This window comes from Elephas maximus, chromosome 13, assembly GCF_024166365.1.
Source record: "Elephas maximus indicus isolate mEleMax1 chromosome 13, mEleMax1 primary haplotype, whole genome shotgun sequence".
NCBI lineage: Eukaryota > Metazoa > Chordata > Mammalia > Proboscidea > Elephantidae > Elephas > Elephas maximus.
Window position 1 is genome coordinate 75,068,678 of NC_064831.1, and position 144,179 is coordinate 75,212,856.

General features: G+C 41.2%; 1 protein-coding gene, 1 non-coding gene and 1 pseudogene across 5 annotated transcripts; all 3 read left to right on the forward strand.

The window, feature by feature from the left end:
• Positions 1–10,510: 10,510 nt before the first annotated feature.
• On the forward strand, positions 10,511–117,406 carry BLM (BLM RecQ like helicase). Of its 4 annotated transcripts, XM_049905604.1 has the most exons (23): positions 10,511–10,613; positions 16,068–16,120; positions 33,676–33,777; positions 39,672–40,375; positions 41,775–41,934; positions 44,934–45,061; positions 49,343–49,475; positions 49,805–50,499; positions 52,401–52,592; positions 55,055–55,173; positions 55,984–56,097; positions 57,750–57,848; positions 58,798–58,946; positions 77,048–77,154; positions 78,783–78,943; positions 92,341–92,536; positions 94,782–94,972; positions 99,167–99,314; positions 104,143–104,342; positions 105,335–105,527; positions 111,577–111,699; positions 113,694–113,895; positions 117,038–117,406. In XM_049905604.1, the coding sequence occupies exons 3-23, from the start codon at positions 33,680–33,682 to the stop codon at positions 117,213–117,215; spliced, it is 4,290 nt and encodes a 1,429-aa protein (XP_049761561.1). In that variant the 5' UTR covers positions 10,511–10,613; positions 16,068–16,120; positions 33,676–33,679; the 3' UTR covers positions 117,216–117,406. The 4 variants fall into 4 exon arrangements, with proteins under 4 accessions (XP_049761561.1, XP_049761559.1, XP_049761563.1 ...); XM_049905602.1 differs by lacking the exon at positions 16,068–16,120 and having other exon boundaries at positions 10,512–10,613; XM_049905606.1 differs by lacking the exon at positions 16,068–16,120 and having other exon boundaries at positions 10,512–10,613; positions 113,694–113,765; positions 117,038–117,226.
• Positions 117,407–129,660: 12,254 nt separating this feature from the next.
• LOC126087847 (60S ribosomal protein L36-like) lies at positions 129,661–132,906 on the forward strand (annotated as a pseudogene).
• Positions 132,907–142,971: 10,065 nt separating this feature from the next.
• TRNAK-CUU (transfer RNA lysine (anticodon CUU)) lies at positions 142,972–143,044 on the forward strand. The gene has a single exon. It is a non-coding gene; the product is annotated as a tRNA-Lys (tRNA).
• The last annotated feature ends 1,135 nt before the right edge of the window (positions 143,045–144,179 follow it).

Sequence of the window (144,179 nt, forward strand, 5' to 3'; positions counted from 1 at the left end):
GGTATTGCAGAAAATGAGGAAATGCTTACTGAATCCTGAATGCCAAGATCACTCCATTTCTCCTCTTCCATTGGGCTCCCTGAAACTGGCAGCTGTAGCATTATCAAGGAGACTGGAACATTAGAAGACTCTTCTTTGAGGGATCTGAACAGTCCCAGAGAAAAGATCTAAAAAACTGACACTATAGGTGTGCCAACGTATGACCCACCTAGGTCACACTATAAACCAAAAGCCAGCCCCTTTGCCATCAAATCGAACCTGACTCAGAGAGATCCTGTATGACAGAGTAGAACTGCACCAAAGGGGCTCCAAGGCTGTAACCTTTACAGAAGCCAACTACCACATTTTTCTCCTGTGGAGTGCTGGTGGGTTCGAAACTTTGGGTTAATAGCTAAGGTCTTATCCATGGTACCACCTGGGATCCTTGATTACATATAGCGAAGCTCGAAATTCTCAAGCCCTGCCCACTTTTCAATCAGCCTTTAGTCTCCCTCTTTTTATCATGAGAAGACAAAGATAATATTCTGATATTTAATATTGTTCCACAGATGCTTGGGGCTTGGTTGATTTTTCTTCAATTCGTTTTCTTTCTTTTCTTCAGATTGGATAATTTTTATTGATCTGTCTTCAAGTTGACAGTCTCTTTCTTCTGCTTTCTTTAATCTACTGTTAAGCCCACCCTGTAAATTCTTCATTTCAGTTATTATACTTTCTAGTTCTATAAACTTTTGTATAGTTTCCAGTTCTTTGCTTGATTTCCCATTAGTGCGCTCATTAAGACCATATTTTCCTTTAATTTTTGAAACATATTTTGCTTTAAATTTTTGAGCAGATTTATAATAATTTCCTTAAAGTCTTTGCTAAATCCAACATTTGGACCATATTGCAGTTGTCATTTTTATTATGGGTAACATTTTTCTGTTTCCTTGCATGTTTAGTAATTTTAGATTGTTTACTGGACACTGTGAATAACATATTGTAGAGGCTCTGGATTCTGTTATCTTCTTGACCTCTTGCATCTGTTTTGCTCTCAACCCTGCAGCAGCCTCTCTCTGGTAAGCCTCAAGTAGTCTTGCCTCATCCATGTACATTCCAGCTCTTAGCCAAGGACTCATGGGGAACCTCCCACATGGACTTCTGCTTCCCATACATGAAGCTTTATTCTCCCCAATGCTATGGCTAATACATTGCAGCTGATCCAGCAGCCCTGAGCTCCGACCTCTGATTCTTCAACACTGCAGGGCATCTATATTCTGCTAGGACTCCGGCTTGGTATGCTGCATTTGCAAAACTGTCCTTCATCAGAAAGCCAGAGAGATTGTGGGGCACATCTCATGAGCTTCCCTTCTCTCAGGGATCACTGTCTTGCACTGCCTGTTGTCCAATGCCTGCATGCAGTTTGCTCATATCTTCTGCCCGGTTTTATGGTTGTTTATGTCAGGAAAGCTAATCTAGTACCAAAAACCAAACCTGTTGCCATTGAGTCGATTCCGACTCATAGTGAACTATGGGATAGAGTAGAACTGCCCATAGTGTTTCCAAGGAGCACCTGGTGGATGCAAACTGCTGACCTTTCAGTTAGCAGCCATAGCACTTAGCTACCAGGGTTTCCAATCTAGTACCAGGGGTTTCATAATAACAGGAACCTTACATGATATTTTACTTTCTCACGGCATTCTCCTTTCCCCTCATCTTCACCTATTTGATCAAGTTCCATTGGGTCAGATGAGAGGTGAGGCAGTAAGGAAAGTTGAAAACAGTAGCCTTCCTGGCTTGGATTTTCAAAATCCTAAGCCCATTCAGAAGGGAGAATTCTCTAGGGAGATCAAATAAGAGGTCCCTTAGGCAGGTGGGTTTTTTTTTAGGCAGGGGGAAAGAGAAATGAGAGAGTGATATGAGACAGCAGTGATGAGGTGGGACCCTGCCTCCTAGGCAGCATCCAAGGAAGCAACATGATCACAGAGATGGTGCTACTGTCCAAAGTCTCTAGGCAGACAGTGCCATGGGCAGCCTCTCCAAGCTTCCCATGCCTTTGTTTGGCACTGAAGCAACAGAAAAGATTTCCATGATCCCCAAGCTGGTAAAGAAAGTTGATGAAAGAGCCCCTAGACCCAAAGAAGGCATATAAAAGTAATAAGATATTCCTTCGTGACCTTTGAGAAGGATGATTAAAGACCAACTGTGCAAACCCACATTTTGGCACGATGTAAGCCCCTAGAATTTAGACACAATTCTCTGTTAGACAGTGTACCTTACAGGGATACTGCCATCCAATCAGGAATTGAGCTGAGATGGGGTAAATTGTGGCTTTAGTTAGACTCAGTCCACCTCCATTTTTAAGTATCTTAAGGGTGAGACCGATCATGTATTTGCTGAACAGTCCTCTCTCCAGAGGGACTCCATCTTCCAAGCACCAAGAGACTGTAGGAAATCTTACTCGGACTTCCCAGCCCAGACCCTCCCCCAGGCTATCTCAAAAAATAGCTCAGCAAATATGCCACGGGGAGAAAAAAGCCTCATATCTGGAAATCCTCTAGATTCTAATCAGTCGTGACAGCCTGAGTGGCCATCAGAAGCTGTGTGTATTCCAAGCCCAATTTTCAGCCTATGCCCAGACTTGACACATGCACCCAGCAAAGAAAACAACCAACAATTCCAGCTCTCCTAGGAAGGCTCTTCCTTCTCTGTTTCTGCTGCTATCTGAGGTCTTTAAAAATATAATTTTGTAATTTATTTTTGTGATTGTTGCAGCAGGAATGATGGCCTGCTGCTATCTGCTGCATCTTCTTGGGGGTAGAAGTTCCTTCTAAGAAAATAAATTTGCCAAACATGATGCCCTTTTCTAGAGACTGGACTTTACTGATGATGCGTCCAAAGCAAGCAAGTTGAAGTTTCTCCATCCTCACTTCTAAGGAACATTCTTGTTGTATTTCTTCTAAGATTGTGTGATGGTTAAGGTTATGTGTCAACTTGTGTGACCCACGATTCTCAGTGGTTTGGCAGATATTATGTAATCATCCTCCATTTTGTGATCTGTTGAAAGACCAATCAGCTGAAAGTCAATTGGTTTCCTTGGAAGTGTGGCCTTTATTCAATATATGCATATGGATGTTCTGGCAAAACTCCCTCTGTATCTTGCACCTGACTCATCATTCTCTGACCTCCAGTTCTTGGGACATGAGCCAGCAGCCTGCCACCTGACTTACAGGTATTGGAATTTGCCAGCTCCCACAACCCCATGAACCAGCAGCCTTCTGCCTGACCTGCTGATTTTGGGTTTGTCAGCTCCTGCAGCCACATCAGTCAGGAGAAGCCACTAGCCTGATGCCTGACCCACGGATTTGGGACTTGTCAGCCTCCACAACTGTGTGAGCCATTTCTTTGATATATATATGTGTGTGTATATATATATATATATATACACACTTCACTGGTTTTGCTCCTCAAGAGAACCTAGCTTAAGACATTTGGTACTAAGAGTGGTTCTAGAGGAACAAAATAGTAAGGATGAGTTTTCTGAATTTGTTCTCAACTCTGGCTAGCCTTAAAGGCACTGATAACTCTGCCTCCAGTAGTAAAGAGGGTACTGCTAATCCATGGCATGAGGTGGCAATAGGAATACACAAAATATCACCACTAACGGATCGAATATTTGTGAGAGACAAAGCTCTGGGTGATTGTATATTTGATAATTTTCTACAGTTTTGTCAAAATGAGAAGTATAATGAAGCTGGTTGGTTGGTCCTGCTTTTGTTAGACAAAAGTAGTAAAAGAAAGAGATGAGCTCAGGGCTTCAGAGTCACAGCTCAGGTATAACATAAAAGACCTGAAAGTTGCCACTTATGCCCTGAAAGAAAGCCTCATTTCTTGTAGTAGTAGAGCTGATATTGCCAAAAACCAAACCTAGAATCTTATCAAGAGAGTGGCAGAATTACAATGCCAGCTGAATTCCCAATCTCTAATGATGTCTGAAGTTAAAGTGAGAGCATTGATTGGGAAGAAATGGGATCCTGAAACTTGGGATGGGGATATATGGGCAGATAATCAGGAAGCTGGAGACATTGAGCCCCTAAATTCCACTGAATCACTCCTGCCAACAGAACTAGCCCTCTTACCCCCATCTGAGGAGATTATTCCATCTTTGTCTGGTAAGCCACCTTTCCCAGTAAAACCATTATCCCTTCCACCCCCATCTGATGAGATTAACCCAGCTGTGTCTGAAGAGCCTTTGTCTGAGTTATCACCCGGGGCAATGTCTGGGGCATTGCCTGGGGTGTCTCCTGAAGCAAATGCCTTACATGACATTGCTCAATTTCCCCAGCGCCCACTACCTATTTTTGCTTTTAGACCTATAACAAGACCCGGCAAGCCTGAAAACCTGAACTACAAAATATGAACCAGGAGGAGGTATACAACACTTCAAAAGAACTGCTTGATTTTAATATGCACAAACAAAAGCCTGGGGAATATAAGTGGCACTGGCTATTAAGGTTGTGGGATAATGGTACAAGGAACATAAAGTTGGATAAGTCTGAGTTTACTGATATGGGCACACTAGGAACAGATTCTTCATTCAGTGTTTCAGCTTGAGTGATTAGAAAAGGATCTAAGAGTTAATTTGGTTGGTTCACTGAAGCATGAATTAAGCAGTGGTCTACACTAAATCAAGTTGAAATGTCCGACCTACCTTGGTATACTGTAAAAGGAGGTATCTAAAGGCTTAGGGAAATTGGCATGTTAGAGTGGATTTATCAGGTTAGACCCACAGACTCACCCATGGAGTGCCAGAGGACACACCTTTCACTACAACGGTGAGGAGCAAATTTGTGAAGGGAGTCCCAGGATCCTTGAAGACTGCTATGATTGTTATTTTACGGAAGTCAGGTTTGACAGTGGGAACTGCCCTAACTGAATTAAGACACCTAACAACAATGAGACTGATTGGACCCCATGGTGGTAGGGACCAAGAGGTGGCACTCAGTTGACAAAGACAAGGTAGGTGTGGTAACCGTAATGGACAGCGGAGTCAAAGCAGTAATCAGAATAGTCTGACTAATACGGACTTATGGTGTTGGCTACTTAGTCATGGTGTCCTTAGAAGTGAAACAGATAGGAAATCTACTAAATATTTACTTGATCTGTACAAGCAGAAGAATTCTAGGTCAAGTGAATGGCAGTCTAACTTCAATCATCAGAATAGAGGATCACAACCCCTCAATCACTTCTCAGGCTTGAACCAGTTTACAGACATAAAAGCCCTTGAATGAAGGGGAGGCTGGGTTCCCTTGAGGAAGAATCCTACTACCCTGCCAAAAACATACCCTGTTAATCTTTCTCCCAGCCTCCCCTCAAAGGGATCTACAGCCTTTTATGAGAGTGACTGTTCATTGGGGAAAAGGAAGTAATCAGACTTTTCTGGGATTACTGGACACTGGCTCTGAACTGACAGTAATTCCAGGAGACCCAAAAAGTCACTCTAGTCCACCAGTCAGAGTGGGGGCATATGAAAGTCAGGTTATTAATGGAGTATTAGCTCAAGTCCATCTCATAGTGGGTCCAGTGGGTCCCTGAACCCATCCTGTAGTGATTTCCCCAGTTCCAGATTGCATAGTTGGAATAGACATACTCAGCAACTGACAGAACCCTCATATTGGATCCCTGACATGTGGAGTAAGGGGTATTATGGTAGGAAAGGCCAAGTGGAAGCCATTAAAATTGCCCTACCTAGGGAAAAATAAACTAAAAGCGAGACCTCATTTTCTGGAGGGATTGCAGAGATTACTGCCACCATTAAGGACTTGAAGGATGCAAGGGTGGTGATTCCCAGCACATCCTCATTCAACTTGCCTATTTGGCCTGTGCAAAAAACAGATGGGTCTTGGAGAATGTCAATGGATTATCATAAACTCAACCAGGTGGTGACTCCAATTGCAGCTGCTGTTCCAGATGTGGTTTCATTGCTTGAGCAAATTAATACATCTCCTAGTACCTGGTATATAGCTATTGATCTAGATAATGCCTGTTACTCCATACTTGTTTCTAAGGACCACCAGAAGCAGTTTGCCTTCAGCTGGCAAGGCCAGCAATACACCTTCACTGTCCTCCCTCAAAGTTATATCAACTCTCCAGTCCTATGTCATAATTTAGACCACAGGGGCCCTGATAGCCTTTCCCTTCCACAAGATGTCACACTGAGCCATTACATTGATGATGTTATGGTGATTGGACCTAGTAAGGAAGAAATAACAATGACTGTAGATTCATTGGGAAGACATTTGTATGCCAGATGGTGAGAAATTAATCTGAAAAAAATTTAGGTGCCTTCCACCTCAGTGAAATTTCTAGGGGTACAGTGGTGTGGTGCATGTTCAGATAGTCCTTCTAAAGTAAAGGGTAAGTTGTTACATCTGGCCCCTTCTATAACTTAAAAGGAGGTACAATGCCTGGTGGGCCTCTTTGGATTTTGGAAGCAACATAACCCTCCTGTGGGTGTGCTGCTCCATCCTATTTATCAAGTGACTCAAAAAGTTGCCAGTTCTAAGTGGGGCCCAGAACAAGAGAAGGCTCTGCAACAGGTTCAGGCTGCCATGGAAGATGCTCTGCCACTTGAGCCATATGATCCGGCTCATGCAATGACACTTGAAGTATCAGTGGCAGACAGAGATGTTGTTTGGAATCTTTAGTAGGCCCCTGTTGGTAAATTACAGCACAGATCCTTAGGATTTTGGAGAAAAGCTGTCACCCTCTACAAATTACTCTCCTTTTGAGAAACAGATTTTTTTTGGCTTGTTATAGGCCTTAGTAGAGATTGAACACTTAACCATGGGCCACCAAGTCACCATGCAACCTTAGCTGCCCATTGTGTACTGGGTGTTGTCTGACCCATAGAGTCATAAAATCAGACATGAACAACAGCACACCATCATAAAACAAAAGTGGTATATACAAGATTAATATGCAGTAAGACCAAAGGAATAAATAAGTTACATGAAGAAGTGACCCAGCTGCCCATGGTCTCATGGGGAGTTCCTTATGATCATTTGACTGAGGAAGAGAAAACTCCTGCTTGGCTTACAAATAGTTCTGCATAATGTACGGGCACCCTTTAAAGTGAACAGCAGCAGGCAGCACTGCAGTCCTTTTCTGGGACCTCCCTGAAGGACAGTGGTGAAGGGAAATCCTCCCAATGGGCAGAGCTTCTAGTAGCCCATCTGGTTGTTCACTTTGCTTGGAAGGAAAAATGGCCTGATGTGAGACTTTATACTGATTCATGGGCTGTGGCCAATGATTTGGCTGGATGGTCAGGGACTTAGAAAGGACATGATTGGAAAGCAGGTGACAAGGAGGTATGAAGAAGAGGTATAGGGATAGACCTCTTTGAATAGGCCAAAGAAGTGAAGATACCTGTGTCTACTGCGAATGCTCACCAAAGGGTGAACTTGGCAGAGAAGGGTTTTAACAATCACGCAGATAGGATGATGTATTCTGTGGAAACCAGTCATCTCTTTGCCCAGCAACTCCTGTCATTGCCCAATGGGCTCATGGACAAAGTGGCCGTGGTGGCAGGGATGGGGGTATGCATGGGCTCAGCAAAATGGACTTTCACTCACCAGCGCTGACTTGGCTACAGCCACTGCTGAGTGCTCAATCTGCCAGCAGTGATGAGCAACACTGAGTCCCTGATATGGCACCATTCCTCAGGGTGATCAGCCACCAACCTGGTGACAGGTTGATTACATTTGGCCATTTCCATCATGTAAATGGCAGCATTTTGTTCTTACTGAGATAGACACTTACTCTGGATATGGATTTGCCTTCCCTGCATGTAAAGCATCTGCCAAAACTACCATTCGTGGACTTACAGAATGCCTATCCACCATCATGGTATCCCACACGGCATTTGGGCTTCTCATGTCTCTGGATCAACAGGCAAAGAAGGGAGTATTAGTTGGTGTGATTGATCCTGATTACCAAGGAGAAATCAGAGTGATATTACACAATGGAGGTTAAAAAAAAAAAACTATGTCTGGAATATAGGAGATCCCTTAGGACATTTCTTCATACTACCATACTCTGTGATTCAAATCAATGGGAAATTACAGCAACCCAATTTCAACATGACTACTAACGGCCCAGACCCTTCAGGAATGAAGTTTTGGATCACCCTACTGAGCAAAGAACCATGACCAGCTGAGGTGCTTGTTGAGGGCAAAGGGAATATAGAATGGTTGGTGGTAGAAGGTAGTTCTAAATACTAGCTAGGACCATGTGACCAGTTGCAGAAATGAGGAATGTGATTGTTTTTAGTATTCTTCCTTGTTTTATTATATGTGTATGGGTGGCAGATGTATATCTATATCTCCATAAAATCATTGAGATACGTACTTAAGATTGAGTCACAAACTTCACCCACCTACAAAAATAAATGAACAAAAACAAATTCTCTGACAGCTGCCAGCTACCTTCAGAGTGCAGTTCAAACTCAGATCTGGTCTCTGTTTCCTCTCATGTGTCATCTCTCTCTGCTCCCCATTTTCCTTGCATTTCCCCAAAGGTGCTGTCTTAGTCTGGGTTCTCTAGAGGAGCAAACCAGTGAAGTGTATATTGATATATACCAAAACCAAACCAAACCCATTGCCATCAAGCTGATTCCAACTCATAGTGATCCTAGAGGACAGAGTAGAACTGTCCTATAGGGTTTCTAAGGAACAGCTGGTGTATACGAACTACTGACCTTTTGGTTAGCAGCCTGAGCTCTTAATCACACTGTGCCACCATCACTCCTATAGATGTATATAGAGAGAAATTTACTTTAAGGAAATGGCTTACACGATTATGAGGAAATGGCTCACACAATTGTGAGGTCTAGCAAGTTCCAAATCCATTGGGTCAGGCAACAGGTTGAAGACCTCTGCTGGTACATGGAGTTGCAGAGGTTGGAGAACCCAAAATCGGCAGGTCAGGTGTCAAGCCAGAGACTGCAGCAGACTTATGTCCCAAGAACTGGAGATGTAGTGAGATGAGTGCAGGATAGATTAAAAAAAGGGAGCTTTGCAGAACATCTATTTATAGACTGGAGGCAGGCCACCTCTGGAAGGAAACTCCCTTTTCAACTGATTGGCTGCTTACATCAGATCACAAAATGGAAGGTGATTACAAATGTCTGCCAAACCACTGAGAATCATAGTCTAGCCAAGCTGACACAGAACATGAACCATCCCAGGTGCCTTACATAGCCTTTCTAGTTTCCTGGACTTTACTTCCGAATTATACCTCTCATTTAAAAAAAAAAAAAAAAAAATTTTTTTTTTTTTTTTTTTCATCCCTCAGGTCTCAGAGCATCTTCTTTGGAAAGCCTTACCTAACCCTGCAAGTCCGCATAGGTATCTCTCCTTGGTGTTCCCATAACATTGGCCATCATTCTTAATGCTAGCACTGTCACTATCATTGTACATATCTGCCTCCTCCACAGACAGTCTAACAGACTATGGGCTTTATCAGGGAGCTCTCCAGGGCCTAGCACCATGCCTGGCACTGGAGAAGGGCAGGAAGTTGAAGGACAGACAGTGAAGGAAAAAGGAAAAGGTGAATTAAGGCAGTGTGTGGCCCAGGTAATTTCAGCTGAGTGTCACCCATCACTGAGTTGTGAGAGAATCCTACTCATCACTCTGGTGGCACCATTTGAGTCTAAGCATTAGGGGTTTATTCTTTTGTTAGGTTATTCACATCTTTTGCTTTGCCTCTATCCTGCTTGGCTATTTTGACTATTCCTACTTTGGCTATTTTGTTACTAAAAATCTGTTTAACTTACTTTGCTTTTGTCTATTAACAACCATGTGTTTTATTTGGCTGCACTGTTGTATATTGTTTTTGGAACATTTAAAACTCGGCACGTTTCACACACAAAAGAGAGATCGGTTTTTATTTCTTTTCTTTTTAAAGTAAAATCTGACATCACAAGACCCACGTTCCCCCGTGGCATCAGCTGAAACGGAAGCATGGCTTCTCAATCGAGCATTGCATATACTCCTGGAAGCATCTGCGTTTGCGACACTTTTCTCTGTTAGTGACAATTCACAGTTGCTCCTCGTATAGGAGAAAGGGTGGGCAGGGCTAGAGTTTTTAATGGGTGGAGAGGAGAGACCATCAAAGCCTCAGAGACAGATGGTAAGAGCCAAAGAGGCCATGGCCGAGAAGCTTCAGAATCCCTTCAAACTCCGGGATTTTTGAATCCCGCCATAGTCCCGGTTCTAGATTCCTGTTTTAGTTAAAGCCTTTGCCAAAACTAAAAAAATCCCGTATACAACGATAGGATGCAACTCCAGCCGGAAGCCCGGAGTTTAACCGTGCTCACGAGGCTCTCACTCTCCGGACTCTGATTGGGTTTGGGGACTCGGTGTCCCGCCCACGACTGTACGGCGACCCCGCCCCAGCAGCCGAAGGGGCGGGGACAGGTGCCACGGGACGACGATATTGGTCGGTTTCCTCAGGACCCAGCCAATTGGAATCCGCCGACTGCCGGCGCGAAATGAGCTAACGCGCGACTCAGGGGCGGTCTTCGGCCCGCGGGGCGTTTGGATCCAGGCGCGGACCCCTTACGCCCTGTGAGAGAGGTGAGTGCGCTTGGAACGAGCTGCGGGGCGACCCGCCGCGGCCACCGCGCCCGGGCCCGTAGAGGGAGGCCTCGGGGACCCCTCAGTTGCCGGCTCCGGTTCGGCCAGGCCCGCCGAGCCCTCTCGTCGCGGGGGAGAGCAGAGAGGCACCTATTTTCCCAGGTAGAGGAACAGGGGCGGGGGCGAACTTTGCCACGGTCGCCCAGGGCGCCGGTGGCGAGCCGGGCCCAGAATCCATTATGTTGTTGTTCATGTCTGTACCCTAGTGCCTAACGCGTTGCCCAAACCGATTGTTGTTGGGTGCCCTGGAGTGGATCCGACGCAGCGACCCTATGTAATTTGTGTAACACGGTGAAACAATGCCCAGCCCTGCGCCATCCTTACGATGTACGCGCCCATTTTTGCAGCCACTGTGTCAGTCCATCTCGTTGAGGATCTTCCTGTTTGTCGCTGACCCTCTACCCAGCATGATGACCCTCTCCAGGGTCTAGTCCCTCCTGATCACATGTCCAAAGTAGTGAGACAAGTCTTGCCATCCTCGCTTCTAAGGATCATTCTGTCCTGCTTCCAAGACATATTTGTTCATTCTTCTGGAAGTCCATGGTATATTCAGTGTTCTTCACCAACGGTTTAATTCAAATACATCAGTTCTTCAGTCTTCCTTATTCATCGTCCAGTTTCACATGCATATGAGGCGACTGAAAATACCATGGCTTGGATGAGGTGCACCTTAGTCCTCAAAGTGACATCTTTGCTCTTTAGCACTTTAAAGAGGTCTTTTACAGCACATTTGCCAAATGCAATGCGTCGTTTGATTTCTTGACTGCTGCTTCCATGGGCACTGATTGTGAATCCAAGTAAAATGAAATCCTTGACAACTTCAATCTTTTCTCCATTTATCGTGATGTGGCTTACTGGTCCCGTTGTGAGGGTTTTCGTTGTCTTTATGTTGAAGTGCAACCCATACTGAAGGTTGTGGTCTTTGATCTTCATCAGTAAGTGCTTCAGGCCCTCTTCACTTTCAGCAAGCAAGGTTGTGTGATCTGCATAACGCAGGTTGTTAATGAGTCTTCCTCCAATCCTGATGCCTTGTGCTTCTTCATATAGTCCAACTTCTTGGATTCTTTGCTCAGATACGGACTGAATAAATATGGGAAAGGGTACAACCTTCACACACACCTTTCCTGATTTTAAACCATACCTTTCCTGATTTAAAACTGTGCAGTATCCTCTTGTTCTGTTCAAACGACTGCCTCTTGGTCTGTGTGCAGGTTCTGGATGAACATAATTAAGTGTTCCGGAATTCCAGTTCTTTGCAATGTTGTCCATAATTTGTTATGATTCACACAATTGAATGCCTTTGCATAGTCAATAAAACACAGGTCAACATCTTTCTGGTGTTCTCTGCTTTCAGCCAAGAACCATCTGACATCAGCAATGATATCCCTCTTTCCCTGTCCTCTTATGAATCCGGTTTGATCCAGTGCACTGCTGTAACCATTTTTGAATTACCTTCAGCAAAATTTTACTTGCACATGATATTAATGATAATTTGATAATTTTTTTGATAATTTCTGCTTTCTGTTGGATCCCCTTTGTTTGGAATGGGCATGAATATGGATCTCTTCCAGTTGGTTGGCCAGGTAGCTGTTTTCTAAATTTCTTGGCATAAATGATTGAGTGTTTCCAGTGTTGCATCCATTTATTGAAACATCTCAGATGGTATTCCATCATTTTCTGGAGCCTTGTTTTTCACCAGTGCCTTCAGTGCAGCTTGGACTTCTTCCTTCAGTACCATCGGTTCTTGATCCTATGCTACTTCCTTAAATGGTTGAACATCGACCGATTAATTCTCTTTGGTACAGTGACTGTGTATTTCTTCCATTTTCCTTTGATGCTTCCTGTGTAGTTCAATATATTTCCCATATATTGATTCCTTCAATATTGTAACTCAAAGCTTAAATTTTTTCTTCAGTTCTTTCAGCTTGAGAAATGCTGTGCATGTTCTTCCCTTTTGGTTTCCTAACTCCAGGTCTTTTCACATGTCATCATACTACTTTACTTTGTCTTCTCGAGTTGCCCTTTGAAATTCTGTACAGTTCTTTTACTTCATCATTTCCTCCATTTGCTTTAGCTACTCTACATTCAAGAGCTAGTTTTAGAGTCTCTTCTGACATCCATTTTGGTCTTTTCTTTTTTTCCTGTCTTTTTAATGATGTTTTGCTTTCTTCATGTATGATGTCCTTGATGTCATCCTGCAATTAGTCCAGTCTTCAGTCATTGTTCCAATGTGTCAAATCCACTGTTAAGACGGTCTCTAAATTATGGTGGGATATACTCAATATTGTACTTTGGCTCTTGTGGACTTGTTTTAATTTTCTTCAGCTTCAACTTGAGCTTACGTATGAGCAATTGATAGTCTGTTCCACAGTCAGCTGCTGGCCTTGTTCTGACTGATGGTATTGAACTTTTCCATCATCTCGTTCCACAGATGTAGTTGTTTTGATTCCTGTGTATTCCGTCTGGCGAGGTACACGTGTATAGCTGCTGTTTGTGTTGTTGAAAAAAGCCATTTGCAATGAAGAAATAGTTGGTCTTGCAGTACTCTGTCATGCAATCTCCAGTGTCATTTCTATCACCAAGGCCATATTTTCCAACTGCCTGCAGCTCCTTCTTTGTTTCACATTCCACATGCAGATCACCAGTAATTATCCATGTACCTTGATTGCATGTTTGATCTATTTCAGACTGCAGAAATTTGTAAAAATCTTCAATATCTTAAACTTTGACCTTAGTGGTTGGTGCATAAATTTGAAAAATAGTCGTATTAACTAGTCTTTCTTATAGGTATATGGAAATTATCCTATCACTGACAGCATTGTACTTCAGAATAGATCTTGAAATGTTCTTTTTGGCTATGAATGCACTGCCATTGCTCTTCAATATGTTATTCCTGGCATCAATTCCAAATTGCCGATACCAGTCTATTTCAGCTCACTAATGCCTAGGATATTGATCTTTATACGTTGCTTTTTTTTTCTTTTTTATTGTGCTTAAAGTCAAAGTTTACAGTTCAAGTTAGTTTCTCATACAAAAATTTATATACACATTGTTATGTGACCCTAGTTGCTCTCCCTATAATGTGACAGCACACTCCTCCTTTCCACACTGTAATTCCCATGTGCATTCAACCAGCTCAAGTCCCTTTCTGCCTTCTCATCTTGCCTCTGGACAGGAGCTGCCCATTTAGTCTCATGTATCTACTTTTTTTATCTACTTGGGCTAATAAGCACACTCTTCACAAGTGTCATTTAATGTCTCGTAGTCCAGTCTGAAGAGTTGGCTTTGGGAATGGTTTTAGTTTTGGGCTAACAGAGAGTCCAGGGGCCATGTCTTCTGTGGTTCCTTCAGTCTCAGACAGACCATTAAGTCTTTTTACTAGAATTTGAGTTCTGCATCCCACTTTTCTCCTGCTCCTTCAGGGATTCTCTGTTGTGTTCCCTGTCAAGGCAGTCATTGGTGATAGCCAGGCACCATCTAGTTCTTCTGGTCTGAGGCTGATGGAATCTCTGGTATGTGGCCCTTTTGTCTCTTGGGCTAATAGCTTCCAGCATCACAGCAATGTGTAAGCCACCACAGTTGGACAAACTGACAGATGAATATTAGTGGTATACAGCAAAAGTTATAATCATTATTACCCAGAAAAGTAGGTTATTTTGGTTATATTGGTCTCTTTTTAGACATGGAGAATTTGAAGCATAAAAAGGTTGAGTCTGCTGAAGGGCATTTGGTGATTTAAATGGTGAAGGCTGGATTTGAACTAGGGCTGTCTGACTCCAAAGCATCTCCCACAGTGTTAGGCTTTCACCATACCCCTCACCTGCCACAAAGAACTTTGGGCACCTGATGGCATGAGATGGAGCAGATGCCTGACAGCTCCTGGTGCCACTACTGTAGATAAACAAACAGCTCTCCTGTCTAAGGGGCAGTCATGGGAGAGACTGGGTGAGAGATCAGAAATTGTAGAAGGGGTAGCAGGGAGAAATATTCTGTGTGGGAAATAATAGAATTAAATTCAACCAGTATTTTGTTAGCTGGACTACTGTGGTGGTATACTGTCAAAAAGCAGCTTATAGTCCACTAGGAGGAAATTAATTTCTGAGTCCTGAGGCCTTATCAATTCCAGTCACCACAATAGGCACCATATACAGTACATATTATTACTGATCATCATGGAAACTGGGAGAGGTAGCTATTGCCTTCATTTTATTGATGAGAAAACTGAGAGTTAAAAAATTAGGGCAAGACCATAGTGTCAGATAACTAGTGAAAGAACAATATACAAGGAAGTTATACACACTTGCTTTACGATAGTTAATATTATGAGGAGCGAGAGAAAGAAAGAAAATAAGGGGAGTGAATGGGATTCTAAAAATACTTGAAATGTTTTGTATCGTTAAAAAAGAAAAATAGGATAGAATTTAAGTTCTTCAATTTTGTTGGTGGGTACACGGGTATCATACTATTTTCTACACTTCTCTAGGTGGTTAAAATATTTTAAATTAAAAGAAATGTATGTTTAGTTTTCTTTTAAGGGAAGAAGGGAAAGAACAAAGAGGTCCAAGGTAATTATAAAATAATCTTGGGAACTTATTGCCGAAAGCCCGTGGTGGATTTCCATCGCCTGTAGGGAAAAGTCTGAGCTCCCTATCATGATACATGAGGCCCTTGAGCAGTCTTCCTCTCTAGCCACCTAGTTATTCTACCTCAGGCTTTGCACCGATAGTGCATAACTCTTCTTCACAACCTCAGCCCTGTTTGGAAGTTTCTACTTGTCCTTGAAGATCCAATTCAGTGTCCTTTAGATAGCTTCCCTATTTTCCTGTTTTTCCTTCATCTTCGAAGTCATAAGGCTTTCAAGAAAATTTTTTTGTTGTAGGACTTATCCTATTGCATTATAGTTATTTGTTGACGTATCTATTTCCCAGTAGCCTAAAAGCTCTTTGAAGACAGGAATTATGTCATGTTCATCTCTGTACTCCAATACTTAGCATGATGCCTTGACACAGCATAGTTGCTGGGTAAATATTAGTTGAATGAAAAATACAAGTTGAAGTTCTTGAATGAAGTTATAACATATGGATTTTGTTCTCTAGAATGGCAAGGAGCTATTTATTTTGTTGAGAAATTCCTGTGTCTCACAGAAACATTCTTAATGTCATGAAAATATCATACTCATATCCCGTCTTTCAGTCACTGCAGCTGTTTTCATATTTCATGAATCCTTTCCATATTTCAGCTACACAGATGTCTTACACAGCTGTAACTGTAAGGTACTCATAACTTAGTGGATTTTTTTTTTCTCTCCAGCTATTTCATGTAGTAACTCAGTCTTCATGGTTATTTGTCTTGTATATTGTAACAATATTTCCATTCTCCTTTTTGGTTTAATAGGTATGAAGTGATGCTCCATACTATCAGTTCTTAGAAAAGTTGAACGTTTTCCCGTAAGTCTCAGCGTTGGTATATTCCGGTGAACCGTGTGTCTGTACCCCTGATCATTTGTTCATGGAAACTGGGATGTTCTCTGTGTGTTTTAATAGCCAGTACCCAGTTGCTGCGGAGTCACTTCTGACTCATGGTGATCCCATGTGTGTCTGAGTAGCACTCTACTCCATAGGGTTTTCAGTGGCCGATTTTTCGGAAGGAGATTGTCAGGCTTTTCTTCCGAAGCGCCTCTGGGAGGATTCCAACTGCCAGCTTTTCAGTTAGCAATCGAGCACATTAACCATTTGTATCATCCAGACTTACTTTTTTTTTTTTTTCATTCAAAAATTTATATGCAAGTTGTTTTATGACATTTGTTGCAATCCCCACAATGTATCCGCATGTTCCCACTTTCCCTATCAACCCTGGGTTCTCCATGTTCATTCGTCCAGTTCTCCTGTCCCTTCATGCCTTCTCGGCTTTGCTTTTGGGTAGGTGTTGTCCATGAGGTCTCATATCTTTGACTGAACTAAGAAATACGTGTGTTATTGTTTGTTTTATAGGCCTGTGTAATCTTTGGCTGAAATGTAGACTTTGGGAGTGGCTTCAGTTCGGAGTTAACAGGTTGTCCGGGGGCCACAGTCTCAAGAGTTCCTCCATTCTCTGTCAGACCAGTAAGTCTGGTCTTTTTTTGTGAATTTGCATTTTGCTCTACATGCCTCTTAAATTTTTGACAAATTTAGTATATTGAGTATACTATATTACAAGCCCTGGTGGTACAACGGTTAAGCACCCAATGGATACACAAATAACCAGTTAGAATATTTAACGGAAAGGAAAACTCTATTTACAGTAACAACAAAAGGAGAGAAAATATATAAGAATTAACAAATGTTAAAATCTAAATGAAATCTTTAAAACACTTCTGAATAACACAAGAGACTTAAACAAATGGAATTATATCCCTTGTTCTAGGACAGGACAACTCAATGTCATAAAGATGTCATTTCTCTCTAAATTGATGTATAAATTTAAGGCAATGTCAGTGAAAGTATCAGCATGTTCTTTGCTAGACAAGTTGATATTAAAGTTCATATAGGGAAATAAACGTGAGAATATCTGAGAAAACACTGAAAATGCTATAAAGAGGGCCTAGATCTCCAGATGTTAAAACATACTGCAAAGCCTGTATAAGTAAACTATTGTGGTACAGACCAGTGGAATAGAATAGAAAGTCTAGAAATAGTCTCTGCCTTAGTCATCTAGAGGATGGCTTTCACAAAGAAAAGTCTATTCTCTCACAGTATAGGAGGCTAGAAGTCCGAATTCAAGGGGCCAGCTCCAGGGGAAGACTTTTTCTGTTGGCTCTGGGGGAAGGTCCTTGTCATTAATCTTCCCTGATGGAAGAGCTTCTTGGTGCAAGGACCCTGGGTCCAAAGGACGTGCTATTCTTCTGCGTCTTGTTCCTTGATGGTATGAGTTCTCATTGTCTTTCTGCTCGCTTCTCTCTTTTTTATCTCAAAAGGGATTGATTTAATCTTGTAGATTGAGTCCTGCCTCATTGACGTAACTGCTGATAATCCCAACGCATTAACATCCTAGAGGTAGGATTTACAACACACAGGAAAATCAAATCAGATGACAAAATGGTGAACAGTCACACAATACTGGGAATCATGGTCTAGCCAAGTCGACAGATATTTTGGGGGGGCACAATTCAATCCATAATAGTCTCCCAGTTACATATGGAAACTTAGTATATGTTAAAGGTTGTTTCTCAATCACTGGGGCACAGATGATCTTTTAAATAAATGGTGCTGGGACAACTTGGTAGCCTTTTAAAAAGCAGCATAAAAATTAGATCTGTACTTCATATCATACCCAAGAATAAGCTCCAAATAAGAGATCTAAATATTCAAAAAGGAAAGCAGAAAGAAAGACTATTTGAGTACTAGGAGAAAACTTCTGTGAATTTCTGTAAAGTGAGTATGGGGAAAGGCAACAAAAGAAAAATTACATTACAAAGAAATAAGTCTTTCACTGTAAAAAAAAAAAGAAAAACATAAGCAAAGTTAAAGAGAAGTGAGAAACTAGTAGAAAATATTTATAACATATGTCATAGATAGAGATCTACTATTCCCAATATAAATGCGGGGGGAAAATACCAGAATTTTGATGGATAGAAGATAAAATGCATGAGCAAATATAACTTGCACTTAACATTGTACCACAATGGCTCCTTATATATATTTAAATACGTTAAGTCCACAAAAATGGGCCAAACTCTAAAATTAGGTACAAATACAAATCAATAAACCCAACTATTTCATATGAATAATACAAGCACACTGGCGGGGGCGGGAGAGTGGAGAGAAAGGAGGCTAATTCTTTATTAAAAGAAACCAAGGGTTTTGGGGGAAATGGCTGATTCTATGGCTGAGGTAGGGAAAGTACACAAAGATCATGAACATCTTGTGCCAGAAAAGAAGAAAGTACCCAATAAATGATGGGGACATGTCAACCCAGGAGCCAACTTGAAGGGTCTCCACTTCCACTGGCCAAATCTGGAACAATTTGAACATCACAATAAATGACAATAATGAATTAAAACCCATTAAGTAAATTAAGATTTCTTACTGATAAAAGCAAATACATAAGAGAGAAGGAAAAGCTCTTCTTCACAGTAGAAAGCCAACTACTAAATGTAGAGGTAATGATGGCATTTTATAACCATTATAGTATTATTTCTTCTGGCATAAATCATTAATGGACACTAAAACTTGTCTTTTCTAGTTGTATTTTTACTGTTGACTTCTGCATAATTAGATTTGGTTGTGATTTCAAGCTTTTAAAATTTGTTGAGACTTGCTTTTTGGCCCAGTACATGAACAGTTTTCTTAAATATCTATTTCTTAGCACGTACATTCTGCAATTGTTGAGTTAGGTCAAATTAGTATTATTCAATCTTTTGTGTCCTTACTGATTTTTTGGTTACTTGTTTTATCAATTACTGGGGGAGCTATTTTTAAATCTACTATAATTGTAGTTTTTTCTGTTTCTTCTTATCATTGTATCAGTTTTGCTTCATGCATTTTGATGCTTTTTTATGAGCTATACAAATTTAAAGTTGCTATTACCTTCCCAGTGAATCAGTTCTTCATCACTGACCCTTTTTACCTCTAGCAAGACTTTCTGCCTAAAAATCTGTTTTGTCTGATATTAATATAGCCAGGGCTAGATTAAGGCATTTGAGAGCCCTAAACACTGATAATCTGTGGTGCTCCGTTCTCTGCTTACTCATGCATTCGAACAGAATATATGCCTTATATTAAAAAAAAAAAATCCATTGCCATTGAGTCGATTCCAACTCATAGCGACCCTATAGTATAGAGTAGAACTGCCCCAAAGGGTTTCTGAGGAACGGCTGGTGAATTCCAACTGCCAGTCTTTGGGTTAGCATCCAAGCTGTTAACCACTGTGCCACAAGGGCCCATATGAGTTATACATGTACATGTATATGTGTGTGTGTGTTTTAGCTATCCATGATGTAATTTTTTAAATGTGACTATAATATTAGCAATGGAACGCAAAAGTAACTTATGCCATTTTAGCAAAACAAGATGAACTGATTATAAAATTTTTAGTAGCTGTACTGTACTAAGATCTTTACTGTATACCGTGTATTCTACAACAAAGAAAATGCGTCAGTGAGCTTAGTTGTTTCAACAATCAATGTAAAAATTGTGTTGATTTCCCACAACAAAAAATTGACTTTTATCAATTTTGCTTTAAACGGCCCCTCTTAGGAAAAAAATCTGATTGCCAAAAAAATCTGATGAAGTTTTCTGTCTTCCTGAGAGATGCCCACAGTTCTCTCTTTAACTTATGGTGACGGCAGATTAGGTGGTTGCCTCTCATCTCAGTGGTCAATGTGTTTGAGTTCTCTTGCTTTTGCGTGTCATCCGGGACTGGATTAGTTGTTTACCGGGACATGTGCGAGAGCATACACTTGAGTTTGTATCATGGCAAAGAGCACCCCAATCCGCCAGGAAGCCTTGACCTTAAGGGGTTCAGATCTAGCTCCGTGGGTTGGCAAACCTAGCTCCACCAAGTGCCCAGAGGCACCCTACTCTGCCAGCAAGCCTCTTGCCCAAAGGCACTCAGCTTTCTTGCCCTGTGGGCCAGGAAGCCCACCACGCCTCTCCTGCCATGGCTTCTCCACCACCGCTTCTCACCGTCTTCAGTGTTACAGCTTGCTTTCTCAGTTTCCTGGTTCCAGGAGCTTCTCAGTGCAGGGATCCGAGTCCAGAGAACGGGCTCCACTCTTGGCAAGTTGACCAACCCCTTTGTTAGGGTTCCATGCCTTATTTCCATGGTTCTACCAATATTTTACCCCCTGACGGTGCCTTGAACTTTATTTGCATTATTAGCGAGCAATCCAGTCCCCTTGGTGGACGCAATTACCTTATGTGTATAGTCCCACCCAGACTTGGCTGGGAGTTCCAAGACCATGGTGAGAAAGGCCACAACAAACGATCCATCACACTGAAACTAGTAGTAAAACCTGTCTAACTTCAGGAAAAATAACGACCAGGACCAGTGCAAAGGCGATTCCCATGAGGTGGAGGTCAGATATACCTCCTCTCTTTAACCTTTTTGCCAGTTCTGACAGCAGCCATCCTCCCATTGCACTTTCTACTTCTCTGCTGGGTTTGATAATCTGTTGATGGCCACACACAACTCACAGACCATACTTAGAGTTAAGTGGTTTATTGAGGAAGCAACAGGCTACAACTCAGGAATTGGGATCAGGAAGCATGTAGGTAAAGTCTCCCTTCTTTGGTGCAGGACAGCTCTCAGCTCCTCTCAGCAATGCAGGCCTCCCCTCGGCTCCCTCAGGACAAGCTCCTCTTAGCACTGCCGTCTGTCACCACCATCTGTGTCATTGTGCCCCTTTCCAGCGTGTTGCCACTGGCTCTGCCGTTGGGCCCTTTCTGGGCCTCGCTGTCTTCAGTGTTATACCTCCTTGACCAGTGTTATAGTTCTTTTAGGAGATTCCTTGCCTCCCTTCTCTCTTTGCTTCTTCCTCCCATATTCTCTTCTTGCTTCCTTCTGTCTGCTAAACTTCTGTGGGGTTTGCTGTTTATATATATACAACTCCTTGTCAATTTCAAGGCATGGCACTCCCACCAGGACCACAAATTTACAAGTCCTGTGTTGTTAGGCCCCAGATACTTCATTTGCATAGTAGGCTACCACTTACCTCACTTGTATGGTTATTGACCAATCCCTGCCAAGTGCATACCAGTCACAGGGGAGGCTACAGTCCAGGACCAGACAAAAAGTATCAAAACCAAGTCCTTTACAGCTTACCCAGGAAAGGTCAATCAACCTGGACAAAAGTAACAAACCCTTTGGGGTAGAAAACTTCTCAGGGCTTAGGGGAAAAATCTCTCCAGCTGTTTTTCCAAAGAACCAAGGTAAAAGGCCACATAAAGGAACTCATTTCACCACACCCCACAAGATATTATTATTGTTTTCTACTCTCAGACTTTGCATAGATTTAACCACATATGACACCTTTGTGCTTCATTCCATCTGTCATCTTCCATCTAGGCTCACTTTTCTACTATTGAAAGTACATCCCTTAGAATTTCATTTAGTGGGAGTCTGTTGGTAGCAAATTATTAGTTTTTGATAGTCTGAAGATGTCTTTATTTCTCCTTGATTTTTTTTAATAACAGCTTTTTTGAGATATAAATTACATATCATACAATTAACCCATTGAAAGTGTGAAATTCAGTGACTTTTTATCTACAGAGTTGTGCAGCTATTACCAGTCAATTTCGGAACATTTTCACTGGCCCAAAGAGAAACACGACACCCTTTAAGCATAATCCCCAACTCCCCCATCTCCCAGCCCCTAACAACCACTAATCTACTCTGTCTCTACTGGATTTCCCTATTCTGGATATTTTATGTAAGTGGAATCATACGATATGGCACAAAAGCAGCCATAGGCATTATGTGAACAAATGGGTATGGCAGTGTTCCAATAAAACTTTATTTATAAAAACAGGTGGCACACCAGATTTGGCCTCTGAGTCGTAGTTTGCCAACCCCTGATCTAGATAGAGCATATTGCTTACTGATTTCTCAATAACCTTCATTAAATAGTTTCCTTTCCAAGTTTTGTTAATGTTTCTCTCATTACACATTAAATATTGTATTTGGTGAATTTTTTAAAAGATGAGTACCATGCCATTTAAATTATTGTTACTTTCAATGTTTTTGTTAGGTGCCTTTGAGTTGGTTCCGAGTCATAGCGACCCCATGTACAATAGAACAAAACACTGCTTGGTCCTGTGCCATCCTCACAATCATTGTTATGCCTCAGCCCATTGTTGCAGCCACTGTGTCAATCCATCTCGTTGAGAGTCTTCCTCTTTCTTGCTGACCCTCCACTTTACCAAGCATGATGTCCTTCTTCAGAGACTGATCCCTTCTGACAACATGCGCAAATCATATGAGATGTAGTCTTGCCATTCTTGCTTCTAAGGAGCATTCTGGTTGTACTTCTTCCATTATTATTGTTCTTTTAATATGATTATAATCTTTCTAATGGTTGTTTCCACCCCAATGTTATTTAGTATTCTTACCATGTGCTTTTGTCGGATGAATTTTAGAAGCATTTTTGTTGAGTTTTATGAAGTATTCTTATGGTGTTTTAACTGGAATTATGTTAAACCCATAAATTAATTTATGAAGAACTGTTGTCCTTATGATATTTAGCTCTTTCATCTAAGATCATGAAATATTTCTCTATCTGTCCAGATCTTTATTTCTCCCAGTAATATTTGGTCATTTTTTTCATATCAGTTATATATGTCCTTTGTTAGGCTAATTGCTAGTTAATATTTTCCATTGCTATTATTAATTGAATACTTTTTTAAAATTGTATTTTCTAGTTATTACTAACTATATGAGAATGCTTTTGATTTTTGGGAATTTATGTTTATTTTACCACTTTACTGAAGTTTTAATTATCTATTGTTATGGCTGATTTTCTCTGAGTTATGTTGGTGTATAATCATGTTGTCTACATGTAATGATATTCTTGTCTCTTTCCAGTGCTTTTCTTTTCTGAAAATTTTTGCATTGGCAAGAGAGTTCAATATGATAGTGGCAATAAGAGAACAATCTTGTTTTTGGCCCTATTTTTAATGGATTTAGCACTAAGGTAAAATATAAGATATATACTGTTAATGTAAAATGTATGGGTTCTTGATTATAAGCCTAATTCTTTGTTGTAACGTATTGTTAGCAATAGCTGAGTTTTATCAGATGCCTTTTCAAAAGTGCGTGGATAACACATCCTGTATGATTCATATATATGTATACACACATATATAACAACTTTTACCAATTTTTATATTCTTTAGCTTTTTTTAATTCTCTTATTCAATAAATATTGAGTGCTAGGTGCTTAGAGATGCAATGGGTCATAAAACTAATAATGACCCATATTGGCTTGGAGCTTATAATCTAGTGGAAGAAATGGCCAATCAAATAATTACAAAAATGAACGCAGAATTACAATTATGATAAGTACTACAACTGAGGGCTAATCGTTATTGTAAAAGTGTATTATAGGGAGATTTTTCTTTACAGAACACTTGTATATTGTTTACTATCTGCCAGACACCATTGTGAGCACTTCCACAAATTTTTTTTTTCAGTTCACATAATAGCCGTGTGAAACTCAAACCAAACCAGTGCTGTCGAATGGATTCTGACTCATGGCGACCTCGATGTGTCAGAGTAGAACTGTGCCCCCTACGGTTTTTAATGGCTTATTTTTTCAGAAGTAGATCACCAGGCCTTTCCTCAGAGGCTCCTCTGGGTGGACCTGAACCGCCAACCTTTCATTTGGCAGCCAAGCACGTTAACCCTTGCCATTAGCTTCTCCTACTACTACACGAAGCCTGATTTGCTGTATTTTGCCTGTGTTTGTTCTAACTCTGCATTTTCATTCTCATACCTTCTTTTCACCAACTGATCTATCCTTTTATATATTGTTAAATGTTCAGACTCAGGCCATAGATTTTGGCTAATCTCCAAATAACCACAGACATTTTACCAGGGCTATTTTTCAGAGTTGCACAGAAGTAATGCCAGATGTCCTGGGTAAGGTCAGACCTCTCTCAAGAGATGACATACCCTCAAACTTTGGAATGCAGTAACTGGGACATAAAAGCCTGGGTTAGATCAATTTGACGGTTACAAAGTCCTTCAACTGAAGCCAACCAATCATAAAGAAACCAATACCCCATAGTAACCAGTGAATTATCTTTCCCCACTTTTATAACCCCTCCCTTAAAATTAAAGATGTCTCGCTTAATCAAGCATTCCGAACACCTTTGTTAGTGGTTCCCTAACTGCCTTTAAAAACTGCTCTTCACTTCCCAAAGCTGAGCTTCGTGCAGATTAGGTCCCAGTGCTCCTCTGCTAGCAGATTAATCAGTCAGTAAACCTGAACTGTCTTTTTGTTTTCTCAGTTCAACAGGATGGATGTGGTTTTCTAATTTATTTTGTTTCGCTCATTAAACTTTTTCCACTGTCAACTCAGCTTTTTGCCTATTTATATTCTTTTACAATGGGATAATAATTTCTTTCATATCGGTGATGATAATTTTAATAATTTTCCAAATTCTGCTTGTGATTTTTTAGTCAGTATAATTCAGAGATTTATTTTTATGTTTTCTTGGGCTCTTATTGCTTTGTTCCTTGACTTCAGTATTGTGAAACGTTTCACTAATCTCTTTTGTTTTCATTTTATTTTTACTTTAATTTTATGTCACTTTAATGTTGTTGGAAACCCTGGTGGCATGGTGGTTAAGAGCTATGGCTGCTAACCAAAAGGTCAGCAGTTCGAATCCACCAGGTGCTCCTTGAAAACCCTATGGGGCAGTTCTACTCTGTCCTGTAGGATCCCTGTCGGAATCAACTCCACGGCAACGGGTTTTTGGTTTCTTTTTAATGTTGTTGCTGAACAATTTCTTTTTCTTTTTTAATTTTGTCTTGTTGAGAAGAATATACTCAGTAAAACATAACACCAATTCAACCATGTGCAATTCAGCGACAGTGATTACCGTATTTTTAAACAAATGGTGCGCGCCTTCTACATTTGTTTGCCAACTGCACGCTCTCCCCATGAGGTATTTTCCATAAGCACTCTATGCTAATTTTTTTTACAGCAACATGTAAAAAAAAATTGGCATAGCAGCACTTATGAAGATACCACAGAGGGCGAGGGCACGGTTGGCAAACGAACATAGAAGGTATGTGTTATTTGCATAAAAATACAGTACGTTCTTAGAGCTGTGCAAACAGTCTCACCCTCCTTTTCTGAGTTATTCCTCCCCCATTAACCTAAGCTTACTACCCCCTGAGGTTCTAATCTTTCAAGTTGCTGTTGTCACTTTGATCCTGCTGAACAATTTCTTTGCGTTAAGCAATTTTATTGATATTTTGTGGACTTCGTAGAGGAGGTACCCTTTTGCTTCAGTACCCACCAAATTCTTAGTAGTAGCCCCACTGAAAGATTTTGCATGGGAAAATACTTCCATGCTTCAGAATATTACTCTGACTGGAAGGTGCTACCCAAAGAGAAGTACACCTTAAAAATAGGGAAAGGTGCCCCCAGGGTTAAAGTTGATCGTATGCTAACTTTGAATCTGTACTGTGCCACTACAATTATAAAGTATTTAATTAAGCAATAATACTACTGGGGTGGCTAAACATACATATAAATCGTGGTATGGAATAACATAAGTAACCCCTGTCTGTTATTAGACTACCACGGCAGCTTTTGATCCCAAAATAAACAAGATACGCATAATTTATAAAAGAATCAGACGGGAACAATAAAAACTTAGAAGGAATGTGACAAAAGGTTAAGTAATGATTTCATGGATCATTTTGTTCTGCTCACTGTCTTAAGGCTGAAGGTCTATGTACAAGAGAACAAAACACTACCCGGTCCTGTGCCATCCTTATAATTGTTATGCTTGAGCCCATTGTTGCAGCCACTGTGTCAGTCCATCTTATTAATGGTCTTCCTCTTTTCCACTGACCCTGTCCTTTACCAAGCCTGATGTCCTTCTCCAGGGACTGATCCCTCCTGACAACAGGTCCAAAGTATGTAAGATGCAGTCTCGCCATCCTTGCTTCTAAGAAGCATTCTGGCTGTATTTCTTCCAAGACAGATTTGTTTGTTCTTTTGGCAGTCCATCATATATTCAATATTCCTCGCCAATACCACAATTCAAAGGCGTCAATTCTTCTTTGGTCTTCCTTATTCATTGTCCAGCTTTCACATGCGTATGATGCAATTGAAAATACCATTTCTTGGGTCAGGTGCACCTTAGTCCTCAAGGTGACATCTTTGCTTTTTAACACTTCAAAGAGGTCCTTTGCAGCAGATTTGCCCAATGCAATGTGTCTTTTGATTTCTTGACTGCTGCTTCCATGTCTGTTGATTGTGGATCCAAGTAAAATGAATCCTTGACAACTCTGTTTTTCATGATGTGGCTTATTGGTCCAGTTGTGAGGGTTTTTGTTTTCTTTATGTTGAGGTGCAATCCATACTGAAGGCTGTGGTCTTTGATCTTCATCAGTAAGTGATTCAAGTCCTCTTCAATTTCAGCAAGCAAGGCTGTGTCATCTGCATAACTCAGGTTGTTAATGAGTCTTCCTCCAGTCCTGATGCCCTGTCCTTCTTCATATAGTCCAGCTTCTCGTATTTGCTCAGCACACAGATTGAATGGGTATGGTGAAAGATACAACACTGACACACACCTTTCCTGACTTTAAACCACTCAGTATCCCTTTGGACCATTTTGTTCTGCTTACTGTCTTAAGGCTGAACGTCTGTGTACCTCTGCCTCCGTAACATCAGTCGGATCAACTGAGACAGGTATTCTGAGAGTGCAGAAGTCTGACTTCACTCTTTATAGTGTGAAAGGCTTCCACATTGGACAGAACCTTGGAGACGGCACACTTCAGCAAAACGAAATACTTTTAAAGTGGATACAAAGTTGGCAGTTACCTTAGGACATTCAGGGATTGTGGTCTTAAAATTTTCTCCACTGAAAAGAATCAAGTTTCCTTGGGGAAATGGCTGATTCCAAGACTGGGGCAAGGAATACACCAGATAAGCCTGGAATATCTTTCTATGCCAGATAGTAAGGAAGCTCTGAAAGACTATAAGATTATACATCAAGAGGACTGAAGAGCCAACCTGAACATATTTGAGTATCAGAGATGATAACTGTTGGGTACGTTTAATCCATGAGTTAATAATGATACTGGAAAAAAAAAGTGGTCACCATTGGAGGTTGTTAGAAATGAACTTGATATTTTGAAAACTGATAAAAGAAAAATCCAATATTTATTCTCTTTCCTATGTGAACTCTATTACTGGGTAACAAAATAGTAGATGAGAAGAGGTTTCTCTTTCTGGAAGTATTCCAGCTAATGAGTAAAGAAGGAATACCAGAATTAAAATATCACCATTTTGGGTGATCAGCTTCCAGAATGGCAGAGGACGTCTGTGAACTCTCTGTCTCTAAAACAATGAAGATATGGGCAAAACAAGTAAAACCAGTCATTTCTGAACTCTGGCAAAACCAGAGAAGAAACCAAAAATAGTCTCTCCTAGAGAAACTACTGAACCCCAATAAGACAATGGGGTGTGTTCCCCATAGACCCCCATACCCTCTCTCTCTAGCTCAGTGATGGGGTAGTCAAAACTTGGTAACAGACAGCTGAGAAATCTGCTTTTGGAGTTCCATTATAAGTATCATCCTCAGAGCACAGTCATATTTTCTCCAGACTTGCAGCTTCCTGGGAAATCTCTATTCTCAGAGTGTAATGGAGCTTTGATTTTACTCAATTGAGCTCTGCAGCGGGGGCAACCCTTAGGATGTTACTAAAACAATAGCAAACTACTGGCAACAGCGCAGCCTTCGAAGGCTGTGATTTCAGTTGAGGCAAACGAGAGCCTGGCCAGGAATTTAAAAGGAAATCCTGGAGAACTAAACTACCATAGTGAACTTTGAAAAGCCCTGACATATTTCTGGAGATCTAAAAGGCTGCATGCATGTGCAAAGTTGTGTGCATACCCAGGAAAGACTGGAGAAAGGAAAAGGCACCAATCACAGGAAGGCTGACCTCAAGGCCCTGTGCTACAGGAAGTGTAAGCTAAGGCTGTCTTCTCAACTGCCTGAAGTTTGCAGCCATGTCTGCACCCACAGATCACCTTGGCAAAGGGTGGAGGATTTACAGGCAAGACATTTAAAGAAATCTGCTGATTCAACATTGGTTGTCCACTAAATTTTACTGACCCAGATGTGACCCCCTAAGACGCCAAGCTTAAAAACAAGAACTTAAAAAAAAAAAAAGCTAGCAGAGAACTCAGAGGCTGCACATTGTAGATAATACAGAATCTACAGGATAAATGTAGGAAAATTGTTAAACAAATGCAACAATAAGAAAAATAACAAACAACAAAAAAGCATGAACAACAATAGACCTTGGGAAATGGAAGTCTCTGATGCTTGACAATATGTTACCTAAACGATCTGGTATCTAACCAAAAATTGAGATTTAAAAGACATCATCAAGAAAGTAAACAGACAGCCTTATAGAACAGAAAAAAATTTTTTGCAAATCATATATTTGATAAGGGACTTATATCTAGAAAATAAAAAGAACTGTTACAGCTCAATAATAAAAAGGCAAAGAACCCAATTTTAAAAACAAAGGAACTGAATAGGCATTTCTCCAAGGAAGACATACAAATGCTTGATGTTAGGCATTAGGAAATGCAAATCAAAATCACAAGCTACCATTTCATAAACCGCGAAGATGTTGTAATGAAAACAGATGGCCACTATCAGTGCTGATGAGGTTGTGGAAAAATTGGAACCCTCACCCATTGTTGGCGGGAATGTAAAATGGCACACCCCCTTTAGAAACAGCCTGGCATTTCCTTAAAATGCTAAACGTAGAATTACTATATGATCCAGCAGTTGCCCTCCTAGATATATACCCAAGAAAATGAAAACATGTCCTTACATAAACTTTGTACACAAATGTTCAAGGAGTATTATTCATAATAGCCAAAGAGTAGATACAGCTCAAGTGTTCGCCACCTGGTGAATGGATGAACAGTAGAGGGTACATTCATACAATGAAGTAGTGTTTGGCAATAAGAGAGGCTGGAGTACCAGTGCATGCTGTAATGTGAATGAATCTTGAAAATATTATGCTAAATGAAAGATGGCGGTCACAAAAGAACCCGCTATATGATTCCATTTACGTGAAATATTCAGAACAGGCGAATCCATAGACCCAGAAAGTAGATTAGTGGGCACCTAAGTCTCAGTGTGGGGGAGATCAGTGGGAATGGGGAATGACTGCTAATGTGTACAGGGCTCTTTTTTTGGTTGTTAAAAATGTTCTAAAATTAGATTGTAGTGATGGTTACACACTGCATATATGACAAACCCCCAGCCAGTACACTTTATACCCGTTGCCGTCCAGTTGATTCCGACTCGTAGCAACCCTACAGGACAGGGTAGAACTGCCCCATAGAGTTTCCAAGGAGTGCCTGGTGGATTTGAACTGCCAGCCTTTTGATTAGCAGCTATAGCTATTGTCCACTATGCTACCGGGGTATCCAAGGTGGTGTATCTTATGGTATATGCAGTGTATCTGAATAAAGTTGTTTTATATATATATTTTTTCATTTTGCAGCCCTGATGAACTTATGAATCTAGGTCTTGATCACTAATGTCTGCTAACATTACAAAAACTATTATACTTGTATTATTCTTACATTATTGCCCCCGATGAAGAATGCACCACCACCTATGAAGTAGTGTTGCCAAAAAGTTGAACCTTAGTCTAGACCAGGATTTCTTTACTTTGGTACTAATTGACATTGTGGGATGTTTAGCAGCATCCCAGGCCTTTACCCATGAGATGCCAGTAGTACACCACTCCCCTTGTTGTCACAACCAAAATGTTTCCAGACATTGCCAAATGTCTCCTGGTAGTGGTGGGGGGCGGTGGTGGTGGCAGCAAATCGTCCCTAGTTGAGAACTGCTGGTTTAGAGTGAACTAATGGTTTACAGGAAATAATAGAGGATGGAGAGACACGTCAACACCACCACAGGCATAAAGTCAGCAAACTGATCTTAGGAAAGTATACACGACAAAATCCCTGGTTTCTTCTAGAAATTGAAAGGGGAAAAAAAGTCACTAAAAAAGACTTGAGACGTATCAACCAGTTGCAGTGTGTGTCTTAAACAGTAAATATATTTATTTATTTATTTATATGAATTATATATGAATATGACAGTAATGGGAGACCCTAATGGCATAGTGGTTAAGTGCTACGCCTGCTAACCAAAAGGTTGGCAGTTCGAATCCACCAGGCACTCCTTGGAAACTCTATGGGGCAGTTCTACTCTGTCCTATAGGATTGCTATGAGTCAGAATCAACTCAATGGCAATGGGTTTATGACAGTAATGAGATCTTGAAATTTCATTGCTGGATATTTGATAATAGTTATTTAAATGATAATACCTTTTGGTTTTTTTGATTATTATTAAAGAGTCAGTCTTTTTACAGAAGAAAAAATATGATTTGGAGAATTGACTTCAAAACAGAGGGGGTGTATGTATTGATGAAACAAGATTGGATGAGTTGATGATTGTTAGATCTGGGCGATAGATCTATAAGGTTCATTATACCCTTCTGTCTGCTTGCTTTTTTTTTTTTGTAATAACTTTATTGAGATATAATTCACATACCATACAATTCACCCATTTAAAATTTACATTTAAATGATTTTTAGTATATTCAGAGTTCTGCAGTCATCAAAGACCACAGTCAATTTTAGCATGTTTTCATCATCCCAACAAAAAAACTCCATACCCTTTTTTTTTTTAACTGTTCTTTAAGTGAAAGTTTACAAAGCAAGTCAGTCTCTCATACAAATACTTATACACACCTTGCTGTGTACTCCTTCCTAGCTGCTCTCCCCTTAATGAGACAGCACACTCCTCCTCTCCACCCTGTCTGTTCAACCAGCTCCTGTCCCCCTCTGCTTTCTCATCTTGCCTCCAGACAGGAGCTGCCCACATAGTCTCATCTGTCTACTTGAGCCAAGAAGCTCACTCCTCACCAGTATCATTTTTCTATCCCATAGTCCAGTCCAATCCCTGTCTGAAGAGTTGGCTTTGAGAATGGTTCCAGTCTTGGGCTAACAGAAGGTCTGGGGACCATGACGTCTGGGGTCTTTCTACTCTTAGTCCCTGGTTTATGTGACCCTTTCTATCTCTTGGGCTCATATTTACATTGTGTCTTTGGTGTTCTTCATTCTCCTTTGCTCCAGGTAAAACCCCATACACTTTAGCAGTTACCTTATCACTTCCCCCCATTGCCCACCTAGCCTGAGGCAACCGCTATTCTACTTTCTGTTTCTGTAGATTTATCTGTTCCTGGATATTTCATGTAAATGGAATCATACAGTATGTGGTCTTTTGTGACTGGCTTCTTCTACTTAGCGTATTTTCAAAAGTCAGCCATATTGTAGCATGTATCAATACTTCATTCCTTTTTATGGTTTAAAAATATTTCATTGTGTGGATATTCTACATTTTATGTGTTCATCAATTGATGGACATTTGGGTTGTTTCTATTTTTTTGCCTATTATGAATAATGCTGCTGTGTACACTCATGCATGTGTTTTTGTGTGGACATGTGTCTTCATTTCTCTTGGGTATACACCTACGAGTGTCCCTGCTGGACTGCCAGACTGTTTTCCAGAGTGGCCGCATTATTTACGTTCTCACCAGCAGTGTATGAGGGCGGCAGTTTCTTCACTTCCTCGCCATTGCTTGTTGTTGTCCATCTTTTTGATTATAGCCATCCTAGTGGGTATGCCCTGGTGGCGCAGTGGTTGAGAGCAACGACTCCTAACCAAAAAGTCAGTAGTTCAAATCCACCAGCCACTCCTTGGAAACTCTATGGGTCAGTTCTACCCTGTCCTATAGGGTCTCTGTGAGTTGGAATTGACTCTATGGCAAAGGGTTTGCTTTTTTTTTCTCGTTTTAGTGGGTGTGAGGTGGTTTTAGGCATCTTTTCATGCACTTATTGGCCATTTGTATGTCTTCTTTGCAGAAATGTCTATTCAGATCCTTTGCCCATTTTTTGATTGAGTGATTTGTCTTTTTATTACTGGGTAGCAATAATAAGTAAAAGTTATTTTATGTGTTCTGTTAAGTCCCTAATCATATATGTGATTTGCAAAAATTATCTCCTCTTGTGTCAGTTGTCTTCATTTTCGTGGTGGTGTCTTTTGAAGTCTTCTGTATCTATTTTTTCATTTGTTGCTTATGCTTTTGGTGTCATGTCTAAAAAATCATTGCCTGAGCCAAGGCAGTGAGCATTTACCCCTGTTTTCTTCAAGGAGTTTTATAGTTTTAAATGTTATGTTTAGGTCTTTAATCCATTTTGAGTTAATCTTTATTTATGGTATGAGGTAGGCATCTAACTTAATTCTTTTACATGTGGATATCCAGTTGTCCAAACACCGTTTATTAAAAACACTATTCTTCTCAGTCGGAATTGTTTTGGTGTCCTTGTCAAAAATCAGTTGACCGTAAATGGGAAGTTGAGGATTCTGTTCTGTTGATCTGTGTCTGTCCTTACGCCAGTACCACACTGTCTTGGTTATTGTAGCTTCGTGGTAGTTTTAAAATTGGGAAGTGTGAGTCCTCCTACTTTGTTCTTCTTTTTCAAGATTGACTCTTCTGGGCTGCTTGCATTTTTATAGGAATTTTAGGAATCAGCTTGTCAGTTTCTGGGGCAGGGATTTTGTGGCACCTAACAACAACAACAACCAGCTGTACGTTATCCTGGGCAGTAGCTCAGCAATATACATTTTGGTACGCAAAGGATATAAAATATGCTTGGAAAAAGCATTCTTTCACATTGAAACTAGATGATTATGAAGCATAGTGTCTTGCTGGTAAACCACTGCTCTCATTGGTGGCTCTGTTCCTTTTTTACTCAATTTTGCCCTTGGGCAGAAAACTTGGAATAAATTCATTTTTCTTTGGTCATTTTCTCCCATCTTCCTCCCTGTCCAGCTTCCAATTATCCTTCAAGCCCAGACCAGGTCTCATTTTTCTGCAAGCCCTTTCCTTAATAATCCATTTCCCACTGACTCCTTCCTTAATGTCTTTTGGGCTCATTTTGACTTTTGGGGGAAACCTGGTCATTTTGTTATTCAGGTGAGCCTTCAATTAACTAGCAGTTATATATTTCAAATGTCACCAGTTGTAAATTCACAATACCCTATTGACATAAAAATGTCTGTTATTACCCTGGGCACAATTGGGTCAATATCTGTTTGAATCATGTCTCCATTCCGCAATAAATATCGTGATTAATGCAAAGTACATAACTCCACTCATATTTTTTCCCACATTTTTTAGGATCATGGCTGCTGTTCCTCAAAATAATCTACAGGAGCAACTGGAGCGTCATTCAGCCAGAAAACTTAATGATAAATTAAGTCTTTCAAAACCAAAATCTTCGTAAGTAATTTGGGTGGTTTGCCATCATATAGGTACTAACACACTGTATCAAACAAAAGTCTGGTTTAACCTATTCATTGTACAGATGAAGAAATGAAGCTCAGAGGTTAAATGATTTTCCAACTTTGCAAATTAATGGCAGAGCATATTGTTGTAAGGTACCATCGAGTCACTTCCGACTCATAGCTACTGTATGTACAACAGAACAAAACACTGCTCAGTCCTGCACCATCCTCACAATTGTTGCTGTGTTTGAGCCCGTTGTTGCAATCACTGTGACAGCCCATCTTGTTGAGCATCTTCCTCTTTTTCATTGGCCCTCTACTTTACCAAGCATAATGTCCTTCTCTAGGGACTGGTCCCTCCTGATAACATGGCCAAAGCATGTGAGATGAAGTCTCACTATCCTTGATTCTGTGGAGCATACTGGCTGTACTTCTTCCAAGGCAGATTTGTTTGTTCTTCTGGCAGTCCTTGGTATATTCAATATTCTTTTCCGACACTGTAATTTAAAGGCATTAATTCTTCTTCGGTCTTCCTTATTCATTGTCTAGCTTTTGCATGCATTATGAGGCTATTGAAAAGACCATGGCTTGAGTCAGGCGCACCTTATTCCTGAAAGTGATGTCTTTGCTTTTTAACACTTTAAAGAGGTCTTTTGCAGCAGATTTGCCCAATGCGATATGTCATTTGATTTCTTGACTACTGCTTCCATGAGCACTGATTGTGGATCTAAGTAAAATTAAGTCCTTGACAACTTCAGTCTTCTCTGTTTATCACGATGTTGTTTATTAGTCCAGTTGTGAGGATTTTTGTTTTCTTTATCTTGAGTTGTAATCCATACTGAAGGCTGTGGTCTTTGATCTTCATTAGTAAGTGTTTCAAGTCCTCTGCACTTTCAGCAAGCAAGTTGTGTCATCTGCATATCACAGGTTGTTAATGAGTGCCGGCTAATAAATTGTTCAGCACCTTTGCACAGTGCTTGGCACATAATTGCTCAATAAATGTTTATTGAATGAATGAATAGTGAATCTTGTAAATCTGGGCAAATATATGTTTTTTAATATTTTAATATAATTCTATATCCTTTCCAAAATAGCTTATAAGGAAACTACATTTCTCCAGTTCTGCGCTCTCCAAGCTATCTTAAAACCCCTTCTCGTGGTATCTAATAATAATTTATGTTATTTGTTGTGTGTTTATGAGGTTCCTGACACTGTTCTGGGTACTTGACTTTAAAGTCTCCATTGATTTCATCTTAGTCATCAAGTGGTGCTATAACAGAGATACCACAAGTGAATAGCTTTAACAAAGAGAAATTAATTTTCTCACAGCCTAGTAGGCTGTTGTTGTTAGGTGCTGTCGAGTTGGTTCCGACTCATAGCTACCCTACGTACAACAATGAAACACTGCCCCATCCTGCGCCATCCTTACAATTGTTACGCTTGAGCCCGTAGTTGCAGCCACTGGGTCAGTCCATTTCGTTGAGGGTCTTCCTCTTTTCTGCTGACCCTGTGCTTTACGAAGCATGATGTCCTTCTCCAGGGACTGATCCCTTCTGACAACATGTCCAAAGTATGTAAGACGCAGTCTCGCCATCCTTGCTTCTGAGGAGCATTCTGGTTGTACTTCCTCCAAGACAGATTTGTTTGTTCTTTTGGCAGTCCATGGTATATTCAATATTCTTCGCCAACACCGCAATCCAAAGGCGTCAATTCTTCTTCTGTTTTCCTTATTCATTGTCTAGCTTTTGCATGCATATGACGCAATTGAAAATACCATGGCTTGGGTCAAGTTACCTTAGTCCTCAAGGTGATATCTTTGCTTTTTAACACTTTAAAGCGGTCCTTTGCAGCAGATTTACCCAATGCAATGCATCTTTTGATTTCTCAACTGCTGCTTCCATGGGTGTTGATTGTGGATCCAAGTAAAATGAAATCCTTGACAACTTCAGTCTTTTCTCCGTTTATCAGGATGTGGCTTATTGTTCCATTTGTGAGGATTTTTGTTTTTTTCATCTTGAGGTGTAATCCATACTGAAGGCTGTGGTGTTTGATCTTTGTTAGTAAGTGCTTCAAGTCCTCTTCACTTTCAGCAAGCAAGGTTGTGTCATCTGCATAAGGCAGGTTGTTAATGAGTCTTCCTCCAATCCTGATGCCCTGTTCTTCATATAGTCCAGCTTCTAGGGTTATTTGCTTAGCATACAGATTGAATAGGTATGGTGAAAGAATACAACCCTGACGCACGCCTTTCCTGACTTTAAACCAATCAGTATCCCCTTGTTCTGTTCGAACAACTGCCTCTTGATCTATGTACAGTTTCCTCATGAGCACGATTAAGTGTTCTGGAATTCCCATTCATCGCAGTGTTATCCAGAATTTGTTATGATCCCCACAGTTGAATGCCTTTGCATAGTCAATAAAACAAAGGTAAACATCCTTCTGGTATTCTCTGCTTTCAGCCAGGATCCCTCTGACATCAGCAGTGATATCCCTGGTTCCACATCCTCTTATGAAACTGGCCTGAATTTCTGGCAGTTCCCTGTCGATATACTGCTGCAGCTGTTTTTGAATGATCTTCAGCAAAATTTTGCTTGTGTTGTGGTATTAATGATATTGTTCTGTAATTTCCACATTCGGTTGGATCACCTTCTTTGTGAATAGGCGTAAATATGGATCTCTTCTAGTCAGTTGGCCAGGAAGCTGTCTTCCAAATTTCTTGGCATAGAAAAGTGGGCATTACCAGCACTGCATCCGCTTGTCAAAATGTCTCAATTGATATTCTGTCGATTCCAGGAGCCTTGTTTTTCACCAATGCCTTCAGTGTAGCTTGGGCCTCTTCCTTTAGTACCATAGGTTCTTGATTGTATGCTACCTCTTGAAATGGTTGAAAGTTGACTAACTCTTTTTGGTATAATGACTCTGTGTATCCTTTCCATCTTCTTTTGATGCTTCCTGCGTTGTTTAATGTTTTCCCCATAGAATCCTTCACTATTGCAACCCGAGGCTTGAATTTTTTCTTCTGTTCTTTCAGCTGGAGAAACGTGGAGCGTGTTCTTCCCTTTTGGTTTTCTCTCTCTAGCTCTTTGCACATGTCATTATAATACTTTATCTTCTGGAGCCACCCTTTGAAATCTTCTGTTCAGTTCTTTTACTTCATCGTTTCTTCCTTTTGCTTTAGCTGCTTGACATTCAAGAGCAAGTTTTAGAGTCTCCTCTGACATCCATCTTGGTCTTTTCTTTCTTTCCTGTCTTTTTAATGACCTCTTGCTTTCTTCATATATGATGTCCTTGGTGTCGTCATTCACAACTCGTCTGGTTCAACGCATCAAACCTATTCTTGAGATGGTGTCTAAATTCAGGTGGGATATATTCAAGGTCATATTTTGGCTCTCGTGGACTTACTCTGATTTTCTTCAGTTTCAACTTGAACTTGCATACGAGCAATTGATGGTCTGTTCCACGGTCGGCCCCTGGCCGTGTTCTGACTGATGATATTGAGCTTTTCCATTGTCTCCACAGATGTAGTGGATTTGATTCCTGTGTATTCCATCTGGTGAGGTCCATGTGTATAGTTGCTGTTTATGTTGGTGAAAAAAGGTATTTGCAATGAAGAAGTCATTGGTCTTACAAAATTCTGTCATTCGGTTCTGGCATTGTTTCTATCACCAAGGCCATGTTTTCCAGCTACTGATTCTTCTTCTTTGTTTCCAACTTTCGCATTCCAATCACCAGTAATTATCAATGCATTCTGATTGCATTTTTGGTCAATTTCAGACGGCAGAAGCTGATAAAAATCTTCAGTTTCTTTGTCTTTGGCCTTAGTGGTTGGTGGGTAAATTTAAGTAATAGTTGTATTAACTGGTCTTCTTTGTAGGCATATGGGTATTATCCTATCACTGGTAGTGTTGTACTTCAGGGTAGATTTTCTAGTAGGCTAGAAGTCCAAAGTCAGGGCGTCATTTCCAGGGGAAGGCTTTTTCTCTTTGCCAGATCTGGAGGAATGTCCTTGTCATCAATCTTGCCCGGACTAGGAGCTTCTCCATGCAGGAACCCAGGGTCCAAAGGACACGCTCTGTTCCTGGCACTGCTTTCTTGGTTGTTATGAGGCCCTTCCCTCTCTATTTGCTTCCCTTTCCTTTTACCTCTTCTAAGATAAAAGGTGGTACAGGCCACACCCCAGGGAAACTCCCTTTACATTGGATCAGGGATGTGACCTTAGTAAGGGTGTCACAATCTCACTCTAACCTTTTTTAACATTAAATTACAACCACAAAATGGGAGGACAACCATATAATACTGAGAATCATGGCCTTACCAAGTTGACACATTTTGGGGGATACAATTCAATTCATGACGTTCTTCATGTCATTGAACTCAGCAGATATCCAAGACTGTTATCTCTTTTACTTGTCTTTCGGGTCTTAGTTTAGCTAGCAACTTCTACCTCTTTTTTCCCATAAAACTTTTATCAGAGTAGCAACATGTAGTCACATTTGAATATCTTTTCTTTTTCATTTATGCTGCCCCCTTCCTCTGAAGAAAGTATTAATTAAAGACTACCAGTCTGAGAATGGCTCCCTGTAAAAAAGCGCTTGGCTGCTAACCGAAAGGTTGGAGGTTTGAGCCCACCCAGAGGCATCTTGGAAGAAAGGCCTGGCAATCTACCTTTTTTTTAAAGCTAAGAATTTGTATTTATTGACACTGTAGTAAATGCTTTATATACATGAAAGCCCAGAACAAGATGATACAAATGTATATGCCATTTAAAAAAATTAATAACATGGTCATATCTCTGGAAGTTATTTAGGATACTGATCTCACCTTTTCCCGTTACTTTTTTTTTTTTTATAATTTTTATTGTGCTTTAGTGAAAGGTCACAAATCAAGTCAGTCTCTCACACAAAAAACCTTGCTACACACTCCCAATTACTCTCCCCCTAATGAGACAGCCCTCTCTCTCCCTCCACTCTCTTTTCATGTCCATTTCACCAGCTTCTAACCACCTCCACCCTCTCATCTCCCCTCCAGACTGGAGTTGCCAATATAGTCTCAAGTGTCCATCTGATCCAAAAAAATCCTCATCAGCATCTCTCTCCAACACATTGTCCAGTCCAATCCATTCTGAAGAGTTGGCTTCGGGAATGGTTCCTGTCCTGGGCCAGCAGGAGGTCTGGCGGCCATGACCACCGGGGTCCTTCTAGTCTCAGTCAGACCATTAAGTCTGGTCTTATGAGAATTTGGGATCTGCATCCCACTGCTCTCCTGCTACCTCAGGGGTTCTCTGTTGTGTTCCCTGTCATGGCAGTCATTGGTTGTAGCCGGGTACCATCTAATTCTTCTGGTCTCAGGATGATGTAGTCACTGGTTCATGTGGCCCTTTCTGTCTCTTAGGCTTGTAATCATCTTTTGTCCTTGATGTTCTTCATTCTCCTTTAATCCAGGTGGGTTGAGACCAATTGATGCATCTTAGATGGCTGCTTGCTAGTGTTTAAGACCCCAGACACCACTCTTCAAAGTGGGATGCAGAATGTTTTCTTAATAGATTTTATTATCTGGCAATCTACTTTTGAAAAATCAGCCCTTGAAAACCCTGTGGAGCACAGTTCTACTCTGACGCACTTGAGTTCACCATGAGTTGGAATCATCTCGACAACAACTGTTTTTTTACCAACCTGAGCAAGTAGTGGAAATGGCCTGGATACTCTCAAAACTGAATAATTAGCCTGTGAATAGGAAGGATCAGAGCATTATTTAAGTTACCTTATATGTTTTAATAATCAGAGAGGGATATGGCTTCTTTGCTCATTTAATTAAAATTTTATAGAATTGGTGTGTTTGTTAAAATAATCTAATTCAAAAAAATCTAATTCAATTTTTTCAACTATTTTTCAGAGGTTTCACTTTTAAAAAGAAAACATCTTCTGATAACGATGTGTCTATAACTAGTGTGTCGGTAGCTAAAAAACCCGTGTTAAGTGATAAAGATGCTGGTGTTGCGGCGGCCGTCTCCTTCAGTGAGCCTTTACCCCACACCTCAAGTCGCCAGACAAGGCTCCATGACTTCTTGCAGAATGCTCCGGCAGATCAGGAAATCACAAGAGGTGGTTCAAAACCACTGTCGCCAGATTTGTTGCAGACTCCAGGGGAAGTTTCATGTACTGCCCGAAACACACCAGCTGTCAGGGAATCCCATGATGTTACTTTCAAGAAATTAAAATTCAGTTCTTCAACAGCTTCCTTAATTACCATCAACGATTGGGATGATATGGATGACTTTGATATTTCTGGGAATTCAGAAGCATTTGTTACACCACTTAGAACTCACAGCGTAAGAATAAGCACTGCTCAGAAATCAAAAAAGGGAAAGAGAAACTTTTTAAAATCCCAGCTTCATAAAGCAGATGTGGTAAAGGTTGACTTGACTTCTTCCTCCGCCGAAAGCGAGCAAGTGGACTTAACTAAGGAACAGCAGAATGACTCAGAATGGTTAAGTGGTGGCGTGGTTTGCATTGAGGATGACCCCATTTCCAAACGTCTTGTAGATGAAGAGACTCAGGAAAGTGACCCTTTAAAAACTCATTTGGGAGATGAAAAAGGTAAAAATTACTTTATCTTCATTTCAATATGTTGGTTGTATTTATTTATTGAAAGCTAGGCATTGGGGACACTAGTGAACATGATAACAGCTTTTGTCCTTAAGGATCTTACAATCTATAGAGGTACTTAGTGAACAGTCTGTTGGCCACATTCTTGGAGCAGGAGGTACTAATGGAATGGAAGGTTTTATTCTGTGGTGGTTTTTCTATTATTACCAAAGAGACTGCTATGATTTTACACACAAAGAGAATAAGGGGTTAACCATAGGGGTTAAAATGCTTTGTTAAAGATCTATGGTTGGTTAGTGGTAGAATTGTGAAGTAAAACTAAGCCTTTTGATGAGAGTTTCTTTATGGCTTGCGTGCTATTAAAGTATTATAAATTACCTTCAAATTATATTCTGAATAGGTCTTATAGTTATTAGATGTCCAAAACTTAATAGCTGAGATTAGCCATATGTGGAAGTCACCTACCTTATGAAATAATCTATAAATATGAGATTAAAAATTTTAAATACCTGAATCCCATCAAGGTTGCTATTGGATCAGAGAGAACTGAAAAGTGATTGAGAGTAAGCAGAACTAGTCTGAGCAATTGTGTTGCTGTTTTTGAAAAGAAAGTTTAGTAAAAAGTAAAACCAAAACCCATTGCTATCAAGTCAATTTCGACTCATAGCAACCCTATATGACAGGGTAGAACTGCCCTGTAGTTTCCAAAGCTATAAATCTTTACGGAAGCAGACTGCCACGTCTTTCTCCAGCCGAGCAGCTGGTGGGTTCGAACCGCCGACCTTTTTGGTTACCGGTCAAGTCCTTTAACCACTGTGCCACCTACCAGAGAGCAACAATTTGGCATTGAGTTTTCCAGTATAGTCTAAGAGAGAGACACTGAATCTGTTAAACGTAAATAGCTAGGAAGCCTTTGTGGTACAGCTAGTTTATCTGTACACATAGCAATGTTTATGCAATTATCAGGCTTATTTACTGCACTTTAAACCCGATGGGTCACAGTGGTCCAATCCCATGGTGCACAGGGTCACCAAGAGCCAGGGGCTGACTAGACAGCAGCTAACAACAACAGTCTTTATCGAAATATGAGTGAAAAATAGTAAAATGAAAATACAGATACTAAATATGGGTTTCATAACTTAACTGGAGATAATCGTGAAGACCTTTAAGCAAATCTTTGGCCTCAATCCAGCATTCATTAGATTTAACCCATTTGACTCAATAATCTTTGTAAAGAAGAAAGCCAGCATCAATGTGTGAAAAGAGAGGACTTGTATACAAAGTGGTCTCATTTATGACTTGCCCAAAGCGCTCACTCTTAAGTGCTTACTCCCTGTTCTATCTCTTTAATTATTAAAATAATTTATGTTCATCACCTGTTTTACTTTAGGTAATAGTGAAAAGAAGAAGAGTTTGCAAGACACTGAATTATACTCAGTTGAGAAATCTCCTCGTGTGGATCTTGATGAGGATGATTATGATAGAGATTTTGTGCCACCTTCTCCAGAAGAAATTATTTCTTCCACTTCTTCCTCTTTAAAATGCTTTAGGTAAAATAGATAATTAATGAACATTATTGTGTGTTTCTGGGATAGCCGAAATAATTTAGCTATGTTACATAGTATCATTTCTCTGTGTTTGGTGCTTCTGCACAGTTTATTTTAATACCCAAATGAAAGCATAAAAACAAATCCCCATTTATTCCTTTTATTTAATTGGTAGAATTTAAAACATATAAAGTCCAGTTATGATTAATTACATGGGACCTCCAATTTTATGCAGTTGATTTTGACATAAGGCATATATTCCTAAAGATATTTCCAAACTCTTGAATATGAAAAGACACAAAGCTAACCCATTATTTGAAAAGTGAGTTAGTAAATAATGTCTTTTTTTTTTTTTTTAATCCTACAGGATAGAATTGTCCATTGTATTTGTTACTTACTGAATTTTAGTAAATTGTTGATGTGATTATGGTTAATTGGTATATTATGTTGTGGTTAATTGGTACTATTATGGGAAAAATAGGTACTCCATATAGCCAATCAATAGCTCAAATGACTAATTTTCATTATCACCCCCCCACCCCAATTTAAATTGAAGTTTTCTTGAGTTTTGGTGTATATCATATGCTATTAACCAATATTTTAATGAGAACAAATCCCTGTAGTTAGTACATCACTTTATTTAGGGGAGGAAGAAGGAAACGGGGGTGTTTGTGTACATTACCTAGTTTCTCTTGGTTTGTATTTTAATGCTGTGTTGAGATATTTGAAGAGACAGGAAGGGTTGAAGCATGAGTACTATTTGATGACAAAACTAAGAACTATAAGAGCCTCCCTCTCCTCTTTTCCAATAGAAAGTCAGGTGGAATTGTAGAAAATTAGAACTGAGCAAGAGTTCATGTAAAGTCTTGATTCTGGGTTAGTGTTCTCATTAAACAGGGAGAGCATCTGAGGCCCAGGGAGGAGCAGGGTGCATTGCCCAGGATGGCACAAGTGATGGCAAATGGACTGGGACTGGTGTAGTGCTTTCTCCTGTGCCACAAAAATGTGTAGTGTACAAATAACATTGTAGCCACACTTACGGGATTCTCAGCAGAGACCGGAGCCCTGGTGGCACAGTGGTTAAGTGATATGGCTGTTAACCAAAAGATTGGCAGTTCAAATCTACCAGCCACTCCTTGGAAACCCGATGGGGCAGTTCTACTCTGTCCTCTAGGGTCACTATGGGTCGAACTCAACTCAACAGCAACAGGTTTGGTTGTTTTCTTTTTTTAGGTAAAATAAAATTAAAGTTGTTTTCTTTTTTTAGGTAGAGACCAGAAATCCTTATTCAGTCCCACAATTCCAACAAGTCATTTTACTTTGTTCAAGTTTGGTTTTGACCCTTCATGTGTGTATGACTTTTTGCATTGTTGTAATCAACATGTAGCTAGAGTTTTTACATTCTGCTTCATTTCTCCTAACATTATTTTTAAGGGCAGTTTCCATATTGCTACATAGTCTTTATTTTTATTCCTTTTAATGGCTACATGGTTTATTGAGTTGTCATACCATAATTAACCTAGACCTGCAGAAATTGGAAAATGATTATTTACAAGATAGATTCAATATATTTTCCATTGCAGCCCAGTATACGTATTTGTATATAATTGAAACTGATAAAAAAAAATTTCATGAATAATACTCTTAACTATGCAGTGCACTCTTAAATTTTCTGTTCAGTTTTCTTTTTTTTAAAATGCTGACCTCTAAGTTAATTTCAGAGGTGGCATGGGCAGACAGTACATAACAGAAAAGAGAGACAGTTTTCGTAGCTTCTCTATCCCAAACCCCTTTAGCTGGCCTTCATAGTTTCCTATCTTCTGGCCCCAAATTACTACTTTTTCAGCTCTCTCTCCAATTAGGCCCTTTCAGTAACCCTAAGCTCCAGTGAGCCTAATTAGCCAAACCAACAATCTGGATATTATAAGGCTATGTCTTCAATTATATGTGTTATCATTTTTTAAATGATATAAAACAATTCATCACGTTTTGATTTAGTTAGAATATTGCAGTGCAAAATTGTGCTTGATTACAGTTGATTCCTGGATATCAGGCAAATAGAATTGTTGTCTTTATCTCTGTTTCATAGTCTTTCACTTTTTCCATACCCGTTATTCAAGGTTTACTCAAATCCTACCCCCTCGGTGAAGCTTTTCTTATCTTAAGCACTACGAAGTGTTTCTTCTCTTTGAATTTCCACAGTACCTGCCTTTTAACACTTAATTAGTACCAATTTATTTTGTTACTTCTTAAGTATTTTTATATCTAATCAGACTGACAGTATTTCTATATATTAATATATTTGTGAGGAGCCCTGTTGGCGAAGTGGTTAAGAGCTCAGGCTGCTAACCAAAAAAGTTGGCAGTTCGAACCCACCAGCCCCTCCTTGGGAACCGATGGGGCAGTTCTGCTCTATCCTATAGGGTCACAATGAGTTGAAATCAACTCGATGGCACATAGCAGCAGTATATTTGTGACTAATATATATAAGTTAATTATAGATATACATACACAGATATGCATATATACACACTGGCATAGTGTCATAATAAGAGAATTCCAGATAAAGTGCTTTGAGATCCTGGAAGAGAGATGTTAATAACCACCTCCTGGAGGAATAAGAGAAGTAAAACTTGGGCTAGGCCTAAAGGAACAGATGTCATTTGGGTAAGAAGAGATCGTAATGACAGGCAGAAGCAAATCCCTAAAATAGGCACTACAGGGCTTATATGAAGAATGTAAGCCATACGGTTTGACTGGAGCCTGCGGTTATTGAAAGGGCATAATTAGAGACAAAATTAAAATGGTCTTTTAGAACCAGAAGATGGAAGACTTCGAGGGCTAGCTGAAGAGGTTTTGGAATAGAGGTGATATGAAAACATGGCTCTCTTTTCTGTTATATATTGTCTGGCCAGTTGTGGAAAAATACTAGGGGGATGAAAATTACATATTTATTTGGTCTAGCCCATGTTATGATTGGCTTTACTTTTTTTTGTTTGTAGTATGGTAAAAGACCTTGACACCTCTGACAGAAAGAAGGATGTTCTTAGCACATCTGAGGACCTTTTATCAAAACCTGAGAAAATGACTGCGCAGCAGCCTAATCAAGAAACCAGCACAGACTGTGACGGTACAAAAAGTATTTTAGGCATAGCACATATTTCAACTACTTACTTTTTGAAAACAAAGTAAAACTGTATTCTCACCCTGTGGCTATATTGTATAAAATGGCAAATTTATAGTTCTTTTGTTCTACTATCATACAATGATCCCTCTTCATTAGTTAGCCAGCATTTGCTTGAACACCTCAGGGATCGTAAACTCATAGTCTCACAATGTAGTTCAGTCCCCATTTCAGAAACGCTGCTTGTTAGAAAATGATTTCTCATAGTAAGCCGAACTTACCTCCCTGTAACTTTGACCCTTGTGTGGTAAATCTTAAGCTCCTAGAAGTCTTTTTTTTTTTTTTCCAGGCTGAACATTAAATCATTTAACTTGTCTTTATAGATAATGAAGGGGAGGCCTGGTGGCGCAGTGGTTAAGGCACTTAGCTGTTAACCAGAAGGTCGGTGGTTTGAACCCACCAGCCGCTCTGCAGGAGAAAGATATGGCAGTCTGCTTCTGTAACTATTGGGCAGTTAATAGCTATGGGCAGTTCTCCTCCGTTCTGCAGGGTCGCTATGAGTCAGAATCAATTTGGCAGCAATGGTTTTGGGTTTTTTTGGGTTGTAGATAATGATTTCTAGATCTTTCGGCCTCCTAGTAGTTCTCCCTTGTCTGGGCCTTGATATCCCTTTAAAGTTTAATACTTTTTTTGGTTTGATTTGTTTTTTAATTCATCCTTATTTCTGTTAAGTAAAATATGTAGTGTAAATAGTCAGACAGGTCTACCAGACTTTGAAAAACGGCAGTCCCCTTTCCCACTCTGAATTTCTGCTTCCTAGAGGCTCCCTCGGTCAGGAGGCATGTGTCCTTCCATTGTGGGAGATGGTCTAGCACTGTTACTGTTCATTTTCTTCTTTTCTGTTTCCTCTCTTCACTCTTCCTGGAACTTCTGTTATTTGGGAATTAGACCTCCGTTCATTATCTTTTCTATTTTCCACCTCTTGCTTTCTTTCTTCCTGGGAGATTTCCTGAGTTTTATCTCTAACTCTTCTATGGAATTTTTTGATTTTAGCAAACCATTTTACAAGAGCTCTTTTTTGTTCTCTGAATATTTTTGTTATGAATCTTATTCTTTTTCGTGTGTGTGTGGGTTCAACAAACAAATTTATTTTCTCACAGTCCAGGTGGCTAGAAATCCAAATTCAGAGCACCTCCTCTAGAGGAGGAGCCCTGCTGGTGCAGTGGTTAAAAGCTCAGCTGCTCATCAAAATGCAGCAGTTCAAATCCGGCAGCCGCTCCTTGGAAACCCTATGGGGCAGTTCTACTCCATCCTATGGGGTCACTATGAGTCGGAATCAACTCTACAGCAACGGATTTGGGTTTTTTGGTTTACTTTAGGGGAAGGCTTTCTCTCTCTGATGGCTCTGGAGGAAAGTCCTTGATTTTTCAGCCACTGGTTCCTGGAAGATCTCCATGTCTTGGCCTCTGTCTTACCCCATCTTTGCTTGTTAGCTTTCCTTTGATCTCTTTTTCTAACTCAAAAAAGATAGACTCAAAATGCACCCTACACTAATCCTGCCTCATTAACATAACAAAGACAGCCTAATCCCAAATGGGATTATAACTACAGGCATAGAGGTTAGATTTACAACACATATATTTGGGGGGACACAATTCAATCCTGAACACTGGGATATACTAGGCATCATGAGTAAGACTATCCAAGGAGATTGGATTTTTTTTTCTTTTTTAATTTTTATTGTTCTCTAGGTTAAATGAATCCTATTCTTGTTTGATAATTGCTGTACTTTCCTTGTGTGGGTTGTGAGGGTGTGTGTGTGGTGTTCCGCTTTCTGTGTGCTCTTTCTATTTCCTCCAAATTTTTTTTTTTTTTTTAGCTTGTTATTTTCATTCACGGCTGAAATTGTTGACTAGGACAGGGACAAGGACAGAGGCCTAGAAAATGTCATTAGAGGGCTCCCTCTCAGCTGACACGAGTCAGTTCATCACCGCTTCTTGTTCAGTCAGTTACAGATTACGTTTCAGGCCATGTTTCTCTCCCTTGTCCATGGGGATGCAAAAGACTTGGTCATAGGACTCATGAAAGTTCAAGATCTAAGGGGAAATGAGTAGAGCACTGGCTACAGAGTGAGGAAGATCTGAGCTAGAAACCTGACTCCTCCTCCTCCTTGCTGTGTGACTATGGCAAATTAATTTAAGCTTTCCTGAACCTCAGCTTTTTTTTTCTGTAAAATGAGGAGAGTACTATCTACCTTGCAGGGTAGCTCTCAAGATTCAAGGTAAAGTACCTAGTGCACTCTAGGCCTTCAGTAAATGTTATCTGCCAGTCTAGTTATCCTTTCAAAGGAGGAAATACATTAAGATGGCTGGTTTGTTTTTATGAACTCTTGCTAGCTCTGGAATTGTTTCATCTCCTTCTTAGAGCTCACAAAGCAGCCATTTGATAATATGTTCTAGAATTTTGACTTGAATTGACATCAAGATCACCAGTCTGTGTAGTCTTTGGCAATCATGGTTTGTTTTTTTTTCCTTAGAACAATGTTTGCCTGTCTCTACTATTTCATCAACTCTCCTATTCACTAGATGCCTCAGGTATCAGCGACAGTGGCTCCAGGATCTTGTTTCTGTGTTTTCTTTGTCTTCTGTGGTGTAATCTGTCTGGACAAAGAGATTTGAGTTCCTTTCCAATAGCTAGGTGCCCTTGTATCTCTCTCTGAACCTGTCCTGGCTTTCTGTTCTTTCAGACCATTGTTTATGATCCTATTTCCAATCTGATTCCCATTCTCCCTCAGAGAAAACAGTAGTAAAATTCGAATTCAGCAACTCCACTTTCACCATCTCACACCTCACATCCCTATTTACCTCAGTCACCATTAGGAACATTTCAGAGTTTTCTGCCCCTTCCTCTCTCCATCTGGAATCTGATAATTATGTTAAAGGCAGAATGGTTTGAACGTCCAGGTATCTGCATCCAGCTTGCCTTTGGTTTAGCTTAGAGGTACCTGTGCGTTAGTATGCAAAAGAATTACTGTACAGAAAACCATGTATTCCATATTCTATGACTGATTTAAGGGATTTTTCAAGAGCAACTTACACTAGACTTAGTTTTGCCTTCCTTGCCGAGGTCTTAAACTATTGCCTCCATAAGAATCCCCTCCACTGGAGTGGTGTGCAGGTGAGGGAGGCTGCCTTTCTAAAGAGGCGACATTTCTGCTCTGTTTGACCCTGTAGCACTGCCTCCAAAAAGTGGAGAAAATACGTTTGGAATGTAACCGGTGTATCCGCCTGTAACAGCGCTTGGTTTATCTGTACTTTAGGAGGAATCATATGGACATGATTCAAGAGTTACAGTCACAGAGTAATCATATCTTTTGTGGGGAGTAACAGGAACAAACAAAAAATATGGATTGGACTAGCTGGATTCAGATGCCCAAACATTGTCATCAAGACTTTCTCTGTCTCACCCCTGCCTTCTCCCCGTCTTCTGTCCCATCTCAGCATCTCTCTCCCCATTTTTTTCCGTCTCTGTTTTCTGCTTTCCTTTGTGTTAGTCTTATTCTCAAGCTGTCTTTTTCATAGAAAGGGCCACCAGTAGCTTCCATCAAACCGCTTATTTTTTAAAAATCCTAGCGCTAATTCTCACTGGGCCGCCTTATATCAGATGCCCAGTGAGGGAGTGACAGAGGGGTGTATCTCTAAAAGGAAAACCTGGGTGCTCTGTGTGCTGTTTCCATTAAAGGGAAGTGTGGATGCCAGGCAGGCCAAAGAAACAGGTGAGGGTATTGCCTGTCCAACCTTTTATGACACACCTTGTGTGAGCACAGTGAAATTGATGCCTGAAGTTACGAAAAATTTGTGGTAAATTGATACCTTTATGCCTTCTAACTTTAAGAGAAATATCAGGAATTAACAAGAAATTAAATGAAAACTCAGTTACGAACTCTCATGGTATAGGACAGAAAGACAATCTGATTTTAAGTTATTTCACTGGCAGATAATAGGGCAGTATATGTTTGTTGGAGCCCTGTTGCACAGTGGTTAAGAACTCGGCTGCTAACCAAAAAGTCGGCAGTTCAAATCCACCAGCCGCTCCTTGGAAACCCTATGGAGCAGTTCTACCCTGTCCTATAAGGTCACTATGAGTTAGAATCGACCTGACAGCAACGGGTGTATGTTTGTTTATGATCTTGTTTTTAAACTAGTTCGAATTTTACATGTATAAATATTTCAAAATCTTGAGCCTTTTGTTTTCAAGGGAAAAAATAACAACCTAATTACTTTATAGCTGAACGGTTAAGTTTACAGCAGCAGCTTATTCGTGTGATGGAGGACATCTGTAAATTAGTGGATACAATTCCTGCTGATGAACTGGAAACTTTGGATTGTGGGAATGAATTGCTTCAGCAGCGGAACATAAGGTATCTTGATTTTTTCCCTTTGGAATCTATCTGATTGCGTTTCCACTGCTCTAAGCCAAAATCGAACAGAGCAAAATTTCCAGACCTCCTGGCCAGGAGATTGTTTAGGGTGATCACATAACATTGTCACTATGTTGTAAATTCATTTACTTTTTCAAACTCTTCCTTTGGCATTTGCATTCAGTATTTTAAGATTGAAAAAAAAAAAAAAAAAGGAGCTATTTTGCCACGATGTTCGTTTGGAAGGAAAACTGAAGATACGCTTGTGTGGCCTACCGTCACAGACTACTCATATTTAACACGGTGTTACTGTTTTTTTTTTTCTTCAGAAGGAGACTCCTTGCTGATGCGGGTTTTAACAGAAGTGGTGCTGGTTTTCTTGGCTCACTGTGGAGATGCAGGCCTAATTTACTTGATATCCCTGTGGAAGGTGTGGCATTTTCACAGGGTGATTTCTGTCCTACGGAGAATTCTGTTCAGGAGTTAAATTTCCCACACCTTCCCTCAAACTCCATTTCCACTGGGACATGTTTACCAACGGCTACCCCAGGAAAGACAGGATTCTTAGCCACCCCTAAGAATCTCTCTGAAAGACCGCTATTCAGTTCCCAGTTACAGAGGTCCTTTGTAAGTAGCAGCTGTGCTGTAACACCAGGGAGAGAAGAAAGAAATGGAAGAAGCTCTTATTTCCCAGGCAGTGTTCTCACAAGCACTGCTGTGAAAGATCCCCATAAACACACTGCTTCAACAAATGACTTAGAAAGAAGAGAGGTTTCAGAAATCCAGGCTTCCTATGATATTGATCATTTTGACATAGACGACTTTGATGATGATGATGACTGGGAAAATATAATGCAGAATTTAACAGCCAGCAAATCTGCCACAGCCGCCTATCCACCTATTAAGGAAGGGCGGCCAATTAAATCAGTAGCCGAAAGAATTTCTTCAGCCAAGACAAACTGTCTTCCAGTGGCATCTGCTGCTCAAAATAAAAACTTCTCAGAGTCAACTCAAAATTACACTGGTAAGTTTAAAACAAATCGAATGCTTATGTATTATCTGAAAACAAAACTGTCCAAAATGGGAATTGCATAAGAAAAACCATAGCAAGCCATCATTGCCTGCAAACTACATTGTTTCTATGCAAATTTCTCTACTGATAATATGAATTACAAATCACAATTTCAAAAGCGAGTTGCTCTTTTGTCTCTGTAGCAGCTGTAGTTTTATAAAATGTGTAATTATAACCTATTGTAGTAAAGCTCTAAAGTCATTACAAATGTGCTTTGCCTTTAAATTAACATTTTTTAGTCCTTAAAACAATAAAGCTCATGAGGGCCAATTTTATAATGATTTTTTGGGGAAGGGCAAAAGCAAAGATGAGTTTATATGCTAAAAATGTAATTGTGTGTATTTTTAAACTTATGCATTGGTGAGAATCGATTAATTTTTAAAGTAGAAAAGCAAGTTCTATATCTTAAGATTTTAAAATATAACACAGTCTAAAACTCGTTAGCGTTGAGCCGATTCCAACTCACAGCAGCCCTATAGAACAGAGTTGAACTGCCCCATAGAGTTTCCAAGGAGAAGCTGGTAGATTTGAACTGCTGCCCTTTGGTTGGCAGCCGTAGCTCTTAACCACTGCACCACCAGGGCTCTGGGGCAGTCTAAGAAGAATATAAAGTCAGAAATTTCTTAAATGAATCAAATTGTCCTTTCATGAGGCCTTAAGAATCCTTTAATTCATTCAACAGATATTTATTGAATGCCTGCTATGTGCCAGGTACTGTGCTAGGTTCTGGTGATATAAAGATGAATAATGAATAGTCACTGCCCTCTAGGAGCTCACAGTTTAGCAGGAGAGAGAAGTTTCTGGAAGAGTGAAATTAGCAGAGGAAAGCCAAAATTAATTTTAAAACCTTACATGAACTTTATAAAGTTATCACAATTTTTTTTCTTTTTAGTGGAAACAAGTTTGTATGTGCAAGGTTATAAAGTACAGCCCTACCTATTTTTGCCATTGATGACTTAATGCCATGGAAGTTGTTCTCACAGTTATGCTGTTGACCTTTAAAATACCCATTAATGGATTTATTTTTGTATCATGTTAGAATATGTCATACTTGATGTTTGCAATTATCTTTGAGACAGTTGAGTGTTGAGGTTAGAATAACTGCCAAAGCTGGCGTTGAGTACCTCTTGTTCTCTATGCTGAACCAGAGTGGAGGCAGTGAGGGTGCAGAGCAGAGGCGAATGTGAGAGACATTATGAAAGAGTAATCAGGAAGCTAAGGTGTCTGTAAGGTTTCAGACCTGGGTGACTCGGAGACTGTGACACCACTAACAGAAATAGGGGAGTCAGGAGGGAGAGTCAGATGTGGAGATAAGCTGAGGAGGGCTATTATAAGGCTTGGTGAGCATAAAGTGTTGGTAAATCATTTGAGTAGAAATGTCTAGCAGACAGTTGGAGATGCATGTGGAACTGAACTTAGGAGAGATGCCAGTCAGGTCTTAAGAGAGACGCTAGGCGGTGATGTTTAAAATCACAGAGCTAGGAAAAACCCAAAAAAGCAATGTGCAACAAGCCCATTCCTGAGTATGTGAATGACTCCCAAATTTAAGAGGCAGATGGAAGAAGCAGAGCCAGGAAAGGGAGTAGCAAACCCATGACCATCTTGAAGGTCCAAGGTGAAGAGGAAGGAGGCAATAACTGGTAATAGTAGGTACTGCATAAAAGTCCAGGGAAAACTTGAATTTGGCCCTCTAGAAGTCTCTGGTGGCTTTGAGGATACAGCTGCTAGAGAGTGGTGGGGAGGAAACCCCAGAAAAGCGTTAAAGGAGTGCTTTGCAGGGCAATGTACATCAACACGTAACTGACTTGTTACATTAATGCACTGATGTTTCTTAACATTGATTATTTTCTTAGACAAGCCTGAGCAAAATTTTGCATCCAGAAATCTGAAACACGAGCATTTCCAAAGTCTGGATTTTCCTCATACAAAAGAAATGATGAAGATTTTTCATAAGAAATTCGGCCTGCATAATTTTAGAACTAATCAGCTGGAGGCGATCAATGCTGCGCTGCTTGGTGAAGACTGTTTCATCTTAATGCCCACTGGTGTGTATTTTTAGACATGAATTGGCAGGAATCCACTGGCAGATGTTAAAAAAACGTTCTTTAATAGAAGTGAAAAGAATACCTACGTACCTCCCCAGAATTTCTATCACTTAGGGACCTCTAAACCTCCTGTGCCATAGTAAGAAGGTGTGTTACCCCATAGCCTCCTTTCTGGTTGTTGACACGATAACGTATTTTCAACTCAAAGCTTATTGTGTTCAATAGATCTAGAGTTTCTTTTTCTTCAGGAATTTTTCCCTTTTCTAGTCAAATCTGGAAAGCTAACCAAAAAATCACTGTCAAAGAGTAGGACTGTTTCTAGTAACTTATTTGTTAGCAGCCTAGTGATGCATTGTGGTTAGAAGCATCAGCGGTGGAGCAGCAGCCGAGTTTAAAGCTCGGCCTCGCCATTTGTGAGCTTTGTGACTTGGGGCAAGCAACTTAACTCCCTAAACCCCAGTTTCCGTATCTGTGCACTTCATGGGGTGCCATGGGGACTCATTGTAAAGCATGGAGCTAGTACTTTGTTGGCCCCAGTTTTGAAGAAGTATGGGGCTTTTCATTGTGTTACTAAACTTCATAGCAGCTGTTCAGTGATACGTAGTCATTCAAGTAAGAATTTTAAATAAGCATTGAATAAGTATTCCATAACAAGGTTGCTAGACTTCTTTAGCTGTTCCTATCTAATAAATATTCGATGGCTCGTGTGGTTGGAAGAATGGAGAATTTGGAGTGTCAGTCTCTAACTGGAAGTCCTCCCTCTGCCTTTCACTCATCTTGTTGTGACCTTTAGCAAGTTAGCTCTTGCCATCACTGTTCAGTAGTATGAACTGTGCTGCTGTAGTTCTGCAAACCGATTCTAACATTTAGACTATGCGAGCTTAGTAATCAGCATTTTCAAATTTCATTAACTTGTTGGTCACTCTGTGTCTTCCATTTCAACCCCAAATTTGATACTATAAAAGTTTCCAGAGCTGGAAAGGACCCTGCAATGATCCAGTCCTGTGATTTCCAGGGCTTTCCATGGCCATTTAGGGTTTCAAGAGGCATTTTTGAGGGCCCTTCCATTCCTGTTTCAACCTCTTGATTTGTCATTGTGTGTGTGTGTGTATAGATTCCAAATAAGGTTTCTTTTAGACAAAAAAAAATTTGAAGACCACTGATGTAGAACATTTTGCAGGTGTTGTACATAGGGTCGCTCTGAGTTGGAACTGGTTTGATAGCATCTAACAACAACAAAAAAACTGAGGCATAGTAAGATTAAATGGCATATCTAGATTCATACAGCTAATTAAGGAGCAGAGCAGAAACTAGAACTCAGGTCTCTTTATTCTCAGCATCCTGTTCTCTTCCTTGACATTTACACATATATATTAAAGTGAAATTTACTTACTATACATGTGAAAAAGACTGTAATTTATAAAACCCCAAAACCAAACTTGGTGCCCCTGAGTTGATTCCGACTCATAGCGACCCTATAGAACAAGGTAGAACTGCCCCCATAGGGTTTCCAAGGCTGTAATCTTTACAGAAGCAGACTGCCACATCTTTTTCTCACAGAGCAGCTGGTGGATTTGAACCACCAACCTTTTGGTTAGCAGTCAAGCATTTAACCACTGTGCCACCAGGGCTGTATAGTAGTATAAAAAAGCAAATTAGAGTCCTAGAAACTGGCTGGCACCAGCTTCTGCCATTAGTGTATGAGTGAAGTGGAAGGATAGGGAATAAGCATTTCAGTTATCACTAAATGTGTTGCCATTTTGAACTAGAGTTACATGGAGAGAAATTCTTTTGGTCTCCTGAATTTTCTTTATCTTCCGTTTAATATGCACAAATGCAGTTCTACCCTTTTATTTCAAAGGAAAATCGGCATTATTACCTTATTGAACAGAGTAGTAGAAGTAAATGCTCTGATATTCACTGTTGAGAGCTTCATACTAATGATGAAAAAGAAAAAACTAAAACCCAAGATCTTGAAAGTACCTTCGGGATCATCAAAGTAATATTAAACCATTTTTAGTATGGTTTAGCGCTGTGTATTTTATTACCTTCTACCTCTTTAAAAATTAAATATTATATAGAAAGGAATTTTCATCCTTGTATTATATTAATTTGAGCACCCCTTCTACTGCCAGAAATAGAAAGTTCACTGCATTTGGATTTCCCTAGTAGTCTTTTTAAGTAATTCTATTGCATTTAAGTTACCTGCCCTGAAATTTTGCTTTTGCAATGGTATGTGGCTATGTAAGATCTCCTACAAGGTAATTTTGACATGTTATATAAGTTGCCAAAATATTCGGGCTCATTCAAGTATGGCATATTGTTGGCACCATGGGGAATATCACTTAGTGCTCTGGTAGTTAATTATTTGAATCATTATATGTGATCTGCTTTGTGGACTTTTGCCTTTGTGCTCTCAGGATGAAACCTGACAGATCTTTTCTTTACCATTATGTTAATAGGAGGTGGTAAAAGCCTGTGTTACCAGCTACCCGCCTGTATTGCTCCTGGGGTCACTATTGTCATCTCTCCCTTGAGATCACTAATAGTGGATCAAGTCCAAAAGCTGACTTCCTTAGATGTAAGTTAAAACAAAACACTACAATGTTAACAATGAAAATGCTAATGAAAACATGCTGTAAAAACAATTATATGTCCATACTCTGGATAACCTTTTTATTAAATAGTTCAGGAATTGTACAAATAAAGGAAAAATAACCTCCTGCTGGTCAATTTGATTCTATGCTAATAGAATATTTTTTAGCAGGAAATTTTTACCTGTATTTTGCAGATGTAATTTTTTTTTTTACTAATATGAAACTATTTCTCTTTTTATTGTGGCCAGATCAGCATAGTCCTCATTCCCTTATATCTTAAAATGTATATGTATGCACACGCACACACATATTTTTTTCCTCATGGCCGAGGTTACGGTAGTATATGTACGCACTCTCCTAAATCCCACATATTGTGATCAAACAAGGCCATGAGCCACCACCCCTCGACAAGACCACTGGTTTGACTTTTCTAGAAGAATGTCTTAGTACAGCGAGGGGAGCCGTTGTTCAGCCATTGGTGATATTGCAGCCCCTTCATGGTGATTATACTGTAAATCCTGAAGGTATGTTTACATTTTTTTGGACGTAGCCATACATTAGGACTGGAATCTCTTGGATGCTGAATTCATATTTAGCTTACTTACAAATATGAAATAACTAGGAAGACCAAAAGAGCATTGAATTTAAAATAGGTTGATGTTTCAAGGAGGTAATTTGTGTGAAAAATGGAAAAGAAAGTGAACAGTGGGAAGAATATTTTAAGTTATGCTTAATAAGGATTAATGTATAAGATGTATTAACACATTCCAATTGTTTACTACTTTTATACTTAGATTCCAGCTACATATCTGACAGGTGATAAGACCGACTCAGAGGCTACAAGTATTTACCTCCAGTTATCAAAAAAAGACCCAATTATAAAACTTCTATATGTTACTCCAGAGAAGGTTTGTATCTATATCATTATTTTAAAGTATGACATTAAAGCCCACCAAAGATACATGAATTTTTAATTTTGGCATAATTTGTGATGTACAGTGGAGTACAAGGAACTCATGTATACATTTCCCTCAGAAGCTCCAAATGGTTAGATTTTACGACAATTGCTTTATCTTTCTCTCCATATGTATCTTTTTCCTGAAACTTCGAGAGTAGGTTACAGACATGATATTCCTTTACCCTTAAATACTTCTCTGTGCATTTCCTTAAAACAAGGACTTCTCTTACATAACCACAGTACTCCTTTGCCATCAAGTCGATTCTGACTCATAGCGACCCTATAGGACAGAGTCGAACTGCCCCATAGGGTTTCCAAGAAGCAGCTGGTGGATTTGAACTGCAATCTTCTGGTTAGCAGCCGAGCTCTTAACCACTGCACTACCAGGGCTCCAGCCACAGTACACTTATCAAAATCTGAAAACGTACATTGATACAATACTACTACCTAGTCTATAAAAAAATATAGACCTTATTTAAATTTTGCTAATTTTCTCAATAATGTCTTTTATAATAAAAGAAAATCCCAGATGACACGCTGAATTCAGTTGTCATGTGTCTTTAAATCTCCTTTAATCCAAAAGGTTTCTTCATGTCTCTTTGTCTTTCATGATCTTCAAATTTTTGAAGAGTGCAGACCAGTTATTTCGAGGACTGTTCCTTAATTTGAGTTTATCTTACGTTTTCTCATGATTAGATTCATGGTGTTCATTTTTGGTAGGAATGTCACAGAAGTGACATGTTCTCAGTGTATCCTATCAGGAGGCACTTGATGTCAATTCATGTTAGTACTGGTGATGCTAGTTAACTTTGATCACTTGGATAAGGTGGTGTCTGCCAGATTTCTCCACTGCAGTTATTTTATTTTGTTGGTAGGTGTTCTATTGGAGAATACTTCGAGACTGTGTAGATAACCTATTACTCCTTCAATTTTTACCTGTGAGTTTTAGTATCCATTGATGAGTCTACCCTGAATAAGTCATTACTATAATGGCTGCCACAGTAACTTTCTGATTTAGTTGTTGTTCTACTATAAGAAAGAACTTTCCCTTTTTTCTTCACATATTTATTTGTATCAGTATAAATGCATACTGGGGGTTTTTACTTTATTCAGCAGGTTATAATCAGGTATCATTGGTATTTAGATTTGGCCAGTGGGAATGCCATCAAGCTGGCTTCTGTGTTCTTTTGACATGTCCCTGTCAAGACGTGTGTTAGGCATGCTCGTTGCTACTGGGAGGTCATTGCTTCCAGGCTCTGTCAGTGGACAGAGCTAGGAAATACACATTTATTTACATATACATAATACAGTTAGGCAAGTTTTTCAAACATAACACCTCCATTACCCTGTTACCAGTGTGTAAACGTGGTGATCCTCAAATGTTTTGGGGCAGAAAGAAGTTTCAGAACCTCTGACCCAATACGTGAACTGTTTATTGAATGTGGGTGAATGTTCTACCAAGTCAGATTTGCTATTTGCCATTAATTCTGCTATTCACTGCATAGATTGAAATAACAACCAACTGACAGGGAAGCTGTAGGATGATATGGTGTCTGTGGTTGTAATCTGTTTTCTGTCTGCACCAACACGTTTCCGGTCTAGGTCTGTGCAAGCAACAGGCTGATTTCTACTCTGGAGAATCTGTATCAGAGGACGCTCTTGGCACGTTTTGTTATTGATGAAGCACATTGTGTCAGTCAGGTAAATACAGTTTTTATGTCTTGAAATATCAAGAAATATGTACTACTAACTGTATCATTTTCAGAACTAACGAGAAGCCCACAGTGAATGACTTGTTCTGTAGTTTCACAGAATAAGGTGGTTCTGTTTTGTTGGTAGCCATTATTAATGATAGCGTACATTCTGTTGAAATTTGGGGGGAGTTGTTTTCCATTTATTCATCCTTTAATTCATTAATTCATAAACATATAGGAGAGCCTGTTTGGACCAGGCACTGTTTGAGGTTCTGGGGATATAATCCTGAAGAAGGTAGAAAACTTCCTGTCCTCAAGAGTAAGTAGAAGATGAACTGAAGGATAAACAGGAGCCAGACCCCAGAAGGCCTGGTACGCAGGTTTAAAGGGTTTAGATTTTATCAAGCAGGTGATGTGTATTCATTGCAGGCTTTTAATGAAGGAGTAACATCATTAGATTTTCCTTGTTGTTGTTAGTTGCTGTTGAGTTGACTCCAACCCATGTGTGCAGAGTAGACCTGCTTCATAGGGTTTGCGAGGATGTGAGCTTTCAGAAGCAGATCACCAGGCCTTCTTCCTTGGCACCTCTGGGTGGGTTCGAACCGCCATCCTTTTCAGCTAATAAATCAAGCACTTAACCAGTCTTGCCACCCAGGGACCTTAGAAAAAGATAAAATATGTGTATTTATCTTATAAGTGATAAACAGTCAGTGAATTATTTTAAACAAGATGATAGTCAAATTCCTATTATAGTAAAATAATTTTCCCAGGTGTGATCTGGAGATTGAATTGTAGGAGGGCAAAACTGGGGAGGGTGGGGAGAGATTCTATTCATAGAGAGTTGGAGTAATCAAAGAAAAACATAGTGGACTAAGGGTATTGACCAGTTTTTGCTTTTCATGTAAGGAAGATCCAAGTAGTCTGAAAAGTAGTAATTTTTTTTTTTTTCCAACTAGTGGGGACATGATTTTCGTCAAGATTACAAAAGAATGAATATGCTTCGCCAGAAATTTCCCTTGGTTCCGGTGATGGCTCTTACTGCCACCGCTAATCCCAGGGTACAGAAGGACATTCTCACTCAGCTGAAGATTCTCAAACCTCAGGTGTAAGTTTTTGAAAGTCATGAATTTAAAAACCCTAGGGCTTTGGTTCCCAGACTTTGCTGCACATTAGAATTATCTGTGGAGCTTTAAAACTCCCATGCTGAGTTGTATCCCATGCCAATTAAATCAGAATGTTTGGGGCTGGCAGCCAATATATTTTTTTAAAGGATCCCTAGGTGATTCCAGGACCCCTAGTGGCACAATGATTAAGCACTCTGCTGCTAACCGAAAGGTCAGCGGTGTGAACCTACCAGCTGCTCCGTAGGAGAAAGATGTAGCAGTCTGCTTCAGTAAAAATTTACAGCCTTAGAAACCCTACGGGGCAGTTCTACTCTGTCCTATAGGGTTGCTATGAGTCAGAATTGATTCGATGACATGTTTTTTTTGTTTGTTTTTTAGGTGATTCCAATGTGCAACAAAGTTTAGGAACCAGGCCCCTGGAACTTTTCTTCACCTACTGAAATTAAAGCACTATCCCATCACCTGTTTTAGAAGTAGGAATAAATTACATTGCTGTATTTATTGACCCTGGTATAGTCCCAGTGATAAATTAGCTTTTATTTATCTCATTTTACTTTCCATACATCCCAGAGTATACTTCATGAAATGAACAAATGACCCTGGGTTCTCATTTTCCCATAAAGTTCTAGTTATAACCAGGATGTTGAAAACAGCCCAGGAATTATATGCCTAACAGCTGGTTTACTTTGTTTTCATCTCCACAGCAAAATGCTTCTTGTTGCCACCAAATCCATAATTACTCAATAACAAAAATTACTGTAAAAAATATCCCCATGTACATAGGTTGTCGTTAGTTGCCATGGAGTCAATTCATGGTGACGTCGCGTGTGCAGAGTAGAACCGCTCCCTAGAATTTTCAAGGCTGTGACCTTTCGGAAACAGTTCGCCAGACCTGTCTTCTGAGGCACCTCGATGTGGGTTTGAACTGCCAAACCTTTCAGCTAGTAGTTGAGTGAGTAACGGTTTGCGCCACCCAGGGATTCCTGTACCTTGTTTTGTGCCTATACCTGAGTTTAGGAGCCCTGGTGGTACAGTGGTTAAGAGCTCAGGCTGCTAACCAAAAATCAGCAGTTCAAATCCACTTGCAAGTCCTTGGAAACCCTATGGGGGCAGTTCTACTCTGTCCTATAGGGTCACTATGAGTCGGTATGGACTCAACAGCAACAGGTTTGGTGCATTCTCTGGTAGGTTCATTCACTCAGCAAGTATTTATTGAACATCTATTGTGTACAAGGTTAAAATTTTTTTTCGTTCTAATTTATTAATGGGCGCTTTGTGTTTGAGGTATAAACATTAATCCGGGGTGTTTGCAAAGGAATAATGACTATAAAAGACATGGGAGTGGATTCGTAAAGCACAGTTTGTTCATTTGGGAATAAATAAGTTGTACCTACAAATACTGTAAGCAGTAAAAACAACCACAGTAAGCTCTAAGAGGGTCATGAGAATAACTGAAAGTTTCCTATGAATCTGAAGGGCGTCATGAGATTCAGATTGCTACAAAGGCCTTTGAAGTTTTAACTGGCAGTTTCCAAATTATCTGATCTATACCAGGAAACTCAAGCACTCTGAGTTTCTTCCAGCCTTTACATCGTTTGGTTCTAGCCCTGAAATCTTTTGTTGCTAGGAGTGCTTTTATACAGCACTAATGATCATACTAGAATGCAAGAATTTTATAGTCCTTAGGATAATGTGTGTGTAATCACAAAATTTGAAATGGAATGTTTTAATTTAATCTCACTTTGAGAAGGGTATTTGTAGGAAATAAGCTTTTTTCCATCAGCTTACGCCAAATGTAATTTACTGCTATTTTAAATCAACCATACTAATTGGCAACTGCCCAGAGTTAAATGATATAAATTCCATTCACCTTTTGAATAACTTTGTGAATGCCGAATATGTGATTTATGTTTGAGCAAACATTGCACATGTTTGTCTAGAGGCAGACACCTTTAATCTCTTTTTGTAGTAATGTGGGGAGGTGACCAGCCTGGAAAAGCGGTAGATTTTGCTTTCCCTGAGTCTAGCACACGGTGCCTTGTGCCTCATTGCTAGATGTGGGTCCAGTGCGCAAATTTGGGCAAGTCATTTGACTCCTTAATGCATTTGGTACTTTTATATTTGTGAGTAAATCCCTTAGTGAAAGAAGATTTTAGCAAACTTCGATACTGATACGTTATTTCCTGCTATTCTTTTCTGCCAATAGATTTTTTTTTTTTAATTTAATTTGCCCAACTGTTGCTGTGTCAGGGCTCTGGAGAACTCAGGTGTCTCTAGGTTTGGAGCCATGGGCTCCCACTTTCCTCTCCTACTGCCTATGTGTAATAATATTCTCACCCTTGGGAAGGTACAGAGATGAATAATAAAACAAGGCCTTATACCTTACTCTTAAAAAAAATATGAACTAGGGGACAGCAAAGAGACAGACATATAGTCAGTTAACTGTAATGCAGCAACAATAATAGCGAACACTTATCTAGCCCATCCTGTGTGTCAGGCACTGCTCTTGGCATCGTGTGGTACCTCCATTCTCCGCACGAAAGTCTTATGAGGCAAGTACTCCTATTTCCCCCGTTTTAAAGATGAGCAAACTGAGGCACAGAGGTTTTAAATAACTTGCATGGGGTCATACACCTAATAATTGTTGGAGCAGGAACTTAAACCCAGCAATCTGGTTTCAGGACCCATTTAAATACTACAGGAAATTGCAGAATGAAGTAAGTGGTGATTAGAGATGTTAATTACAACTGTAGGAACTCAAGAAGGCACGATTAACTGTAACCAGAAGTAACAACTAATGAAGAGGGATGAGAGAGAGTTTTATAAAGAAAGCAGACCTTCTAGGGTGAGCACCTTTGTAAAATTTTAAACAGCTTTATTGAGATATAATTCACATATCATAAAATTTATCCATTTAAAGCACACTATTTAATGTGTTTTTTAGTATATTCGCAGGATTGACCCTCAGTACCGTCTAATTTTAAAACATTTCTGTCCACTTTAAAAGAAATCCTGTACCCATTAACAGTCAATTCCCATTTCCCCTAGACCTAAACAACTAATATATTTTCTCTTTCTTTACATTTGCTTACTTTGGACGTTTTATATAAATGGAATTACCCAATATGTGATCTTTTTGTGTTTGGGTTCTTAGCATAATGTTTTCAAGTTCCATTCATGTTGTAGCATGTATCAGTGCTTCATTTTTTTTATTACCAAATCATATTCTACAAATGGGTACTCCATAATTTATCCGTTGATCAGCCAAAGGACCTTTAGGTTGTTTTCATTTGGGGGCTATTAGGAATAATACCAAGTTGTGCGTTTGTATACAAGTTTTTATATGGACATGTTTTCATTTCTCTTGGGTTGAATGAGTATATACCCTGGAGTGGTATATACCTGGAGTAGAATTGCTGTATCATGAGGCAACTCTATGTTTAGATTTTTGAAGGAGTTCCAGACTGTTTTCCAAAGCAGCTGCACCATTTTACATTCTCACCAGCAGTATATGAGGGTTCCAATTTCTCCACATCCTTGCCTACACTTGTTATTATCTGTCTTTTGGATTATAAGCATCTTGGGGGATGTGAAGTGGTAGATGAGTGGCATTTTAACAGGCGAAGAGTGGAAATTCAGGGCTGAAGATTCTGGCATGAAAGTATCCATGGGTTAAATAGAGAAATGTAGAGAAAGGATAACCCTCAAAAGATGGCTTGAGGCCAGATCATGGAACATCTTGCATGCCATGATGGTAAAGTGTTTGCACTTTATTCTGTAGACATTTTGACCTGGGAAGTGGCTTGATCAAAACTGTATGGAAGGATGATATCCTGGCAGAGGATAGAAGATGGAGTGGAGGAATGAGATTGGAGGCACATGGCAGCTTCTTAGGAACCTATTTCACTCACGTAGGAGACAGATGATGGTGGCGGTGGCAACAGCAGAAGGCGAAGGACAGAGTAGAGAGAGAGCAGAGTTGAATCAAAAGGACTTGGAACTGGTTAAGGGGAGAAACGTGGGCATAGTTGAAGCTGACCCTAGTTTCTGGCACAAGTGACTAGTACCACTGACCATAGCCAAAGATGTAGGAAGGGAATGGGTTAGGCTGGGAGGAGGGAAGGGTGTGTGATGAGTTTGATTTTAGATTTGTGATGCTTGGAATGTTTAACAGATAAGTGGAAATGTGCAAAATCGTGGTCCTTTTTTTGGTCCTTGTACTTCCCTAAAGAATTTTAGAAAACATGTACCTCCTCTCACATCTTTAACCTGACACCTAAAATTTTTCATCATAAGCTTAAGTAGTTAAGGAGAATATGGTCTTTGTAAACATCAAGGTTTTTAAGCAAAATTGTTGCCTCACTCTTTTAAATGTATTCGGTAAATAATAAATATGGTAGCAATTCTGTACCCACTAGCATCCACTTTAAAAATACATTAAAAAAAATTTTTTTTTTTTTTTTATTGTACTTTAGGTGAAGGTTTACAGAACAAAGTAGTTTCTCATCAGTTATTACACACATTGTTCTATGACATTGGTTGACAGCCCCACGACATGTCAGCACTCCCTTCTCAACCCTGGGTTTCCTATTACTAGCTCTCCTGTTCCCTCCTGCCTTCCAGTCCCAGCCCCAGGACTGGTGCACCCCTATTCTTCTTTTGTTCCATGGGCCTGTTCAATCGTTGGCTGAATGGTGAACCTCAGGAGTGGCCTCATTACTGAGCTGAAAGGGTGTCTGGAGGCCATGCCGTCAGGTTTTCTCCAGTCTCTGTCAGACCAACAAGTCTGGTCTTTCTTTTTGAGTTAGAATTTCGTTCTACATTTTTCTTCAGCTCTGTCCAGGACCCTCTATTGTGATCCCTGTCAGAGCAGTCAGTGGTGGTAGCCGGGCACCATCTAGTTATACAGGACTCAGTCTGGTGGAGGCCGTGGTAGATGTGTTCCATTAGTCCTTTGGACTAATCTTTCCCTTGTATCTTTAGTTTTCTTCATTATTCCTTGTTCCTGAAGGGGTGAGACCAGTGGAGTATCCTAGATGGCTGCTCACAGGCTTTTAAGACCCTAGACGCTACTCACCAAAGTAGAATGTAGAACATTTTCTTATAAACTATGTTATGCCAATTGAGCTAAATGTTCCCCAAGACCATGGTCCCCATAGCCCTCAGCCCAGCAATTTGGTCCCTCAGGGAGTTTGAATGTGTCTGTGGAGCTACCATGACCTTGCCTTGTACAAATTGCGCTGGCTTCCCCGGTATTGTGTACTGTCTTACTCTTCACCAAAGTTTCTACTTATCTATTGTCCATTAAGTATTTTTCCATCCCCACTCCTCCCCTTCCTCATAACCATCAAAGATTGTTTCTTTTTATATGTAAACCTTTTCATGAGTTTTTACAGTAGTGGTCTCATACAATATTTGTCCTTTTGTGATTGACTTATCTCATTCAGCATGATGCCCTCCAGATTCATCCATGTTATGAGATGCCTCACAGATACATCATTGTTCTTCATGGTTGTGTAATACTCCATTGTGCGTATGTACCACAGTTTGTTTATCCATTCATCTGTTGAAGGGCATCTAGGTTGTTTCCATCTTTTTGCTATTGTAAACAACGCTGCAGTGAACATGGGTGTGCATATGTCTATTAGTGTGACGGCTCTTATTTCTCTAGGATATATTCCTAGGAGTGAGATTGCTGAATTGTATGGTATATCTATTTCTAGCTTTCTAAGGAAGGGCCATATTGTTTTCCAAAAAGGTTGTATCATTTTGCATTCCCACCAGCAGCACGTAAGAGTTCTGATCTCCCTGCAGTCTCTCCAACATTTGTTATTTCCTGTTTTATTGATTTGTGCCAGTAGTGCAGGTTTGAGATGGTATCTCATTGTAGTTTTGATTTGCATTTCTCTAATGGCTAGAGATTGTGAGCATTTCCTCACATGTCTGTTGGCCACTTGAATGTCTTCTTTGGTGAAGTGTCTGTTCATTTCCTTTGCCCATTTTTTTAATTGTATTATTTGTCTTTATGTTGTTGAGGTGTTGGATTTTCTTGTAGATTTTAGAGGTTAGACCTTTATCTGATTTGTAAGAGTCAAAAATTTTTTCCCAGTCTGTAGGTTCTCTTTTTACTCTTTGGTGAAGTCTTTTGATGAGCATAAGTGTTTAATTTTTAGAAGATCCCAGTTTTCTAGCTTATCCTCTGGAGCTTATGTGTTGTTGGTTGTGGTTTGTATCCTGTTAATGTCGTGTATTAGGGCCTCTAGCTTTTATCCTATCTTGTCTTCTATGAATTTCATAGTTTTTGGCTTTATATTTAGGCCTTTGATCCATTTTGAGTTAGTTTTTGTACATGGTGTGAGATATGGGTCCTGTCTCATTCTTCTGCACATGGACTTCCAGTTTTGCCAGCACCATTTGTTAAAAAGACTATCTTTTCCCCATTTTATGGACTTTGGGCCCTTGTTGATTATCGGGTGACCATAGGTGGATGGATTTATATCTAGGTTCTCAATTCTGTTCCATTGGTCAATGTATCTGTCATTGTACGAGTACCAGGCTATTTTGACTACTGTAGCTGAATAGTAGTTCCTGAGGTCAGGTAGTACAACTCTACTTTATTCTTCTTCAGTAGTGCTTTACTTATCCTGGGCTTCTTTCCTTTCCATATTAAGTCAATAATAAGTTTTTCCATCTCTTTAAAGAATGTTGTTGGTATTTGGATCGGTATTGTATTTCTAAATGGCTTTGGGTAGAATTGTCATTTTCACAATGTTGAGTCTACCTATCCGTGAGCATGGTATGTTCTTCCATTTACGTAGATCTCTTTTGGTTTCTTGCAGTAGTGTTTTGTAGTTTTCTTTGTATAGGTTTTTTACATCCCTGGTTAGATTTATTCTCAAGTATTTTATTTTTTTAGGGGCTATTATAAATAGTGTTGTTTTCCTGATTTCCTTTTCATCGTTCTCTTTATTGGTGTATAGGAATGCAGCTGATTTTTGTATATTTGTCTTGTATCTTGCCACTCTGCTGAATCTTTCTATTAGTTCCAATAGTTTTCTTGTGAAGTCTTTTGGGTTTTCTTTGTATCATATCATCCCCAAATAGGGACAGTTTAACTTCTTCATTACCAGTTTGGATTCCCTTTATTTCTATATCTTGCCTTATCACTTTAGCTAGGACTTCCAACCCAATGTTAAATAGGAGTGGTGATAAAGGGCATCCTTGTCTTGTTCCTGTTTGCAAGGGGAATGTTTTCAGCCTCTCTCCGTTAAGAATGAGGTTGGCCCTTGGTTTAGCATATATGCCCTTTATTATGTTGAGAAATTTTCCTTTTATACCTATTTTGTTGAGAGTTTTTATCAGGAACGGATGTTGGACTTTGTTGAAATCCTTTTCTGTGTCAATTGAGATGATTGTATTATTCTTTTATCTATGTGGTGGATTATGTTGATTGATTTTCTAATGTTGGACCATCCTGCATACCTGGTATGAATCCTACTTGGTTGTGGTGTATTATTTTTTTGATGTGGTGCTGAATTCTGTTTCCTAGAATTTTGTTGGGAATTTTTACATCTATATCCATGAGAGATATTGGGCTGTAATTTTCTTTTTTTTTTTTTTTTTGTGGTGTCTTTGCCTGGTTTTGGTATCAGGGTTATGCTCGCTTTATAGAATGAATTTGAAAGTATCACTTCCTTTTCTATGTTCCGAAATAGTTTGAGTAGTACTGGTGTAAGCTCTTCTCTGAATGTTTGGTAGAATTCTCTAGTAAAGCCATCTGGGCCAGGGCCATTTTTGGTTAGGAGTTTTTTTTTTACTACCTTTTCAATCTCTTCTTTTGTATGCATTAAAATTTTTTAATTCTTTTACAGATATTCTGTAATTTTTTTTCTTTTTCTCTTTGAACTCATACTTCTCTTTCATTTCCCCCACAGAATTTTATCCTAAAGTACTATATTTTTATGCATGAAAGTCTTGTTGCTGTCACATTTACCTGCAACAAAAATATGTTTTTTATAACAAAATTTTCTTTATTGAATTATTACAATCAGTAGTTCATAATTGGTCAGAATAGCTTAAATATTTTTTAAAATAATTATTAATCATAAACTTTGAGAATATGTCTCAAAATGAGATAAGACTTTTTTTCCCAATTAGTTCATGTATCTATGGATGAACTGAGTCAGTTCCTACTTTTTATTTTTATAGATGTAAAAAAAAAAAAGCACTGAGAAAATTGCTCACATAAACACATAGATAGGAATGGAAGGTATTTTATTTTAGCAGTAACAATTATTGAATTCTTTCTGACATATATGCCAAAAATTACTTAATAACATGTCATCAAAAATTATTTTTAATGATCTGTCAGCTGACAGCTCAACAAGGTCCTCTAAATTTTGTAGAAAGCAAAGAATTGGAAACCATCTTAACTGGCAAAAATAATTCATTGCCAGATCATTAGAGTTGTTCACTTTTCTTTTTCTGGGAAATAAACCCCAAAAAAAGTTCTATGAAAATTTGTTTAATGACAGTTAAATATTCTTCTTACTCTTTCACTTAAACAACCCTATTGCCCAGTATATTCAGAAGAGTTAGGAAAAGCAGATTTGTTAGTTTTATGCATCTTTTCTAATGAAATATTTTTAACAAGGTGCTTTTATTATGTAATAGGTTTTAAATGTAGTTTTGTCAAAACTTTGGGGCTGCAGATGTACAAAAAAGAATTGATTTTGTAAGTCAAATAAACTTTTAATACACATCCCCAGGCCACTACCTTAGTTCCGAAAGTAACAAGAGCTGAGGGTGAGATGATTCCGTTTCCTCATAGATCTTGTTACAGTTACATGGGTTGGACCTTCTGGGCCTAATAATATTTACCATTTTAATGGAACATCCAGCACCCCCTTTAGTTAAGATACAGTGTTTTAACATCCAAGCCTTTTTCTTTTTAATCTTTATTGAGATAAAATTCATAAAATGCATCCATTTAAAGTATACAGTTCAGTGGCTTTTCACATATTCGGCATTGTGCAACCATCCTCATAATCTAAGTTTAGAACATTTTCGTCACCCCAAAAAGACATACCCATGCCTATTAACAATCACTTCCCATTCTCTCCCCGCTCTTTTGTGCCTGACTTCTTTGACTTAGCATGTTTTCAAGGGTCATCCATGTTGTAGCATGTATCACTACTTTATCCTTTTTTATAGCTGAATACTATTCCATTGTTATAGATGTTCACATTTTATTTATCTATTCATCATTTGATAGACAGTGCTGTTATGAGCATTTGTGTATAAGTTTTTGTGTTGACATGTGCTTTCAGTTCCCTTGGGGTAAATACCTAAAAACGGAATTACTGGGTCATACGGTAACTCTTTGTTTTCCACAGCAGCTTTACCATCTTACATTCTCATTGACAGTGTATAAGGGTTCTCATTTCTTTACATTCTTGCCAACAGCTCTTTTTGATCCAAAGCTTTTTCTATGAATAAAACATTGTTCTAAAATGAAAGTGGAGTCTAAAGCATGAGAAGAGGCAGTAAGGCTGCTCTCATGTAGTCATTGCAGCGTTCCTGTCAGCAGAGAGGCTCATCTACCATCCCATCTTATATCCAACTCAGCTCAAATCAGTTATGAGACTATCTTTTTCCTATGTATTCCTAGGAAATTCTTTTCCTAATAAATAATTTTATCAGTACTCTACTTTCCTTTGCTGTAGCAGTGAATGTAAATAATTAACTGAGAATGATCAAAATAGTCCATGGACGCACCAGTCTTTTACCTACTGCCCTTTTTGCCACAATCTGGTAGACCATGCTCTGCCATTTCAGACACTAAAAGAACTCTGTACATTTTGTTTGTAAATTGCATTGAGAGAGGTAGTATCACAGTATTGTTTGGCAGCAGTTTTGTAATACTCTCGGGAGTAATGCATTCTATGACAATAGGAATGAAAGAAGAAATGTCATGAAGTTAAAATCATCTTGACTCCTCTCAACTTACTCTCAGTATATCTGAAATCAGAACATCCAAAAAAGGGCCAAAACACCTCACTCTTAATGTTATACTTCACCTTTGACAGAAATATGTGAAACACGTTAAAAACATGATGCCCCATCAAGAGTTTCTGGTGTTTTGATTAAAAAAAAACTTCACCCACACCCATCCCATTGCCCTCAAGTCAGTTCCAATTCACAGCAACCCTATAGGACAGAGTAAAACCACTGCCGTTGAGTCAATTCTGACTCGTAGCGACTCTACAGGACAGAGTAGAACTGCCCAGCAGAGTTTCCAAAGAGCACCTGGAGAATTCGAACTGCCATCCTCTTGGTTAGCAGCTGTAGCACTTAACCACTACGCCACCAGGGTTACCTAGAACTGCCTTATAGGGTTTCCTAGGCTGTAATCTTCATGGAAGCAGAAACTGCCATATCTTTCTCCCGCTGAGGGGCTGGTGTGTTCAAACCACTGACCTTTTGGTTGGCAGCCAAGCACTTAACCACTGCAGTAATCTAGTGCTGCTATAGCAGAAATACCACAAGTGGGTGGCTTTAACAAGAAGAAATACATTTTCTCACAGTTTAGGAGGCTAGAAGTCCAAAATCAGGACGCTGGCTCTAGGGGAAGGCTTTCTCTCTCTGTCGGCTCTGGATGAAGGTCCTTTTCTCTTTCAGCTTCTGCTCGTGGGCAGTCTTCATGTGGCTTGGCATCCCTCTTCCCCCATTTGTGCATCTTAGTTTGATTGTTTAGTCTCCTTTATATCTCAAAAGAGATCGATTCAAGATACAACAACTAATTTTACCTCATTAACATAAACAACCCATTCCCAAATGAGATTATAGCCAAAGGCATAGAGGTTAGGATTTACAACACACATTTTGGGGGAACACAGTTCAATCCATAACATTCCACCCTTTTGTCCACCAAAATTTGTGTGTGCGTGCGTGTGTGTGCTTTAGATGAAAGTTTACAGAGCAAATTAGTTTCTCATTAAACAATTAATACACATATTATTTTGTGGCATTGGTTGCCAACCTGTGACAGGTCAACATTTATCCCTTCTCGACCTTGGGTTCCCCATTTCCATTCATTCAGTTTTCCTGTCCCTTCCTGCCTTCTTGTCCTTGCCCCTGGGCTGGTGTGCCCATTTAGTCTCATATACATGGTTGAGCTACATGTATTATTGTTTGTTTTATGGGTCTGTCTAATCTTTGGCTGAAGAGTGAACCTCAGGAGTGACCTTAGTACTGAATTAAAGGGGTGTCTGGGGGCCGTACTCTCGGGGCTTCTCCAGTAAGTCTGGTGCTTTTTTGTGAGTTTGAAAAATTCATATTTTTGCTTCACGCAAAACACATTCACCCCATCGCGTCATCCCAAAAGTCTTAAATCAACTCCAAGTCTCAAATCTCATCTTCTGAATTATCTAAATTAAATGTGGGTGAGACCTTGGGTGTATTCTATCCTGGGGCAAAATTTTTCTTCATCTGTGAACCTGTAAAAGCTAGAATACAGGTTATCTGCTTCCAAAATACAATGGTGAAACAGGCACAAAGTATACATTTCCATAATAAATGGAAGAAATTAGAGACTGCAGTGGAGTGAATTACTTAATGTGGCTCTTCTAGCCATAGTCTTTGTGACTTTCATACAATGATTGGATGAAACTATGCGAATAAGGTGCTTGTGGCCCACCAAGGGGATTGGATAGCTTGCTGCTAATGCAAATAAGGTGTATGGAACCTGTGATGATTAAGATTATGCATCAGCTTGACTGGGCCATGATTTTCATTGAATTGGCAGTTGAGTAATGATGTAATTTGGCAGTTGTGTAATGATGTAGTCATCTTCCATTTTGTGGTCTAATGTAATTGTCTTTTGTGATCTGATGTAATTATCCTCTATTTTGTGACATATTATAAATCCTAGCTTCTATGCCTGTGGTTATGGCTCATTTGGGGGTGAATTCTCCATTATGTTAATGAGGCAGGATTAGAGTGGAATGTATCTTGAGTCACCGTCTTACTAGAGGGTGTGACTCAAATCACCACCCTTATTCAAGTCACATCTTACATCTTACAAGAGATGAAAGGAGAGAGAAGCAAGCTTGTGGGGAGCTACTACCACCAAGAAGAAGAGCTAGGAGCAGAGCTCATCCTTTGGCCTGGGATCCCTGTGCTGAGAACCTCCTAGACCCAGGAGACAGACCTGTAGTATAGCAGATGGCAAGAAATGGCAACAAGCACAGCAGAGGACCAGCAGCAACAGAACCCGGAGGCCAGCGCGAGATGGTGTGGTGGGCTTCCTGGTCCATGGAGTGAGGTGGCTACAGTGGGTGTGCCAAGCCACAGAGCGGGAGAGCTGAGCACCTTTGGGCAGGAGGCTTCCTGGCCAACTGGGGTACCTCCAGGCACTTAGCAGAGCTAGGCTTGTCAACCCACAAAGTAAGAGAGTTGAGTGCCTTTGAGCTGAGGCTTACTGCAGAGTGGGGTGTCCCCAGGCACTTATTGACAAAGCTAGAGATTTGGAATAGTTTCCTGAGCCAGGCAGAGGCTGGGCCAAGGGCCCAAGGGGCCAAGGGCCAGAGAGAGAGGCTTGCCTGCGGACATGGCTGAGAAGAGGCTGTCCTGATTGAGCTATATTCTGAGTCATTTCTGATCCTGAATTGTAACCTGCTACTTCCCTAATGAGGAACCCTGGTGCACAGTGGTCAAGCACCTTGCTGCTAAATAGAAGGTCGGCGAATCAAACCACACTAGCCACTTCTGTGGGAGAGAGATGTGGCAGACAGCCTTGGACACCCCAATGGCACACAACAACGACAATTTCCCTAATAAACCCCATAATCATGAGTATTGTCTGTGAGTTCTATGTGGCCATTGCAACGGAGTATCAAACCCAGCAAAGAAGAGAGAGAGTGCCATGGGAGGGGTAACTGGTGTCAGAATTGCTAAAAATGTTGGAGAGATGAGGCGTGTCTTCCTCTACCTGATGGGAATCAACCTTGGGCTATCGATGCTAATAATGATTCTCTCTCACCCTTGTGAAGTTAAAAGAGGAGGTCAGACTATGCTGCCACCACGCCGTTTTTACAGAGAGAAAGAAGAGGTGATGGGCACCAAACAAGTCCAAAACCCAGCAGAACAATTTACATTAGCTCTTAAGGCTTGAAAATAATCCCCTGTTCTCTCAGACCGTCTAGGCAGTGGCCTTGCCCTCCAGACTCTGGGTATTAGCCATGATCTCTAAATTTTGGGTGGAGGCCCCTAAGCCCTGGGCTTCAGGCTCTGCCTTCCAGGCCCGCTAGAATGGCAACTCTGCTCCATTTGCTTTGGTCGACCCCATTCTCCTAGTCTGTCTGGGTGGTGACCCCACCCCTTAGGCCCCAGCAGTCCCCATTATTCTGCCCCTTGGGCATGGTAGCCCCACCTCCTCAGCTTTGGGTGGTGGCCCTATCCCCCAACATACCTTAACAGCAGCCCCCACTCCAGAAGCAAGTTAATGAAGATCTGACTCTTTGAAACCTAGGAGGCAGTGGCCTCACCCTTTGAAATCAAGAAGACCTAGCTTCTCGTGCTCCTTTCAACAGTTTTGCTGATCTCTGAGCTGCTCCAGGATGGTCCTTTTCTTTTTCTTGGAGGACAACAGATGTGGCTCCTTTGGCTTGTTTCCTGCCTATAGAATTCCAAAGGCAGACAGCGTTTTTCCTTTCATTCTGTCTCTGTTACCGTCAGCCTAAGCTGATGGGTTTCCTGCTGTGGTAGTTGGTTAGGTCCATCAGTCACAGGCTTAATCTCTTTAACAAAAAATCGTGTAACCACATCCTTGGTGAACACTCTAGGACAAGTGTCCTTAGTTTGTACAACAAAATTTTCCAAAGCTCAGTTCTGTTTTCATTTTGCACAGTTCATTTGTAGGTCCATCTGTGTCTTCTTGCATTTTACTATAAGCGGCAAGGAGAAACCATACAGCCTCCTTAAGATCTCGCTTAGAAATCTTCTTAGCTAAATATCCAAGTTCATCACTCACAAGTTCTTTGCCACTGCATGAAAAACATCACCCTTCTTTCATTGTCCAGTCACATGTTCACTATTTTCTTTTAAAGCCTCACCAGAAGCACATTTAACACCCACATTTCTAGCAACTTTCTGTTGCTGGCAACATAATGTATTCTCTAAGACAATAGAGACTTTCTCTATGGCTCATCTCCCTTCGCTACAAGCCTTCACCAGAACTGTCTTTGACGTCCATAATTCTACCAACAGTCTCTTCAAGGCAATCTAGGCTTTTACTATCAGGTACCTTCCAGCCTACACCCATTACACAATTCCAAAATCATTTCCACATTGTAAGTATTTGTTAGAACAGCACTCCCACTTCTAGGTACCAAATTCTGTCTTAGTTATCTGGTGCTACTATAACAAAAATACTACAGGTAGGTGGCATTAACAAGCAAACTTGTTTTCTCACAGTTTAGGAGGCCGCTGTTGTTGGGTGCCATCAAGTCCGTTCTGACTCACAGCAATCCTATATACAACAGAACAAAATACTGCCCAGCCCTGTGCCATCCTTACAATTGTTGCTGTATTTGAGCTCATTGTTGCAGCTACTATCAATCCACCTCTTGAAGGTCTTCTTTTTCATTGACCCTCTCCTTTACCAAACATGATGCCTTTTTCCGTTGACTGATTCCTCCTGATAACACATCCAAAGTAAGTGAGACGAAGTATTGCCATCCTTGTTTCTAAAGAGCTTTCTAGCTACACTTCTTCCAAGACAATTTATTCGTTCTTTTGGAAGTCCATGGTATATTCGATATTCTTCGCCAACACCGTAATTGAAATGCATCAATTCTTCTTAGGAAGCTAGAAGTCTAAAACCACGGCTCCAGCTCTAGGGGAAGGCTTTTGCTTTCTGTTGGCTCTGGATGCAGGGCCTTGTCTCTTAGCTTCTGCTCTTGGACAGTCTTCTCATGTGGTTTGGTATCCCTCTTCCCACATTTCTGCTTCTTAACTTGCTTGTTTAATCTCTTTTATATCTCAAAAGAGATTGACTCAAGATATACCCTACACTAATCCTGCCTCATTAATATAACAAACACAACCCATTCCCAGGGGAATTATACCACAGGCATAGAGGTTAGGATTCACAACATTTGTTTGGGGTCGGGGGGATGGACGGACGACATGATTCAGTCCATAACACATACTATATTTTAATTTGTTTTGTTTGCTGTACTAAAGGTTTTCACATTCTAGAGCAATGCACCCTAGTAAAATTCAAGATGGATAAAAAGTAAAGGTTGGTGGGTGGGTGGTTTGCTTTTGGAAAGTGGGAGAAGGACAGTTATAAAAGGAAAATTACCAAAGGAGACCAGCAGGATGTTTTTACTGTAGGTATATTCTCAAACAGAGTCAGTTTTAGGAAAAAGTACATGTGAAAATTGAGGATCTAGAAATTGATTCCTTTAAAATCGTCTTTGCTCTTAGAAAGCAAAGTGTACCCTTAGAAAGTCTTTGTGAACACTTAGGGGAATGCATACTCTAATTTTAGATGACTGGTCTAAAAAGAAGTTGGAATGTGGTTTAAGAACTCTGAAAAGAGGTCTAAACTGGGGGCAAAAGTTGGGACCAGTGGGAATGATATATAAATGCCATTTAACACAATGAAGGTGAGATTCCTGGAGGAGATAATGTAGAATAGAGCCAAGCATTTTGGGAATGACTCTCACTTAAGGAAGAAGAAAAGGAGATGGAGAAATCAGAGGTATAAGAAGAAAACCACAGAAGTGCAAAGTTGTGAAGCTGACAGAGGGTTTTCAATAGAGATAGCCAACAATGAGGTGTGGCAGAGCCGGAGAGACTGGGGTCTGTAAAAAGGCCACTGTGTAGACCAACAGCAGTTGGAAGATCACTACTGCCTGTTTTTTGGCCTTACCTGCAGCAGTCCCTTCAGAAACACAACTGCTCCCCCACCCCCCCAGTTGAGCCATTCTTTAGTTCTAGAACTAAACTGGAGTTTATCCTACTGATGTCAACAAAACCTGGTCCAAATTTAACTTGGATTTAGATACAAAGACAGAAACCCAACGGTTTTATTCCCCATCTTTCCTCCCTCTGATCCCCACCCCCTATAACTCATTGCCGTTATGGTCTTCTCTGTGTTTCCCTCTATCAACCCACACTCAGATATCTTTGTGCTCTAACTTTTACTTGTTCTCTGTCTTCCCTGTGGATAGGAGATAATTGGAACCTGGGGCAGTGGAGGGTCCGTGGAAGGCCAGAGACACTATAACAATTCCCTCCTTTCTTTAGTTTTTTCTTTCTTTATTTTTTTTTTTAATTGCGGTAAATGTATATGTAACCAAACATTTGACATTTCTTCAGTCTTTACACGTACAGTTCAGTGACGTTAATTATGTTCATCGTGCTCTTCAGCCATCACTGATTTCGTTCTCAAGTTATACTATCACCTTTAACCAAAACTCAGTGTCCCCCCAGGCGTTGAGCCCTCTTTTCCCCCTCCTTCCTGCCCTACCCTGGTAACTACTAATAAACTTTGGTCTCTATACACTTGACCTATTCTGGATGTTTCATATAAGTGGGATCATACAATATTTGTCCTTTCGTGGGTGATTATTTCACTTAGCATAATGTTTTCAGGGCTTATCCATGTTGTAGCATGTATCAGGACTTCATTTCTCTTTCTTTCTTTAGATTTAAAGACTTTTAGAAAGCACTTTTGATAAAATGGTGGTGGCAAAAGCCAGAATGGGAGTGATGAGAATTCAATTGGATGTACGGTGAATTGGATAAGAGCACAAGAGAGAGAAAGAGGGGTGGAATGCCAGCCGGAGTGAACTGTAGAATCAAGAGAAATTTCTGTTGTTGTTAGGATTGGTGGTCCTAGAATATATTTAGAGACAGAAGGGGATTGAAAATATAAGGGGAGAAAAAATAGAGAAAATGAGCTCCCTAAATAAATGGGAGGCCAAAAGCAAAAGACCAGAAGAAGAGGAACACATCTGCCTTGGAGTCAGTCACATTCAAAATTAAAATCCAAATGTCTTCTACATGGGGAGAGTCTTGACACATCATGGGGTTGGCAACCAAAGTCACAAAACAATTTGTGTATTAACTGTTTAATGAGAAACTGATTTGCTCTGTAAACTTTCACCTAAATCACAATTTAAAAAAATATATACGGTGAAAGGATACAACTCTGACGCACACGTTCAACCATTCAGTATCCCCTTGTTCTGTTCGAACAACTGCCCCTTGGTCTCTATGGACAGGTTCCTCCTCACGAGCATAATTAAGTATTCTGGAATTCCCATTCTTTGCAATGTGGTCCGTAATTTGTTACGATCCTCACAGCCGAATGTCTTTGCATAGTCAATAAAACACAGGTAAAACATCAAAAAAAAGAAAAAAAGTCTTCTACATGATCTCTAAGGCTTTAGCTCCTTCTACTGCCCTGCAATCAACCTTTTTTTTGGTACATAGTCCAAATTTGGAAACATTGGTGGCCTAAATATATGTATGTTTCCTTAATCTTTTAAATAATGTTTTAGCCATCTCTGCTTTTAATCACCCTTTTCTTGGAGACAGGGCTTCTAACTTGTCTTTTCTACATGTTGTCTAGTTTTACCAAAACCAAAACCAAACCCAGTGCCATTGAGTCGATTACAACTCATAGCGACCCTATAGGCAAGAGTAGAACTGCCCCATAGAGTTTCCAAGGAGTGCCTGGCGGATTCGAACTGCCGACCCTTTGGTTAGCAGCCGTAACACTTAACCACTGCGCCACCAGGGTTCCCAATCTAGTTCTATAGTCCTAACTTTTTGTCACTTGGTCCCATAGATAGGGTCTTTTCCGTCTCTCTTACCAGTCTTTTCTTTAATCCTTAACCTAACTTCCATTTCAGTCTTCGATTATATAAGCTACCAGTGACAATATTCAGCTTAAGACAACTTGGTCAGTAGGTTTGCATTGTGGAAAATCAGTGTTTAATTTTTGAAGATGGCTAAAACTATGTTTTCTTATAATACTTAATTTTGTGTTTGGGACTTCTTTCAGGTTTAGCATGAGTTTTAACAGACATAATCTGAAATACTATGTGTTACCCAAAAAGCCTAAAAAGGTGGCATTTGATTGCTTAGAATGGATCAGAAAGCATCACCCATGTGAGTACGCCATGTGAATTATGTCTAGAAGTGATAAATAAATGTCTTTTTAGTACCGCAGTAGAATATGTAAAATTGTGTATTAAACATTTCTTTTCTCGGTTTGATAGCACTAGCTTGCTTTTGGTAGAGGAGAATATTGCAGCTCTTTCAGTTCTAGAAATTGTAAAATCTCATTTGGTTTGATGACAATAAACTCTAACCAAAAATATATTAAATACTCTCTCCTACACACCTGTATTTTAATTCTTGGTTTTAGTGTCTTTTCTCTGGCTTTTAACGGCATATGAATTTTACAGTTCTTTGTTTTAGTGCTTTCTCCCAACTGTATCTGTCTTTTAGTTATATCAACCAAAATGAGATTCTGAAATTCATAGCAGTTTTCCCTGTAACCCCTTATCCACTTTTCTATGGAGAATTTTTTTGTTAAACATTTCTTTTTATTTTTTTTAAATTAGAAGACATGCTTATTTGAACAAATCAAACCATGAAGAGATATACCCAGAAAACCTCAGTTATTCCCTTTACAGGCCTATCTCTGCAAGGCAGCAAATATGAATAGCTTAGTGTGCACTTCTGTACCTTTGGCTGTGCCACAGAATTTTTAAACCTTTTATTTTCTGATTTTAAAAATGACATACATTAAAAACAATAATAAATATAATAGATGCTCACCGAAGAAAATTTAGAAAGCAACAAAAACACAAAAAAATAAAGATAAACCTGACTCAAAGTTTTAAAAGTAAGTCATTGCTATTATTTTGGCTTATTTTCTTAAAATTTTGGCTTATTTCCTTAACTTGCGTGTCTGTATATATATATGTATATAAAATGTTTGTGCCCTTAATCTGCTTTATTTAATGAGCATCTTCCCATGCCTTTTGAAGACTTAGGAAATACCTATAATAGTTACAGTATATTTCACTTCACAATGTACTGTCCTAAGTGTTCTAATGTTAGCCATTAGGTGTTTTCTCATTTTGTTTAAGCGTAAGAAAACTTTTTGCGTAAATACGTGCACTGCTTCAAATTATTTTTCAGGTTCGTTTCCTAGAAGGAAACTGCGTCAAAGGGTATAAACATTTTTAAGAATCTTGATACATAGTGCCACATGCTTTCTAGGAAGTGTGTATAAAGGGCGCCTTCCTATTGTACAGCCGGTGCGAAGGAGGGGCCAGGACTTGTCAAGTTTCACCTAATGAGTCATTAACAAGATTGGGATTAAAAACCAAACCTCATTTCTAGTGCACGTGAATTCCTTGCTTGGATTAGTCTGCCTGTGTGATCTTTCTCCACTGTAAGAAAACTGGGGAGATCTATTTGTGTTTCCTGTGTTTCGAAGGCCAGAGCCCTGGTGGCACAATGGTTAAAGTGCTCGGTTGCCAACCAAAAGATCAGAGGTTTGAAACCACCAGTGGTTCCATGGGAGAAAGATGTGGCTGTCTGCTTCCATAAAGATTTACAGCCTTAGAAACCCTATTGGGGCAGCCCTACTCTGTCCTGTAGGGTTGCAATGTGTTAGAATGACTCAGTGGCAGCATGTGGATGTTTCTAAGAACATAAGGCAAATTGTGTTGTTATTTATGTTAAAAGTCCTCATTTTGCAATACTGTTTGGTTTCTTGGCAGATGACTCAGGGATAATTTACTGCCTCTCCAGGCGAGAATGTGACACAATGGCTGAGACATTAAAGAAAAATGGCCTTGCCGCCCTTGCTTACCACGCTGGCCTCAGTGACTGTGCTAGAGATGAAGTGCAGCACAAGTGGATTAATCAGGATGGCTGCCAGGTACCAGCTTTCTAAATAAACAGATAAAAGGAAACATTCTTTTGGAGTGTACAATATACGCACTCGCCCGTGTAGAATGCAAACTATCTTTACCTTGAAGGTAGTAAATATCAGGTGGGGACTAAAAAATCAAATTTAATTTAAAACCTTTTTTTTATGACTTCCAAAGTTGCTTTTTTTCCTATAACATCAGGATTTTTTTATTGAGGTATAATTCATATGCCATAAAATTTGCTCCTTTAAAGTGTACAATTCAGTGGGTTTTTTTGTTTTGGTTTTTTTAGCATATCATAAAGTTGTGCAACTATCACCACTATCTAATTCCAGAACATTTTCATCATCTTCAAAAAGCAAATGGGAAAACTCCTTACCCATTGGCAGTTCAGTCTCCATTCTCCGCTCCCAGTGGTCCCTGGAGACCACTAATCTACTAACCACTACTAATCTATTAATCTGCCTCTATGCATTTACCTGTTCTGGACATTTCATATAAATGGACCCATATAATACATAGTCTTTTGTGAATGATTTTTGTCACAAAGCATAATGTTTTTAAGGTTCATCCATGTTGTAACATGTAACAGTACTTTATTCTTTTTATGACTGAATACTATTCCATTATATGGATATACCACATTTCGTTTATCCGTTCATCAGTTGATGTTCACCTGGGTTGTTTCCACTTTTTTGGCTGTTGTGAATAATGCTGGTATGTGGACATAAGTTTTAATTTCTCTTGGACATACACCTAGGAGTAGAATTGTTAGATCATATGATAACCCTATGTTTAACTTGTTGAGCAACTGCCAAACTGTTTTCCAATGCGACTGCACCATTTTACATTCCCTCTAGCAATGCATGAAGATACCCATTTCTTTGCTAACACTTGTGATTGTCCATCTTTCTTATTACAGCCATCCTAACGAATGTGATGTGCTATCTTATTGTGGTTTTGATTTGCATTTTCTTAGTCACTAATGAAGTGGTGACACAATGGCTAAGCGCTCAGCTGTTAACCAAATTTCAGCAGTTTGAACCCACTCAGTGGCTCTGTGGGATAAAAGACCTGGTGATCTGCTCCTATAAAGATTACAGCCTAGGAAACCTGTGGAATAGCTCTATTCTGCCCTATAGGGTCGCTATGAGTTGGAATCAACCCCAACGGCATACAACAGCAACAGCAGTCACTAATGATATTGACAACCAGTGTCACAAAACGGTGTGTGTATAAACTGCTTAACAAGAAACTAATTTCACCGAAATCACAGTGAAAAAAAAAAAAGTCACTAATGATGTTGAGCATCTTTACATGTGCTAATTGGACATTTGTATATCTTCTTTGAAGGAATGTCTATTCAAATCCTTTGCCCATTTTTTAGTTAGTTCATTTGTCTCTTCGTTGTCAAGTTGTAAGAGTTCTTTATACATTCTGCATACTATAACCTTATCAGCTATAAAGTTTGCAAATATTTTCTCCCATTCTGTGGATTGTCTTTTCACTTTCTTGAGAGTGTCCTTGGAAATTTTGATGAAGTCCAAGACAGAATTTTACTATTTCTCCCCTCTTTCGTTACTTGTGCTTTAGGTATCATATCTAAGAAATCGTTGCCTAATCCCAAGGTCACAAAGATTTATTCCTGTTTTTTTCTAGGAGTTCTACATTTTTAGCTCTTAAATTTAGGTCTTTGAGTTAATTTTTTTATATGGTCTGAAAAAGAGGCCCATCTTTATTCTTTTGCATATAGATATCCTGTTGTCACAGCATCATTTGTTGAAAAGATTATTCTTTCCCCCATTGAATTGTCTTGTTGAAAATAAATTGACTGTAAATGTGAGAGTTTATTTCTGGACTCTCAGTTCTGTTCCATTTATGTATGTATGTCCTTATGCCAGAACCACTCTGTCTTGATTACTGTAGCTTTGTTGTGAGTTTTGAAATCTGGAAGTACGGGTCCGCCAACTTGGTTACTCTTTTTAGCTGAGAAGAAATACAAATGGCTAAAAAGCATGTGAAAGATGCTCAACATCATTAGCCATTGTTGTTGGTGTTAGGTGCATCAAGTCGATTTTGACTTATAGCGACCAATAGGCCAGTGTAGAACTGCCCCATATGGTTTCCAAGGAGTGCGTGGTGGATTTGAGCTGCCAAACTTTTGGTTAGCAGCTGTAGCCCTTAACCACTTCGCCACCAGAGTTTCCTGTGACAGAATAGAGGTGCCCCATCGGGTTTTCTTGAATGTAATCTTTACAAAAGCTGATCCCCTGGTCTTTCTCCTGCAGAGCAGCTGGGTGGGCTCAAACCTCCAACCCTTCAGTTAGCAGCTGAGCTACAAATCAAAACAACAATGAGATACCACTTTTACCCCCACAAAGATGGCCGTGATCAAAAAAACAAACAATAGGTGTTGGCAAGGATGTAGAAGAACTGGCGCCCTCATCCCTTGCTAGTAGAATTGTAAAATGGTGCAGCTGCTGTGGAAGCAATTTAGAGGTTCCTTAAAAAGTTAAAAAAAAAAAAAATTTTTTTTTTTTTTTTTAAAGTTAAATATAGAATTACCATATGTCCAACAATTCCACTCCTAGGTATATACCCAAAAGAATTGAAAGCAGGTACACAAACAGATACATGTACGCCAATGTTCATTGCAGCAACATTTACAATAGCCAAAAGATGGCAACAACCTCAATGTCCATCAGCATATGAACGGATAAACGAAATGTGGTACATATATGCAATGCAATACTACTCAGCCATAAAGAGAAATGAAGTCCTGACGCATGTTACAACATGAATGAATCTTGAAAACTCATGGCTGCTGAGTGAAATAAGGCAGTCACAAAAGAACAAATATTAAATGAGTCAGAATTGACTCAGCTGCAACATTGTGGCTATGTAGGGGAATGTCCTTGTTTTAGGACATGCACACTGACACATTTAGTGATGATGAGGCATCCTGTCAGCAACTTATTCTTAAATGCTTCAAGATTTTTTAAAAAGTTCTTTGTACTTTCTTACCACTCTCCTATATTTTTGAAATAGAGAGAAAATGTTAAAGATCTCAAAATAAACCTAACAGATCTAGAAAACATTGTCATCAAAATACTTATTTGTAAATAATAAATGATAACAACACGTATTAATAAATAAATAGCAAATGATAAATGTAATATAGCAAGTAATATAAAACCTAATATATGATCTTCATTGGAGGGAAAAGGACCCATTTGAAGTACAGGGCGTTGGGAGGATCTCTGATTTATTAGAGCAACAAATTAGCAATGCCTAATATGCCTTCTCTCACTTTCCATTAAAATACTCACAAAGATACACAGCAAGGGAGAGCTGGCTGCAGATAAGAGAGAACCTTATGCTAAGGTCCAGAAAACATTCTCATTACTTGAAACATCGGTAGAAATGGGCTGAGAAACATTGTATTGTGTATTTGCTTAGTGTCTGAAGCAGAACAACAAGCAAGGCCATGGCAAAGTAGGAAGTCATGATGTATCGCTATGTCTACCTCAACTCCAAGACAGAGGATGTCTCTGATCAAAGTAATAAGCACCAGCCTCTCTACCGCATTGGAACTATTTATTGGTCCAACTCGTCTCCTCCATCCCCTTTTGAGCCTTTCTTTATTAACCCAGTAGATCGATTTCTGAGATGACAAATTTGCCATCACCTAGTAGACCAAGAGGGAAATTGAGAGCGCTCTAGAAATCCCATATTGTGGCAGATGTCTTGAATAGATCATGCTAACTACAAGGGTGTATTTGGGGAAAACAATGGGTAATTTTTGGAGCCTATCTCAGCTCAGAAAAAAATAAAATAACCCTAAAGATTCAGAGGAAAAATATTTCTCAAAATAGTTTTTTAATGCAAAAAAGGAAAAGATCTTAGAGGGCATTAGCCTAGTATCCTCAGAAAGATGTAAGAAGACTTGGTTTCTATGAGCTAGAAAGAGTTTGCCATAGGAGGTGACGGGGTGAGATGAAGAGAGAAATAAAAATGCAATTTATCCAAATAAGAAAATTCATCCCTTCCAGAGCAAAGGAGAATGAAGAAAACCAAAGACACAAAGGAACTATTAGTCCAAAGGACTAATGGACCACATGAACCACAGCCTCCACTAGCCTGAGCCCAGAAGAACTAGATGGTACCCAGCTACCACCACTGACCACTCTGACAGAGATCACAATAGAGGGTCCTGGACAGAGCGGGAGAAAAATGTAGAACAAAGTTCAAATTCACAAAAAAAGATCAGACTTACTAATTTGACAGAGAATGGAGGAGCCCCAAGACTATGGCCCCTGGACACCCTGCCAACTCAGAAATGAAGCCACTCCCAAAGTCCACCTTTCAGCCAAAGATTAGTCAGGGCTATAAGACAAACAATAACATACAAGAGGAACAGGCTTCTTAGTTCCATCAAGCATATGAGACCAAATGGGCAACAATACCTGCCCAAAACAAAGACAAGAAGGCAGGAAGGGACAGGATAACAAATGGATGCAGGGAACCCAGGGTAAAAAGGGAAAGGAGAAGAGTGCCAACATAATACAGGGATTACAATCGATGTCACGAAACTATTTGTATATGAATTTTTTAATGAGAAGCTAATTTGCACTGTAAACTTTCCCCTAAAGCACAATAAAATTCTTAAGAAAAACGAAGCTAATAGCAGAATTATTTATCAAGACACAAACGGGCCAATTCAGGACAGACATTTGAATCCGTGAATAAACTTAAGAATGCAAACAAACAAACAAAAAAAAGATGAAAACTGAGAGAAAAAAAGAAAAATGATACAGGCGATAGAGAATGGGGATGCAGCCCAAGAATAATAAGTGTTCCCAAGGAAGAAAGCAGGATAGTCAAAACAGATAAAATAATCAAAGGTATTATAAATAAATACATAACAAATTTAATGGATTTACCCCAAAATCATCAGAGAAAACTCATATGTAGACATAGTTCAGCAAAATGGCTTAACCAAGCTAAAAGAAATAACATTATATGCATGAAGAGAGAAGAAATACGTTACAGAGAACAAAATCTAGATATACCTAAGACTGCTGCACTAGATACAAAAAGCAGGGAGGACTGTCTTGAGTCAAGAGAGGAGACTGGAACTGACAATTCCATACCCAGCTCATTGTCACAAGTTCAGAAAACATATCATTCATTTATCTGAATGATTATCTGAAATAATTACAGGTGTCAGTCTTCCCAAATTAATTCATGTATTTGACTAATCAAAATTCCAGCGCTTTTTTTCCCCTTGATAAACTTTCTAAAATTTACCTGGAAGAATATCAAGTAAGAATAGCTAAAGGAACATGGCAGAAAAATAACTCATGAACACTGGGTTTGCAGTGCATTATACACAGATCATTAGGGCAGAGAATCCAAAATTAGACTGGAATACATGTAAATGTTTAATATATGATAAGGAAAGCATTAAAAATGAATGAGGAAGGGAAGGATTTATTCAGCTAGTGGTATTGGCTATATGATGGGGGGGATTGTTTTAGATCTTCACATTAAAGTAAATCACAGATAAATAAAGGTATTGGTATTTTAAAGTGTAGGACCTCTGAAAACTAGGGAAAATTTCTACAGCAAACTATCAATAAAGAGCTTGTAAAAATTTTGATAAGAAAAACATGCGTCTCAATGAGTAAATGAGCCTAAGCTATAAACAGACGATTCAAAAGGAGGACATATGAATGGGTAAAAACAATTGTTCCTTAAAAGTTCAACTTTGCTAGTAATCAAAAGGATTTAAATATAAAACCACAAGAAACCATTTTTTACCTCAAATTAGCAAACTTCTATTTAAGTGTTGATGACAGCGCTTTAAGAGGCAAATGTAGTACATACTCTGGAGAGCCAGTTCTGGAAGACAATATGGCTGGCTGACTATATCAATCACTCCCAGTCTGAAATGTGGACGTAAAATTTACATCAGTGTTGTTTTTGATAGTGAAATATTATAAATAGCCTAAATGTTCTGAGAGAATGACTAAGTAAATTATGGTACATTCCTCCCATTAAAAATGGCTTTTGAATACTTTTTTAATGATATGAAGATGTTCAGATGCTAATGATGGGGGAGATAGGGAAGCATAGAATTCAGAAGTGTACAATCTCTATCATGTAAAAAAGGAAAATTGAGTAGAAAAAAAAAAAAGACAAGGAAAGAATGAACAAAGCCAAGAATGAAATAGTCTAGAAACTAAGAATGGCTCTCCTAATCATGTAATTAAGAGTGATTTTTCTCCATATTCTTTAAATTCATATGTATATAGGCGTAGTTGTTAAGCCCTCAGGTGCTCCACAGAAAAAATATATGGCAGTCCGCTTCCTTAAAGATTTACAGCCTTGGAAACCCTGTGGGGCAGTTCTATGAGTCAGAATTGACTTATTAGCAAACGGTTATATACATATATATATATCTTTGATTTCTTTTTTTTTAAATATGGTAGAAAGAATTGGTGAAGTAGGGGTTTTTTGTTTTTGTTTTTTTGTAATTTTTTAAATCAAACTGTGAAGCTGTCAGGATAGCTAATTCTTAGTCAAGGTATAATGTTAACCTACACCAACACCAACTAGACACCCTTGATCTTGTTAGATTTGTGAGATAGAATAAAACTTCGTTGGTTTTCTTCACAAAGAAATGATTGTTGCCTGAAGTTTCAAAAAATAACACAGAAATAAAGAAGGAAATAACAACTCAGCAAAGAAAGTTTTGCCAATTAGAAGAAATAAGAGCTTTCAGAAAGAGTTGACGTCATCCTGACCTCATTTGGACCCTGCAGACTCTGCCGCAGAGTTGTGTGCCCACATCAACCTTTGGAAACGCACCAGGCTCAGGGTAACCCAGCTGACCAGCTACAGCTTCTCACCATACAGCCACCGTAGAACCCATAGTAGACTTTCCCTTTCAAGGAGGTTTGACTTTGATCAAAGTGCCTAGCGTGCAGGCCGCTGTCATTCTGCGTTGATAAATGTACCCATTTATTGTGCACATATTCCATAGCTTGCAATTCCTTTCTCTGGTACTCAGTTACTGAAATCATGTCATTAGCCTCAGTCTGGCTGCCAGATATTTCAGTAGCTTTTGAAATACTGTTCTTGCAGCAGCGATTCATTTTTTTAAGTGCTAAAAAAAGACTTGCAGCTTTATTTGTATAATGTAATTTTGCCTAGAGATATAACGTTTTTGTCTGGGTTAAATAGGCCCTAAATTTGCAACTGAAATGGATATTCTTAAAAATGATTTTTTGCTAACAATCAATTTATCAAACTGCTGAATTTTAACTATCACCTTGCAGCCATCAAGTAATGGGCCACGATCCACAGTCCCCAGACTTTTTTTTTTTTTTCAGTATAAGCAACTCCTCAGTCTTTTACCCACATGAGCTTCAACAAAAATTTTTACAAGTTTTGACTTTGACATCAAATGATGAATAAAAGGAGTTGGTGTCTAGTAATAAGGTATCCATGCTTGATGATTCTAAATGTTTTGTCCTTCATAGTTTTTAATAACAAATATGTAAAAAGCAAGGATAAAATTGTTACCAGGCACATGAAATATAAAGAAATAATTAGTGACAAAAGCAACAAAAGGGGGAGGAAAGTAATGGTGTAGATCTAGAATTTCTTGTATGTTACTGAAGTTAAGCTGGTGCCAACTTACCTTAGAATGTTGTAAATACAAGCTCTTAAATGAAATAGTCATGGTAACCACTAAGAAAATATGTAAAAAACATAACACAAAAGGAAAGGCGAAGGGAACCAAAAAGGGTCACTACAATAAGCCAATAAAACACAAAAGCAAGCAGTAGTACAGGACAAGGATAAAGAAGGCTTAAGACGCACAAAAAACAAATAACAAAATGGCGGAAGTCATTTCTTATCAGTAATTACAAAGAATGTAAATGGACTAAATGCTCCCACCAAAAAAGTAGAGAGTAGCAGAATGGATAAAAATATATGATCCAGCTATATGTTGTTTATAAGAGACACCTTGAACCCAAGGACAAAAATAGATTGAAAGTGAAAGAAGGGAAAAAAAGTATTCTATGCAAATAATAACCAAAAGAGAGCTGGAGTGACAATCTTAATATCAGACTAAGTAGACTTTAAGTCAAAATCTGTTAGAGATAAAGATGGACATTATATAGTGATAAAAGGGTCAATTAAGATTTAACAATCGTAAATATATATGCACCCAACATCAGAGCACCTAAGTATATAAAGCAAGCACTAATAGAATTGAAGGAAGTAATAGTACTACAATAATAGTTGAAGACTTCAATACACCACTTTCAATGTTGGACACAACATCTAGAAAGAAGATCAACAAGGAAACAGAGGACCTGAATGACACTATAAAGCAATTATATTTAACAGGCATATTTAGAATAGTCCACCCCAAAACAGTACAACATACATTCTACTCTAGTGCACATGGATTGTTCTCCAGGATAGATCACATTTTAGGTCACAAAGCAAGTCTTGATAAGATTAAAAACATTGAAATCTTACGAAGTACTTTCTCTGATCACAACGGAGTAAAGCTAGAAATCAATAACAGAAAAAAACCTGCACAATACACAAACGTATGGAAATTAAACAATACACTATTAAACTACTGAAGAGTCAAGGAGGAAATCAAAAGAGAAATCACAAATTTCTTAGAGTCAAATGAAAATGAAAGCACAACATACCAAAACTTATGGGATACAGTGAGGGCAGTACTCAGTCTGTAGATTCAGCATAATCCCGATCAAAATTCCAACATTCTTCCTTACAGAAATAGTAAAACAAATCCTCAACTTTATATGAAATGATGAGAGACCTTGAATAACTAAGACAATGTCAACTGAAAGAGAAGAACAAAGTAGGAGGACTCACATGTCCTGATTTTAAAACATACTCTACAGCTACAGTAATCAAAACAGCCTGGTATTGGTATAACAATAGACACAAAGACCAATAGAATAGAATTGAGAATCCAGAAATAAACCCAAGTGATTTTTGATAAGGGTGCTAAGTCCATTGAATGGGGAAAGAAGAGTCTCTTCAATAAATGGTGCTGGGAAAATTGGATTTCCACATGCAGAAAAATGAAATAGGATCCATGCCTCACATCATACACAAAAACAAATTTAAAATGGATTAAGGACCTAAATGTACAAATTAAAACCATGAAATTCTTAGAAGAACAAGCAGGAGCAACACTGTCAGGCACAGCTGTCAACAATGAATTATCTCCTATAATAACAAAAGCACAAAAAGCAAGACAAAATAAATAAATGGGACATTGTAAAAATGAAAAACTTTTGTTCATCATAAGACTTTACCAAAAAAGTGGAAAAACAAGCTACCGACTAGGAGTATATCTTTGAAAACCATATATCTGTCAAAAATCTAATAACCAAAATATATATAAAACTTCAACAGCTTAACAACAAAAAGGCAACCCAATCATAAAATGGGCAAAGGACTTGAATAGACATTTCACCAAAGAGGACATTCAAATGGCCACCAAACACATGAAAAGATCCTCAACATCATTAGATATGAGAGAGATGCAAATCAAAACCACAATGAGATACCATTTCACACCCACTAGGGTGGCTAAGATTTAAAAGAAAAAAAAAAAACGTAATAACAAATGTGGGCAAGGATGCAGGGAAATTGGAACCCTTATCCGTTGCTGGTGAAAATACAAAATGATATAGCCATTGTAGAAGACAGTGTGACAGTTCCTCATAAAACTAAAAATAGAACTACCATATGACCCAGCAGTTCCACTCCTAGATATATACCCAAAAGAATTGAAAGCAGAGATTCAAAAATAGACTTGTACACCAATGTTCATTGCAGCACTATTGACAATAGGCAAAAGGTGGAAACAACCTAAATGCCCATCAACAGATGAATGGATAAACAAAATGTACATACATACGATGAAATACTACTCATTCAGTAGGAAAAATGAAGTCTAGATACATGCTACAGTATGGATAGAGCTTGAAGACGTTATGCTGAGTAAAAATACACCAGTCACAAAAGGACAAAAATGGTATGGCCTCACCTACATAAAAAGACAAGTAGAGGCCAATGTATAGAGAACAAAGTTTATTAGTGGTTACCAGGGGCAGGAGGGCAGGGGAAAAGGGAGGGTTAATGATGATGGAAAAATCGCATTCATTAAGGATAGAGTTGCACAGTTGATTAATGTAATTGCCATCAATAAGTTGTACACCTGTAAAAGTTGAGCTGGCAAAAGACGTGATATATTTACAACAACGACAGAAAAAAAGAGTAGTTGCTGAGGCTGCTTATGTACAACAAAACACCTCATGGAATTTAGTTTCTTGGTTCAGAGATTTAGGATCATGGTTTTATGGTACATCCTAGTTAACTGGCCTAATAACGTGTTTAGTGCTTTTGTTCTACCTCCTAGTTCATAGCTCTACCTCCTAGTTCGCTGTGTAGTGCCTGGGGTCTTAAAAGCTTACAAGCAGCCATCCAAGGCACAACAATTTGTTTCTGTTCACCTGGAGCAACAGAGGAAGAAGGAGAATCAAAAATACGAGGGGAGATGGAATGTGTAGCTAATTGCCTTCCTGAACAACTGCCTCCTTTGCCATGAGACCGTAATAAGAACTGGATGGTACTTGGCTACCATTATTGAACATTTTGATCAAAGATTCCATAGAAGAATCCTGATCAAAGGGGAGAAAATGCAGAACAGAATTTTAAATTCTCATGGACTCCAGACTTCCTGGTGCCATGGAAGATGGATGGACCCCTGAAACTGTTGCCCTGAGATAGTCTTTAAACTTTAAACCAAAAATATGCCCTGAAGTCTTCTTAAAACCAAATAATGGTCTAACTTAACTAGACTTTTAAAAAGATCTGCCTTGACATGGATTGGACTGGACAATGGGTTGGAGAGGGATGCTGGTGAGGAGTGAGCTTCTTAGATCAGGTGGACACTTGAGACTATGTTGGCATCTCCTGCCTGGAGTGGAGATGAGGGGGGGAGGGGGTTAGAAGCTGGCGAAAAGGACACGAAAAGAGAGAGTGGAAGGAGAGAGCAGGCTGTCTCATTAGGGGGAGAGTAATTGGGAGTGTGTAGCAAGGTGTATATGGGTTTTAGTGTGAGAGACTGACTTGATTTGTAAACTTTCACTTAAAGCACAATAAAAATTATATTAAAAAAAAAACCAAACAACTAAAAATAGAACTACCATACAATCCAGCAATCCCACTCCTTGGAATATATCCTAGAGAAATAAGGGCCTTTACACGACCAGATATACGAACACCCATGGTCATTGCAGCACTGTTTACAATAGCAAAAAGATGGAAGCAACCAAGGTGCCCATCAATGGGTAAATAGATTATGGTATATTCACACAAAGGAATATTACGCATTGATAAAGAACAATGATAAATCCATGAAACATAACATGGAGGAATCTGGAAGGCATTAGGCTGAGTGGAATTAGTCAGCTGCAAAAGGACAAATATTTTATAAGACCACTATTATAAGAACTCGAGAAATAGTTTAAACAGAGAAGAGAACATTCTTTGATGGTTACGAAAGGGGGGAGGGAGGAAGGGAGAGAGAGAAGTTTTCACTAGATAGTAGATAAGAACTACTTTAGGTGAAGGGAAAGACAACACACAATACAGGAGAGGTCAGCACAACTGGACTAAACCAAAAGCAAAGAAGTTTCCTGAATAAACTGAATGCTTCAGAGGCCACTGTAGCAGGGGCGGGGGGTTGGGGACCATGGTTTCAGGGGACATCTAAGTCAATTGGCATAATAAAATCTATTAAGAGAACATTCTGCATCTCACTTTGGAGAGTGGCCTCTGGGGTCTTGAATGCTGGCAAGTGTCCATCTCAGATGCATCAATTGGTTTCAACCCACTTGGAACAAAGGAGAATGAAGAACACCAAAGACACGAGGTAATTATAAGCCGAAGAGGCAGAAAGGGCCACATAAAGCAGAGGCTACATTAGCCTGAGACCAGAAGAACTAGATGGTGCCTGGCTACAACCGATGACTGCCCTGATAGGGAACACAAGAGAGAACCCCTGAGGAAGCAGGAGAGCAGTGGGATGCAGACCCCAAATTCTCATAAAAAGACCAGACTTAACGGTCTGACTGAGACTAGAATGACCCCAGAGGTCATGGTTCCCAGACCTTCTGTTAGCCCAAGACAGGAACCATTCCCAAAGCCAACTCTTCAGACAGGGATTGGACTGGACTATGGGGTAGACAATGATATTGGTGAAGAATGAGCTTTTTGGATCAAGTAGACACATGAGACTATGTTGGCATCTCCTGTCTAAAGGGGAGATGAGAGGGTAGAGGGGGTCAGAACTGGCCGAATGGACATGAAAAGAGAGAGTGGAAGGAAGGAGTGTGCTGTCTCATTAGAGGGAGAGCAATTAGGAGTATATAGCAAGGCGTTTATAAATTTTTGTATGAGAGTCCGACTTGATTTGTAAACTTTCACTTAAAGCACAATAAAAAGTTAAAAAAAAAAAAAAAAAGGTCTGCCTTGAGCATTTTGCTCTTTTAAGAACTATGTGGGATCGTATTGACAACAGCAACTTGAAAGATTAGATAGAGACCTTGGGGGCAGTGAGTTTATGTTAACGGAGGAGGAACAGCTCAGAAAAGGAGAGTAAGAATGGTTGTACAACTTGAACATAATCAGTGTCATTAAATTGTACATGTAAAAACTGTTGACTTGGCGTATGTTTTGCTGTGTATATTCTTAACAACAACAAAATTAAAAAAAAAAAAAGAAAAAGGAGTTGGTGTATGATAAGGAGGTGCCACTGGGAAAACCGATGGTAGTAAGCCCTGGAGCAAGCAAGAATGCCACTGTTTCTGAATCATCAGAAAGCTGGCAGCAGTTACCTGTGAAGCTCCAGCCCTGGGAACACCCCAGATCTTCTGAGTAACATGTTTATGATTGCTGACCTGGGTATCATGGCTGTGTGAGCAACACCCCCCACACCTCAATACTGAAAACATAAGAGAACAAACAGTGGCAACACATCCAGGGGTGACTGCAGCTGATTCTGACTCCTTTACGTGGTCATACTGAGTCACACAGGGAAGTCCTTGCCATACTGAGCATCTCTTTATCTTCTTGAGTCTAAGTAGAATTGCAAATTATCAGTATGAAAACCTCCTATTAGTCATGCTAAATCGTGGGAGTGAGTTAAGCTATTAGGTCATCGTGGAGAGTATATCTTAAAGTAAAACAGGGAATGGAGCTTTTAGAAGCATCTGTTATTAAAATGTACCTTTAAATGCATTGTGTGTCTCATCGGCTTTTGCTTGTACATCAGGTCATCTGTGCGACAGTTGCGTTTGGAATGGGGATTGACAAACCGGATGTGCGATTTGTGATCCACGCATCTCTGCCTAAATCCGTGGAGGGTTACTACCAAGAATCTGGTAGAGCTGGAAGAGATGGGGAAATATCTCACTGCCTGCTTTTTTATACCTATCATGACGTGACCAGGCTGAAAAGACTTATATTGAGTAAGCCGAGCTTCATTGTGGGGACATTCTGTCATCTTCAGTCTCATGACAGTCATCTACCCCTGCTTAGTGTGGTACTGTTGGTCCAGTTTTCCTTAAATAATCATAGGATAATTGGGATATTTATATAGATGTGGAAAATTTATATTAGTTCATTTCTATTGTAACAGTTTTTTTTTTTTTTTTTCTAGTAGTGCATGCTTATTAGGTAAAACTCAGGTGATACAAGTCTAAAGCAAAAAATTCCCAAACAGTGCCTTGTAGTCCTGCCCCAAGAAATAACTCCAGTTACTATTGGTTTCTTTTATATCATTCCAGACCCAATCTCTGCATGCATCTTTACATATACCAAAAACCAAACCAAATCCGGTGCCGTTGAGTCGATTCCGACTCATAGTGGCCCTATAGTACACACTATTTCAAACATACAAAAAGGTGAAAAGGAAATATAGTGAACTCCCACATACTACCACCTTATTTATTAAGAAATAAAACACGGCCAATAGAGCTAAAGCGCCCTTAGGTCCTTTTTCTGTCTCATCCCTCTGTTCCCCCATCAGAAGTAGACACTGTCTTGTATTTGGTGTTTACTGTTCCCAAATACAGGTATTTTAAAACATAAATGGAATGGGATTTTTATTATACATGTGTTTTTCATATATAATGACTTGCTTTTTTCAATCAACACTGTAATTATCATTCCCATTAATTCTCATACCCTGACTGCACAGAATTCCATAATATGATTATTCCATATTTATTTAACCAGTCCCGTTCATAAATATTTAGATTGTTTATTGTTTTCCAGTATTATGGACAATGCAGTATTGAACATCTTGTACAGATATCTTTGAGCATATCGACAATAACATATAGAGAATAAATTTCCAGACTTAGGCTTGCTGGGTCAAAGTGAATACATATTTTAGAATTTATGTTCTTTGCCCATTTTTCTGTTGGGTTATGATGGTTAAATGTATTTCCTAAATATATTTATCTATTTTGAGACTATTTTTGAATTAACTCTGGCAGAGCCCTGGTAGAAACCAGATTTGTCTGACCGCAGAGTCCATGTTCATTGCCCAGTACCAAGATGATTCCCAGTAGAAAATGAAACTTTCACATCTGGTTTACCCATTTGTGTTTTCAAACAGAACCTATAGGAAGTAGTTAGGTACAAACAATTTATTAAGTACTTAAGTCCTAATAACTTAGTAAGGGACACCTGGTGGCACAGTGGTTCAGAGCTTGCCTGCTAACCAAAAGGTTGGCAGTTTAAATCCACCAGCTGTTCCTTAGAAACCCTGTGGGGGCAGGTCTACTCTGTCCTATGAGTCAGAATCAACTCTATGGCAATGGGTTTGGTTTGGGTTTTTGTTTTTTTTTTTTAACTTAGTAATAATATATGTTTTAATAACTTAGTAACTGTTTGAAAAAATAATACTCAAACTAAAAGAGAAATAATTATTTTATTCTTTAAATAACCAATAACCACAATTGCTTACTGATGGCAAGTATGCACCTGTTATTAACAAACCTTGGAATCAAATTGGACACTGTCGCCTTCATTTCCTATTTCACATTGATTTTCTCAAGATACTTGTTTTCATAGCAACTGCCAAAAGTCCAGCTTCACCAAAAATAAGATGCTATTGTAAAGAATGTAGTACCATCTAATGTGAACATTATGAACCCCCTCGAACTCGTGGTTCACACAGTGTTTAAGAGATATCAAGTATTGCTGTGATTCCCTGAAATTTTCCTACCAGCGCCCCTGGGAGTTCACTGTGACACCCTGGGGTTCCTTGGCACCCAGTTTTGGAACCACTGGCTCAGCCAGTTTGATGGAAGATACTTGGAGAGATGCACAGTCCACTGCCACGGTTCCGGGCTCTGCTGACTTTGAATGTTCAGTTCAGTACATGTTTATCTGATAAACGTAATAAATATAACTCATACCTTCATCATGATGAGTAATGAAGATTTGCAAAAATATTTCGACTGTTCTTAATAATCTAACATTTATTCCTATAAAACCTAAAATCTTGAGGGGTGAATATACATAAATACCTAGTTAATTATAATATAGAATGATGTCATACTGGCATATAATGCTGTTGATAATTTATTTCACTTCATTAAATATTTAGTTATATGAACCTACCCTAAGTATTTCTGTGATGTTCTCTCTCTTTCTACTCTAGTAAAGTATATTTTACTATGTTCTTTGTCTTATCTCCTTTAGCGGAAAAAGATGGAAACCAACATACAAAAGAGACTCACTTCAATAATTTGTACAGCATGGTACATTATTGTGAAAATATAACGGAATGCAGGAGAATTCAGCTTTTGGCTTACTTTGGTGAAAATGGGTTTAATCCTTATTTTTGTAAGAAATACCCAGAAGTTTCTTGTGATAATTGCTGTAAAACAAAGGTAAAGTAAGTTTTAAATTTTTTGTAATTAAGGAAATGACCAAGATTTTTTCTTTCTTCTCTTAATTTAGAAGAGTACATATAAGTTAGATTGTAATAGTGTGGCCAAGGGACTAACCAAGGGGAAAAATGGCTTCCTCACGATAGCAATTTAGAATAGAAACATTTTAAAAATAATTTTGTGGAATCTTCCCTTTAGAATTAGAACCTATACAAAAAATATGTACTGGACATTGACCTGTCCAAAATACCGAAGCTCATATCCATGTACTGATGATTGCAGGATATTTTTAAAATATCAGAATATGCAGAATAAACATTTAAAATGGTCCAACTCAAGCAGGTAGGATATTTTAAATTCAACCGCTACTTACCACTTTCATTTTCTAAAGAGTTATATTAACTAGTGTACTGCATATTTGAATTCAGATCAATTACATTATTCTATAAATTGAATTTTTTTAAACTATAAAGAATAATGGTAATGGTTTCTAGATGAGTTTACTATCATCTGTCCTAAAAATAACCTTGGATGGTTAAATTCAGTTGGATGCTTACTAGATATTTAATTGTACCCATCCTGGAAATTCTCCATTTTAATGTCTTCTGTACTTTACAGCTTACAGAGCATTTTCACAGTTGATGGATTACTTAACACGTACCCTGTGAAATAAATGGGCAAACAGTATGCTCACTTTATAGATTTGGAAGCCAAATATTAATCTACATGCTATGCTCTGTGACAGGTGCCAGGGATTCACAGATGAGCATGATGGAAAGACTAGAGGGGAGACAGATGTTTGCGTGTTCATATAATTGTGTAATAGGTGCAGTGACAGAGGTCTGCTGCACTAGCCAGACAGAGTGTGATTTACTCTCCCTTGATAGAGAATCTGCAGGTCCATGTCCGTCCCCACCAGCCTTCCTTACCCTGTAGATATGGTTCATCGCTTCCCTCATTCAACAAATATTTGTTGAGCATCTACTCTGTAACAAGAACTATTCTAGGAGTTTGGGATACATCATTGAACAAAAGAGGTCAAGATGACTGCCCTTTTGGAGCTTACATTCTAGCAGAGGGAGGCAAATTACAAACAATATACATAATAAGCAAATCATGTGTTAAGGGATAAGAGCTGTGGCGAAAAGAATAGTACAGCAAGTAAGGAGATACGAGTAATGGGAGGAATGCAGATGTGGTGTTAAAGAACATGGTCAGAGGAGGCTTGTTGAGAAGGTGAGATCTGAGCAAAGACTTGGAGAAGAAGGTAAGACAGTTAGCTGAGCAGCTCTCAGGGCAAGGGCATTCCTGGCAGCACTGGCCAGAGCAGAGGCCCTGTGATGGGAGCATGCTGGTGCATTTGAGGACTAGCAAGAATCCCCTGTAGTTGGGCACAGTTAAGAGTTAGTGAGCAGGAGAGAAGATGGAGGGCCAGAGCAGTAGGGCCTTACAGGCTGTTGTAAGGTCTTTAGCTTTTACTCTGAATGAAATGGGGATTTTTGTAGAATTTTGAGCAGAGGGATGATATCTAACTTAGTTTTAAAAGGCTGTCTCTGGCAGAGAATGCACTGGAGACAAGGGTAGAAGCGGTCAGAGCTAACGATGGCTCTGACCAGGTTGGTAGTGGTAAAGATTGGGACAGTGGTCAGATTCTGGATATATTTTTATTTATTCATTATGGGAAATGTACTTATGACTCCAAGCTTTTGGGGCTGGAAGAATGGAGTTGCCCTTAGCCAAGATGGGGAAGGCTGTGGGTAGAGCACGTTTGGCAAGGAAGATCAGGAGTTCAGTTTGTGGCATATTGAGTTAGATTGTCTATGAGACTCAGGAGTTCTGAAAAGAGGCTGGTGGTACATGTAAATTTGGGAATGGTTGGCATATAGATAGTATTTGAAGCCATGAGACCAGATGAAATCTTCAGCAGTATAAGTTTAGACAAAAGAAGAAAACCAAAGACTGGGCCCTGGTACTTGAAGTGGTCGAGGAGAAAAGGTGGAACTAGGAAAAGAGACCAAGAAAGAGAACTTGTGAGATAAGAGGAAAACCAAGGAAACCAAGTGCAGAAAATGTTTCAAGGAGGAAGCAGTGTTATGTCAAATGGTGCTGCTAAGTACAATAAAGACTGAGAATTCACCGTTGGATTTAGCACCACAGAAATCTTGGTGACCTTGGCTAGTTTCAATGGAATGGGGCAAAGGCTTTATTGGAATGGGTTTAAGAGAGACTGAGAGGAAAATTGGAGATACTGTAGACAACACTTTCAAGTTTTGTGTAAAGACAAGCAGAGAAACAGCAGTAGCTGGCAGGGGAAGCAGAGTCAGGAAAAGAGGGAGGAATAGCAACGTCTGTGTATGTTGATGGGAATGTACCTATAGAGAATGAAAATTGATGCAGGAGGAGAAAGAGGGGAGAATTACTAACGCAGTGTCCTTGAGTAGGGAACCAAGATCTAATGTACAGTGAGTAGAGAGATTAGACTTAGATAGTTCATTGATGGTAACAGGTGGGAAGATAAAATACTGGGGGGCAGTGCTGGGGAGTGAGTAGATGCAGTAATGGGAGTTTATAAAAGTTCTCTTCTGGTTATTTGAGTTTCTTTAGTGAAGTAGGAATTAAGGTCATCAGCAGACACTGAGGATGGGAGAGGGATTGAGGAGAAAGGAGAAAGCATAGTTATCTAGGACAGAAGCCCGCAAACTTTACCTTAAAGAATCAGAGTGAATATTTCAGGTTTTGCGTGCCATAAGGTCTGTCACAACTATTAAGCTCTCCTGTTGTAGCGTGAAAGCAGCCACAGACAATACGTGAACAAATGGGCATGGCTGTGTTCCAATAAAACTTTATTTACAAAAATAGATGTTTGACTCATGGGCCTTAGTTTGCTGACCCCTGTTCTAGAATAATGGGGGAGTGACAGACTAGGGATATGTAGTGATTACCTGGCAGCATTAAGGGTCCGCTTGAGGTTTGTGGTCATGCATTAAAAGTGAGAACAGTCAGCATGGTTGTGTGTGTTTTTCTAGCCAAGTTCAGCCACACAGGTACAGACGTGGAGTAGCTGGAAAATCAGATCTACTGTGTTTTGCCAAGCAATGTGAGAGCGACCTAAGAGCAAGGTAGTTGGGAATACACAACAGGTAATGATTATGACCGACCCTTGATTTAAACTGAGTTAGGAGGACACTGAGAACATCTGAGGGTGAGGACCAATGGATAGGTCGTCTCAGTGGAATCAGAAGATTGTTGTAGTCAGAATACTAGAGAGAGTGAGCTAGAAAGGTAGGATGTGGTGGTCAGAGATTGAAGAGGTTGTAAGGTAGGAGGTGTGACTGGCTGTGAGCGAGTGGCTGACATACATGAAAGGCAGAGTCAGTGGAGCAGAGGAGACGAAGGTGCCAGAGACCAAGGTGTTGGGAGAATCATCTTTGTACTGAAGCACCAAGAATTAAGACAGAATTGATATTACAGAGTGACAGGGCGCTCTTTCTTGTTAGATCTTGATGAAGGCTCAGAAGCACTAACAGTTGCCAATACAAGAACAGAAACCTATTTGTCCTTTCACAGGGGTGCACATGAAATAATGTTTTGTGAAGGTCTTCAGGCTGTTGGGGTGTGGCAGATGAACAAGGGTTAGAAAGCAGGGGGACTGGCGTATTCCGAGGCACAGAAGCTTTACGTAATTAGTCCTGCTGGTACAGGAACTAGTTAGATCAGAGAGATCATCTAGTAATGGGGACTTTAAAAAGTGGGAAAAGTTGGAGACAGCTGAGGGGAATGAGAAAGGGAACTGACAGCAGAAAATAGGAGGACTGACTGGTATCGAAGGTTTCAGAGATTAGAACTGTGAATTTACATGGTTGGACATTGTTTTTCACCTCAAAAGTTATCATCCATTAAGTAACAGAGCACTGTTCTAGGTGATGGGAAAGATTTAAAAATAATGATAAAAAGTATTCTCACCCACAGGTAGTTGGAAGACAAAGTATATGTCCGTGAAACAGTGATAAAATAGGTCTAATAGAATGCTAATTGCTCTAGACAGTTCATTAACTTAGAAACTTAGAAGAGAATGAACACGTACAACTTCTTGTTTTTTAGTCTGGGTTTTAGTCTGGAAGTATTTTAGTATGAGACTATAGCAATCTAGGTATCATTATCTTGATTATAACTAAAGGTAATCTCTGTTGATAGGATTTTAAGACAAGAGATGTGACTGATGATGTGAAAAATATTGTAAGATTTGTTCAAGAATATAATTCATCACAAGGAATGAAAAATATCAAACATGCAGGTCCTTCCGGAAGGTTTACTATGAATATGCTGGTTGACATTTTCCTGGGTAAGTCATATGTTTATTCAAGTTACATTAATTGAAACTGAACATCTAAATAATTCATTACACACACATAGAAAAAATAATTTCTTTTGTTTCTTATAGAATTTAACGCAAGTTTCAGAATAAAACCTTTTTGCATAACAAAAGAAAACCTATTTTTATTAATTAGGCCAGTTATTTTATAAAATTGACAGTCACTGAGATGAGAAATGTTCACACACAAAAAAGAAAATATTAAAGCATATACAATTTAATCTTAGTGAGCAGAATATAGCTTGCTTAGAGGGCTACCTGTTGACTGACTTCCAGTTTAAGATGGTAGTCTGAGCATACGTATCTGTCTTCTCTTTTTCTTGAGACCCTTTTAAAATGATAGTAAGGAAATAAAAATGGGTTTTAAGGAAATGAAAATGAGGATTAAACCCATAACAGCATAGAGAGCAGGAGAGAAACCATCGGATTGTTATTGTTTGGTACCATCAAGTCGATTCTGACTCATGGTGACCCCACGTGACAGAGTAGAACTGCTCCATAGGGTTTTCTTGGCTATAATCTTTATAGAAGCAGGTCACCAGGCCTTTACACTAACCTTTTAGCCAAGCACTTAAGCATTGCACCATCAGGGTTTTAAAATTTTTTTAGGAAATGGGTGGAAGTATGTTGACAGATGAAACAAAATGGCGTAAACCACAGCCCAAAATAAATGAAGAAGAGCGTTATAACAGAGGAAGGAATATCAGCCAGGCAGTACCCCATCACTAGGCTTCAGGCTTAAAGTCAAGAGGTACAGAGAGTAGAAGTGAAAGCAGAGAGCCAAAAACAGGGAGAGGGATGTTTAAAAAACTGCAGTAAGTACCTCCGCTGCCTCATCTCCCAGCACCCTACACAAAGAAAGCAGACAGCCTAGAATTAATTCCTCCAACAAAAATAAATCAAGTAACTGCCTGGAGAGTTCAAGGGCAGCTGAGTTACGGGCCAGAACCCCAGAGTAATGCTCTGCCATTTCTGGCATTTGGGGACTGCCCAGCCTAAGGTCTGGTCCTACCCACTTACCCTAATGCAAAGCCTGGTAGTGGGGTATCCCCATTCACAGGACAAATTTTGGGGGAAATAGACCTAGATATAAAACAGCGGAGGAAACCCACCTGAAAAAAAAAAACTAACCTAGTATCTAAAGGTTAATATAAATGAACATAAGCGAAAGACCTAAATAAGTAGAATATATGACCCTGTAGGATAGAGATAATTTAGGGCGGATTCCTGATGAAGTATCTTCCTGAAGATTTAGAGATTAAGATACTGCATTCTTTAAATAACGATAGCATGTTATGGAAAAGAAACAAAGAATTAAATAGCACTGTTAGAAATTCTTTAAATGACAAAATAAATTTAGTGAAAGGTTAGCAAGTAAAGTCAAGAAAATCTTCAAAGACATTAGCAAAAGATGTATGGAAAACATGAGAGAAAAAGAGGATCAATCCTCAAGAGATTTAAAATCTGACTAATAAAAATTTTAGAAATAGAATATACAGAGAGGAAATTATGAAACAAATTATATACAAAAATTTCCCAGAGTTAGGAGAGAGAAAAACAGCCTTCAGAAGAAAAGGCCCACTGAATGCCAAATAGGATGCTTTAAAAAATTTTTTTCTAAGACACAGCCTAAGAAATTTGAGAATATGAAGAATAAAGAGACAATCCTGAAAACTATTGGAGAGAAAAAACAGGAACCAAACCCAGATTGGCATCAGATTAAAATCAGCAACCCTGGAGACTAGAAGGCAAAGAAAGTGCACATGATATGATGCAATAAACGGTGGAACTAACCTGTTGGGCCACTGAGAAGAAATCCCAGGATCACAGCTCTGCGCCAGGTCCAGTGAGCAGCCTGTGCACCTTGTAACAGGAAGTCAAGACGAATGGGTTCCAAGCAACATATAGAACGAATGAGAAACAAAATTTTTATTGATAACAGTGAAGAATGCAAATGTTGCTTCTCAACAAAAAAAGGAGAAAGGTACTTAGAAACTCCGGGGAAAAATTATAGGAGAAAGCCAAGATCAAACATAAAGGAAATTAAACATGACTTTGAATAATCGATAAAATACAGAGAGAGAGAATCCGCTTGACCTGGATGCAGTAAACATTCTTCTTTGGGTTACTCAAGGGTGATGACATTGTTCCAAATAAGGAAGGAAACTTGTCATAACACAAATAAAAGTACGGTAAATCAAGATAGAAGATAGGGGTACAGGGAGGGCTTGGGGTGCTAATAACTTCCTCTTACATACCCAGGAGGGGAGTGGTCAGCAGTTCTATATGTAGTTGATGGGCAAGAAATAGAGGTTTATATATAATTATATTATTGAAAGTTATAAAAGTAATCAAGAGATGAAAGAATGTAATGATAGAACTGGCAAAATTTTGGGAAGAATGAAGGAAAGGGAGGAGGGCGTAAGTGAGATAAAGCCTCGTCTTTCATAGATAAATGCCAGGTGGTTACCCATGCTAGCAGAAGGATCCTGTGATTTAGGGTTCTATATGGAGGTAACCAAGGGCGGCACTGTGGTGAAACTCTTGGATGCTAACTGAAAGATTGGCCTTTCGAACCGCCATCTGCTCCTCAATAGAAAGAAGGTGTGGCAGTCTGCTTCTGTAAAGATTTACAGCCTAGGAAACCCTATGGGGCAGTTCTACTCCATCCTATAGGCTTGCTATGAGTAGGAAATATACTTGACGGCAACGGGTTTGGTTTTTTTGGTTTATGGAGGTGATAACCACCAGTTGGAATCCGCCAGGCACTCCTTGGAAACTCTCTGGGGCAGTTCTGCTCTGTCCTATAGGGTCTTATGAGTTGGAATGGACTCGACAGCATTGGGGTTTTTGGGTTTTAACCACCAGAAGAGCTGAACACAAAAACCTTTAAAGCTATTTGCCTTGGGGAAATGAGTGAGTCTGGGGAGGGGAAGAGTGGGCCCAAGAAATGTTGACTGCTTTTCGTTATAAATCGTCTGTACCATATTTTCTCCCCATATATATTATTTTAATTAAAAATATATAAAGCAAGTAATAGATTCATCCATTAAAAAAAATTAATAGCCTAGATTAAAGTACGAAAATGGTTTGCTCAATTTCACGGCCATTTCTTCCTGATCTGCTCATTCCCTCAGGGAAAAAGCAGGCTTTAGTGCTGGGCTTCTTTTCCTGATTCTTATCTTCTCCTGGTTTGGGCCTCTTTTTTAGGAGGGAGGGCAAGGGCTTAGAGATAAAATAATTTATTATAAAAGTGACATATCATCACTCTACATAATATGTAGAACACTGAAAAATACAAGTAACTACAGAAAACAACTACTGCTAATATTGTAATGTGTTTCCTCACAATCGCATATTTATCATATTGTCTCAGAAATCGACTCAACAGCGCCTTGCAACAACAACTTACATGATTTATGCTATTTTTATGTAACAAAGTAGAAGCATTTTTCTTATTTTTTATTCTTCTAAAGCATGGTTTTTAATCATTTATATTTTATATTGATGAAAGAAATATTTTTAAGTAGTCTGTATTTTACGGCACATCGTTCTATTATAAATAATACTATGATAACTAGCCTTTTAAATAAAACTTTGACTATATCTCTGCACTTTTCATGGAGATTACTAGAAGGATTATTACATCAAACATCTCTTCTGACACATTTAATTTTATAAATACCATCTCTGGTCCTACTACTCGTTAATATCAAAGTGTTTAAGTCTATACTTGTCACCCTCACTAATGAAATGCATACAAATTCCAAAACAGTTTAAGCACAACACCCCACATTCTTCAGTTTCTCGTTATCTCTCAGTGTTTTTCAGAAGATGGTTATGTTTCCTCCAGCTTTGTTAGGGGCCCTCAGCAGTAGGATTGGTCCATATCACCCAGCCCACCATCACCAAAATAAGAGCCCTGCTATTCTGTACTGTGACATTTCAGGGATACTTGAAGAAAGCAAAACTTGAATAATTCAGTCTATATGGCCAGAAGCCATCTGAATTTGCAATAATGTAATTATTTGGAACTCCTAAAATAGAGCTGAATCTTTACAAAGTAACAGTTAATTCTGATTATAATCAATGTCACAGGCTTCTTAAGTGGATTGTTATAATAAAATTGCATTTATGATGAAGACATTAGTAATTATAGCAGCTTGGATGGGAAACAAAGGAATGCAACCCACTCTGGTGCTCTGAGCCAGCAGGAGAAGGAGGGAAGTGTACTCTTTCTCTGTCTGCCTTCACCCCACTCCTTGCGTATCTTGTGGGGTGTTGTGCTTAAACTGTTTTGGAATTTGTATGCATTTCATTAGTGAGGGTGACAAGAAGTATAGACTTAAATACTTTGATATTAATGGGTAGTAGGACCAGAGATGGTATTTCTAAAATTAACAAAACATTTTTTGGAACTAGATCAATAATACACAGCTATCCTAATATATCACAGCGATATGAAACTAGTATAGTTTATGTAAACCCTTTCTTTGATTTCTTTGCTCTAATTAATTTTATAAGCTGGAAATGCAACATTTTAAAATGATAAACTGCTGCTTTTAGTCAATGCATATTATTTAAAAATGAGAAAAGTACATCAAACCACAGAAATTTTAGAGCCCCACTCAGATATTCTCATTTTACAGAAATGAGTGTCTGTTTGCACGGTGGGTGTTCCTGTGGGAGATATTATCTATTCCCATTTATCTAGTCTTGTCCGTGAGTTTTCAGCCTCTATTTGATGGTGGTGATGTACCTGCAGCTACTAATCTAACTTCTTACACCATCTTATCAGGGAGTAAGAGTGCGAAAATTCAGTCGGGGATATTTGGAATGGGATCTGCTTATTCACGACACAACGCTGAAAGACTTTTTAAAAAGCTGATACTTGACAAGATTTTGGATGAAGACTTATATATCAATGCCAATGACCAAGCAATTGCCTATGTGATGCCTGGAACAGAAGCCCAAACTGTACTGAATGGGCATTTAAAGGTATGGCGCTTGCAGTGTTTATTATATTTTATTATCTCACAATCAGTGAAGGAAAGTATATTACTATAAATTCTAGTGCATCTTCCAAAGTTTGCTGTTGTTGTTAGGTGTACATAGCAACCCTACATACAACAGAACAAAACACTGCCCGTCCTGCACCATCCTCACAATCATTGCTATGTTTGAGCCCATTGTTGCAGCCACCATGTGTCAGTCCCATCTCAGTGAGGGTCTTCCTCTTTTCCATTGACCATCAGTCCAACTGTGAAGATTTTTGTTTCTTTATTTTGAGGTGTAATCCAAACTAAAGGCTGTAGTCTTTGAACTTCATCAGTAAGTGCTTCAAGTCCTCTCTGCTTTCAGCAAGAAAGGTTGTGTCATCTGCATATCACAGGTTGTTAATGAGTCCTCCTCCAATCCTGATGCCCCGTTTTTCTTTCTGTAGTCCAGCTTCTCAGATTATTCCTGCAGCATACAGATCGAATAAGTATGGTGAAAGGCTACAACCCTAACGCACATCCTTCCTGATTTTAAGCCACGCAGTATCCCCTTGTTCCGTTCAAACAACTGCCTCTTGGTCTATGTACAGGTTCCACATGAGCACAATTAAGTGTTTGGGAATTCCAAAGCTTATGAATACTGAATTTACATATACTGTCCAATATGAATGTATTCTGTTCTTATTAATTTGGAAAGAGGTATTAAAACTGAGCCCAGGTAATGTGACACCTGTCAAAACGAATTTAATGGGTCAGCAGATTATTAAATCTTCATACATTCATTAAATAAACGTTTATCAAGAGGCTGTTCTGTGCTAGGCCCTTGAGCTGTAAAAATGGAGAATGCACAGCCCCTGTTCCCAAGGGCTTGCTGGCAACTTGGGCAGAACAAAAATACAAAAAAAATAAAAGCAATTCAGCATTAAATAAGGCAGCTGTTTGGGTACAAGTGTGCATATACACACCCTTATGCTTTCTTTCTCTCTCACAAAGGTAGACTTTATGGAAACGGAAAATTCCAGCAGTGTGAAAAAACAAAAAGCTTTAGAGGCAAAGGTATCTCAGAGAGAAGAGATGGTTAAGAAATGTCTTGGAGAACTTACAGAAATCTGCAAATCTCTGGGGAAAGTTTTTGGTGTCCATTACTTCAATATTTTTAATACTGCCACTCTCAAGAAGCTTGCAGGTAGGTCTTCTGTTACAAAAAAAAACATGGTACAGGTTAATAGGCCAGAAGTTAATTTTGCTAAGGAACTTTTTAAAGGCATAAATATATGTCTTTTTTATTATTATTGTTCTTTGGTCTCTAAATAGAAAGCTTAAAAAAACAATTTAAATTCATTCTCGAGATAAAATTTATTCTTTAAGATATATGAAGTATTTTATTATTTACAAATGGCATAATTTTATACTTTTGTAATGCTGGACGTTAGGATATGGATAATTGTAACCTCTAAAACCAGAATGATACTCATTTTGTCACTTAATGATTTTCTGCTGATTGTTTGCCTGCCTTACGGTGTTGGCAATGTTATGTACAAATGTTTCTGCAATGAAAATCCAAGTTCCTTATGAAAGGAGATTGTGTCCTATGCATCTTTGAACCATGATCTAGCACACTGCCGTGTCTTTAGTTAATAAATACTTGCTGATCTCATTTATTTTCATGGCTTCAGACAGCTCAACCCACTATTTCAATAGTAAAGTCCTTGGAAAAATAAGTTGTTCACATAATCGACTCACCAGTATACATTACCTTCCCTATTCTTCTTCATAAAAATCTCTTAATCACCACCTTCCCTTTTCCATTCCCATCCTATCATCATAGGTCATTACAGTATGTCCTCAACTCTAAGATGCTATTTTAAGACACTGTTATTTTATGGACTACTAAGAAAGAAAAAATTCCGCTCATTAAACTATGACACAGTGCTTTTACTGAAAGAATTGTTTTTGAGTTATTTAGAAATATGCTGTATTTTTATGCAAAAAACACATGCCTTCTAAGTTCGTTTGCCAACCATGCCCTGGCTTCAAGGTATCTTCATAAATACCACTATGCCAATTTTTTTTACAAGTTGCTGTAAACATACCTTGGGGTAGGGGGTGTGGTCGACAAACAAATGTGAAAGTTGCATGTTATTTGCATTAAAATATGTTACTTTTGTCATGTAACTCTGCATATGTAGATCTATGTATTATATATTTTATATATATATAATCAAAATAAATTGATTTAGGCACTTTGTAGGTCATGTTAAGCACTTGGTTGTTGCTTGCAGGAAACTATGAAATTGTGGTCATTCCCTCAAAAGACAGATATCTGCTTTATAATTGCTAAGTTTATTCCGTTACTGTCTCTGTGCTTTTTCGCACTCACAATCACGTTTTCATTTCAATGCTAATCACAGCATAGTCTTTCTGAAGACATTTCATATGGCAGTTAAAGTCAACATGCAAGGAACCAACATGGCAATGACTGTTGACGTGCCCACAGTATTAATAGCTGTGACTGAGTTCTCAAAGGCACAGGCAGTGACAGCCACGTTACAGCTGCCATTTGGCCATCAGCAGTTGTAAGACACATCTTAATGTCAGAGATGCTAAGGTATGAAAAAGTGTGTCTTAGAATCAATGAAATAACAGTATTTCGCTCCTAGGCCATTAGTGTAGTCTCTTAACTGGTCTTCTTACCCTTCAGATTTGATATACATATGTTAAAATGATATACATTTTAATTTTTCTAAAACTACAACAGCTCTCCACTTCAGGGTCCAGTACAAATTCCATCAAGGGTCTACATTGCCCCTCCTACTTTATCTTCCACTAACTCTCTTCATAAATCCTTGTTCTGTCCAACAGGCCTATCCCTTTTCCCCAAACATAGGAATGATATGAAAATCACAGATTTGAAAGGATTTGAAATCCACCATTATTTGAGAAATTGTTACTCCCTCACTTCCCCATAGCCAATCTATCGATAAAGCCTACAAACCCAGCCTCCAAAACCTAACTGAATCTGTCTCTTGTCTCAGCTCCACTACTGTCTTCTAGTTCAGTCCATCCTTGCTAACCCCTGCTGTAGCTTCTACCAGGGCTCCTAATTCCCACCTTTCCCTTCACAGTCCATTTTCCATACAGCAATTGGAATGATCTTTAAAAATACAGGCCTTCCCAAAGCCAACTCTTCAGACAGGGATTGTTGTTGTTCCCGTTGTTAGGTGCTGTCAAGTCGGTTCTGACTCATAGCGACCCTACGCACAACAGAACGAAACACTGCCTGGTCCTGCGCCATCCTTATAATCATTGTTATGCTTGAGCTCATTGTTGCAGCCACTGTGTCAATCCACCTTGTTGAGGGTCTTCCTTTTTTCCGCTGACCCTGTACTCTGCCAAGCGTGATGTCCTTCTCCAGGGACTGATCCCTCCTGACAACATGTCCAAAATATGTAAGACACAGTCTCGCCATCCTTGCCTCTAAGGAGCATTCTGGCCGCACTTCTTCCAAGACAGATTTGTTCGTTCTTTTGGCAGTCCATGGTATATTCAGTATTCTCCGCCAACACCACAATTCAAAGGTGTCAGCTCTTCTTCGGTCTTCCTTATTCATTGTCCAGCTTTCACATGCGTGTGATGTGATTGAAAATACCATGGCTTGGGTCAGGCGCACATTAGCCTTCAGGGTGACATCTTTGCTCTTCAACACTTTGAGGAGGTCCTGTGCAGCAGATTTATCTGATGCAGTGCGTCTTTTGATTTCTTGACTGCTGCTTCCATGGCTATTGATTGTGGATCCAAGTAAAATGAAACCCTTGACAACTTCAATCTTTTCTCCATTTATCATGATGTTGCTCGTTGGTCCAGTTGTGAGGATTTTTGTTTTCTTTATGTTGAGGTGCAGTCCATACTGAAGGCTGTGGTCTTTGATCTTCATTAGTAAGTGCTTTAAGTCCTCTTCACTTTCAGCAAGCAAGGTTGTGTCATCTGCATAACGCAGGTTGTTGGTGAGTCTTCCTCCAATCCTGATGCCCTGTTCTTCTTCATATAGTCCAGCTTCTCGTATTATTTGTTCAGTATACACATTAAATGGGTATGGTGAAAGAATACAACCCTGACGCACACCTTTCTTGACTTTAAACCGATCAGTATCCCCTTGTTCTGTCTGAACAACTGCCTCTTGATCTATGTAAAGGTTCCTCATGAGCACAATTAAGTGTTCTGGAATTCCCATTTCTTTGCAATGTTATCCATAGTTTGTTATGATCTACACAGTTGAATGCCTTTGCATAATAAAACACAGGTAAACATCCTTCTGGTATTCTCTGCTTTCAGCCAGGATCCATCTGACATCAGCAATGATATCCCTGGTTCCACGTCCTCTTCTGAAACCGGCCTGAATTTCTGGCAGTTCCCTGTTGATATACTGCTGCAGCCGTTTTTGAATGATCTTCAGCAAAATTTTGCTTGCGTATGATATTAATGATATTGTTCTATAATTTCCACATTCAATTGGATCACCTTTCTTGGGAATAGGCATAAATATGGATCTCTTCCAGTCAGTTGGCCAGGAAGCTGTCTTTCATATTTCTTGGCATAGACAAGTGAGCACCTCCAGCACTGCATCTGTTGGTTGAAACATTTCAACTGATATTCTGTCAATTCCTGGAGCCCTGTTTTTCGCCAATGCCTTCAGAGCAGCTTGGACTTCTTCCTTCAGTACCATCAGTTCCTGGTCATATGCCACCTCTTGAAATGGTTGAATATCGACTAATTCTTTTTGGTATAATGACTCTGTGTATTCCTTCCATCTTCTTTTGATGCTTCCTGCGTCGTTTAATATTTTCCCCATGGAATCCTTCACTATTGCAACTTGAGGCTTGAATTTTTTCTTCAGTTCTTTCAGCTTGAGAAACGCCGAGCATGTTCTTCCCTTTTGGTTTTCTATCTACAGCTCTTTGGACATGTTATTATAATATTTTACTTTGTCTTCTTGAGAGGCCCTTTGAAATCTTCTGTTCAGTTCTTTTATTTCATCAATTCTTCCTTTTGCTTTAGCTGTTCGACATTCGAGAGCAAGTTTCAGCTTCTCCTCTGACATCCATCTTGGTCTTTTCTTTCTTTCCTGTCTTTTCAGTGACCTCTTGCTTTCTTCATGGGTGATGTCCTTGATGTCATTCCACAACTCGTCTGGTCTTCGGTCACTAGTGTTCAATGCGTCAAATCTATTCTTGAGGTGGTCTCTAAATTCAGGTGGGATATACTCAAGGTCATATTTTGGCTCTCGTGGACTTGCTCTGATTTTCTTCAGTTTCAGCTTGAACTTGCATATGAGCAATTGATGGTCTGTTCCACAGTCGGCCCCTGGCCTTGTTCTGACTGATGAGCTTTTCCATTGTCTCCTTCCACAGATGTAGTCAATTGGATCTCCGTGTGTTCCATCTGGTGAGGTCCATGTAGGCGCTGTTTATGTTGGTGAAAGAAGGTATTTGCAATGAGGAAGCCGTTGGTCTTGCAAAATTCTATCATTTGATCTCTGGCATTGTTTCTATCACCAAGGCCATATTTTCCAGCTACTGATCCTTCTTCTTTGTTTCCAACTTTCACATTCCAATCACCAGTAATTATCAATGCATTCTGATTGCATGTTTGGTCAATTTCAGACTGCAGCAACTGATAAAAATCTTCTATTTCTTCATCTTTGGCCCTAGTGGTTGGTGCGTAAATTTGATTAATAGTCATATTAACTGGTCTTCCTTGTAGGCATATGGATATTATCCTATCACTGACAGCATTGTACTTCAGGATAGATCTTGAAACGTTCTTTTTCACGATGAATGCAACACCATTCCTCTTCGAGTTGTCATTCCCAGCATAGTAGACTACATGATTGTCTGATTCAAAGTGGCCAATACCAGTCCATTTCAGCTCACTAATGCCTAGGATATCGATATTTATGCGTTCCATTTCATTTTTTGATGATTTCCAATTTTGCTAGATTCATACTTCATACATTCTAGGTTCCGATTATTAATGGATGTTTGCAGCTGTTTCTTCTCATTTTGAGTCATGCCACATCAGCGAATGAAGGTCCCGAAAGCTTTACTCCATCCACATCATTAAGGTTGACTCTGCTTTGAGGAGGCAGCTCTTCCCCAGTCATCTTTTGAGTGCCTTCCAACCTAGGGGGCTCATCTTTCAGCACTATATCAGACAATGTTCCGGTGCTATTCATAAGGTTTTCACTGGCTAATGCTTTTCAGAAGTAGACTGCCGGGTCCTTCTTCCTAGTCTGTCTTAGTCTGGAAGCTCAGCTGAAACCTGACCTCTATGGGTGACCCTGCTGGTATCTGAATACCTGTGGCATAGCTTCCAGCATCACAGCAACACACAAAGTATGACAAACTGACAGACATGTAGGGATTAGACTAGACTGTAAGATAGAAAATGATACTGGGGAGGAGTGAGCTCAAGTAGACACATGAGACTATGTGGGCAGTTCCTGTCTGGAGGGGAGATGAGAAGGCAGACGGGGACAGAAGCTGGCCGAATGGACACGGGAAGTACAGGGTAGAGAGAAGGAGTATGCTGTCTCATTAGGGGGAGAGCAACTAGGAGTACATAGCAAGGTGTATATAAATTTTTGTGTGAGAGACTGACTTGATTTGTAAACTTAAAGCACAATAAAAAAAAAATACAGGTTTGTCTAGCTACAAGGCTGACGTGCCATCTCTGTGCAGAGGATGCTAAGTGCCTACTTGTTAAAGTCGCAGTAAATACTTGCTTTGTCCCACGTAGGGAAAGACTAGAGGAAGGACAGGTTCAGGCTGGGAGAAAGCAAGAATTCAGTTATGGTCTTAGGTCTACAGACATGGAGTACAGGGGATAAGTCAGAGCTGGAAATTCTCAGCAGCTAGATAAGTCTTCCTAGTGGAAACAGTGTGTAAGAGAAAAGTTTGGTCAAACTCCTGAGGCCCATGCTCAGGTCCCACCCACATGCATGCCCTTTGCTTCCTCTCGCTTCCTGCCCTGACATCTGCACCATCGCTCCTGAAATTGCTGTGCCTGTCTACTCCCTCTAATGATGCCAACTTCGCCATTTAGAGAATTAGTCCTTGTGCCCAGTGCTTTGCAGTTAGTTGGCATTTAACAAACGTGCTGAATGGGTGAATGAGCATGAATTCAGTGGGTTTTCTATGGACTGTAATTTAAATTCCTAATTTTATCCCCATGCACAGAATCTTTATCTTCCGATCCTGAGGTTTTGCTTCAAATTGATGGTGTGACTGAAGACAAACTGGAAAAATATGGTGCAGAAGTGATTCCAATATTACAGAAATACTCTGAGTGGACATTGCCAGGTTAGGTATACAGCCCAAATGTGTGTTTTCTAAAAGCTTGTCTTAATGTTAAGCAGTGCATCTCACTAGATTAGAAGTTGCGGTTTCTGGGTTGTGTTAATGCTTCCTACACGCTGACACACAGAAGTTCAAGTGCTCAAAGCAGCCCCCCAGGGGTACCAGGCATATTTGAGAGGGTACTCAGTGCCAGCTATTGAACCTACTCATAGGATCCAAAGGGGGACCTTCGGGCCCAGGAGTTGCTAATTCTGTTAAGGCACATGCATGTGGACTCGGAAGCCCTAGATGCCGATCCTGGATCTGCCACCATCTCACTCTGCGTGATCCTTGGCAGGCTGCAAGTACCTCTTTGTGCTTCAGTTTCCTTATCTGAGGAAGGAATGTGTTATCTAACAAGCATGTCTAAAGATAAAATTAAGAGAGTAGAGTTTAAAGTGTTATGGAAAAATGAGCTTGTCATTGGAATGCTGGCCAGTCTTCTTGTTAGTCATTGAAAGACATGCCTCCGTGAGGGCATCATTAGCAGCCGCTCCCCAAGGTTACATTAAGCTCTGTCATGTTGCATCTCTAATTACAAGCCTCATCCCGAGCTATACAAAGCATTGACTAAGGGAAAATGGAGAACAAAGGAATATTTTGTTGCAGGAGATGGTAAGAGCGCAGAAGCCCTCTGCCCTGCTCTCACATAGCCCCGTGCTAAGACACAACGAAAAAGCCAAGTTCAATGTTTTTCCCGACTCTGTAAGGGCCCAGGGTGGAGCAAATGGAAGTTGTAAGCAGGGTGAGGAGTGAGGGAGCGTGTATTTCGACTTGTCTCTCCACAATCATTTTTTATCCACTAACGAAATGCCGAAAAGTAAGGGTTTCATTAATTCTTCTATGTGGTAATTATTCCATTAAAAGCCTTGCTGTGAATCCATTTGAAAAGGGAAATAATCTCTTGGTAGGAGCTCGTCACTGTTTTAGTGTAGTCACTTGTTTGGAAGGGGGTTTTGGCCAACATCAGACAGTGCTGCTCTGCAGAAACAGCTCAACAGGGTGGTGAGAACTCTCCCGATGATAGAGGACTCCGGGTGCAGACACTGCGCCAAGCACTTTGCCTGTTTTCTACCATTTAATCCTCACAGCACCCATGTCGCAGGTGAGGAGAGTGAGGCTCTCATTTTCCCAAAGTCCCACAGCTAGGCTGGCAGAGCTCCTCACCCCCAAGCTGCACAGCCTCCCTGTGGGGACCAGGGAAGGACGGAGCAGGGGTCCAGATGTGGAGTCGGTGCCCTACCAGGCAGTAGGATAACGGGAACATGGAGAGGGGCTCCCTGTGTGCCCGGTGAGCGAGTTCATGCTTTTTAGGTGCCTTGGGATGTAAATACCTTTGGAAATTACCATCTTCTTTGCAAATTCATGCTTTCATAAATACCCGTTTCCTGCACAATATGTGAAGTCATGTTCACAACGACTATGCAAAGAAGCGTTTTTAATATAGAGTAAAATATGCTCTAGAATTTTCTGATGCTGTTTACTAATTAACTATTGCTCAAGGATGAGGTACAGACAGACCATAGTTATGTTTCTCTTACATTGGGTTTATTTTTCAACACGTTTAAAATGATTTTTTTTTTTTAAGTTACCTGGTATTTATATTCCACTTTATATTTTCAAAGAGCATAACAGGATTAATTGCCCAATCAAAAGAGGAACTCAGGTCACCCACAACAGCGTGTTCTAAACCTGACGTCTCTAGTTAAAGAGCATCACGAACTCTTGAATTCTGATTCCCTTTCATTGACAATAAATTGCCATTGAGCATTTCGGGGCTTTGTGAAATTTTAAAAAACAAATGAATGTTCTGTTCTTGCCGAATTGTTGACTCCTTATGGTAGAGAGATCCCGGGAAGGCAGCTAGCTACAAGTGAAGCAGTCCCCTCTAGTGTATGTCTTCACGCAGACTGTGAACACCTGCAGCTTGTAAAACCTGCCTTGTTGTCCTTCTGCAGCTGAGGACAATTCCCCGCAGAGAAGCCTGTCCAGCAGCAGAGGCCTCGGAAGAAATACCCCTGAGGAGCTGGGTGAGGAAACACCCATATCTTCTCACTATTTTGCAAGTAAAACCAAAAATGAGAGAAAGAGGAAAAGGATGCCAGCCTTCCAGAAATCTAAGAAGAGGAAAAGTGGTTATGGTGGTTCCGGTGCACAGGGGTATGTTCTGTGATGTCTTTGGCAACGTGGGGCAGAAGGGAGAAGAATACAAAATTCTAACCGCTCCGGTTTGCTTCCTAACATTTATTAAAATGAGCCATCCCTAAATAATTGCCTGTTCGGTTAGTGGAGTTATGATTAAGGCTTGATCCAAAACTTGACATTTGTTTCAGATTTTTCTAATACCTGCTCCTGTCTAAGCAGATGATGACTAAAGTTTTCTCATTTGCAAAGTGGGGTTTTTTTTTTTTTGTTTTTGAGAATTGCTCTTAGGAGACTTTTCCACCTCAAGTACTATAAATCATACCCTATCTAGATAAATAACAAAGGGCAGCTTTGTTTCCTCATGACTTTTATGATCCTGTTAATACTTGCTACATTGCTTTTGTTGCTGCAAAATCCTGTGTACCTCCGCCTTGGAGGCATGTCCACACTCCCTGCCACTCACTGATGCTGGGAGAATTGAGCTCCCACCTGCGTGAGAGCATCAGCAAGGAGGCCAGTCAAGCCAGGTACCTTTAGGGGCTGCATAAATGGCTTATATCTTCCCTTCCCTCTGGGCTGGGACATGTCTGCTTTGGGGAGCTCTCTGCACACCAGCAGAAGTACAAAGCTACCATCATCAAATACTTTGTAATGACCTTGGCAACGTTCCTTATTTCTCCATCATCGCATTGTTTCTGCCAGCCCCTGTTTCCTGTCTTCTGCAAGGGCACTGTCTGCTTTCTGCCTTGTAGGTGAGGTCTGGCAGGATTGTGGTCACCCCGTACATCTGGAGAGTGTGATCCCAAAATAACTGCACACTCTAACAGAATTTCCTGCAGAAAAAAGGAAAACAAGTCCTCAGTGAGCTTTGCAAGCTGTTGCATTTCTTTTGCAGTTTTTCTACATCTTTTCCTTCTGGGTAATAAAAAAACCAAAATTGGCTAGAGGAAAGGGAAAGGAAGGCAAACGTTACCAAATTGTCGTTTTCTTGTTCAATCCATGAAACAAACATCTTGTATGTGGTAACCCTTCTGCCAGGGTACAGAAATTAAAGGCATTAGTAAATGTTAGTTTAATTTTGTGGTTTGTTTAGTGCGCAAGTGACCAGCAGATGTTCTTCGGCGGGGACATTTTTATTTTCTTGCTTTTTTCCTCTGGCTTTGGGGAATACTCATTTCCTCAGTAGCTCACACCAAGCAGAAGGAGACCTGAAAAGACATCTGGTCCGACCCCCTGGGGTCTGTGATGAGGAAGCTAAGGCTCTGCCTCGGGAGGGCTCGTCTGGCTGCCCACGCCTGGCCAGGGACAGGAACCGCAGGACTGGATGCTCACCCATGCCACCCCGCACTTTCAGTTTTGCTCGTTGTCCACAGATATTCCTTGAAGAAGAACACGATCTTCCATCTCAGTTTTACTTAATTGTTAGAACAAAGCAAACTGTATTTTCAGGTTCACTGCTGTTAGCTTCCTGATTTAATTGCAACAACTTTTGTTAGAAGCGTGGAGCACTTGGCCCTGTCACCTTGAATTGAATCAAACAAGCAGCAGTAAAACTCACAGTTGTCCAAAAGCCATTAGCAGCCTGACGCTAGTTTGTAATTAGCCGATGTGTTTAAAACGGGATTCTTTTCAAATCCCTGCTGGCTGAACTCGTACGTTTTGTAACTTTTTTTCACCCTTGTAGCAGCCTCTTTGAAAAGAAAAAAGTGGAAGCCAACTAACTGTCTCTGTGCTTGGGCTCCAGCCTCACTTCCACTAAGCCACTCAGAAGGATAGTTCCCCCACCGGGCCGAGCTCACCTGGCGGAGCATCCCTGTGCGGTGAGAGAATGAGTGTGGCACCTGGCCGGAGCCCTCAGCGCTCTGTCCCACCCTCTCACATCTTCCAAGTCTCACACAAGAGCAAGTGTGCCCTGGCCTGCAGAGTGGGAGTCAGAAGGACGGCCTGTGGGAAGGCGCTGCTGTTGGCAGTTTCATTCTGTAAACCAACACCAACAGCAGGTTTTCGCCTGGGGCTTCATTTCTCAGAGGGAACCCAGAACAGGGAACGTTAGGCTGCTTCTCTGTGCCTTAGCACATCTTTGCTATATTCTGCAGCAAGACTGCCCTCCAGCAAGAGTTTAAAAATGTTGAAAAACCACTCTACACCCAGTGCCACCGGATTGTCATACCCACAGGCTGGCGGCCCTGATACTCGGACCCTGGAATTTAGAGATGGAGGCATCATGTGCATGGCTCGGGCTCTGGCATTCACGTTGTGCATGAATTCCGCCTGGTTCCACAGCACCAGGAAACGCTTGTGGAAAGAAAGGCTTCTGCAGATAGCGCCGCCCTTATCATGGTGCACATGCAGGGCCGGACAGGGTTTTGCTGTTATCTTCAGGTCAGCAGAAGTGAGGTGCTAGAAGGACTTGGTGTTGGACTGTGGCAGGGGCTTCTTCCCTGGCTGTGAAGGGCAGTGAGGGGGAGGTGATCACTGGCACACGGCTCAGAGGGCATCGAGCTGCTGGCACTGTGGCAGTGACAGAAAGGCCAGGTGGTGGATGGGGCTAAGAACACCTCAGTGGCCCTCCCTGGGGGATCACGTCTGCAGCCCTTCCCTTGGCTGGCAGAAAGGAGGCTCAGCTCCATTCACCCTCCCTGGCAGCACAGCAGCCAGGCTAAGGCAGGGCCCCCACTCTAGCCTACTTCCACACACCCACAAAACCACCTTTTCCCACACTGTGCAAGTGCCGTAATTCTGCAGTGTCTGTTGTTTAGGCATAGCAGGTTGAGACAAGGTGTTTCACTTCCTTCATTTGGTTGGAATAGGTTGGGGTATGTGGACCCCAGTTCTGTCATCTGGAGGGAGAGGAGGATCCGTTATAGGCTGTGAAAGGTGTGGGTAGAGGGAAGTACACGGGGTTGGTCACAAGTCAGAATTGAGAAACAGTTGTGGACATTTTAGAAAGGCAAATGTAGGAGACGTCTGTGTGAAGGCCGTGGCCCTGTAGTCCTTCAGTAGTGAAGGAAACTTAGCTCCTCCAGGGCATGGAAGCTGCCGATGCACAAGACCTAGGAGAGTCACGTATTGTAGCTCCATGCGGTGAAAAGAAAGAAGGCTCTTCACTTTTGTTTTTATTTAACATTTTAACTTTCTTTTCTTTGTCACATTTCAGGGGACCCATCGTGTGCAGGAAGACATCTTCTAAAACTAAGTCCTCCGACATGTTTGGATCTAGTTCATCCTTCGTCGGTTTTCAAGCGACTTCAGTAGCCAGTAGGAAACTGGGGATTATGGCTCCACCAAAACCTAAAAATAGACCATTTCTTAAGCCTTCATATGCATTTTCATAACAACCAAATCACAGTGTACATAGATCTTATTTCTTGTCTGTCAGGATCTGACCATCTGTGAATATAAAACTGTTAGTCTTATACCATTTGTAATTTTTTACCCAGAATATATTAATATTTAAATAAATGCTTGGGGGTGATGGTTCTTATTTTTAAAATAAACACTTTTCTTCTGAATAAGCACGATTTGCTGCCACTGCAAGCGTTGTGGCCGTTGTTTCTCAGAACGTCTGAACAGCAGCTGAGTCATCCCAGTGAGAGAAATTCTAAGCACAACGTGAAACCCAGAAGCCAAAGGAAAAGGCATACACATGTGACCCAGTGAAACTGCGAGACTGTTTTTTTCTTTTTTTTTATTTTGTCGTCGTTGAGAATATATGCAGCAAAACACACACCAGTTTAACTGTTTCTACGTGTACAGTTCAGTGACACTGATACATTCTCTGAGTTGTGCGACCATTCTCACCCTCCTTTTCTGAGTTGTCCCTCCTCCATTAACATAAACTCACTACCCCCTGAGGTTCCTGTCTGACCTTCCGAGTTGCTGTTGTCACTTTGATCCCATATAGATAGTTCTTAAAAGAGCATAATGCTCAAGGCAGACAATTTTTACTAGTTAAGCTGGAATATTGTTTGGTCTTAAGAAAACTTGAAGGGGTATTTTAGTTTAAGGTTTAAAGATTATCTCAGGGCAATAATTTCAAGAGGTTAGCCAAGCACCATCGCTCCAGGAAGTCTGGAGTCCATGACAATTTCAAATTCTGGCCTGTATTTTGCCCCTTTTGATCAGAATTCTGCTATAGAATCTTTGGTCAAAGTGTTCAGTAATGGTAGCTGGGCACCATTTCCAGTTCTGGTCTGTTGGCAAAGTAGACAGTTGTTCATGGAGACAATTAGCCACAAACTAATACTTTTTGTATAAGAAAGACAACATAAGCAAAGTTAAAAGACAAATGATGGGGAAAATATATTACAAAGGATTAATATCCTTAATATGCAAAGAGTACCTATAAATCATTAAGAAAATAGCCCAGTAGAAATGGATATGAATATGCTGTTCTCAGAAGAAAAAATACAAATAGCCCACAAATATATGAAAGTGCTCAATCTCCCCAATTAAAAATTAAAATGAGATACCATTTTTTTGCTGATCAAATTGTCTACACTGGATAATATCTCAAATCTAGGGTCAAGAAAAGTGTGGTCAAACAAATTCATATTCCGTTGGTGAGGATATCTTAAATGTTGATGTCCTTTAGTATTGTTAGGTGCGTTGAGTCAATTCTGACTTATAGCAACCCTGTAGGACAGGGTTTCCAAGGAGCAGCTAGTGGATTTGAACTGCTGATCTTTTGGTTAACAGCCAAGCTCTTAACCACTATGCCACCAGGGCTTCCCTGTAGTATTAAACAAAACAAAACCTGTTGCCGTCAAGTCGATTCCAACTCATAATGACCCTAAAGGACAGAGTAGAACTGTCCCATAGGGTTTCCAAGGAGCAACTGGTAGATTCAAACTGCTGACCTTTTGGTTAGCAGCCGTAGCTCTTAACCACTGTGCCACTAGGGTTTCCCCTTTAGTATTAGGGAGGCTGTATTTCCCAAGAACACTCATTAGTAGTCTGTTTGGCCAGAAAGTCTTATAAGGTGGGATTTTGGTAACCTTGCTTGGTGTCCCACTTCTCTCCTTGACCTCAATCAGGAGGGGAGAGCTAGTGTAGTGCCCAGTCAGGACTCTGCCAGAGGACTTTGTGCTGAGGTGGGTCCTGTGCCCACCCTGAGGAGCCACCCCATAGGTGCACACCTGCTTCCTGCCTCCTGAGCGCCACTTCTCAGGCGTTATCCCTGAGTTTAATGCAGGGGGCTGTCCAGAGTCTGTTGAGGGCTGAGCACTGTTGCCTCAGGATGCTTCCAGAGCTAACATTTCCAGGAATGGCGTGGGGGAGACAACATATTTTCAGAGAAACCATCTTCCTGGCAAGCCGTGACTCGCTGAGTCAATTGTTCCAAAGAACCTTCTCTGATGAAAAGACAGGAAAGACAAAGTAGGCAGTCGCTGAGACTGCTGCAATAATGTGGCCTTGGAGAGGAGCTGGTAGACAAAAACATTGGTGGGGAACCTCTGGCCATCCCACCACCATCTCCACCACAGCTGCTGCTCTGGCCTGAGGGTGGGGCCAGACCTGAGCAGAGCTGATGCCGCCGACCTTGGGCCACTTCTGCAGCTCTGACCTCATCCATCCATTTACTGCGTCCTTCGTTGCACCAGACACTGGAGATGTAGCTCACCCCATCAGGAGTGTAGGCCTCTGCTTCCCAGGGAACTGGGGAAGACAAAGACAGTGGGGGCGAGGGGTGGAGGGTGAGGCGAGGCAGCGCTACCCATAGCCCTGAGAAGGACAAGGCCGACCCCTCGTCCCCACCGCCCAGCAGGAACCTGAGACCCACAGAGGTTTAACTTGCTCAAATAGCCCAAGTCACAAAACCAGGCCCCACACCCAACTCTCAAAAAAAAAATTAGGTTGGAACAGACTGTTCAAGCCTTGAGAGCAGGCTCAGGAAAACAAGCTGCACCCTTTCAGCTCAACCCCCAGCCTTCCAGGTACCCCGGGGACACAGCTGTACCCACGCAGGCAATCCCTGAAGGGCAAAGCACGGACTGTCCCTGACCCAAAGTCCAGGGCCTCTGGCAGCCAAAGATGCAGAAGGAGCGGGCCGAGCCCTGGCAGGGCCCTCCATGGGCACAAGTGTCCCCTGTGGAGAGGGGAAGGGGCACAAGTCCATGTCCTCCAGGGCAGCACCGCCAGGACCCATCACTGTGCCACCCTCCCCTGGGTGCAGGGAGGCCTGAGGGAGGGGCATGGGCACAGGGCTCTGGACAAGGAGACCTCACTCTCCCGCCCTGCCACCAGCCTCCAGCTGCATGCACCCACCCTCACCCACTGTAAGAACTCACTCCAGAGAGCTGACAGGTCCTTACACACCCCCAGGGACAGGGAACCCACTACCTCACCTCACAGAGGAGAACAAACATGGAGGCATGCTCTGTGCCAAGGAATGTTCAGGAATTTCACGTAAAGGAATGCCCTCCTTTAGTCCCTCCGACAGCCCTAGGAGGCCGGCACATATTAGCCTTTTCTTATGAGGAAACTGGAATTCAGAGAGGTTATATAACTTGCCCAAATCCACACAGCTAGAAAGTGGTAATAAGTAGGGTAACGTACGTCTCGGTTTGCCCGGAAGAGTCCCAGTTTACGCCTGTTGTGATAAGTAACAGCAACACAGCTCCCCTGTACTCTCAGAAGCGCTCCAGTCAGACAGTACCTTGTAAGGAACCCAGTCTGTGTTCCCGGGACCTGTGTTCTTTCCCTGAACGACCCACACCACCCGGCCCCATTCTGCCATTCAGAGACTCAGCAGCCTCCTGCCCTCACCTGCTGGAAACTTTGGGCCCTGCTGTAGGCTTCAGGGGCACAGGCTGCAGAATTACGAGCCAGCACAGCTGAGCTGAGGTTTTTCTCCAGAACAGGAAGCACAGACTGCTACTTCTCCCCTTCCTGCACCTGCTCCAGGCCCTGAGGTCCACCCTGTCTTTGGGAGGCACTCAGCATCCCAGGCCCAGCTCTTGTATTCTGAGCAGCCGCAGGCAGCAACTACAGCCCTCACCCAGCCCTGGGCTCCAAACCTGACAGAGGTCCCTAAGCAGGGCGACAGTGACCTATGGGTGCTCTGTGAGGGCTGAAGTGGCGTCCCCCAAGGGGCTCTAGCAGCCACGTCTCCCTCAGTGCAGCCGCTGTGCCTCTGCGTGACCTCACAGTCCAGGTTCAGAGAAGCAGGTGGTGGGGCGTGCTTCAGTCCATGAGCTCAACCTCTGGTTGCTTCAAGGCAAGGGCTCGCTTTCTGCAGCTGTGCAGAGCAGCACCCAAACTGTAGGACAAGCACCCTTGGCCTTTAGAAAGCTCCTGCTTTCCAAAAAGCCCTCATCCTCCTGTTCTTCCCTCCCATGTCTTTCCTCAGCCAACCCATGTTCCCTGTTGGTGCAAGGGGAATGAGATAGGAGAAAGACCCCACAGTGGTTGGCGGGGGGCGGGGGGAGCTGAAGGCCTCTGTTTTCCTGGGACAGGGCAAGAGGGTGTTCAGAGTCCAAACTTGAGTCCACAGAACCCCAGGGAGAGAGGCACCACCTGAGCAGGCCCTGAGGCTGGGTCCCTACTGCCTGCCAATGTGAAGGGAGGGGTGGAGGTGCCAACCACATGGTTCCATGATCCCACAGAGGGTTCAGTGACCACAGGGAAGGTGCCAGGATGGCACTCAGATGTCCCTTAGGCTTAGGCCTACACAGGATGCAGGAGTTTGCCCCAACGGGCCTCCGTCACCATGGGTCCCATAGACAGGCCTGCCATGCACAAGGGCCTATCTACCCAGTGCCAGCCAGGAGCTGCGGTGCGCCACAAAGATCCAGCCCTGGCCATATACCGAGGTCTGGGTCAGAGCAGAACACACGGGTCTCTGCCTCCCCACAGGGAAGACTCCTCCCATGGGGTAGAGTCTAGAGCAGAGACCGTGGGCAGGAGGTAGGGCGAGTAGTGGGGTGAGGTGCTGGAACTCCTGACCCAGGGGGTCCTCACTGCAGCCAGGATGGGGCCCTGAAGATTCCCCATTAACAGACTGAAAACCCAGCCTGGAAGGAAAGGCATTGGGGAAACTGAGACCCAAGGTCAGAGTCCTGCTCAGACCGAGCATCCTGGGGCCTCTTCTCTGCCGTGAGGAGGAGCATCTTGTGACTGGGGGAGGCAGCAAGTCAGCTGACTTCAGATACAGAAGCAGGAGTGACTGCGGTGGCTGTGGTGAGCAGCTGGAGGTTAACAGTTACACCAGCAAGAAGTCTGCCCACGCGAGCCACCACAGACATACCACCATGCACGTGGGCTGCGTACACCATGAGATGGGACCTGTGTGCCCATTAGTCCTCCACCAAGGTGTGTGACCCTGCTCTGAGCCTCGATTTCTCATCTACAAAATACACGTAATACCTGGGCCTTGGCTCCCAGTGCCATTGGCCATATATTCTACTAATTAACATTTGTTGGCCAGAGCAGAGAGAGATCCAGGCCTGGACCTGGCCCTCGGCGTGGTCACAGGCAGTGAGGGAAACAAGCAACAACTTTGAAAACATCCCACAGGTATGACTAACCTGTATTAAAACCAAAAAAAAAACAAACCCAGTGCTGTCAAGTCGATTCCAACTCATAGGGACCCTATAGGACAGAGTAGAACTGCCCCATAGTTTCCAAGGAGCACCTGGCAGATTCGAACTGCCGTCCCTTTGGTTAGCAGCCGTAGCACTTAACCACTACGCCACCAGGGTTTCCTAACCTGTATTAGTGATGCTAATATTCCCTCCCCTTCCCAGGCAGAAGACAGGAAGGACCTGTGGTTGCTTCGGGGTGGATTTGGGGGCCCTTGGTTCAGGCTCCATTTCTGCGCCCTGGGCTCAGGGTCTCCTATGATGTGTGGAACATGTACATGTGAGTGCGTATGTGTGTGTATGAGTAAAGGTGTGTGGCAGTGTGAGCATGTTTGTAAGTGAGAGTGTGTGTCTGAGTCTCTGTGTGAGAGTGTGTGTGTGTGAAAGTGCAAGTATGTGTGAGTGTGAGTGTGGATGTGAGTCTAAGTCTGTGAGAGTGAGTGTGTGTGTGAGTCTGTGTATATGTGGGTGAGTGTATGTCAGTCTGTGTGAGTGTGTGCATGTGTGTGTGAGTCTGAATCTGTGTGTGAGTTTGTGTATGTGAGTCTGAGTTTGAAAGTGGGAGCATGTGTGTGTGAGTGTGCATGTGAGAGTGTAAGTCTCTGTGTGTGTATATATGGGTGTGTGAGCATGTATGTGTGAGTGTGTGTGTTAGCCTATGTATGTGAATGTGTGAGAGTGTATATGTGAGTCTGTGTGGGAGTGAGAATGTGTGTGAGAGCATGAGTCTCTGTGTGTGTGTGTGTGAGAGAGAGAGATATCTCTCCAGCTCCCCTTGCCTCCTCCAAGCTTGGCAGGTAGTTCCTCAAAGGATACATCCTCTCCCCCTCCCCCCAAAAAAACCCATGCGTTAATTTATTTTTATTTGAGAGCACATGATGAACCATGTAGATGTCTACTTACTGACCTGGAAAATTGGTCACAGGGGGCTGCTGGGGAGCTTAGTCAGATGGCCTCCCAGGAAAGCCCACCAAGGGGGCTCTCCAGCACACAGGGCCCCGGGCGGCCATGACACAGAGTGTCTGCTCTGTTTTGTTAAAAATATTTGTAAAAGCGGGCTACAGAACAACACAACTAGTGATGACGTCATCTGTCTATATGCACAGTGCCTGTTGTAGGGAGGGGCACCCACATGACCCACAGAGACAGAGAGAGAGGAAGGATGCTCACCAAAATATTACCAATGGAGGGACTGAGGTGACTTTGAATTTTCTGAATTATTTGATTTTTTACAACAAGCTCTGCACCTTTTTATAATCAGAATAAAGCAAAAAAATGAGCCTATGACTACTGGGCCTCGCAGTGGGTCCCCACTTCTTGGGGTACAACTTGGCTCCAGAAGGGCCATGGAGTTGGGATCCCTTCACCCTCCCTCCACCCCGGGGCCAGGAATTGGTCCCAGGGCCATGAGCTGGCATCCCCTTCCCAGGGCCCAGACTGGTCAAGGCCAAGTGGGCCTGGATCAGAGCAGCCTGGTGGCCTTCAGGCTGGGAACCACATACCTGTCATCTCCACCTGGGCTGTCCTGTGCCTTCCTCTGACAAGAAGCAGCACTTCTCCATGATGACAGCTCGTGCTGAGGGAACAAGCATCCTGGGTGTCCACACACACTGTCCCTGCTCTGCTCACAGGAGAAGGAAGTGAAGGAGGAGGGCCGCTGTGAAGGTATCTGCCTGGCCTGGAGAGGGTGGTGGGAAAGACAGGGCACGAAGACTTCCCCCTCTCACCACCTCTGCTGGCCTCACCAAGACATGTCATTAAAGTTGCTTCTAGTTGGCCTCAGTATTCACTTAGATTTTCTGGGGTTATTTTTGCATATTGGTGTTTTTGGTTAGTAGTGTTTTATCTGTTCCCCAAGAGCGAGGCCATTTCCCCATTTATTGATTTGGAAAGGCATTCTTTGTCATGCACTAGGAGCTCACAATCCCCAGCACGTGCTTCCAGCTCCTTCCTCTATCCTCTGCTCCTCGTGTCCCCTCATGTGTGGGGAAGGCTGTTCAGAAGACCAAGGTGCATTGAGGGGTTGGGAGCCTGAACTTCAGTCATTGGATCCCAACCTGTGCAGAGCTTCACATCAAAGATGAGAAGGCAGAAGCCTTGGCCAGTGGTTTTCAAGCTTGAGGGGCATCAGCATCACCTGGAGGGCCGGCGAAGGCACAGCTTCTGATCCAGGAGGTCTGTGGTGGAGTCCCAGGGTTTACATTTCTAACAAGCTCCCTGGTGATGGTGATGCTGCTGGTCCTGGGAGCACATTTTGAGAACCACTGACCTCGTAAAAATGGTTACCATGCTCAGCTACTAACAAAGGTTGGTGCTTCAAGTGTACCCAGAGAACCCTTGAAAGAAAGGCCTGGAAATCTACTGAAAAATAGCTACTGAGAACACTGTGGAGCATAGTTCCACTCTGACACACATGAGGTCACCATGAGTCCAAGCTGACTGAATGGCAACCAGCTGGTTTGGGCCTCGTGTGGTGGAAAGGGCACCAGGGGCCACACCTGGAAATCTCAGCTGCTGTGTGTTTTACTTTGTGGCTGTGGCGACACATTCTCCTCTTTATGGCTTGGTTTCCCATCTGTAAAATGAGGGTGTTATTCTCAATGATGGCCAGGCCACCGTCCACCCCAGTGTTGGACAAGCCAGTCCCTGGTAGGTCGGGAACAGTCAGGAGCTTAAGAACTTTAGAGTCGAACAGTGATCACAACCTTGGGCAGCGGGAGCCATTTCCACCTGGACTTACCCTGGAAGGGGTCTCTCCCCACGAGAAAGCCACGGTGTAAGCCCCTCCCAGCTTGTAGGGTATCTTGAAGAGAGGCTCTGCAAGGTGGCGGCAAGAAGTGGAAAAGCCATTCCCGGCATGCATTTTGGAGAGTGTGCCGGAGGCAAAGGAAACTGCCTTTAAAAAACTGGAAACAAGTGCAGTCTGACATTTCCCAGGCCTTGCCAGCTTCTGGGGTCAAATGGGGTTACATTACCACCCAAATTCATCAAAGCGGGCCCCAGGCGAATGGGAAAGCAGAGCTCAGTCTCCTTGCCAGGCCAGGCAAATGCCACTTCACAATACAGTCTGTTGGGGATTCCTGGGCAGGGCCCTCGGATACCCATGCGTTATCAAGGTTTTTCAGGAAATCATTATTTCAGTTTTTACTCAGAGCCCCCTCTCTTCATCTAGGACCCAAGAGGATCTACCTGCCCGAGCTGGGAACAGAGTCGAGTATCAGAACAGGACAGGGGCCGACCTCACCTGGCTGTGAGCGTCCCCAATTCCACAGCAAGACTATGAAATGGCTCTGGAATCAGACCACTTGGGATCAAAGGGCAATTTTACCCCTTACTGTACAACCTTGAGGAACTTACTTAACGTCTCTGTGCCTTGGAGAGATCATAACAATATAAAAAACATGGGAATGTTTGTTCTGAGGATTTAACAAGATAGTGCACATTCAGCACACAGCGCAGTGCCTGGCGCTCATCAAACATCTATTATTATTATAGTGGAGCCCTGGTGGTGCAGTGGTTAAGAGCTCGGCTGTCGGCAGTTCGAATCCACCAGGAGCTCCTTGGAAACCCTATGGGGCAGTTCCACTCTGTCCTAGAGGGTCGCTATGAGTCAGAATCAACTCGATGGCAACGGGTTTGGTTTTTTTTAACTGTTATTATAAGGTCCCTGAGTGGCATAAACTGTTCACACTTGGCTACTAACCTAAAGGTTGGCGGTTTGAACCTACCCAGCAGCACAGTGGAAGAAAGGCCTGATAATATGCTTCCCTAAAGATTACAGCCAGCAAAACCCTATGGAGCAGTTCTACTCTGTTTAATACATGGGATCACCATGAGTCAGAAATAACTTGACGGGCAATGGGTTTTTATTGTTATTACAACAAAGACATACACTGTATATATTTGTGGTTTGCTGCATATATTCATGCCGTAGATGACTGTGGAATAAATTAGACAAAATAGCTCTCACTCAATGGACTCAGCCATCCTCAACCTAATTCTTTTGTTGTCTTCATAAAATTGCTCTCTCAAAAAAAGAGGCCTCTTTCAGGCATAGTCTCATCCAGCTATCCGATCATAATAAGCAGGGGCATCAGATTCTGGGGTTCTGGAGATTGGCAGACCAAGGAGACAGAACCCTGTAACACAGGACATCTTAATCCAGACTCTAGGAAACCCTGGAAGATCCAGCATGAGCATCAGAGAGTATGTAACGCAAAAACCAAACCCAGAGCCGTCGAGTCGATTCCGACTCATAGCGACCCTGCAGGACAGAGTAGAACTACCCCATAGAGTTTCCAAGGAGCACCTGATGGATTCGAACTGCCAACCGTTTGGTTAGCAGCTGTAGCACTTAACCATTACACCACTAGGGTTTCCAGAGAGTATGTAAACCCCTAAATTATATGTATTATTTTTGTGTGGCTGTGCAGATTTCTAGGAGAGGATCCATGACTTTTTTCAGATTGGCAAAGGGGTCAAAACCAAAAACCAAATCCATTGCCGTCAAGATGATTCCAACTCATAGGAACCCTATAGGGTAGAGTAGAACTGCCCCATAGGGTTTCCAAGGAGCGGCTGGTGGATTCAAACTGTCGACCTTTTGGTTAGCAGCTGTAGCTCTAAAAGGTTAAGAAATCTGCCTCAGAAAAGGCTGACGAAGACTCAGCAGGTGCCCTGAACAGCCCAGCCACTCCTCACATACAGGGCCTCCCAGAAACTGGGACTGGGGGACAAAGCTGGACAAAGCTCTGTTATGCATTCCCTTCCAAGAGAGCCAGGCACTTTCCAAAGTGAGGAGTAGACCTGCCATGGATTAATTTGTGTCCCCCCAAAATATCTGTCAAGTTGGCTGGGCCATGATTCCCAGTATTGTGTGATTGTCCACCATTTTGTCATCTGATGTGATTTTCCTACATGTTGTAAATCCTATCTCTGTGATGTTAATGAGAAGAGATTAGCAGCAGTTATGTTGACGAGTCTCAATCTGTAAGATTATGTTGTGTTTTAAGCCAATCTCTTTTGAGATATAAAAGAAGCAAACAGAGAGGGTGGGGACCTCATACCACCAAGAAAGCAGCACTGGGAGCAGAGCACGTCCTTTGGACCCAGGGTCCCTGCGCTGGAGAAGCTCCTAGACCAAGGGAAGATTGGTGACAAGGACCTTCCTCTAGAGCCGACAGGGAGAGAAAGCCTCCTGTGGAGCTGAAACCCTGAATTTGGACTTCTAGCCTACTGGACTGTGAGAGAATAGACTTCTGTTAGTTGAAACCATCCACTTCTGGTATTTCTGTTATAGCAGCACTACCTAAGACAGGACCCAACCAGGTAAGATGGTGAGAGAAAATTGCTGTCGTTGTTAGCGGCCGTCAAACTGGCTCCAGCTCATGGCGACCCCATGTACAAATAGAATGAAGTATTGCCCAGTCCTGCGCCATGTTCATGAACATTGGTAAGTTTGAGTTCATTGTTGCAACCATTGAGTAGTACCTTTCCAACCTAAGGGGCTCATCTTTCAGCACTGTATCAGATAATGTTCTGTTGTGATCCACAGGGTTTTCACTGGCTAATTTTATGAAGTGGATCACCAGGCCTTTCTTCCCAGTCTATCTTAGTCTGAAGCTCTGCTGAAACCTGTGTGACCCTGCTGGTATTTGAAATACTGGTGGCATAGCTCCCAGCATCACAGCAACTACCCAAGTCACCACAGTGCAACAAATGGGCAGATGCATGGTGAGCGAGCAAATTAGGGGGTGTAAAACCCCAGGCAAGAATATATTACTACGATTAGCCATAATAGCAAGTTGCTTGTGATCTTGTTGGAGAGATAAGCCTGTGAAACAGTACACAGACCCACCTCGCCACAGACCAAAGAAGTAAAGTGCTCAGTGGGGCAGCTGGGACAGCAGGACAAACAGACACGGAGACATATGCAGTCCATGGGCAGCTCAGACTAAACAGCGGCAGGCACTGTAGAACAGGGGTGAGTCCAGGCTGTCGCTCCTCAGACAGAGGAGGCCTTCACTTCTCTTAACCTCATGTTCCTCATCTGAAAATTGGGATTTCGTGGACCGTGGCGGCCACTTGGTCTGTCTTCCTCAGTGGTTGCTTTGAGGAGCCAAGAAGCCATGAATGTGAGTGAGAGGCCTTTGAGGTCTGCTTCAGAAGTAGCTGGGGGCCTTGGGTCCCGAGTTCAGATCCAGCATTGGCACATCCTCCTTGGGTGCTCCTGGGTCTAATGTACTTCCCAGATTGTGTGGAACCTGCACAAGCTGTGGCCATTGTCAGGATTCACCTGGTAAAGGTCACTGTCAGACATCTCTTCAGGTAAGTGCTGTGCAGAAGGAGGGCTGGGGCTGAACAACAGAGAGGCCTCTGGGGGGAAGAAGGGGTTAGGAGAGGAGGAGGCGGAGAGGCACACTCGCAGGGAAAGATCAGAAACATCCCAGAAAGAAATGAAGTTGCACCTTTATGATGAACAGTGAGATTTCTTTTCCCGTCTCCTCACAAAAAAACGCCAGTAAAATACTTCTCGTTGCCTTATGGAATAGATCTATTCTGAGCTCAGTAGCTCCTGTATCAAGGGCCTGTGTTTCCTGTGCTCCTGGCTCTGTTCTCAGCTCTTCACAGGAATCAATCCTCAAGACAGAGTGTGAAGAGGGGCCTGTTATTTTCTCCTTTTTTACAGCTGAGGTAGCTGAGCCTCGGACGGCATGGAATTTATAGAGGGTGGACCCAGGACTCTGCTAGACTGGCTGGTGTCACCAGGCTGACCCAGGCAAGAGCTCTTCCAGGTGGGATAGGGGTAGAACAGAACCAGGGGCCCCACTGCTCAAGACACCCAAGCAGCTCAGCCCAACTGCTCGAGGTCCTGGCCCAGCCCCTCAAGCTTCCTCACCAGGTCATGGCCCAAACTGCTCTGGGCAGCCCCTGCCCAAGTGGACATGGAATCCTCTGCAACCCTAATCCCAGGTTCCCTACCTTGTCCTCAGCTGCTGCCCCACCCCAGCCACCTTACCTGTTCCCTGGGTCAGCGTCATCCAGGCCCTCAGTTCATGCTGGGAGCACTGCTGCCTGGGTAGGTAGATGAATGGTGGGTAGGGCCAGGGATGAGGGGATGTGGAGTCACTCCTTGAGGGCCTGGATTGGCACTGTGCCTCCTGGCCTGGCTACCCTCCCCCATGTCGCCCCTTACACCATGGGGAAGAGTTTTCTGCCCTCAGAGGTAAGCTACCTCCCTCCCCTGGCGCCAGATCTGGATTGGTTGGTATTTCTAATTCTTCAAACCTGTGTTGCTGCCTTCTGTGTGACCCTGACCAAGTCACTTCCCCTCTCTGGGCCTCAGAGACCTCTCTGAAAAAATGGAGGCAGATTTCCAAATCTGCCCCCACCCTAGGACATTCCAAGACTGTAACCTTCTGTGGGTCGTGGATTTACATAATCAGAGCTGCATTCCTTTAATTGGACTAACATGCACAGGCTCTTGGTTGAATATGACTAACACAGGAATGCTCCTGACAGATGACTCAGCAGTTTTCAACCCCAGGCCTGCAAGCCCACATCACTTTGGGCATGAAGGAAAAAGCTCCACTCAGATCCACAGAATCAGAGCCTTTATGGGTGGGCAAAAGGAGCCCTGGTGGCACCATGGTTAAGTGCTCAGCTGTTAACCGAAAGGTTGGCAGTTCAAACTCACCAGCCACTCTGAGGGAGAAAGATGTGGCAATCTGCTTCTGTAAAGATTATGGTCTTGGCAACTATATGGGGCAGTTCTCTGTTCTATAGTGTCGCTGTGAGTCAGAATCAACTAGAAGGCAGTGGATTGAGTTCTACCAGTGAGTGGGACCTGGAGATCTGTATTTTTAAGAGGCTGCCCAGGAGGGGTGTTTAGACCTAAGAAAGTAGAGCAAGGGGTTAGCACAGTCTGCTTTTCCCTATCTTGATACCTGAGAAAATGAATAACAACACTGACAAACTGTTTATAGAAAGAACGAGCCAAACAGACCAAGACAGACAATCTCCACAGAAATAACTACACTGGGCGTGGAAGTGGGACACACCTGGCTGGGCAGAGTGGACCTGGGGTACAAGGTATTCAACAGGTGGCAGGAAAAAGAAGGCCTGTGGCCCCCAACGAGGGTGGCCTCAGTTGGGGGGACTTGCCCCTTTCCCACATCTGCACACTTGGGCTAAGGAAAAACCAGTAAACCAGTTGCCCTTTAATCAACTTTGACTCGTGGTGACTCCATGTGTGCTGGAGTAGAACTATGCTCCCCAGGGTTTTCAATGGCTAATTCTACATAAGTAGATCACGAGACCTATCTTCCTAGGTGTCTCTGGGTGAACTCGAACCACCAGCCTTTTGGTTAGCATTAACTGTTTGCATCACCAAGGGACTCCTGGGCTATGGAAAAGCAGACTGAAAACACCATGGTCTTCCAGTTGTCCTTCTGAGGGAAAGACAAACTGGCCCAGTATTCGAACAAGTAGAATGGAGAAGTGGCTTGCATTAGCAGTGAGCAAAATGAAAACTCACGAGGCAACTTTACACTCAATTACCAGGAAAAGGGAAGGAAATCACATGCTGGCACAACTGAAAGAAACACGGATGGAAGATCAAACACAGCTCCCTTGTAACTAATAGCTTCTTGCTATCGAAGCTACTGAAAAGTGACATGCTATAGAACAGTTCATAAGAACTGGATATAAAAAGAGCGCAAAGAAAGGATATAAACATAACAGCATGAGATGCAAAGGGAGCTTGCAACGTTGTGGAAACACAAGGAGGACCAAAAGAGCACCATTGCACATCTAAAAAGTGAGTTGCAAATGGAGTACACACGTCTGAAAAGCAAACCAATAGCGTGGAAGGGAAACTTGACATGATCACAATGACTTCAGAAAAAAGGAACAAATGAAATAAAACAATTAGAAGATGATCGTTATAGAACCCAGACCTTCCAGTTTAAAGGTGATTGGAGTCCATGAAATAGATTATCCAACATCTAGATCCCACCCAGCTCTGCGGGAGAAAGATCTGGCGATCTGCCCCCGTGAAGATTACAGCCAAGAAAACCCTATGGGGCAATTCTCCTCTGTTACATGGGCTGCTATGAGTCAGAATCAACTCAATAGCATCCAACAACAACAAGAAAACAAAAGAATACTTAGAAAAAGTCTCCCCAAAACAAATGAAGAACCAACTGTGTAGATCCAGAGGCCATCAGGGAAACGGACTCAGAATGAGCCACACCCAAAACATGCTGGTAAAGTTACTGAACTTTAAGGATAAAGAAAAAACTCTGCAGGCACCCTGGAGGAAAAACCAAGCCACCTACAAGGGGAGAAAAAAATCAGCCTGGCCTGAAATCGTTCTACAGTAACATTCAATACCAGAAAACACGGCAGTTGAGTCTTCAAAGTTGTGTGGAAAAGGGGACCCAAGAATATTACACCCAGCGAAGTCGTTCAAATGTATAGACAACACAGAATAAGTCCAGGAAAATAGAACCTATGATCCTTTTTTGAAAAAAAAAAAAAAATGCTATCTAGCAATGCAATTTAGCTACCCATGAAAAGGTAAACTCATGACTCTGACAAATATAAAATGAACGCATGTCAAAGATTTTATTTGACTCATTCAAAAATGAAGGAACAAGTAATACATTACAACTGGTTCAAAGGAAAGTTCAAATACACACATATCTAGGCAGACAAGAAATGCTGAAATTAACTTACATACAGATCCAAAACCGATCGCTATCCGCAGGGCTACAATCAATTGTATCCCACTGCCAAAATTATTTTGCATTTCTGTAGACAAGAACCATTTGCATTACTATAACTTTTCTACAACTTAGATTCGTATAATAGCTCAAAGACAGTGAAAGCACTGGCCCCTCAAGAATAGGATAACCCTACAACGGACACATAGCAATTTTTTTTTTTTTTTAATTGGGGGACATTTCAAAGTCTTTCTCAATTTTTCCTGACACAACCAAGAGATTACGAAATGCAAAACACAAGACAGCCGTTCTGCCACAGCAGCCAGTGAAGAGTAGCAGCCATGGCTGTGTGTGCTACCCCATGGCCATGGGTCTCAACAAGGGCCACACGGTGACCAAGCATGTGAGCAAGCCGAGGCAGAGCCACCCACTGCGGGCGCCTCGCCAAGCACACCAAGTTCCCGTGAGACATGACCCGGGAGGTGTGCAGCTTCGCCACCTACGAGCGGCATGTCATAGAACTGCTCAAGGTCTACAGGGACAAGTGGACCCTCAAGCACATCAAGAAAAAGGGGAGGGGGAACACCGCTGTGCCAAGAGGAATGGAGAGAAGCTGAGCGATGTCCTGGCCTCCAGGAGGAAGGCAGCTTCCAAGGAATGAGTGCCCCGTAATATAATAAAGCTTTTCCAGAAAACAAACAAAAAACGGCGGGGACAAAAGGTGGTTTAGAAATCGATTTGAATCTGTTTAAATATGGAACTAATACTAGAAGCATTGTGGTTGCAAAATGGAGCATGTGTTATAAACCTTGACAAAGTAAAAATATTAAGCATCCAAATCAGAAGCTGAGAAGAGGGGAGGAGCGAGGATGGTCACCCCTTTCAGTCCAAGAAATTACTGATTCTGCTGAAAGTGAAACAGTTTTTTTTTTTTCCCAAGACTCCAATTTCTTAATGAATTTCACAATCATTTTTCTTAAACTTAGAGAAATCTATTATAAACTACTATCTTTTTTAGAAAGTAAAGATTTATCCAGGAGTCAGCAATTTTTCTATTTCTTTTTTTCCCCCTTATTAGATGCAAGTAAAATTAAATACTTTTCATTTAAAGTACAACAGGTATAGTACCAGCCCATCTTTTTAAATTATTTGGGTCTATTATCTTTCTCCCTACCTATGCCTCTGCCTGGAGCCCTGGTGGTACAGTGGTTAAGAGCAAGATGTTGGCAGTTCAAATCCACCAGGCACTCCTTGGAAATCCTATGGGGTGGTTCTTCTCTGTCCTATAGGGTCACTGTGAATGGGAATCCTCTCAACGGCAAAGGGTTTGGTTTTGGTTTCGGTATACCCCCGCTCAGTGGCAGAATTCTCACCTTCCATGCAGGAGGCTCAGGTTCGATTCCAGCCGGTGCTACTCACGAGCAGCCAACACCCGTCTGTCAGTGGGGGCCATCCGCCCTCCTCCCCTCTTGTCAGCTCCTGATTTTGATGTTTAATATTTTTACTTTGTCAAGGTTTATAACTCACACTCTGTTTTGTGACCAGAGTTCTTCTAATATTAGTCTTAGTTCCACATTTAAATAGATTCAAATCTATTTTTAAACCACATTTTGTCCCTGAGGTTTTTTTATTTGTTTGTTTTCTGAACAGGTTTCATCAGCACTTTCAGACTAAGATGGACTAGGAAGAAAGGCCTGGCAATCTACCTCTAGAAATCAGCCAGTGAAAACCCTGTGGCTCACAATGGGTTCCATCTACAACCTATAATAGGAATGGCACAGGACTGGACAGCGTTTCATTCCATTGTGCATGGAGTCACCATGAGTAGGGGCCTGATTCCACAGCAGCTAACAACAACATCTCTTTATCTCTCCAAAATTCTCTGTGTGTATACGCACAGAGCAGGGCCTTGAATGACATTCACCAAATGTTGACACTAGATGGTGGGCAGCACTAAGGGTCTACTGTGAGCCACAGAGTTCTAGGTACCAGGGACACAGCAGAGAACAGAACAGATGAAAATTCTGCTCTCGTGAAGCTGGCATTCTAATGAGGGAGATCTGTTGCTTCTTTCTTTAGGCTTTTCTGAATTGCTTGGTGTTTTGCGTTTTGTTTTAAGAATGAGCTTATATCATTTTTATAAAACAATGCTCATTACCTTCACACACTCCTCAGATGATTCTTCTGAGCAGACAGTTGAGAACTACCACAGTTTAAGCTGTATGAGTCACTGACACTTCAGTATAAATAAGGTTTTCAGAAAGAGAGTGATGACCCAGAATCTCTGGATGTTCCTGCTAAAGACGAGCTTCCCTGGCTCATAAGTGTCTTGGTCATCTAACGCAAGGAATCAACATAGCTGAGACCCTGATTTAGACTTTCAGCTTCTGGAACAGTGAAAAGATAAATTTCTGTTCTTTAAAGCCACCCACTTGGGGTGTTTGTGTTACAGCAGCTCTAGGATATTAAAACAATCCCCACAGCCCCACCCCACCTCTTAATCGGAGCTCTGACTCCTCCCCCCTCTATTTGCACCCTTAGTCCAGCCACACTGTCCTGAGCGCCCCTTCCCCACATCGCCAGGCCTTCAACGTGCCTTTTCCTCCACCAGAAGACCCTTACTTCCCCCTCTTTCCTCGTCCCCCAGAAAACACTCAGTCAACACTCCAGATTTTGAGGCCCCTCCTCTGGAAGCCTTCCTGGACCGACCTTTCAACCCCCAGGTCAGGGCCCTTTCCTTGGTGCTCTCACAGTGCCCTTCACCCAGCCGTGAGCCCCCTGTGGGCCGGCCTGACCCTCCTCCTCCTTGTAGCCCAGGGCCTAGCAAGGGCCTGGAGCCCTGGAGGCCAGAAGGCAAGTGGGTGAGAGGTGAAGCTTGGCCTCTCACCAGCCCGGGGCCTCAGCCAAGTGTCTTGCATTCTTGGACTGTTTCCTCAACTGAAAAATCAGGTACATAATCAAGCCTCCCTGGAGGGGAACAAAGGAGATAATGTGTGTGATGGTAGCTATTTGTATCTTAAGGTTTGTTGAAAGAATAACAATGAGATATAAGCTTAAAGGAGGAGAGAGAGGAAACATGAAAGGGGGGAAATCATAGATCAGTAAAGAAGAAAAGTGATTAAAAGTTTAATTGGAAAATTTTAAGAGAAACAAATGGAAAAAAAAATGAACTTTCCTGGGAGGGCAGCGGCTATGCCTGGAGCCAGCTGAAGGTCTGTGGGAGGCCATGGAGGACACCATCCCACATTGCCCAGGCCTGGGCCCCAGGCCTCAAGGCCCATGCGCGGGACTCTTCCTTCTCAGACCCCCAAGCCCCGCAGAGTCTTGGAAAAGGTCACCCCCTCAACACACACAATCTCCATCAGCGCCCACAGAACCAGCACCCAGCTGCCATCCAGTCAGCTCCAACTCATGACAACCCCATGTGTGCCACAGTGGAATTGTGTCCCCCACGGTTTTCTATGGCTGCTATTTCAGAAGGAGATCACCAAGCCTTTCTTCTGAGGTACCTCTGGGGGGACTCAAACCTCCAAGCTTTCGGTTAGCAGCTAGCGGAGCATATTACCAGTTTGCACCAGCCAGGGACTCACTCCCACAGAAGTTCCTCCCAAATCATACTTTCTAAGTGAGCTCATTGAGCAAAGGAAGCTTCAGAGCAAGCCCCCAGCATAACCCCCAGCCCACCCTGCTGCCTACAGTGGGTGAATTGAGGTCATCTCCCACCCCTGCTGTGCCAGGTGAGTCTCAGGGCAGGCAGGGGTGCAGGAGGCCATCATGGCTGTTACCTGACATGCCCTCCTGTCCACCTCAGGAAATAGTGATGTGAACTTTTTCCCTCAGGGGCCCATCGTCTGCTGTGGGGGCAGGCGTGGGGTTGCAGGAGGCTGCAGCTCAGCACTCCTTAACACACAAGAGCAGTGACGGGCAGGGCCAGGGCACTGGAGCCACCACTGCGTCTGTCAGGCCTCCTAGGACCCGTGGCTCTGCCCCTGATCTGCACCCACCCCCTGCTTCCACTGGGCAAAACTTTGGTTACATTCACCTTTATTGAACACCTATGCTGTACCAGGTGCTCATTTGACCTGTGAGGTAGGTAAATTGTCCCCATTTTACAGATGAAGAAACTGAGGCAAAGCATGAATGGGTTGCTTCACAGCCACACAGCTGGGATTGATAGACCCATGTGGCTCTGAAGTCTTCTATCTTCTACCACACTCCACTGCCCCAGACCCAAGGAGACAAGAAAAGGATCAATGCAAAGCTGGTGGAGCTGAGAGAGAGGGGTGTTTGGCTCTGAGAGACGCAGAACCATGTTTTTTTTAAGGGCAACGCAGCACTCCTTGTGCAAGCGTCCCCAGAAGACACCAATCCCCTACTCTTGGACGTGAGGATTATTTCTAGGCTTTCGCTAAGACTAGCAGAGCTGCAATTACTACCCTTGTCCTACATACTTTGCATGTGGGTGTCTGTAGGATAAATGCTGGGGGGCCAAACTCTGGCAGGTCCCAGGACACGATACTGGGCCTCATGCCAGAGGTGGACAGTCTCAAGCAGAGTCCCCCACCTAGGCCTGCCCCCAGCTTGCACTAGAGCCAGCCTTTACCCAAGAGCCTGGCTCTCCAGGCAGCATGCCCTGAACTACCAGCGGGCTTTCTTACGGCAAAAACTTTTTTTTATTATTTGTTATTTTTTTATTTTTTGGCAGAGGGCTCTGCTGGGCTCCAGCCGTGGGTGCAGGAGGTACAAAGCTTGTCTGGGCAGATCGTTATGCAAATAAACAAGCAAGCAGCATTCGGAGAACAGAGGGGTTCCTTGTGGGCTCCCTGCCAGGAAAGAAGCTGTGAGACCCAGAGCACCTACCAGGCCCTCCAGGGTTCTCCTGTCCAGGCTGACGGAACAGTTTTAATTCTCCTGGAACCCAGATTTCTGTCTTTCATGGAGGTTAGGGTAACCCATACAGGCCATTCTTTTGGGTGTCCTTTGGAACGTAGAGTTTTGAAGAAAAAAAGAACTGATTCCTGAAGCCACTTTTGAGTCAAACGATGGTCCAGATAAACTAGTAAGACCGTTTTGCTCTGGGCACTATGCTTTTTTTCAAGAATTCAATCTGTTTTGGGAAACTGACTCCAAAGATCAGACTGATAGTTGTGTTTAGGGGAAATCAGTAATCAGTTTAATTAGTCTTCAAGACAGTGTTCTATGAAATACCTGTGTAATGTTTGTGATCAAGCTCTCCATCCTCTAAGAAATTTATGTATCTTAAAGAAACCAGCTATGAGTCAGAAATCGACTTGACAGCAGTGGGTTTGGCTTTGGTTTAAAGAAACTAGGTTCTCAGAAGAGATCAACCTCTGGGCTCAGACTCCATTTAGTCTTAGGCCCCATTTCTGCTTCTGAGAAAATGACCCATGACTGTTAATAGCTAAACCAAGGAGGGGTAGCTGGCCCTTGGAAGAATACTTAGTATGTTTTAAAGAGATTAACTGAAGACCTCCAACAGGAGAGGTCCATCCTGTATTATTTTGCTGATCATGAATTCTCTAATGGAAACTTGTTTGTCACACATAAAATTTTTCTATATTTTCTGTTTTCTCTAGACAAACTTTGAGTGCTCCTTATGGATATGTTTTGCGTGGTAGATTCAGCTACACTAATTTAGATGATCCCTTTCCAACTGACAGTAAATTTACGTGGGCAATCTCTTGTTTAGATTCCTGACAAATGTGTGGGCAGTGCACTCTGGGAACTTTAGGATTACCTTTAGATATTCATAATAGTAATGCTAGTAAATATTGGATAGGTAATGTTAAATTGTTACACATTGTAAAATGAAACTCAGGAGAAAACTCATTGGTTCAACACTCAGGGTATGGTTGGTCATTTCTAAAAGCTTTGATTCCTATTTATGGTATAGCTGAATTGGAAAAATCTTTAAGAAATTTGTCAATCACTATGGGACTAATAGCAGATGAAGTTGCTAATGGGATGGAAACAAAACAGTGATCTCTGACCTTATAAGCCAAGGTGAGATAACAGAATAGCCTTAGATTTTTTTATTAGCCCAAGAAAGTGTAGTCTGTGCTGTAGAAAATACCTCGTTGCACTTGGATAAGTAACACAGAAGAAGTACAACAAGATATACACAGAGTTGGACAGCAAGCTACCTGATTACACACTGTAACATCCTTACAAACACCAGATTTATCTGGTTGGTTACCATCAGCAATAAGTACATGAGCTAGATCACAACTGGAAGGAATAGTAATATTCTTAGTCTACATCCTGATAGTGTTAGGCATAAAAAAAACTTATCTTCTATTATCTTACACACTTACAAGGCAAAAGAAGGCCTCGGGCTAAAATGCTGATGTACATTGAGTCTGCTCACTTCGGCAATGCGATTGATGAGAACGTTGCCCCTACTTAAGATTCTGGTGAAGAACCAGATGGTATCCAGTGGAAAACCAGCACCATGAGTTTAAAGAGCCTGCTGTGGCTGCCATCTAGGAGCCCAACTAAGTCCAGGTATTGATCATCAGTGTGTTATCTCCAACCTCCAATCAAAAGGAGAGAATGATTTAGGAGATAAAATTGGAGCCATTATTCCCTGTCTTTGACCACAGAGAATATGACCCAGCTAGAGCTGGACTCAGAAGAACCCACAAGGACTCACAGGACACATCAACTGGGCCCTGAGGTATAAAGACAATTTTTAAAAACCCTTGCATCATGTCGATTGCAACTCATATCGACCCTATAGGACAGAATAGAACTGCCCCATAGGGTTTCCAAGGAGTTCCTGGTGGATTCAAATTGCCAACCTTTTGGTGAGCAGCCTCAGCTCTTATCCACTATGCTACCAGGGTTTCCAATAAAGGCAACAGCTAGGACAATCTCGGAAAACATCTTTTGGGGACCTTTCACATAAACAGATCACAAAACACAGTACAAAAGACCCACATACTTTCCACTCTTTTTTTTTTTTCTATTAGCATTTAGTGAATAGTAAGATTTGTTGGGCCAACGAAGACGCTCCTGACTGTCGTTACTGAAACCTGTACCAGTGATTGTTAAGAAAGACAATTCAAAATGTAGGATCACAGTTTCTAGCCAATCTGTGAAAAGGTGAAGCTTTCAGCGGTTTTGCCCATTTGTAATGTTAGTATATACTGATGACCCTGTAATGTTCCTTGGACTTGGACAGACATGACTGTAGCAGCACACTTGTCTGTTTTCCCATTTTTGCCTATTCTGTAATGTTCTTTGGACTCGGGCACACATGGCTCTAGCAGCATGCTTGTCCAATTTCCCACTTTTGCCGCTTTGAATGTATTCTGGATAAAACTTTCCTATTTGTTTTACTAAACTTTGTGATGTTTTTACCCTACGACAAGGCCCAGGGACTGGCTCTTACTCCTGCCCCTCAGCCCACCCCCTGCATTTCTGGGAGTCCCTACAGAGTGTTGGGACTCCTGGGGCCTCGTCTATGCCCACAATTCCTTGAGAGCACCAGCCAACACTGACCCCTCCAACTGTTTCGCCTGCTTATGGGAGCTCCATGAGGGTAGTGTTTTCTGAGTCACCACTGTCTCCTGCACAATGCCCAGCACAGTGCCTGACACATACCAGGTGCCCAATGCCCATGCACTAATGAATGCCCCCGGCTGCACCACAGCCACAGGAAGCCAGGGTCTTGGGAGACAAGGCAGTGCCTGGCTGAGGGACGCCCCAAGCAAGGCCTGCCCGTGGGGATAAGCAAAAGAGGTTCCACCATTAGCACACTGACCGGAGCCCCAGCAACCAATGGACAATACAGCAACGAGGAGATCCTCCCAGCCAGGGCTTAAGGCTAACTCGGGTCACGCGGGCCTACGGGCCACTCCAGAGCCCAAAGCCAGTTTCCTTAAACTGCATTTGTTATGCAACTTCAATTGTATTTATCATGCAACATCCCTAGATGGGAATTTCAGTTTTTGTTTGCCTCCTTATTTAAATTATTTTAAATAATTTCAAGAATTATTTAGCTAAGTGATCTAAGGGTTCCTGTGCCTAGACTTGGCGATTCTAGCCAGCGTTTGTGGAATCTTGTTGGTTTTGGCCACAGGCTGCTGTGTCCCCACTCACCTGTTCTTGGTCAGTTTTGTTTAAACTCGTTAAACATAGTGACCCATGCCCAGGGCCCACTCCCAGCTGGGTGAGGAACAACACTTCAATTACAGCGTCAGAAGTGCGATGGAGTCCACTGCAGAAGTGCATCGGCCGCATTGCAAATATACACATCAGAGGGGACACCGAGTCATGATACCCCCATCTGCACAGGCACATGGATGCTCGGCAGCTGATCACTAGCCTTCCTCCGTGTCCCTCCAGCTCCCCCAAAACAAAGCAAAAAAACAAACCCATTGCCCTCGAGTCGATTCCAACTCCTAGCCACCTTATAGGACACACTAGAGCTGCTCTATAGGGTTTCTTAGGCTGTAATCTTTACGGAAGCAAATTGCCACATCTTTCTCCCATGGAACAGCTGGTGGGTTCAAACCACTGACCTTTTAGTTAGCAGCCAAGGTCTTAACCAGGGTGCCAGCATGACTCCTTCCAGCTCCCCCAACCCTTCCTGAAACTCAGTTGTTTCAGGACCTCCTGATGACCCACCGTGATAAGGGTCAGGTGATGAGATAGTTGCTCAATGGCAGGTGCTGACAACAAGCCTCCGGGCCTCCAAGCACAGGTGTCCCTCATCTGGGGAGCCTCTCCCTATCATCCATACTTTTGAAAACATCATTTTCAAATTTTCAAGAAGAGATAAAATCATGGTTCTCATACCTATCAGAAAATGAACACGAGGTAAAGATTTTATTCTACTCGTAAATCAATGAGGAACCAGGGAAACGTTACAACTGGTTCAAAAGGGAATTTGAAGAACAGACACATTTATTGATCAGGAATATTGAAACGAATGTCCAGTTGGAGGCAAAACTGGGGGAGGAGTGGTTGGAATTCTACAGGACAGTTCGGAAGCTGCAGGTCTAGAAATAAGAATTACTTTGCACCCCTATCAGTTACCCACAATCTACAGGGTTGCAAAATAGCATTCATAGAATGGACTCAGATAACCCAGAGGGGTGACCTCTAGAGTCTAGAGAATGCGTAGTTTTCCACTGATTACAACCCCTACTCCCCAAAGGCCTTCGCCTGGCCCCTGAGCCAACACCTGCTCCAGGAAACCTTCTTTGACTCCCAGGCTGGATTTGGACTCTCCGCTGGACTCCCACAGTCCCTTGAACTTCTGATCACACTGTTCTGTCTCCCCCATCAGAGACCGTAAATCTTAAAACAGAAAGTGTGTTTTACCCACTTTTGTAATGCCCTGTATCATGCCTTTGAGAGCTCAGGGGACATCTGTTGAATGAATGAATGAATAAGAGCGCAAAGGAACAATAAACCAGAAAAAAAACAAAAAATAAACCATTGCCAACAAGTTGATTCCAACTCATAACAACCCTATAAGACAGTGCAGAGCTGCCCCATAGGGTTTCCAAGGAGTGGCTGCTGGACTCAAACTGCTGGCCTCTTGGTTAGCGGCCAAGCTCTTAACCCCTGTGTACCAGGGCTCCCTGAGTGGTGCAAATGGTTTATGAGCGCAGCTGTTAACCAAAAGGTTAGAGGTTCAAGTCCACACAGAGGTGCCTCGGAAGCAAGGCCCGGTGACCTATTTCTGAAAAATCAGCTATTGAAAACCCTGCGGAGCATAGATCTACTCTGACACACATGGGATTGCCATGAGTCAGAACCAACTCAATGGCAACTGGTTTTTAAAAACCAGGGTGGTCCACAGGACGCCCCCAGAAGTCAGTGAAAAACCCACAACACAGCAGTAGAGGGTCATCGGTGTCTCGAGAAAGTAGGTTTCCAGCTTGATCTTAATACAGATTCTTCAGAAATAGGGCTCAGAGAGCAACCAAGCTTGGAAAGTGCTGGGTTAAACACAAACAGGTTGTTGTGAGTTGAATTGTGTCCTCCCAAAAAGACCTACAGTCATGTGCTACATAACCAACATCTGACTGCATATACGTCCGTGGTCCCATAAGGTTATGACACTCGTTGCCTTCCAGTCGATTCCAACTCATAGCAGCCCTATCACGACCTTATAGCACAGAGTAGGACTGCCCCATAGGGTTTCCAAGGAGCAGGTGGTGGATTCAAACTGCCATCCTTTTGGTTAGCAGCCAAACGCCTAACCACCGCAGCACCAGGACCCCTAAGGTTATAAAAGAGTTCAGAAATCCCGATCGGAGAACAGGACACAGTGGACGTAACCAGACTTGGCAAGCGCAACAGCTTCCTGCCCTGAACACAGGTATCTCGTGTCTCTTGTATACAAAGCAACCGCACCACCAGATACACAGTGGCACGTGTGTAACACATATGTCCTGATAGTCGTCATAAACGCTTGTTACCGCTTATGTAAGCACTGTACTGTACTTTCTATCATTATTTTAACGTGAACTTTCTCCACTTACAAAGTTTACCGTATAACAGCGTGTACTTCGATTCGGAAGCAGCAGCATCCAATCTCATGTATCTCATCTCTTGAGTGTTATAGCACTATCTCTCTGTTCATTTTGCTTTCAAAAATATTACCACGAAGTGCCTCATGGCTCTCCAATGCCGCTAAACCAGTGCTGTGATAGCAGCAGCAAGAGGCAATGGAGAAGTATCAATTTGGAAAGGAAACAAAAGGTATCCCATACAGCTTTGCTAAGTATCTAATGCGGTATGCGGGTGCCCGGTTAGCTCATTTGGTAGAGCATGAGACTCTTAATCTCAGGGTCTTGGGTTTGAGCCCCACGCTGGGCGTGCATGGAAACCCCGGCAGCATAGTAGTTAAGAGCTAAGGTTGCTGACTAAAAGGTCGGCAGTTGGAATCTACCAGGTGCTCCTTGGAAATCCTATGGGGCAGTTCTGCTCTGTCCTAGGGGGTCATTATAAGTCGGAATCAACTCGATGGCAATGGGCCTGCTTGGGCAAGTATCTAATATGATGTTAGCACAACATCCGAACCACATAACATCCTATTTCACAGAACGTATCATGGACGTTAAAGGGACTTATGACTCACAACTTTACTGAAATCCTAACACATACTCACACACTCTCCCCACTCACTCCCTGTGAATGTGACCTTGTTTGGAATGAGGGTCTTTGAAGATGTTATCGGTTAACATGAAGCCAGATTGGAGTAGGGTGGATCCTAATCCTGTATGACTAAAAAAACCACTGTTGTTGAGTCGAATTTCAACTCATAGTGACCTTATGGAACTGCCCCATAGGGTTTCCAAGGAGCAGCTGGTGAACTTTGAACTGCCAACCTTTTGGTTAGCAGCTGAGCTCCTAACCACTCTGCCACCAGGGCTCCCCTATATGACTGGTATCCCTATAAAATGAGAAGAAGGGCCCTTCAGCCAAAGATGACAGGCCCATAAAACAAAATAAGACTAAATGGGTATACCAGCCCAGGGGAAAGGATGAGAAGGCAGGAGGGGCCAGGAAAGCTGATAATGGAGAACCCATAGTCAAGAAGGGGAGGGCGTTGACATGTAGCGGGGTTGGCAAGCAATGTCACAAAAAAAAAAAATGTATATTAATTGTTGAATGAGAAACTAATTTGCTCTGTAAACCTTCCTCTAAATTACAATTAAAAAAAAAAAAAAGAGAGAAGAGACCCAGAAAGAAGACAGCCCTGTGAAGACGGAAGCAGAGGTTGGAATGATGCAGCTGTAAGCCAAGGAATGCCAAGGATTGCCAGGAGCTAAAATAAAAAAAATAAAAAATAAATTTTTTTTTTTTTTTTATGAGAAGCTGGAAGATGTAAGAAAGGATCTTCCCCTAGAGACCTTAGAGAGAGCATGGCCTACAGACCTCGTGATTTCAGACTCTGGCCTCCAGATCTGTGAGAGAATAAATTTCTGTTGTTTCAAGTCACCCAGTTTAT

Bases quoted from the DNA above. Each gene is read 5' to 3' on its own strand.
- BLM (XM_049905604.1), top strand. From the start codon at position 33,680: ATGGCTGCTGTTCCTCAAAATAATCTACAGGAGCAACTGGAGCGTCAT. The intron at 57,849-58,797 runs GTAAATACAGTT...TTTTCCAACTAG, and splicing joins AAGCACATTGTGTCAGTCAG to TGGGGACATGATTTTCGTCA. The intron at 58,947-77,047 runs GTAAGTTTTTGA...GACTTCTTTCAG, and splicing joins AAGATTCTCAAACCTCAGGT to GTTTAGCATGAGTTTTAACA.